The 144,179-nt window shown below is 36.0% G+C and overlaps 3 protein-coding genes across 6 annotated transcripts; all 3 read right to left on the bottom strand.

Annotated features, from left to right (window-relative positions):
* Positions 1-1,687: 1,687 nt before the first annotated feature.
* Positions 1,688-19,605, bottom strand: LOC142337474 (uncharacterized). Of its 2 annotated transcripts, XM_075386722.1 has the most exons (10): positions 19,484-19,605; positions 18,361-18,580; positions 17,268-17,485; positions 16,532-17,022; positions 15,438-15,674; positions 12,047-12,193; positions 11,499-11,658; positions 7,524-8,769; positions 2,606-3,203; positions 1,688-2,174 (listed from the first exon to the last, which is right to left on the bottom strand). In XM_075386722.1, exons 2-10 carry the CDS (start codon positions 18,366-18,368, stop codon positions 1,785-1,787), a joined length of 3,495 nt encoding a protein of 1,164 aa, XP_075242837.1. In that variant the 5' UTR covers positions 18,369-18,580; positions 19,484-19,605; the 3' UTR covers positions 1,688-1,784. The 2 variants fall into 2 exon arrangements, with proteins under 2 accessions (XP_075242837.1, XP_075242836.1); XM_075386721.1 differs by lacking the exon at positions 19,484-19,605 and having other exon boundaries at positions 18,361-19,165.
* Positions 19,606-24,373: 4,768 nt separating this feature from the next.
* Positions 24,374-57,891, bottom strand: LOC142337473 (histone deacetylase complex subunit SAP18-like). Its single transcript, XM_075386720.1, has 4 exons — positions 57,881-57,891; positions 29,961-30,131; positions 25,074-25,233; positions 24,374-24,750 (listed from the first exon to the last, which is right to left on the bottom strand). Exons 2-4 carry the CDS (start codon positions 30,118-30,120, stop codon positions 24,570-24,572), a joined length of 501 nt encoding a protein of 166 aa, XP_075242835.1. The 5' UTR covers positions 30,121-30,131; positions 57,881-57,891; the 3' UTR covers positions 24,374-24,569.
* On the bottom strand, positions 34,852-102,015 carry LOC142337472 (uncharacterized). Of its 3 annotated transcripts, none has more exons than XM_075386717.1 (25): positions 102,002-102,015; positions 93,253-93,376; positions 80,740-80,826; positions 79,883-80,300; positions 78,979-79,211; positions 78,394-78,596; positions 72,760-72,832; positions 71,854-72,360; positions 71,203-71,363; positions 64,672-64,686; positions 63,868-64,091; positions 61,947-62,121; positions 61,096-61,684; positions 58,803-58,899; positions 57,910-58,116; positions 57,035-57,273; positions 53,446-53,648; positions 52,609-52,842; positions 46,574-46,763; positions 45,799-46,132; positions 40,440-40,669; positions 36,977-37,741; positions 36,565-36,668; positions 36,007-36,157; positions 34,852-35,403 (listed from the first exon to the last, which is right to left on the bottom strand). In XM_075386717.1, exons 2-25 carry the CDS (start codon positions 93,362-93,364, stop codon positions 35,288-35,290), a joined length of 5,667 nt encoding a protein of 1,888 aa, XP_075242832.1. In that variant the 5' UTR covers positions 93,365-93,376; positions 102,002-102,015; the 3' UTR covers positions 34,852-35,287. The 3 variants fall into 3 exon arrangements, with proteins under 3 accessions (XP_075242832.1, XP_075242833.1, XP_075242834.1); XM_075386718.1 differs by having other exon boundaries at positions 79,883-80,297; XM_075386719.1 differs by lacking the exon at positions 64,672-64,686.
* Positions 102,016-144,179: the final 42,164 nt, after the last annotated feature.

The following is a 144,179-nucleotide window of genomic DNA, read 5'->3' as shown; positions in this document are numbered from 1 at the left end:
CAAACATAACAAATTGACGGCGAAAAAATCTGAAATGTCCAAATGATCTAAGTGCTGATCTATAAGGGCATCCTGTATTCCGTGGTCTCCTTTATAAGATGCGAAAAGTTCTTAGCTATGCCAAGTGATCAAAACTTTTAAATTCAGCCGATTAACCAGTAAAGATTCTGCTCTTTAATTAAAATTGAGATTAATTAAGATTGCCGAAATAGCTGCAAAACGGACTTGTGGACCTTAGAAAATAGTGAGCGAAAAAGAGAACTGAGTTGACGAAGTTACCAACGTGAACTATACAACCTATTCCCTATTACAACCTATTCACAAGATCGACAGGTTTTCATTTGAAATGTAATTTACTGTATATAGAAAGAGAGAGAAAGCTCTTTATAATTTAGTCGCGATGCTATTGCATTAACTTACATTGCATAGGAGCTTTCTATTGACGTTGAAAATGTTTAGAGTAAACTTAAGTCAGTTTAATATTGGTGTTAAAAAGCCATTAAGAGAGTAAAGTAAGTCATTTCTGACTGGACTAAAACTCACTGCTAAGGAGTGCGTCATGTAAAGATTGAGCGTCGTGTAAAGATGGAAAATTATTGTTTAGAGGTTTGCAGCGTGAATAAATGCAATACAAAAAATAAACGAAAGACGACAAAAACCAAAAAATAAGATCACCGCAAGCTACGCAAAGCGTACTATTTCGCAGGTATAATCCAAACATCTAATTAAAAAATATTGTTTTAAAGAAAAAACAATTCAGCGACTGAATTAAAGCAAATGTAAATCTTCTTTTGTAACTATCCGAAACTTTTTGGTTACAGTTAGTAAAGAGGAATATCGTGTATTCCAGGCAACGTCTCATTTAAATGACGACTACTCGAGTGAATCACGCGAAAGAAGAGCTTAAATCAGACTCAAAAAAGAGAGGATCATATAAACGCTTTAAGTTTAAGATCAAAACTTAAAGCGGTGGGGGGGGGGTAACTAAATGGGGGGGGGGTAACTAAATTCACTAAGGGGGGGCTCCAATTGACGTCATTAGAGGTTATTATATAGCACTATAACCACTAATGCAATATAAATTGAAAAAAAAAATACACCAATTTTGGCGCACTTTCCGTTTGACTTTTAGTAGTAAACTGCCGCCAATTGAGGTCAGCTGCTGACACTTGTGAAAGAGAGAGAAATTTAGATGATGCAAAATCAAGGTAGTGAAAGTCAACCAAAGTTCAAAATGGCTCAGGAAAACTTTTGCAAAACAAAGACCAACACGTTTACAATAATTTCGGATCTATTCTGCCCCCCAGCTTAGTGAGCATAAATCTTTTAGGACCCCCAGGCGCACGTGCTATTTTCCCACATAGAAACGTGTTATATAACAACATATAATTTGTAACTGGGGGTCATAAAAAACACTGGTGGTGCCGAAACAGAATAGATCCATAATTTCTTCCAACTTCGAGTGCAATTAATAATGTTGATCTAACATTGTACTCCTTTTACAGACTTTTTGTACGAAAAAAAAATCCCCTGCACAATTTTTGGAAACAGGTCATGAACATTTTATTGTTATTTTTATTACTTAATGATTGTATCCCGAGAAGGCAGGGTACCATATCTCGTTCCTTTCTATTCGACCAAATTGTCCTCAACCAGACGAAACTTGATTCTCTTTACAGCCAAAAAGTTATTGCGTCTTATTCATTAATAATTGCATCGGTAAAAATGAACAACTTCAGTTAGCACATGAATACATTTCAAATCACATCATTTACTCTAATAGTTTAAATAACGCTCAGATAATTTGGTCGGTGCGAGTCGCCAACTGGTGTTGTTGGCGATGTTCTCCAAATGTTACTGGTTCTGTTATCCATATTTGCACTCGCTGAAGAAGCCACCGATGACGATGAACTTGGTGACCTTTCGACCGTCAAGTACTTCTGGTTGCTGTTGCTATTATTACCATAACTCAAATTGTTACTACTACTACTATTATTATTATTACTGACTCCTGATTTCGATCTTCGTTTTTTCTTCCCAACAGTGCTGAATCCATCCGTTGAGGTAGAGGCTGAATCTGCTGATGCTGATGAAAAAGGCCGAGGCGGAATCGATGTGTGAAGAGTTTTCGGAGCGTGAACAGCAGTGCCATTTTGTTTCATGTGACGCATATTCTATACACAATAAAAAAAATTTTTAATGATTTTGAAAGTCGACAACAGCCATTAAAGCCTTCTTTTTGGAAATAACTCAAGGCAAAGCATTAAATATGTTCAACCAACCATACCGAGCAACTTCTCCACTAAAAAAGCATTTTATTATTAGTTATCTCAGTTCAGATGAAACACGCTGCAGGTTTACTAAGCTGAAAGAATTACAATTTACCTAAATTCATTCCAATTTAATTAAGTAATGACGTTTACTATACGATATTATTTATACTACGTTTTGGAGTTTGTGAACCCGCATAAGCCCGTTGATCTTGCATGGTATCCAAGAGGACAGTTGATTGTAAACTTGAAAATTTATTAACTCGCACCTGTTTTTCCATTTGAATTCAAATCTCTTGCAAAATTTAAGATCAAATGTTGAACAAATAGCTTACTTTATTCTGGCCTGTCTGCTTCGTTCTAAAAGGAGTAGCCTGTGGAACCACCAGATCCTCGATCGAAGGCATCAACTCTTCACAATATCCAAGTCTGCCGTCATTACTATCTTCTCCGCGTCGACTAGTTGTCAAACTTTCGGATCCCCGACCTTCAGACGATGAACTCGTGATTCGCTCGTTTGTGATTGTGTCATCTAAACTCCTACTTCGCTTATTAGTTCTGTTGTAACTATGATTAGTGACTGATCTACATGATCTGATTATGTACAGGAAAATAAATAGAGCGAATACTGCAAATTCTACTGATATAAACATCATATGCTGCAAGACCAATGTGTCCGTCATATTGGTCATACTTTCTTCTAACTGCACTACCCGGTTAGTTAATCTGATGACGTCACCCTCCAATTCTAGAATTTTCTGAGAATGTTTGACGTCACGCGAGGCAGCCTCCTCGTTAGTGGATATTAGTGCTGTTAGTGTTTTGTTGTGTTTGGCTGTTATCTCGTCCATCTGTTTTTTGTACCTTCGAGAGAGCTGTTCCAAATAATCGCTACTCAGTGACATATTGAACTCAAGCTCACGCACTTTGTTTCTGAAGCAAAACAAACCCCCAATAAACAAAGGATATTGCAAAATTCCTTGTTGAAAGCCACCTTCTGTGACTTCAACATAAGCACCGGGTATTGAAATTCTTACCAGCGTCAGTTGTTATCGGTATCAAAAACAGAAAAAAAATACCTGATTAACATCCAGCAAACTGCTCTCACACAACAAGCGAGTGATTAGATTCGTCATAATTCGGCTCTAGATTAGCCAAACCAAATAGCCAAACAACTATCAGGCGAAAGATCGGTAGTACCAAAAATTGCTAAAGGACCAGCATCACTAATATAATTGCTACAAGCATAGTTTGAGAGCAATTCAACAACTTAAATAATTGCTGGTGTGAACCAACGACAAAAACAAAGGCTGCACAAAACTGCGAAAAATTCATAGCTCAATTCTAGAAATATTTCAAGTTCATTCATCATCATTTCGGAATAGAAAAAAACTCAAAGCAACCCGGTAACAATGGAAACATAGCCGGGATTAAAATAGAAAAAGAAGAAAAAAATTCATAAGTTTCAAAAACTGTTCTAATTCACTTTGCAGTTTCAGTTAGATTCGAAACCTAACACCACTATCCGGCGTTGTAACTGAACCAGTAAGAGAAAAATAAAAAGGAAAAACATACCCGGCAGATTGCCGGAAAATAGCCGCCGTTGATTCCAATAAGCATGATTGGGATTGAACGAATAGAATATATTGAAAAAAAAAGATTTTTGTACAAAAATATTTTTTAAGTCCGATTTATTTTGATGGCATTTCGTAGTTGAACATACTTCTGTTTCTTAGAGAGAGGCTACAGGGGCTACTATCAACACCAATAAGCATTAGAGGTGGTAACTAAGACTTATAGGAACGACGTTCAAATAGCGGGCATCTAAAATTGGGCTTTATGGGTTTATCTCGTTTCTATTTCTGACTTCAATTTTTTATACCGACTCTGTTCATTTTGAATTGCTTTGCTTAGCATCTGATGTTCAAATTCACTTTTAGCGGAATGAGAGAAGAGAGAAACTAGCCTAGAGAAGTCAAAAAGATTTCACGCAAAATGTCGAAAAAGCGGCAAAATGGTAAAGCGAAAAAAAGTTTGACGAAGTAAAAAAAAATACGAGCGCAATAATAGCCGGCTGAGAAGATGAGGACGGCTATTAATAAACAATAACATATTTCTAAAAGCAGGCGTTCCAATGTCCGCAGTTTCATTCGATTCAATAAAAATGATGTATCCATCCCTTAAAATGAAGGACAATAAGCTTAACACTAATAGCATTTGGTAGTATACTTAGGAACTTGGATAAATAAATGTATTAATTATCAACGCTAATTATTGATGCCCAGACTGTTGGTTTGTCCCATTCCTTTGATATTATTTTATGACAAACATGAATGTATTCACATGTGTGAAACGAAAAAACAAAAACGATTGCAAAAAATAGAGTGCCTACGTGTCTGGAGGCCAATACATACGCAAGAACTTTTTTAAATAGTGATAATGCCTGAGCTATAAAATGAGAACGAGGCCTAGCCAATACATAATTGCTAATCAAAAGTTATCAAAGCATAGCTGAGTGATACTTTGCAAAAAAAAAACATCAAAACTGACCATGAAAAGACAAAAAGCTTTTCTAAATTCCACAACAGCTGAATATAAAGGAATTTTTAAATTTTCGTCGTAGAGCACTTGAACTAAAATTTCAAGCAGAAAATTTGTGAATTGGAGCTAACCAGCTTAAATAACAAACCCGAAAACGATTGGTAGAATTGATTGCTAACGGGGGCCAATTGTGGGGAGGGTGGTCACTAAAAAGATGGTATTAGAGCTTACTATGAACTGAAAATAAAAATATAGCCGGCAGACTAAGTGAATAGTAGCTGCGAAATAGACTTGCGTGCCGTGCTGTAGAATACAGGTAGATACAGAAATGATTTGGAAAAAAGTTAGCCGGGCCAGCTTAAAAACTTCAATTCAAAGGGGGTGTATCATTCAGAACATTTTCGGGTGCAAAAAGTTTTGACAACGAAGAGGTTTGGACCTCAATCTCCGGCGTGAGAATGAAAAACATTAACCACTCAGCTATCAGTCCCTTATGTCACAGTTTATCTTACAAATCACTTTGTTTCAGCAAGAGACATAATTTCGTAATGCGAGCAACTTCGTCCACGCAAAAAAGCAAGAACACAAGCGTGAAAAAGTCATTGAAAAAAGTCAATCCAAATATGTTTTATAACAAATGATGAACGAAGAGCGTCAGACGAGAAAACAAAAACCAAGAGTACTGCAATATAGCTAAGCTCAGCTTAGCTTCGCAGCTATAATGAAACTAACTTCAATGCAATTTTGATTGGCCTTTTAGTAGAAGATCGCAGCAGACTAAGAAGCCTAAATTCTGACTTAAAGCAATTTAGATCACGCGAATATCAAGTCAAGCGTGATAAAATTAAAGCATGATAAATCTGATCAAACAAACTAAGACCATAAGGACTAATAGAATTGCTAATAAATTGGTTTGAGAAACAGATATAGACACTAATAAATAAAATAAAACCAAATAAGGAAATAAAAAAAACTAAATAAAAATTTGTTTAAGAAAGCTGTTCAAAAAGCTATTAAAAACCCTACCAACAGAACTATTTTTTTTCCACATGACACCAATCATAACGCATAAAATATAAACATAGCCGGCAGATTGCCGGAAAATAGCCGCCGTTGACGCGCTTGATGCACATCGGGATTGAACCAGAAAAAGACGAAAGACAATTTGGCTTATATTTTTTTAGTTTCAAAAAATTTTCTAATTTGGCGTGCAGTTTCAGTTAGATTCTAAAACTGTACTTAATTCAGCTTCTAAGCTGAAAACTAATAAACTTAATACCAATATCAGTTACTAAACACTCTAATGAACTTTGATAACCTAATTCTCAATGACTTAATGACCGGGCTTTATCGGTTTATCCCGTCTCGTTTGATTTTGCTAAACAAGAAATTAGGCCTAGAACGGACTACGAGTGAATTGTGAAAAAAACCATTTCTTAAAAAACCAGATCAAAAAAATAAAACAAACCTACTAATGCCGGAAGAATAGCCCTCGAACGACAGGCGGGTGGAAAAACATTTGACCCCACTCGGATTCGCACCATTGACCTCCCGCTTCATAACCATATGCACTGCCGACTGTGCTTTTTGTCCCTTATTTTTGCTATATGTTGGAACCGACTTAATATTAACGACCAGCTTTACTTCGGAGTGAGAGCTATAGAGATCACTCAAAAATGAAGAACGAAAGCGTAAAAAAGTCACTTGAGAAGTCAAGCAATGTTCTAAGAGAAAAGCGCACAATTGTCAAGCAAACAATTTGCATAAAAAAGATCAACATGTTTGCAATAATTGCTATGAACTTCGATCAAGAGCGATAAGAATCAGAAAATCAATGTCAAAAAGCCGCATGTGAACAAATAAACCACTAGCGAAAAATCGAATTTTTGTTCAAACACCGCTTTCTCACTCTACTTCAAAATTAGAGCGAAAAATCTCCATGCCGCGAAACCACTCGCTTTTTGCGACACTTCCTGATTCGGCGTGACCAAAATCACCACTCCAACTTGACTTCAAAAATCATATCATAAAAATATGTGAACAGATATTAAAAACATAGCCGGCAGATTGCCGGAATAGCTGCGAAAGAATAGACCTGCGTGCCATATAATAGAGATAGAAACAGATACAGATCTAAATTGAAAAGGGACCTCTTATTAGGGACCTTTACTGCACATATGAGTTCCTTTGACCTTAAACAAATTCAAATTAAACTTAAGTTTTAAAGTGCAAAAGTCATTTTATTGAGTGAGGTAAGTCATGTATGATCAAAATCTAATCACGCAAATAACCTAAAAACTTTCGCTAAAGCGAGTGAGAAATGAGGTCACGCTCGCAAACGCCGTTAGTGAGAGAAAGAAGTCATTCAGAAAATTTGACTTTTTCAGCTTTGCTGTGTGAACAAATGTAAAACGAAAAAAGAGCGTCAGACAACGAAAAAAAACCAAGAGCACCGCAATATAGCTAAGCTCAGCTTACAGCTTCGCAGCTATAAAAAGATAGCGCCCCACTACAATTCAAATTCTTTGAGTTGTAAAAAAGAAGAGCGCCTAAATAAGAGCCGTTTGAGAGATTGAGGGCGGCTATTAAGGAACCTTAAACGCCATAAGTCAAAGCTGCCTCTAGCTAGAAGACTAGATTCACAACTCGTGCCTAAATTTTCTTACACCAAAGTACTTCATTATATAGTGACTGAGATATGTCTATTCTCACCGCAATCTGACAAGTAGTGACTCTTTCTGGACAATATTTCCACTTCCACCGCCACCGTTTGCAGCTCCACTTGAGACATGATGATTTGCAGGATCTTCAACAACAGTTGGACTTGCAGAGCCTCCATGGTTATTTTCATTTACATTTGCTGCAACATTTGCATTTACACCTTCAGTGGGCAAGATTTCGGGCGCCGCTGAATTGCTAGACTCTATAATCCGCTTGCCACCTTCCTCATTACCTATTTTAGTTCCAGTCTCCGACCGCTTTCCATCAACTTCTGGTAACTTTACATCAGCAGGCTCTTCTTTTATCGTTACAATGCAGCACTGAGAATTAAGTCCTTTCATGGCAAATAAATATTGATACAAAGGGCAAGTTAGAAGCACCAATAAATCTTCATCACAGACGTACATAGGCAGAAAATCAGGATATGCAAGAGACATATTTACAAGAAAAACGTTTGATAAATCACTCGAATTATGTAACGTATTAACAGATAAATTCGGGGTCAATATCACGGGCGGGTTCATATTAAAACTACCCCCCGTTGGAATCTCGGGGGAACCAAAATCCGAATAGTTGGCATCCGTTTGTGGCCTTGGAACTTCCGGAAATGTGGAGCCAGTATTTTGCAATTTTTCAGTCGAATCTAAATCCTCTTTCTGCGAAGACATAGAATCATTCACAGATTTTGCCTCCTCAGTAGCTGTTGACCGCGTTCCTATAATCTTGTTTGCAATTTTTGCCATTGCGTCGGTTACTGTTGATAATACATTCATGTTTTTCGTATCCTCACTTGTCTGCTGTACTTGGTCAGGTTCAAGGCTTTCCTGATCCGAGTTCTGGCCAACTTCACCCAGAAGCTGCTCTTCGTCTTCAACTTCGATGGTCAAACCGAATGCTCGGACACTTGACACTGGACAATAGTGCTCTTTGCCATAATGTGACAAATATTCGACCCTGATATATTTATAATACATCTGGTCAGCAAAATTATACGACTGCAAAGTTCTCTCGTTTTTTGCTGTAAAGTTGCCCAAAAGTTTCCACTCTCTAGAAGGATAGCGATCAGATCCATGGACTGTAAAGTTGGCTAGTAGTGAGGAAAATAGTTCGTAGCACCCAATGTCTAGCACCTTGAGCTGAATTGGTTCGCACAGCTCAATTACAAAATACTTTTTTGGCTCATCGCAAGGAAAGTTGAGGTATTTGTCTCGATCAGAGTGTAGTATTGCGTCTCGCCCTAAACAATTTGCAACCAAGTGAAACCAAAGTGTCAATGATTTTTGGCACTTTTTATGAATAAAGATATACTGTCAAGTGAATATCCACAACTCGGCTTCATCGTTGATATAAATATCAAATGTTTTTAAGGTTGCGTTATTAATTACTAGAAACGGTAGAAGTGTCAAATTTAATAACATAGCTGGCAGATTGCCAGAAAATAGCCGCAATAGATTCGTAGATCGGCAGTCTAAAAAAAAAACAGTAAAAAAGACAGACCAAAAAAATTTGTCTTTTCATTGAAGGCTGATCTGTTATATTTTGATTAAAAATCTGTATAAGTTATTGCTGCCTCTATTAGCTGATCTCAAATAACCTTCATTTAGAGTGACACACACTCATTCGACCTTATCTCTTTGAATTAAAGCAAATAAAAGTCAATTTCAAAGTGAGGAAGTCATTTTTGAGAGTGATGTAAGTCAAGTGTGACCAAAAATTTAATCACGCGAATGAACAAAAAAAACTCGCTCCACTAAGAGCGAAAAATGACGTCACGCATGCAATTCAGTTGAAATTGCATGAACGAATGAACAAAAAGTGGCTGTGACGTCATATGGTCGTAACAAAAATCATGACGAAGAAAAAAAACCAAGTGAAGGCCAATAATAGCCCCAGCTATCGCTGCGCGGCTATTAATAACAACATAGCTGGCAGATTGCCAGAAAATAGCCGCAATAGCTTCGTAGATCTGCAGTCTCAAAAAAACAGTAAGACAGACCAAAAAAATTCGTCTTTTCATTGAAGCCTGATATGTTATATTTTGATTAAAAATCTGTATAAGTTTTTGCTGCCTCTATTAGCTGCTCTCATATAACCTTCATTTACAGTGACACACAGCCATTTGACGTTATCTCTTTGAATTAAAGTAAAATAAAGTCAATTTCAAAGTGAGGAAGTCATTTTTGAGAGTGAGGTAAGTCAAGTGTGACCAAAAATTTAATCACGCGAATGAACGAAAAAACTCGCTCCACTAAGAGTGAAAAATGACGTCACGCACGCAATTCAATTGAAATTGCATGAACGAATGAACAAAAAGCAGATTTGAAGTGATTGTGACGTCATATGGTCGTAAAAATCATGACGACGAAATAAAAAAAACATAGCAGGACAAGTCATGAAATACAATTCAAAGAATTTTCGTTGACTAAACAGAAAATTTGACCTAGAACGGACTATCAATGGATTGGAAAAACCATTTAGAAAAAAAATTCGATCCAAAAATTCGAAAAAACAGTAAAAATCAAAGTGAAATTGCCGCATGTGAACAAAAAACCAAACCACTAGCGAGAAAGCGAATTTTTGTTCAAACATCGTTTTCTCACTCTACTTTAAATTTGGAGCGAAAAAAATTTACGCCGCAAAACCACTCGCTTTTTCGCTCCATTTCCTGTTTCGGCGTGACCAAAATCACTACTCCAATTTGACTTCAAAATTCATGAAAATGTGTAAACAGATCTTAAAAAAAACCTAGCAGGACAAGTCCTGACGTACAATTAAAAGAATTTTCATTGAATAAACAGAAAAACTAGACCTAGAACTGACTATGAATGGATTGGTAAAACCATTTAAAAAATCCGATCCAAAAAAAACAGTGAAAATCAAAGTCAAATTGCCGCATGTGAACAAAAAACCACTGGCGAGAAAGCGAATTTTTGTTCAAACACCGTTTTCTCACTCTACTTTAAATTTGGATCAAAAAAAATTCACGTCGCAAAACCACTCGATTTTTCGCTCCACTTCCTGTTTCGGCGTGACCAAAATCACTACTCTAATTTGACTTCAAAAATCATGAAAATGTGTGAACAGATCTGAAAAAAAAAGACAGCGCCCCAATACAATTCAAATTCTTTGAATTGTAAAAAACCAAGAGAAGGCCAATAATAGCCCCAGCTATCGCTGTGCGGCTATAAAACATACCCGGCAGATTTCCGGAAAATAGCCGCCGTTGATTCCAATAAGCATGATTGGGATTGAACGAATAGAATATATTGAAAAAAAAAAAGATTTTTGAACAAAAATATTTTTTAAGTCCGATTTATTTTGATGGCATTTCGTAGTTGAACATAACGTACTTCTGTTTCTTAGAGAGAGGCTACAGGGGCTACTATCAATACCAATGAGCATAAGATATGGTAACTAAGACTTATAGGAACGGCGTTCAAACAGCGGGCATCTAAAATTGGGCTTTATGGGTTTATCCCGTTTCTATTTCTGACTTCAATTTTTTATACCGACTCTGTTCATTTTGAATTGCTTCGCTTAGCAACTGATGTTCAAATTCACTTTTTTCAGAATGAGAGAAGAGAGAAACTAGCCTAGAGAAGTCAAAAAGATTTCACGCAAAATGTCGAAAAAGCTGCAAAATGGTAAAGCGAAAAAATGTTTGACGAAGTAAAAAAAAAAATACGAGCGCAATAATAGCCGGCTGAGAAGATGAGGGCGGCTATTAATAATATGAACAATATGCATCAACAAAAACTTAGTCATAGTCAAATGATTTAGTTCATTTTTCAAAGAATTTTGAAATGATTCCTGGCATAGCGCTTTTCATAGGCAAAACAATTCTAAAAACCTTCTAAATTGCAGACCACCCATTAACGATATTTAAACTTTTTATATCCTAAAAAACTTCTTTCAGAGAGACTGCTGGTATATCCATGTCTGAGAAAGTGTTTGGCTACAACATACCTTGACTACTCGCGGGAGCATCCAGCACCTTGGCTCCACAATCTGCAGATGCAAAGTTCTGTGTGTACTGTTGCACTTTGAAACTGCTTCCTCCACCCACCCCTCCATTGCTGCCTGATGCACCTGCGTGTCCATTGCCACCAGCAGCATTGCCGTTAATCTACAGTAATACATCTGCAAGTTGAAAAAAAACTCTTAATTGCGCGATGGTCAAATAATGGCGGCTCAACCACTGTTGTTTGTAAGGTTATAAATATCTAAGCAATACACTCCATGGTAAACAACCCCCAGTCTGATTATAATAGAAAATCCCCCCCCCCCGCTGAAATAAACCCCATGTTAACATTGAACTTCGTTCATGATTAGTTGTTTGATTGTGTTAGTTTAATATGGTCAAATGCGCAGCTCTTTAACAGTCAAGTTGGTGTTTCAAAACCACTGTAAAATACAGAAAGCTCAAATATGCACAAAGCAGCTCATTCGAAAAAAATCAAGACATTAGTTGTAGTGAATCTGAAAATCTCGACTCAACCGGATTTTCAACTAACCCCATTGGAAGCCTGATTAGGGTTGCCAGAACCCTGCTCACTTCCCGAAGCCCCTCCACTTGCAGCACCATTAGCAGCCCCTTGTGCAGACGCAGCAGCTGCCTCTTTGCTCAGTTGCTCTTCCATCAGTTTCTGCTCCTTCCATTCCTGAATAACAATTGTTACAACTTGACCACTTATTTAGAGGTAAGTATATTTAAAAGAGCCCTTCAAAAGAGGTGTAACAGTTCAAACATTGAGCAATATTTAATTGATCAAGTTTCAGTGCAAACACAAGCTTCAGCTTCTTCATACATGGTAAAGAAAAATATTGTTTCCCAGCGGGAGAGATTCTTAGTGCCTTGATATCTTCATTGAAACCATCGCAAATTAATTAGAAAAGGCAAAATATCCGAACCGGCAACATTAATTAATCCGAACCGGCAAAAATTAGAACCCAGAGAAATCAAGAGATCAGTCACGAAAGTCTCGACGATACAAAATTGAGCCAGAAAAGGTTCAAATTCTATCTATTTTCCCTGTTTTTGTATTCAAAATTTCCAGCTACCAGAAACGACGTCCCTAGGAAAAGCTTAGAAAAACTACAGACAAAAATCCTTTTCAATCACAACAAACACAACGGATGAATAGCTCTCGAACTACTGACGAGGCCATTAATTTAGAAGGGGGCTTAGGCTAGAGAAACTTTTATGATGCAAAAACTCCTGAGTAGGGAGGGATTCGAATTAGCAATCTCCCGGATGAGGGTTTAGCATGATAACAACTAAGCTGCACGGGCTATAAACGGTCTTCTCTCACAATTAGTTTTATTTTAGCTACAGACTTTTCTGATTTCTCACAAACGAAACCACTGGAAAAAACCAAAACGTAAAGAGCAAAAAAATCACCTTGAGAAGTGAAATTAAACAATGGTTCTAGAAGAAAACAGACAAGCAAAAATTTTGTCAATAAAAGTTTGCAATATTTTACTTCGAACTTCGTATGGCAGCAGTTAAAAAGATAACCAAATAACGTACTATTCTCAAACGAGTGGCTGATTTTGGTAGTCGCTAGTTTAGGCTTAGGGAGACTATTTTTACTTGGTGGGGAGTGCAGGGGGAGTGGGGTACGGCAAAACTAAATTCTAATGACAAGACCTTTCTCCGATCTCATGGAATAACTTAGACCAGCACCCATGAACAACTTCATCTAACAAAACTTAATGAACGCTAACAAATAAGTCCTCAGCTCTAATAGTCCTCCATCGAGATGAAACTCTATTGACTTTTACGCCCTCTACTAAAAGTACTCTAGTAATAGTACAAAAAAATCACATTAAAACTTAGTTAGTTTAGTAGAGAAAAACAACTTTTCTAATTTTTTGCTTTCGAGTTCAGTGATATTCAACTTATCTTTGTAGAAATTGTGCCTCCAAATTCCTGTTCCCGGAAAAATCAAGAGCGGAGTAGACTCCGTGATGATTGAACATTTCCCCTGCGCTTTCCGTTATTGTTGCAAGAGTATACTGCGGAATGGAAAATATAATAATAATTTCGAATCTTAATCGGCACTTTGTGTAGACGTCCGGACCCGAACAAACATCATTTTCAAGAATAAACCCCTTGACAATAACTTGAGATTGCTATGGTAAGTCATATAAATGGGCACTAAAAAGTACCGAACTGATGAAAATGCTCGCGTCTGGAGCTCTTCGCTTCAGATAAGAGGTTTTGCTATTCCGTTTTGAATGCTTTCTTGAGTTTCTTGCTCTTGAAAGTTTTTTATTTAGAGCAGTTTTGCTCAACAATACTGAACGGCAGAAGTAAGTTAGCACCCCGCTTTACGACGTGAAAATTCAATTTATGAGGCAATATTACTCCAACTTAAAATCAAAGTTCGATAACATTTTTTAATGCCATTGATCCCTACCCTAGTCCTCTCGTCTACCTTTAAAACGCAACGTTTACTTACCAGAAATCACAATGTAAAGATGATGAACTGCAACCAAGATTCAGTGTAAAAAAGTTGTCACAAGATTTGATGTTTTCAGTTTTGTGTTGAACATTAGAGAGAGAAAAGATGTGAATAAATTGTAATCTTGCAACAACTTTCTTTTTACTGTGAAACTTGGATGGAGCTCACCAATTTTACATTGGGATTTCTAGTTAATTGAAAGTTGCGTTTTATCTAAACTTTATAGGTAGTCGAGAGGAGTAGTTTAGGGGATTCATGGTGTAAAACTGTATATTAGTGTATATTATTTGTGACTTTAAGTTGAACTATAAGTTCTGGGGAAATGAGAAATATCGACGTTTTTACATAGTCAGATGGGTGGTCTAAAACAATCAGACAACTTGCATTCCTCATTGATTAGTGTCGGACTTCGGTTCAACTCGGCCTCGCCTCGGTTCAACTGTGCTCGGTACATTAATCAAATCTTACATGCAAAGTAGTTCACTAACTATTACTTACCAGTATCAAGACCAAAAGGAAAACAACTTCTAAATTTCGATAAGTTTCAGACAAAATTTCGTTCTGTCTTAGCTCCACAAAAAGCTGCATTAACTAAAAATAATATACAATCACACTCACGCCTCTTCATATTGCAAGCCCGCTATGCTCAAGTTATATCAAAGTTCTATCCGAGCAAGAAAAACATAGCTGGCAGATTGCCAGAAAATAGCCGCAATAGATTCGTAGATCGGCAGTCTAAAAAAACAGTTAAAAAGACAGACCAAAAAAATTCGTCTTTTCATTGAAGGCTGATCTGTTATATTTTGATTAAAAATCTGTATGACTTATTGCTGCCTCTATTAGCTGATCTCAAATAACCTTCATTTAGAGTGACACACGCCCATTTGACCTTATCTCTTTGAATTAAAGTAAATAAAAGTCAATTTCAAAGTGAGGAAGTCATTTTTGAAAGTGAGGTAAGTCAAGTGTGACCAAAAATTTAATCACGCGAATGAACAAAAAAACTCGCTCCACTAAGAGCGAAAAATGACGTCACGCACGCAATTCAGTTGAAATTGCATGAACGAATGAACAAAAAGTGGCTGCGACGTCATATGGTCGTAACAAAAATCATGACGACTAAATTAAAAAAACCAAGAGAAGGCCAATAATAGCCCCAGCTATCGCTGTGCGGCTATTAAACAAAAGTTCTATCAAAGCAAGAGAAATCACACAGATATGCAGAGAAATCATACGACAATCTAAGATAGAAAAACCTGCTGGAATCAGTTCAGCATTGAAAACTATTACTACCATCCCAAGCAAGATGCACGCCCCGTTATCTTTCGTGTTCTGAGCTCTGGAGTTTTCCCATTTAATCACTATATAAATAGTTCTCCTCCATGATCGGTACCATGACTTCGACTGGCAACAAAAAGAACATTTTTTTCTCAAATACCTGAAAAGTGAACATGTCCTCTTTCTCGGTCTCTTTCTCCACCTTCTGATCAACAGTCTCGTTGATAACCACAGACCCGTTCACCACTCTGCTGGAGTTGCTTATGACTCTCGGTTCCTGCACATTGGAATCCGTCACTTGATTTCCTTGACCAGCCCCAGCTATGTTCGAATCTTGCAACAGATCGTTAATCAGACTTCGAGAATCCTGCAGCTTTCTCTCAACTGGTGGCGAATCCTAAAAATTCAAATCTATTCAGCAAACCAAATCTCATTGAGAGCTGTAAAAGAGTCTTGATTCATCATATACCGATGCATATCAGTACTGTTCCAGTGTCCGCACTGTTTTTTTAGCCACCATAACCTTCAAAATATTTTTCCCGATTTTTTTCTACATTCATCATCTTAAAAATTCCCAGCAGTGTTCACGGCGAGCTATAATTGTATCAAATGATTGGTTTGATTGCATCAACAAAATTTATTTCGGTGTGAGAGCAATTAAGAACATAAACCGACTAACGTCGGGCGAATTGCTCTCAAACGACCGGCGAGCGGTTGGCTTCGTCAGTAGCTAGCCACGGGGGGGGGGGGGTGCACTGGGGGCTGATGGGGGCAACACTGGGTTGGGGGGGGGCAACAGCGCGGTGGGGATGGGGGTCAACGGGGGGGGGGGGGGGGTTTCTCAACCTCTCAGAACCGCCCTTCACACCATAAGTATAAGTATAAGTCTCCAAAACAGTTTGAGCTGAAACAGAGCTGAAAAGCTCTAAGAGCACTTAATGCCCGCTGGGCGCTACCTGTTTATCCCGTTTTTGAGGACGAAAAGTCAAAAGCGTCAGACGAAAAATCGGTCAAGCGAAAAATCGCATTAAAAAAAGACCAACAGGACTAATATAATTGCTACAAACTTCGTTTGAGAGCAATTAATCACTAAAAAATGAAGAAGACAAGCGTGAAAAAGACATTTGAGAAGTCAAAGAATGTTCTAGAACGAAAGCGCAAAAACGGTTAAGCGAAATTTTCATTATAAAAGACGCACACCTTTACAATAAATGTTTCACACTTCATTCGAGAGCAATTAAAAAGCATGCAAACCTGTTGATGAGCTCCCTGAGATGGCAATTTTGCGCTATCATCACTAGCTACAGTCTTCTCACTTTCCTTCTTTAGATCTTCGGTTGAACCTTCAGTGGTCGAAGAACTAGCTGAAGAATCCAGCGACTCCTTCAGTTCGATACCTTCTGAACCCTTTTGAGGCCTGTCATCCAACGGAGCCTCAGAATCATCAGCGTTTTCAACGTTCCCTGATTTCTCTGTCTGTCCGCTATCGGTTAACGACTCATCATTACTGTTAAGCGTTTCATCAGTTGGAGCACCGTTCTCAATATTTTGATCTGTTCCCTCAAGCTTAGAATCTAAGTTTGGTTCTGAATTGCCTTCATCACTCGATACACCTGCCGTCACGTCACCGTTAGAAGATTTTTCTTCACTTCGAGTACTCTCACTTTTGTCTTTCTCATTTCCAGAATAAGCCTGGGATACGTCCTCTCTATCTGCTTCTTCTCCGGTTGACTTCACTGGAATTTCTAAAACAGAAAGGATAGGTTTAATCCAGAACTCTCTTGTAAGATGATGATTAAAGTCCGATAGGAAATATTCATCTCGTTGATTGGAGCCAGCAATGTGAGGTATTTTTTGACACTTCAGGAGCTGATGAAAAGTTATTGGCTTTTTAAGACAAAATTCAAGCTATCAGTGTTTACGTATCAGAAGCAGTCAGAGAGAATTACCCCCCCCCCCACCCTTGTCAAACCAGATCACTCGAACCGACCTTCAAATCCATTCTCATCTGCCTCTGCGTTGGCTTGATCAGTATCTTCATTATTAGGAGTGACAATCGATTCCTCGGATCTCATGTTAGCCGTTAATTGTTCGTCACTACTGGTGGCAATAGGATTCAAGACGTGTAGGCTGATGATGACCACAAAGACGGCAAAATTTGTAAAACAAAAGCCTTTGAGCCAAAATGATCTGTGACAACCCACTGACCTGAAATAAACCAGAAACTACGGTTACATTCTAAAAAACTAAAACTAGAAAGTAAATAAAAACATAATTCACTTTCGAATTTATCTGATTTTTTAAATCAACGCAAAAGTGCAATCAAGCAAAATTGCCATTTTTTTCAATTTTCTCAACTTGAACTTCGATCTTCTACACATAAGCATTAAGACTAGAGGAACAATTTATTCAACAAATCTCGTTACTTAGCAACGAGAGCAACTAAAACGATGTCAGCGACATGGCCAGCAGACAAAACTACGAGAAATTTGGAGGGGGGGGGGGGGGGGCAAAAGCTGCTGAACCTTGTCCCTAAGTTACCAGTATTGGGTTCTTGACTATGGAAGTTGGATTTTTAAAATCTTTTTAAGGGTCGTGAAACGAAGTGGAGCGAAGCCCTTATTAGTGACAAGAAAACGTGTTTTTTCGGTCGTCAAAACTTTCCAAATTTGCCCATTTTTGGAGCTAGGAGGAACCAATTTTTTTCTGGTCAAGTCATAGGGTTGTTGATTAGAGCCCAAATAACAGCTATCAGAATTCCCGAACTTTCCCGTAATTGACTTTGCAAATCGGTCATTGTGCAGATTATGAACTTTTTTCTAAACGACGAATTCCTCGTGAAGAAGCGTGCAGTTTAGAGCCAGATAAAGGAGAGTATCTTGGCAGAGCACTTTCATATAAATTACAACTATTAATTCCCTTTGAATGTTCATCTTTCCATAGTTAGAAAACCAAACTGACCTTAAGTGCAAAGCCGGCAAATAGTCGGAACATAGTGCCCAAATATTAGCCGTTTAGAGGCTGACGGCGGCTATTAACAATCTAATAAATTCATTAAAAATGGTAAAATTGACCAAACTAACCTCGTCATTGTCGATTGCTCAGTTTCACAACTTTCTTCTGATTTTCCACAAACTTGAAATTGGTCAGTCGCCGATATTTCTTCCCTGGGCTCACTTTCCCTTTTCTTCAGCGACAGTTCATTAGGAATGGTGTTGGAATGATGAATAATAGATAAAACTTTTGATCCATGATTTCTTTGTCGTGTCAAACTTTGCAAATTCAAATTGGAGCTTCTATAATCTGAAACTGTTTTCATTTACTGAATAACTCACTCACAGAGCCAGAGAACTAATGTACCAAACTGGAATTGAAACGTAAAAATGGGTCGCTAAACGTCTATTAGGAGCACTTATTGAACAGAATTTGAACACAGCGAAGCAAAATGCGAGATAAGTTTTGACAAGTTATCTTTCAAACATTTGAGGCATAAGCAGACTACTTTATGTTAACTAAGTCTCAAGTTACATATTGACCGCAGAACTTGAAGCCTTTTAGCTCCTTGTAATAACTTAGTGAGTAATAACAAAGAAATTAATAACTAAAACATCCTTCCTAAGACCGAGTAAATTTGTGAGCTTATTAAAAACTGTATCTATGACAACTGTTTCCCTCAAATGGTATGTATTTAGCTATATTTCTAAGTCGGAGCTGTTTGTATGCCTAAGAAAACAACATTTATAAATCCAGCCAATATATTACACAAAGAAGAAAGATAAACCACAGATTTTTGACACAATACGATTATTTTCTAACACACAATAAGAAATCGCCTCATAAAACAAAGTATAAATGCGATTATTTTTTACTCCTGATTCGAATAAAAAATATAGTTTACATAAATAAGGGAGTTGTTTCACCTCAATTTTAATTTCTCAATTTTCTCAAACGGAAAAGCAATTACTGAATAATTAAATAGTAAACAGGCTTGCACATGCCGTCATTGTACTTATTTTGAAACGTCAATTAGTAATGCGTAATCGTATGCGACGTGGCAGTGCACTGTTTTTCAGTTGTTTATTTGTAAGCAAGAACTTTAATATACCAGCTAGTCAGAATACACTCAAATGACAACGCAAACTTTGAGTGGACGTCAAAGGTTCGTCGCCTATCAAAAATTAAAAAGAAAACAGTAAGCACACTCACCGAGACAAGTAAAGTTTTTCTTTTTAATGAGAAGAACGATAGAAATGCTTGTCACCAAATAAAAATTTATTTGGCTATATTTTAAAGCTGCGAAAAAATTCTTGACTCGAGTAGCGAATATCTATTTAAAGTCTATTAAATTACTATCTTTGATCAATGACGTTTGACATTCACGTTACGTGAGTTCAAATTCTGATCACACCCATTATAAAATCCAATTCAAGCGTTTGCTTGTCCAATAACAAATGTCAATTCTGAACAATTGCAAAGTTTACACAAAACAACAACCTTCTGCGCCTTGCTGACTAACTCAGATTTGGTCGACCACGCCTAACAGACCTGGTACAGTCCTATTTAATTGTGTATCAAACTAACTAATATATATTCCTAACGCTGATCGTGCTATCAACAGCTATCTTGAACCGGTCTAAAAAAACGTAAGAGAATGGAAAAAAAGCGAGAGAATTGTTCGAAACAAATGCAAGTGAAAACAATAGACGCAGGAAGGACGGATTGCTCCTAATCGCCCGGTGGAATGCAATTCTATTGTTACGCGCTTCAATCGAGACGGGCGGCAATAAGTTGGCTAAGGCGCCTATAAGAACGCCAATTAAAATCAGTTTAGTCCTCAAGCAAGAATTCAACTTAAAAGCTTCAACCAATTTTGACGCATTTCTCATTTCAATTTTAGCAGTAAACTGTTGCCAATTCAGTTCAGCTGTTTTAAATTGTGAATGATCGAGCAACTTAGATAACGTTAAACGCAAGGCACGGAGCCAAGGACAAAAAAACATTGCGGACTAACCTCAGGCGAATTCCTCTTAAACGACCGGCAAGCGGTTGGCTTCGGTAGCAGACAGCTAGGGCTTCAGGATGCTAGTAGCATTAGGGTGGATGTGACTTGTGTGTGTGTGTGTGTGTGTGTGTGAGAGAGAGAGAGAGAGAGGCAAGAGTTGAAGGGGGGTCAAGCCATTGGGGGTAGGGTTGCGAAGGTGGAGGAGGTTGTGGAATGGGAGTGTTGGGGAAGGGTATAATGGGGGGGGGCTGATGGCGGTGACTGAGGGGATTAACTTTTAAGACTAAGAACCGCCCTTCATACCATGAAACTATCTCCTCAGTTTTGGTGAATCGAATTCTTCGAATATAGTAAGGCTTAGGGCTCTATGAGAACTTAATGCCCACCGAGCGGTACCTGTTTATCCCATTTGTGAGGACAAAAAGTCAAATGTGGTCAGACGAAAAATCAGTCAAGTGAAAAATCGCATTACGAAAAGGCCACACAACTAATACAATTGCTACAAACTTCATTTGAGAGCAATTAATCATAGGAAGTGGGTCTGATTGCAGCTTGCTTGAAGGGTGGATAATTTCCTAAAAGGGTTTTTCAAATCATGTTAATTAGAACTTAATGAAGACCACTAAAATGATATAATCGCATTCATGAATCCAATTTCGGCGCACTTTTCATTTCCCTTTGGTAGGAAATAACTGATTTTGGGTTTAACTGCCAACATTTTTCTAATAACGGCACTCATGCATCGAAAAAAGCAGGTCAACGTCTGTAATTGAAAAAATAAGTTCAAATTTGTGCAAATAGTAGAGCCCGTGGAAAAGTTACTGGGCTTTCAAACAATACACATTAACGACTTTCAAACGATACTCATTAACGGCTAAGTAAGGCAAACAACTCACAAGCCAGAGAACGTCAGCAATAGTGTGCAAAAAGATTGCTAAAACAACTTTAATAAAAATATATAATTGAACAAGGAGGCTCGGTAATGTGCGATCGCACATAAGATTCCGACCACGCTCATCCACCATTTTGGCATAATTGTCTACCAAATGAGGAACAGATAGAAAAACCGTAAAAATTCAATTGATTTTCAAACATAGCCGGCAGATTACCGGAATAGTTGCGAAAGAACAGACTTGCGCGCCGATAGATAAACCGATACAAAACAGATGAAACCGATACAGAGCTAAATTGAGAAAAAAAACGACGCCGCTCAAAAAGCTATGTAAAAAAATTCAGCGATAAATTGAGAAAGCTCGTTGAAATTCATTCCGCAGAATCCGTTTATTAGGGAGCTTTATTGCACATATGAGTTCCTATGACCTTAAACTAATTGAAATTAAACTTTAATTGAAATTAAACTTTAAGTTTTAAAGTCCAAAAGTCATTTTATTGTGTCAGGTAAGTCACATTTTTCTAGAGAGATCGAGAAATGACGTCACGCAAGCAAACACTGTTAGTGAGAGGAAGAAATAATTCAGAAAATTTGACTTTTTCAGCTTTGATGTGTGAACAAATGTAAAACGAAAAAGAGCGTCAGACGACGAAACAAAAAAACCAAGAGCACCGCAATACAGCTCCGCTCAGCTTACAGCTTCGCAGCTATAAAAAGGATTGGTGTATGAATGAAAAGATAGCCTCCAAAGCGAACAACTCCGTGGAGTAATAAAAATGATGCATTAGATTGATGAGATATGCCAATATTAAGGAAGCGGGTCAAGACGAACAGCAAAACCAAACAATAACAACAACAAACATTAATTACATCAAAACATTTATGTCCGTTTTAAAAACAAAACTTAATAACAAAGTCAAAATAGTGTCAGATAAAACTGAAGCTAAAAAAATAACTTGTAAAAGATATGGGACAAGCCAATAATAAGGCTTGATGGTAACAATTGCACAAAAAAGAACAAAAACAGTTAAAATAAGTTGAAAACAAGTTGAAAAATTCGCTTAATTTACTAAAAAAACAATCAGTTTCAAAGTAATGAAAGCCATAGGAAATCAAATAAAACGTCCCACAGGTTTACGATTTCCAACGCTTCTATATAAGGAATTAAGAACTGTCGGTATTCAATTTTTTATGCGGTTACAAAAAGAACAACAAATAGACGACAAAAAAATCAGTTAAAACTTGTCAGAAAACGCTTTCGAAGCCGTAAAGCCATGCTTTGGCCCTCTAAATATGTTTGACCTCAGCTTCGGCGAATACCGATAAGGTATTATGTGACCGCAAAATTAAGTAAAATTTTTTCGAAAAAAAATTATTTCCAAAGAGATGAAAGCCATTAATTACAAAATGAAAAAACTAAATAGGTTCGTCTACTCTTCCAGGGGAAGCCCTTGAGACCTGCAATTATCCAGAATATGTCTTACGTCTACAAAAAGAACGTCAAAAACGACTGAAGTCAAAAATTATTCTACTATTTTTGTAGAAAACCCGTGTCCAAGTAGGTAAAGTCCTAACGAATTCTTTAAAAACATTAGATTTTGTGACACCTATCTTATTTGACAGATTCCCTTGACAACAAAAATGTCACACTATTTAACAAAAAGAAAATAAAAGGAACAATGTGTAGTTAAAACGTGTTTTTTTTTATTTTGGAAAACAATTGTTTTCAAAGTGATGAAAGACATCAGCTATCTACTAATATCGGAATATCGGCTCATCTATTTTTCCATGAAAGGCCAATGAAACAGTGTCATTGTACAGAAAATTTCATACGACCAAAAAGAACAAGTAAAAATTTGAAAAATTCAATTAAATTCTTCGAGAAAGTAGTGTCGAAGCCATTAAAACCATAATCTTTATCTTTAAGGATTATAATATTATCAATTGTGCTCTATTTTGAACGCCAATAATGTGACATATGATTTGTCAATAGCGTGACAATGTGACAAATTTAGAAAATGTGAAAAATGAGCAAATACCTAATAAGAAAAGAAAATTTTAAATCCAGGAGTATCAAAGCAAAAAAAACCATAACTTGAGGCGTAAAACCGCAATAAAGATTGGATTTGAGTTCAGTAGAAAGAGGAAGCATTTTTTCATTGCTGAAACTAATCTACAAGTTGACGAAATTAAGAGAGAAATGGAGGCAAAGTTCAATAAGCCGTTATTTATTTAAAAACCAAATAATTTTAAAAGTCAAACGACCATAAGCTTTCAAGTAACAAACTAGACAAACTAATTTGGATCCCATTAGGAAGTCAATTTTACTTATCAGTTGTGAGCTTGAAACTTTCTTTTATTTAATTAATATAAAAAAGACAGAACTTTTTTTTATAAAAAGACGACTGATTACAATCCGATTTATTTTTTGGATTGTAACAGTCCAAGATTGGTCCAAAACTAGCCCTGCTAATGCTGTTCGTCCATTAAGAACACTTTATTTTTCGTGTGTTATAGATATAGATACTTTTTAGTCAAAAAATCAAAAATAAATGCCGCGTTTTTGATAATCAACGAGTAAAGTTAGCAAAAAATTTTAATTACGGAGCACTAGCATCGGAAGTTGAAGTAGAAATAGCCCCGTTTTGAGTCTACAAATAATGTGTTAGTGGTGTTTGGGTGTGTACTTCCTGCAAATTTAATCGAAGTGGACTAAAGAAACTTATTTCGTGCTGTTTTTGATGAAGAAATCTGAATTTTGAAACATTTAGCCAGAATTTTTGACAAAATAAATAAAAATAGCCGAGAATATTTATTCTGTCTTTAACAATAAAATCAATAAACACTTTCTTATAAAATATTAACAAATTTTAGCAAAATTGGCTAACTTTTAGTCGAAAATTGGCAAATTCCGGAAAATGTGAAAAAAATCACCGGAATTCACTCTATTTTCTGAAAAGTTTAAACCTCGATAACTCCCTGTAAAAAACGAAAAAAAATCTTTTGAATTCCGTATTCTACACTGGACAAGCTTTCTAATGATACCAGTCTCAACTCTCTACGGTGAATATATCGATCGGCCAAAATTGACTGAACAAAAAAACCATTTGAGTATATAGTTCCTCCCCCCTCAAGAGGGTCGGAACAATAGAAATGGAACCCTCTCTGCAATATTAAATATTTCGTGGATTTAAAAAAGGACTGGAAAAGGAAAAGATTTTCAAATATTAACGAATATCAAACACAAAAACAGATAATATCAAAAGTTTATTTTCTAAAATCACTGTATTCTGTTGACTTTTTCAAACTTTCAAACGTTGATTCAGTCAACAGGCAACGCATATTTCCATCTATTACGTTGCAGCCAGAATAAAAAACTCGCTTCAGAAGCGTTCATCCTAATAAGGTCTGCCTCTGCGGTGATCAGGACGGCCCGGGCCCCCTCCCCCTCCTCCTGGTCCAGGAGGAATGGAAATAGCGACATCAATATAGTCTCCAATTGTGAATTTGGCACTGGCCAGTGAGATATTATCGTCCAGGCCTTTCTTTCCTGTACACGTGGTACCAAGGTCCCTCATTCTAAAATATTCAAGTTAGAAACAAACTAGATTAGAATTTAAATCACACATTATGAATCGCTGTATCAGTCACACATTATATTAGCACGTGCAGCGTTTAAAAGTTAAATGATCTAGACATTTGTTAAATGATCTAGACATGTGAAATACGTTAAATGATCTCTACAAAAGCTAAATGATGTAGACAATTGAAATACGTTAAATGATCTAGTTAAATGATCTAGGCAAAAGTTAAATGATCTAGACATTTGAAAAGTTGAATCATGTAGACATTTGAAATACGTTTCAGGACAAGACTATATTACTAACCACAAGAATACTGACCTGTAAATTGGTTTCCTGGAATCTGGGTAGACTACTCGGAATGAGAAGAATGTGCCTCTCTTTCTTGCCTCGTGGTTCACCTCTTTGATCAAACTCGAAAGCTCCTTCAGTGTTGCATCCATCCAAGTGTAAATCTTCAGCTCAACGGGTGGCGTGTTTCCTGTTTTAAACGAAATATATCTCATTCATTTTATCGGATCTTTTCCGTTTGTGCCCCCCCCCCCAAGTACGTTATGCCCCCCCCCCCCCCCCCCCCGAGCACGTGCCATTACATTGTAAACCATCATGTAAAAATATGACACGTGCGTCTGGGGGGTGCAAATAACATGCGCCCACTAAGCTGGGGGGCACAAACGAAAAAGATCCATTTTATCTGACGTCCTTGCAAACTTCCAATACAGTACCTAAAAATAGTTCCTTATCGGTTCCAGCGGACTCTGCCGAATTCACTGCAGTAAATACATTTTCTTATCAGTAGCCATCCTACCATCATAATGAATCATACCCAATTTTCGCACTTTAAAGAAGCAAAAGTATACGAAAGCCTGGCCACTATTTTCTACAGTTACCCTAAGTTATGTCAGAAATTTTTTGTCGGTAATTTTTTTTTACTAATACCTTACAAAGACAAAATGAGATGGTATTACGTATTAAACAAATAATTCAGGAAAAAATTGGCTACGCAGGAAATGGAGCAAAATCATATTGCAAGGTTGCTCATTCCAATTTATCAACCAAAAGTCTTCAAACAACAACACCAAATCTGAGACTCGGTCAAACAGGTGCAGTTCTCTTTCATTCCACAATTTTTAAAACGCAACCAGCAGGATGCGGAAAAACAAAATCGGCTGAGAAAAGTTTAAGTCCATTGTGATTTGAAAAAGAAATGAATAAAAAAACCAGTAAAGAATGCAAGGAAAAGACACCAGGGTGGAAAAGACACCAGATTTTTTTTCAAGGGGTGGAATTTTTGATAATTATGCTGCATTCAGCATATAAATAGAAAAGTTCGTGCCAAAAGCGATTTTCACAATCTTCCATATCGACCTAAAAACAATAATATTACAGAATAGGCTGTTTTGAATTTTTTCAATGATTTGGCTCTTTTCACCTTCACCGTTTCCACTGTGATACTCAAAATTCATTGAGACACTGATTATAAACTCACTCGAATGAGAAGTGCGGTGCGACAGAAGTTAAAGTGCAAAGACAAAATTATGGGAACTTAAAATATGACCAAAGCGTAAAGCAAATTCAACAATTTTGCCAGAATCATATCGAGCGAATGGATGGCAAAGCTATTGCAAATATTTCAAATTAACAGCATATATTTTGAAGCTCAAAAACAGAAAATAATCTAACGTCGGGCGTGCGAAATGCTAACTAACTGCTATCCATGGGTGTGGCTTTGCTAGAACCTAGCGTCACTGTTTGTTTCTAACTTCATGAAGTCTATTGTTGCTGTGTGAAAGGGGCAAGGAAGTGTCAGGTCTGCTCTAAATTAATATAAATCCTTAATTCTTAGGTAACTCATTGGCCATTCTAGTGAACTATGAGGAGTGGCTTCAAAGAATGTCGAGGGACATGAAAATAATCGATAAGAGCCGCTATCGTCGCCTGAGCAGGACCTCAAAAACGCATCGACAGATCATATAAAAATGAGAGAAATATACCGAAAACATACAGAGCCGTCGTTGATTCCCAAAAACAAGATTTAGATTGAAAGAGAAAAAAATGAGAGAGAGAAAAAGATTTTTGTACACAAACAAATTTAAAGTGCAAACTATTTTGATGTCATTTTGGCGCCGAACATACTCCTGTTTCGTAGAGAAACGACACAGGGGATAGTATCAATACCAATAAGCATTGGAGATGGTAGAGAAGAACAAAGTTTGAGTAACGGGCATCTAAAATTGGGCATTATGGGTTTATCCCGTTTCTATTTCTGAATTCATTTTTTTGATACTGACTCTGTTCTTTTTGAATCGCTTTGCTTTGCAACTGCTGTCTAAAAACAGTATTAGCAGAATGAAAAAAGAGTGAAAATAGCCTAGAGAAGTCACAAAGATTCACGCAAAATGTTGAACAAACTGTGAACTAAGGTAAAAAGTAAAAATTATTCGACAAAGTAAAAAAAAACATAGCAGGACAAGTCCTCACATACAATTCAAAGAAGTTTCACTGACTAAAAAAATACTACACCTAGAGCGGACTATGAGTGAATTACTAGAACCATTTCCAAAAAAAGAGATCAAAAAACATTAAAAAAAGAACAGAAAATCAATGTCGCATGTGAACAAAAGACCACTAGCCAGAGAGAAATTTCGTTCCAACAAAAAACTAGGCCTCGAATGAACTATGAATGGATTGGGAGAACCATTTAGAAAAAATCCAATCCGAAAAATCGAAAAAACAGTAAAAATCAGAGTGAAATTGCCGTATGTCAACAAAAACTACTAGCGAGAACGCGAATTTTTGTTCAAACACCGTTTTCTCACTCGACTTTAAAATTAGAGCGAAAAGAAATCACGCCGCAAAACCTCTCAATTTCTCGCTCCACTTCCTCTTTCGGCGTAACCAAAATCACTACTCCAATTTGACTTCAAAAATGAAAATGTGTGAACACATCTTAAAAAAAGACAGCGCCCCAATACAATTCAAATTCTTTGAATTGTAAAAAACCAAGAGAAGGCCAATAATACGAAAGAGTGAAAAAGTCAAAGAAGGTTCTATGAGAAAAGCGCTAAAAGCTCAAGCGAAAAATTTGCATAAAAAAGATGATCAAGTTTACAATAATTGCTATGAACTTCGTTCAAGAGCGATTAAAAATCAGAAAATCAATGTCAAAATGTCGCATGTGCACAAAAAAACCACTAGCGAGAAATGAAAATTTGGTTCAAACAAAACACTAGGCCTAGAATGAGCTGTGAATGGATTGGGAAAACCATTTTGAAAAAAATCTGATCCAAAAAATTGAAAACAGCAAAAATGAAAGTGAAATTGCCTCATTGGAACAAAAAATCACTAGCGAGAGAGCGAATTTTTGTTCAAACACCGTTTTCTCACTCTGCTTTAAAATTAGAGCGAAAAAATTTCGCTCCGCAAAACCACTCGCTTTTTCGCTCCATTTCCTGTTTCGGCGTGACCAAAATCACTACTCCAATTTGACTTAAAAACCATGAACAGATCTTTAAAAAAGACAGCGCCCCAATATAATTCAAATTCTTTGAATTGTAAAAAATCAGGAGCGCTACAATAGCCGGCTGAGAAGCTGAGGCGGCTATTAAAAAGAAAATAATTAAACGAATTTGAGTTTTTTTTTCAGTATAAAAGCGTCTTCTAATTTGGCGTGCAGTTTGTTAGACCCTTAAAAGATACTTCATTCAGCGTATAAACTGAAAGCTATTAAGTTTTATACTAATGTCAGCTAGCAATCACTCTAGTGAACTTTGGTAACCTATGACCGGGCTTTATCGGTTTATCCCATTTGTTTTGATTTTGCTCTTTTGACTTTGACTGAATTCACTACATTGCGAGATTCAATGCGTGAATTTTCGAGTTATGTAAAACGAAAAACGTGATCAAAAGGTAAAGCGAATTAAAAAAAGGAGACCGCCTAAATTATAGCCGTTGAGAGGCTGACGGCGGCTATTAAAAACATCTAATTAAGCCGGCGGAGGCGTCAGTCGGGAGTCATGTGTCAGGAGTAAAGTATGAGAAACGTTTACAATAATTGCTTCAATTTCGTTCAAGAGCAACTAATAAAAACGGTCACGCAGATTTCTTGCCTAAAAACATAGATGGAAGACTCCCAAATCGATTTAAAGAAACTTCTATTTTATTGAATTTGACAGGGGTCTCGAGTAACCTTGAATGACGACAATTGCTATTAAAAAATAATTAAATGTGAGGCATGAAGAGACCTGAAGAGACTCATAAGAGCGTAATTAAAACCGTTTTTAAACACTGCGACGCGGATAACTGAAACGACAAATAGCATCATAGACAAAAACCCACGATGTCCCCAATAATAGCCTCTATCGCTTCGCGGCTATTAATAAAAGAAAAATATCAAAGCCCACTTTGTTTATAGCTAGCCAAAGTTTAGGAAGACAAACCCCACTGGGTAGGAGGAATGGGTTTCGCGAATTCAAATTGCCTGTGGTTCTGTTTCCCCGGCCGTTCCGGCGATTCATACAATTAGATCCTGTAAAGGCGCATACAGAGCTATGCAGAAATTTAACGCCCTCGGGTTTTACCACACCATCCCTTTTCGAAAAGCAAGATCACTTAAGCGAGCGAAAAACATTTAAGGCATTTAAATGCGAGCGAAAAAATATCTATGAAAACTTTACATTTAAGAATAAATTATCAAAACGGCCAAGCAACAAGTTTACGTAACAACACACACTAATACTATCACTATTTCAAACTGAATTCAAACTTAACTAAAAAGAGTACCGCAATACAGCTTCGGTCAGCCTACAAACTCCGTAGCTACAAAACAAGTTCAAGATCGCTAAAAAGCGTCTAAAACGGCGCAAACATAAACGACCAACGTCGGGCGAATTACTCTCAAAAGACTGCCAAGCGGTTGGCTACGTTAGTTTCTACAAATTAGGGAAGCGCGCGTGGTGTCGCCCTTCACTCCATGAATTCATGTTCCAATTATTACGACATTGAGGTAACGTTCGATTACATCAACATTATGGGACAAACTGTATAATCTCTGCAAAGATATAATCTCAAACTATAGTTACACATTATATAAGACTCTTAAGACACTTAATATGCTTCAATATTACCCCCTTTAAGAAAAAGCAATTCCGATTAAAAAAAATCTATTTCAAAAGTCTAATTGACCCAGTCAAGAACATTTTTGCTCACCTCGCTCAAATTCGTCGAGTCTGTTGTGTCGGTGATAGGATGTGAACACTCTTAACAAGAGAGGACAAGTCTTTTCTCTGTCCACAGTTTTCTCTCCTGTTCCAGGAACACCTCCAGACTCCTCAGCTGCACCCCCACTAGTGTCAAGAGCAGCTGACATTCCAACTATCTGAAAAATTTTAATGTAATAACATATTTGAAAACTATAGCAGCGTTCTACTTTTTCGAATGCTTGGAAAATATCGTTGTCATTCATGGTGTTCTCCATGGCACAGTTTTAGGACCTCCAATTTTTCTATTTATTTTATATGATTTCTCAAAAAAAAGTGAACGATGATTGACAAATTATCCAATTGACAACGATAGTAGTATTTTATGTCAGTGCTACTCCGGGGTAAAAATTAAAGAAAAAAACAGACAAAGACTGTCAAGAAAATCAATCAGCATTAAAATGTTGGTCAGAGGGAACTGCTTTATATTAATATCAAAAACTAACTCCAAAAGCCAGATATTTTATACAAAACTAGCTCAAAGCTCTCAATATCTATGAATTCACCTTGATTCAAACTGGACTTATCAAACTAAATTCAACTTTGTCCTGTAGAACATGGCCATCGCTATTCGCTCTTTATACCTTGTTAGAAGTCGCTTACCATTAGAAACGAGGTTGAATTTTCAATTCGATTGTGCACTCACATTTCATACAATGAAGACTTTGATACTGCCAGACCGGCTAAGTTTGTTGAACTTAACTAACATAATATTTTCGCAAAATCACTTGTTAGCTATCGAAGTTCAATAACTGCAGACGCTTCAAATTTAAATAAGACAAAACAAAAATTTAAAAAATATCTATGAAAACTTGACAATGGCCCTGAGTAAGTGAATAACATAAACCGACTAACGTCGGAAAAATTACTCTCGAAAGACAAGCTGGTCAATTTAATTCAGAGGGGGGGGGGGCAGCCGCGATAATTTTTATAGGTGCAAACACCGACCAAGGAGGTATTCCAACTTCCGACTCCGATGTAATAGACAGAATCGTTAATCACTCGGCTATGAGGACCTAGTGATACAAATACTTTTGTTTTAGAAGAACCGGACTTAATTTCTGAATAAGATCAATTTGAGTCAAGCAACAATTAAGAAGTCAAGCCTGTAAAAGTCACTCAAGAAGTCAAATCGAATGAATTGCTCTAGAACAAAACGATCCAGAGAAAATTTTGCAGTTAAGACAGACACACGTTTACAATAATAGCTTCAAACTTCGTTCTAGAGCAATTAATAACTTATCTTTGATATATCGAAAACGGGATCTTTTCCGTTTGTGCCCCCCAGCTTAAAGTAAGCATATTATTTGCACCCCCCAGACACACGTGCCATCTTTTTACATAATGAATTACTATGTAATAACACGTGATAACACGTGCTCTGTAACTGGGGGGGGGGGGGTGCATAACGAACTGGGGTGAGGGGGGGGGGGCACAAACGGAAAAGATCCCGAAAACGTTTTCAACTTCTCATCTTAAGCTCCGTTATTTTATCGCTTGGAAATTATTCATAAAACTAATTTTCACAGGGTCATCTATGTGTATGTTCCGATACTGCGGGCTCTGACACACTGAATACGGCTTGTCAAAGCTTTTATTTCGCAGTTCCAATTCTCATCAATTCTCAACAGAGAAATTATTATTATCGCAATTCCTTCAATAGCTGCCTTTCGTTGATTTCAAACTATGAGCAAACAGCGGCGGTACGGTTTAGTCCTGACAATTTAACATACTTTGAACCCCAGGCAAAACCGTTTCCATAAAAGCTGTCTGAAAAGATTGATCTGCTACCTTAGTAATTTACGGACCGAGGTGAAAAAATTTCGCAACCCAGGGGATAAATTTAGGAAAACCACTACATGATTGTCCTTTGATACAAACTCTTATCAAATTACGCGAACGGCAACCTGAAACAACTCTTGTTACACAAACACATCCATGGGAAAACTCTCGAAAGATCCTCTTTGCCTGTTCTCTCCGTTGCTGTATGTATTTAATACTTTGTAATTTCAGTAACAGGACAATTTATTCTTTTTTCTTTAGAATGACATGCGAAAAGTTTAATTCGATAAGAGTATTAAATGAAGCCATCTGATGACAGTCACTAGAAACAACAGGTTGTAGAGATCAAAAATTCTTAAAAACGGACCATTACAGCCTAAATCATTGTTTTAAAAAAGTATAAACAAAACCGACTAACGTCGCTCTAACTGATCTGCTGTTGGCTTGCTTCGTCAGTAGCTAGTTTGCGCTTAAGGAGCATAGAATTCGCTTAAATGAGAGGGAGTAGAAAATGGGAAACACATTTTTGAGAATGAAAAGTCAAATGGTCAGACAAAAGTCGATAGTACAAAAGATTGAATGAATTAAGACCGACCAACAGGGCTTAATACAATTGTTTGAGTGATTAGTAGTCAGATTGTTACATAATACAGCCTAATAAAAGATATTTAGGCAGCAACTCCGTTAGAACTTTCTTACATCTATCGATAGACTCGATTAACTTAGATCATAAAAACAAAAGCAACCGAAAAACAGCAAAAAAGAATTGCAATGCACTTTTAAAAAATTCAGAATCAGTTGTACAAACTAAATCAATTGACGCAATTATCAAAGGAGCTTAAGAACTAAGCAAATTTGGAAAGATTTTGAAGTTGCGGATCTTTTTCCCTATGAATTCCGTTCACAGCGCACTTGTCATTAAATGGTAAATATTTAAGATACATTACACAGATAATGGTCATATTGGTTAGCAAATTGACATCCAACAAGCAGAAAGGGCAGTGTAGAAAAAATGGAAGAGCAGAAACGCTAATATCAAAATCTCAAATAGGTTAGACAGAAGCATGAACATCACAGACCTTTATTGCCCAAATGATTCTCTTTGACAAAAATAGTTTCGACTGAACTAACCTTTAAATGCAAAAGCATTTTGTTGACCGAGTTAGGTCATGTAGGACCAAAAAAATCCTATCGCACAAAAGTCCTGAACATAGCCGGCAGATTGCCGGAAAATAGCCGCCGTTGACGCGCTTGGTGCACAGCGGGATCGAAATAGAAAAAAGGATAAATTGACCAAATTATTTCCTATTTCTCAGTGTCAAAAGGTGTTCTAATTCGGCAGGCAGTTTCGGTTGGATTCTAAACTGAAAGCTAATAAGCTTAACACCAATGTCAGCTAGCAAACACTCTAATGAACTTTGATAACCTAATTCTAAATGACTTAATGACCGGGCTTTATCGGTTTATCAGGTCTCTTTTGGTTCTGCTCTTTTGACCTTGACTGTATTCACTATCTTGCGTAATTCATTGAGTGAATGGAATTAAAAACGATTCAGTTGAAACAGTGAGTGAGGTAAGTCAGAAGTCAAACGTGAAAGTCGTGACTTATGTAAAACGAAAAACGTGATCAAAAGGTAAAGCGAAATAAAAACATAGCAGGACAAGTCCTGACGTACAAATCAAAGACTTTTCATTGACTAAACAGAAAAACTAGACCTATAATGGACTATAAGTGAATTGAGAAAACAATTTTTAAAAAAAATCAGATAAAAAATAAGAAAAACAAAATCAAGGTCAAAATGCCGCATGTGAACAAAAAAAAACCACTAGCGAGAAATGAAAATTTGGTTCAAACAAAAAACTAGGCCTAGAATGAGCTATGAATGGATTGGGAAAACCATTTTGAAAAAAATCTGATCCAAAAAATTGAAAACAGCAAAAATGAAAGTGAAATTGCCTCATTGGAACAAAAAATCACTAGCGAGAAAGCGAATTTTTGTTCAAACACCGTTTTCTCACTCTGCTTTGAAATTAGAGCAGAACCACTCGCTTTTTCGCTCCACTTCCTGTTTCGGCGTGACCAAGACCACTACTCCAATTTGACTTCAAAAACCATGAAAATGTGTGAACAGATCTTAAAAAAAAGACAGCGCCCCAATACGATTCAGATTCATTGAATTGTAAAAAGGAGAGCGCCTAAATAATAGCCGTTAGAGATGTTGACGGCGGCTGTTAAAAATCTTACTAGAGGGAGTGAGATATGACGCACCGCATAAAAAGATTTGCAAAAAACTACGATGAGGTCAAAAAACCTTTGGAAATCGTTTAGGGGCTATAGATGTACGTAGACATTGCGATGTTTAATCACTGCGAAAGTACACAAACCAAACTTTGTTTCGATAACAATAGTTACAAATATTATCGATAGTAAAATCCCTTAACACCGGGTGCAAGCTTCTAGGTTTATGCTATTTTCCCCGCTACTCGTCCCTAATAAACGGTTCACATAAAAGAGTGGCAAAAACTCGTAGTCTAATCAGCGCATTGTGAGATACAAATGGTAAGGACTTGGGTGCCGTTGGAGGCTAGATGTTAGAGGAGGGCAGGGTATCGGTGGTGGTAGGTAGTGGGGGTGTGTAGAAAGCGCTGTAGGGATGAGAGCCGGGGCTGGGGGAGTTGTCGAAGGGTTAGGGGTTGCTATTGTGGGTGATGTAGTTGGGTGCGGAGGGGGCCTGTCTGTATTAGGAGGGACAGTTATGTGTTCAAAACTTCTCAAAATGATATTTTGACTTTGAATGTTTGAAATCCCTACCTCAATGGTCGAAAAGAAATAAGTCAAAAATCAAGTCCTGAACAAACTTGCCTCAGCTAAAAAAAAACCCGTAGAATCTTAATACTACTCTTCGAGTCGTAAAACCCTGTAGAATGCCAATACTCCTCTTCTAGTCGTTAGAAGACCCCAGACAACCAATATCATAGCTACGCTCAGTCGTGAATTAGATTAGCTATTAAATCTTACCAAGTTGATTCATTAGAAAATGTTTAGTTTAACAAAAACACTGACATAATTTTTAATTACAATCAGCTACTTAATTTCAAGTATTCTGTAAGTTGAATCAAATTTGTATTACAAATATACATTCAATTTAATTCATTTCAAACTAATTTTGAATTCCCGCTCCCTATTTGATGCTTTGCTTCTCATTAAGCATAGACAGCATGACAAACAAGACAAGCAATATAATTTTGTACAATTCTAAATGACACATTCTCAGAAAAAGTTACAAAAATAAATGATAGCAAGATAAACATTTTCTAAGTACACTCAAGGAAGCAACGTCTCGCAGTACTAGCTAGCTACTTTCCGACACTGAAAAATTAGATTATTTCTGGAAGCTTTTTGTATGTCAAAGTCCAGCAAGTTAACTTGGGAATATTGAGATACAGCATAAATTGCTGTTCTGTTTAACTATGTAAACAGCGAAAATAGACTGCTTAAGACACAAAGGGGTGACAGGACAGTTGAGCGGCAGTGGGTCGTTTAGCTGGTTCTGTTTGCAGACAAAGTTCCATGAAATTGACACAATCGTGACTGATGCCTTTTTTCGCATCTAAAAACAAACGTTCAAGATCAATAATATAAATTAGGCGAAGAATCTTTCAGTAAAATTTGATGTGAAAAACTTAATAGTGCTAATATGGTTTAATTCACGAAAAGTGACTCAATTTCAGCGCTTCTCAGTTGACTAGTAATAGGAAATTAAGTCCAAAATCTTTAAATTTTGTATGAAGCGAAAAAACAGCATCCAGAAGTGTAAAAACAAAAACAATCAGACGAAAAACATACGAAAAAAGAAGAGAGCAGGCACATTGTTCAAAAAAAGTCTGCCAGAAATTGTGATCGAAAACTTTAGAAAGATGAAAATAAATGGGGGGAGTATGGGGGGGGGGGGACTGAGTCGGTGGGGTTCAAACTAAACTCCCGAGATTTAGAAACGCTCCTCACACCATAACTGTCGCCTCAGAACTGTTTTGGGGAATCGCATTCTTAGAGATTGGGTAGCTACGCTCAACTTACAGATTCTCAGCTATAAACAGTCGACAATAACATTACTTCTCTTCGGGTCTTAAAAATCGTATACGGGAACAACTAAAAAACTGCTGAAAACTTTGTTTTGAACAATTTAACACCAGTACGGCTTGAATTCGCTCACCGATGGGTGGTAAATAAACGTGTCCATGTCCCAGTATGTAGAATGCTAGACATGTTCCGATGCCATGGTCCTCGGCATTTAGAGGACCTTCTTCTGTTCCATCAGTCCCAAAAGCAAAATATCTCAGAGGGTTTACTACATTGCAGAACACCTGAAGTAGCAGAATAACAGAAATAATGTGAACAAAATATTTGATGTGAGTGATCACTTGCATGAACAACCGTAATCTGTCATCTAATATTAAAGTGCGTTGCCGTTTTCGATTTCGAATTATTGTTCGACTTCAGTGCACAAATCTAGCTCCGAAAAAAGCAAACGCTTTCTTCATAGTTCTTCCTAATCCAGTAATCAATATTTTTAGTGAACTCCGCAATAAATTTCCGATGATTAATTGAAAACAAGACTTCACAATCACTTTTTTCCCATCTACACGAATATCAAAGATTTATCCGTTTCCACGCCTCCATCTCTTTGTAGCACTAACTCAACTTAAACAATTAGTTTGCTCCGCAAGTCAGCTCGAATTTTTTTGAACCTGCATGCTACCAGCCTACTGACCTGTAGTACAGTGCAACCAAGACTCCAAATGTCGCATTTTGAAGACACGTTGGTTGTTGTGTTCTCGAACAGCTCCAATGCAAAGAACCCTGGTGTGCCCAGCCCTTCAGCAAAAAATAATATCATTATTTTAAAATCTAATACCTTGCAATACCGTAAAGAAAGCCGATCTCACATTTTGCAGTTACAAAAATTGAAGAAGAATTAGAATGAGACTAACAGATTATCGCACCCATTCTTCCACCCCCAGCATCATAGTGCGCATATAAATTATAGGCAACCCAATGAACACATGTTTTAACAGCAATTTTATGTATAACCACAACTTACCATCTTATAACAAGCACTGGGTGAGGCAAAATCGATTCAGATTATCTTGCTATTGAATAGTCGTATAATAACTTTACCCAACCTGTGGTCTTGATGCCATTTTTGATAGTCAAACCGAAGTCTCCCAATTTGGCCAGGTAGTAATTGTGACCTTTTCCATAAACTTCCTTCAGGAAAATATTCTCAGCCTTCACGTCCATGTGAATAACGTTACGTGAATGAATATACTTGAGTGCCTGGACTACTTGGTGAAGAATAATCTGGAAATCCATAGCTGAAAATGTTGCTTCCTTGTGTCTAGTAGTTGCGAGAGTATTCAACGATTGCTCGAATAGTTCCATGCATATATAAATATAGCCCTCTCCAATAGCTACACCATAGAATGTCACCACATACTCGCAGTTTCTAAGCTTCATCAACTGCTCCACCTCACTTATACTTGTTTCGAACTCTTTTCTGACTGAAGATGACAAACTGTCAACGTAATCTTTAACCCTGCTTCGCTCAAAGGGTTCTGCCGTGCCTTCTTCTTTGCCAAAAGAACTCATTTCGAATCGAACTTTTTTCACAGCCATCGTTAAGTCACTGCCTTTTTTAATTGCTTCGCTCACACTCTTTGAGCTCTTTGGAATGTAACGACCCGTTTTGAATTCGAAGTTGACGTAATAACCCAGGATCCTAGCAGCGACACTGGTGGTAGGTTTGTTCACTATTCTACCTGTCGTTTCTGCTTTCTTAGCCGTTATTTGTTCTTCTAATCTTGCAATCTCAAACATGACGCTACTATTGCGCTCCTTCTTCACCGTTTCTAACCGTTTTCGGAGAGGTCCAATGTGTCGGCTTTTATCTAAAAAATCAGCGAATCAATTAAAATTATTTCACTCAGCTTTAAGCGTTAAACTTTCTAAACGCATTAACACAGCCAGACTTTTAAATAGTCTCCCCGGACCGACTTCTTTTTTCAGCGCTGAATCATAGTACTTTTTATTCTGTAAGTTTCATGCTCATGTCAAAATTTACAATGATCAGAGTCATAAATCAGAACATAGATTCTCTTAACTTTTTCTGAACTACAAAGAAGAAAGTTTAAAACTTTTGAAAAGCTCGTATTTACTCCAAAACCCTGATCTTGCGGAGACTGGGAATTCTGGCTATATTTTAATATCAAAGTAAAAGGAAAGGTTGAAAAGCATATTATATTTGTCTGAATATACATAGAACAGATATTTGTCCACTGAATCATGTGTTATACCATGATATACAACTAATTAAGAAATGTTTTTAACAACTTGTCAAGTAACAGCAAGTTTCCGGGACTTTTCCGGAGACTCATTGTTCCGACCCCACTTGTGGGCGGGAGGAACTATATACTCAAATGGGTATTTTTTTGTTCAGTCAATTTTGGCCGATCGATATATTCATCGCAGAGAAATGTGAGTGGTATCATTAAAAAGCTGGTCCAGCGTAGAATTCAAAATTAAAAAGATTTTTTTGATGTTCGTTTTTTTCGAGGAGTTATCGAGGATTGAAGTTTTGTGTGAACACGGGTTATTTGTTCACGTTTATTGTGATTTTTCTTCAAATTAAGATATTTTCTATAAAAATAGAATTTGAAACTTTAAATTCTTGCCAAAAAATTGACCAATTTTGTGTTGCTAAAACACTCAAGGCAACAAAAAAGAGTAGTTCTGGTCTCATAGGGAGCTTCAATATCAAAAAAATTCAAAATCTAATTGAGAGCTCATTTTTTATAAAACTTTTCTACTTTTTTCGCTTTTTAAAGTCACCTAGAGACAAGTCACTTTTCATATTGAGATTCCGTTAATGACAAACCTCTTTTACAGTCGAATGAAACGCAATGAACCAAAAAAATCGTTTTCAAGGAATTGCTCATGTTTTTTTTACATTCGACTTAATTTCGTACATTCGTAATTTTAAATGAAATTTTGAAACTCTTTTTGAGATTTTACTAATATTTTGGAGTCTTATGGCATGGACTCATTGACTAACAGTTCAATATGTTCCGTAATGAGATTTAAGTGAGCATATTAAGTGCTTTGAGTGAGTAACAGCTATTTTTTTCGAACATTAACCAATCATAAACTTATTATCGTGAACTGTAAGTCAGTCTCTGCAATGACAGCACCCTCTTCCGTCCTATTGTCAACGAAATTTGATCTAGTTGGCGGTTTTATCTTCTAACTTTTAGTAATATGACCTAAATGACACAAGATTTCAAAAAGTTTTCAATTTTTTTTTTGGATATTTCCGTATTATTGGTTACTTTTGAAATCATATCACATTATCCTAAAATTGACAGCTCCTATTGGCTTCAAAAAAGTTCCATGGATCACAGATAAATTGTTCAGAGAAAAGCTTATGTTTCAAATGGCTTCGAACTTTTCTTCTCGCACTTCTCTACTGAATTTTTGGTTTTTGCTTGATTTTGTTAATGTTTTCATAGTCATAAAATTTGTTGTGATGTCTTATTGATCACCTACGCATGACAAACATCCCAATACTCCCATGGAAGCTTATTTGAGCGTTTTTATTGAATTCCGTTGAACTAACATATCTACTGATATTATTTGTCACCGATGCTTGGTTTGTTGGACAATATGCGTTTTTATAAACGTTTTTGAGTGGTCATTTTTTGCGCTTCTTTTTCTCTTCTTTCAAAACAATCGCGCAGTAACAGTTCCAATGGTTTACAAATGTGGCCCAAATAAACTTATTTAATCTATCAGTATAATTCCTGCTGCAGCTGAATTAGTAGAAATAAGAATTGAATTAAAAAGACATAATATTCAGATAATAGCAAATGATTTTAATGGTAGCAATAGTTTGTGTTTTCGCAAATCGTTTCTAATTTTGTAGGTTTTTATTTAGTTCGTTTCTAAGGCTTAAACTACCCAAAGACAAGGCCTTTTGGTTTTGTATCAACTTTTTAGTAATTTGTCAAGGATTATTTAGTTAAAAGCTAATGATTTTTAAGACTTGAAATTTCTTGGTTTAAAAAATGTTGATTAATTTTTGAATTTCGCCTCATTGATCGTTCTCTTTGTTGACTTGTAACATAGTCTCATTAAGAAAAGTTTCCGTCCACTGAGTAGTTAGGAGAAATTAAATTTGACTAGTTAAGGTTTTATCTGACTGCATCTTGACGTTGTTACTATGTGCTTTGAAATTTAGATATTCAGTTTTTGCCGTGAAGTTTTTGTTTTTGCTAATTTTTTGGTTGTTTTTTGTCTCGTAGTCTCTTTAAGGTCAGATCTCATTGGCGCTGTAATTAGTAGATAGGTTGTGTAACGATTGTTTTAAACTCAAACATCTATTTTTGTTGTTTCTTCATTTGGTTGACAATTAAGTCAAAAATGTAGATGAGCTCGGGTCGGAACATCATGTGCGAACGCACATTAACGAGCCGCCTTGTTTTCTTATGGATTCAAAGAATATCAAAATTGGAACTTCCCGGCGAAAGAACACCCCGAAAATCTTCACAAAATAGAAAACGACGGTACTCAATTTGACCATTAGGTTCTCACCTTCTTCCGAGGTTGAGCTCCAATACTCTTGATCCTGGTCCAAATCTAAGCAGACACTACTGTTCCCATCTGCGTCACCATACGCGTCGATATTGCCATTCGCATCCAACAGCATGCTAGATCTCTGTGGCAATATCTGTTGTTGTTCTCCACCATCACCTGCCGCAGTATTGCTTCTTTCTCGAAATTGATCAAAATCTTCTTTCTTCGATCCCATGACAACGTACGACCTTGTGAGAGAGTTGGCAACATTTAAAATTAGAAAACTCTTAATCTTGAATTATGTTTTCAAGGTTAGAAAAACTCTAAATTTTGAATTGTGTCTTCAAAGTTACAAAAACTCTTAATCTTGAATTGTGTCTTCAAAGTTAGAAACATACCCGGCAGATTGCCGGAAAATAGCCGCCGTTGATTCCAATAAGCATGATTGGGATTGAATGAATAGAAGATATTGAAAAAAAAAAGATTTTTGTACAAAAAAATTTTTGAAGTCCGATTTATTTTGATGGCATTTCGTAGTTGAACATACTTCTGTTTCTTAGAGAGAGGCTACAGGGGCTACTATCAACACCAATAAGCATAAGAGATGGTAACTAAGACTTATAGGAACGATGTTCAAATAGCGGGCATCTAAAATTGGGCTTTATGGGTTTATCCCGTTTCTAATTCTGACTTCAATTTTTTATACTGACTCTGTTCATTTTGAATTGCTTTGCTGAGCAACTGATGTTCAAATTCACTTTTAGCAGAATGAGAGAAGAGAGAAACTAGCCTACAGAAGTCAAAAAGATTTCACGCAAAATGTCGAAAAAGCGGCAAAATGGTAAAGCGAAGAAAAGTTCGACGAAGTAAAAAAAACATAGCAGGACAAGTCCTGACGTACAATTCAAAGAATTTTCATTGACTTAACAAACAACTAGACCTAGAACGGACAATGGGTGAATTGGGAAAACCATTTCTAAAAAAATCAGATGAAAAAAACAAAAAAAAACAGAAAATCAATGTCAAAATGCTGCTAGGGAGAACAAAAAACCATTAGTGAGATATGTAATTTTGATTCTAACAAAAAACTAGGTCCAGAATGAGCTGTGAATGGATTGGGAAAACCATTCATAAAAAAAATCCGATCCAAAAAATCGAAAAAACAGTAAAAATCAGAGTGAAATTGCCGCATGTGAACAAAAAACCACTACCGAGAAACCTAACTTTTGTTCAAACACTGTTTTCTCACTCTACTTTAAAATTAGAGCGAAAAAATTCACGCCGCAAAACCTCTCGCTTTTTCGCTCCATTTCCTGTTTCGGCGTGACCAGAATCACCACTCCAATTTGACTTCAAAAATCATGAAAATGTGTGAACAGATCTTAAAAAAAAAGACAGCGCCCCAATACAATTCAAATTCTTTGAATTGTAAAAAAATAGGAGCACAATAATAGCCGGCTGAGAAGATGAGGGCGGCTATTAAAAACTCTTAATCTCGAATAGTGTATTCAAGGTTAGAAAAACTCTTAATCTTGAATTGTGTCTTTAAGGTTAGAAAAACTCTTAATCTTGAATTGTGTCTTCAAGGTTAGAAAAACTCTTAATCTTGAATTGTGTCTTTAAGGTTAGAAAAACTCTTAATCTTGAATTGTGTCTTCAAAGTTAGATAAACTCTACATCTTGAATTGTGTCTTCAAAGTTAGAAAAACTCTTAATCTTGAATTGTGTCTTCAAAGTTAGATAAACTCTAAATCTTGAATTGTGTCTTCAAAGTTAGATAAACTCTAAATCTTGAATTGTGTCTTCAAAGTTAGATGAACTCTAAATCTTGAATTGTGTCTTCAAAGTTAGATAAACTCTAAATCTTGAATTGTGTCTTCAAAGTTAGAAAAACTCTTAATCTTGAATTGTGTCTTCAAAGTTAGATAAACTCTAAATCTTGAATTGTGTCTTCAAAGTTAGATGAACTCTAAATCTTGAATTGTGTCTTCAAAGTTAGATAAACTCTAAATCTTGAATTGTATCTTCAAAGTTAGAAAAACTCTTAATCTTGAATTGTGTCTTCAAGGTTAGAAAAACTCTAAATCTTGAATTGTGTCTTCAAAGTTAGAAAACTCTAAATCTTGAATTGTGTCTTCAAAGTTAGAAAAACTCTAAATCTTGAATTGTGTCTTCAAAGTTAGATAAACTCTAAATCTTGAATTGTGTCTTCAAAGTTAGAAAAACTCTTAATCTTGAATTGTGTCTTCAAAGTTAGATAAACTCTAAATCTTGAATTGTGTCTTCAAAGTTAGAAAAACTCTTAATCTTGAATTGTGTCTTCAAAGTTAGATAAACTCTAAATCTTGAATTGTGTCTTCAAAGTTAGATGAACTCTAAATCTTGAATTGTGTCTTCAAAGTTAGATAAACTCTAAATCTTGAATTGTGTCTTCAAAGTTAGAAAAACTCTTAATCTTGAATTGTGTCTTCAAGGTTAGAAAAACTCTAAATCTTGAATTGTGTCTTCAAAGTTAGAAAAACTCTAAATCTTGAATTGTGTCTTCAAAGTTAGAAAAACTCTAAATCTTGAATTGTGTCTTCAAAGTTACAAAAACTCTTAATCTTGAATTGTGTCTTCAAAGTTAGAAACATACCCGGCAGATTGCCGGAAAATAGCCGCCGTTGATTCCAATAAGCATGATTGGGATTGAATGAATAGAAGATATTGAAAAAAAAAAGATTTTTGTACAAAAAAATTTTTGAAGTCCGATTTATTTTGATGGCATTTCGTAGTTGAACATACTTCTGTTTCTTAGAGAGAGGCTACAGGGGCTACTATCAACACCAATAAGCATAAGAGATGGTAACTAAGACTTATAGGAACGATGTTCAAATAGCGGGCATCTAAAATTGGGCTTTATGGGTTTATCCCGTTTCTAATTCTGACTTCAATTTTTTATACTGACTCTGTTCATTTTGAATTGCTTTGCTGAGCAACTGATGTTCAAATTCACTTTTAGCAGAATGAGAGAAGAGAGAAACTAGCCTACAGAAGTCAAAAAGATTTCACGCAAAATGTCGAAAAAGCGGCAAAATGGTAAAGCGAAGAAAAGTTCGACGAAGTAAAAAAAACATAGCAGGACAAGTCCTGACGTACAATTCAAAGAATTTTCATTGACTTAACAAACAACTAGACCTAGAACGGACAATGGGTGAATTGGGAAAACCATTTCTAAAAAAATCAGATGAAAAAAACAAAAAAAAACAGAAAATCAATGTCAAAATGCTGCTAGGGAGAACAAAAAACCATTAGTGAGATATGTAATTTTGATTCTAACAAAAAACTAGGTCCAGAATGAGCTGTGAATGGATTGGGAAAACCATTCATAAAAAAAATCCGATCCAAAAAATCGAAAAAACAGTAAAAATCAGAGTGAAATTGCCGCATGTGAACAAAAAACCACTACCGAGAAACCTAACTTTTGTTCAAACACTGTTTTCTCACTCTACTTTAAAATTAGAGCGAAAAAATTCACGCCGCAAAACCTCTCGCTTTTTCGCTCCATTTCCTGTTTCGGCGTGACCAGAATCACCACTCCAATTTGACTTCAAAAATCATGAAAATGTGTGAACAGATCTTAAAAAAAAAGACAGCGCCCCAATACAATTCAAATTCTTTGAATTGTAAAAAAATAGGAGCACAATAATAGCCGGCTGAGAAGATGAGGGCGGCTATTAAAAACTCTTAATCTCGAATAGTGTATTCAAGGTTAGAAAAACTCTTAATCTTGAATTGTGTCTTTAAGGTTAGAAAAACTCTTAATCTTGAATTGTGTCTTCAAGGTTAGAAAAACTCTTAATCTTGAATTGTGTCTTTAAGGTTAGAAAAACTCTTAATCTTGAATTGTGTCTTCAAAGTTAGATAAACTCTACATCTTGAATTGTGTCTTCAAAGTTAGAAAAACTCTTAATCTTGAATTGTGTCTTCAAAGTTAGATAAACTCTAAATCTTGAATTGTGTCTTCAAAGTTAGATAAACTCTAAATCTTGAATTGTGTCTTCAAAGTTAGATGAACTCTAAATCTTGAATTGTGTCTTCAAAGTTAGATAAACTCTAAATCTTGAATTGTGTCTTCAAAGTTAGAAAAACTCTTAATCTTGAATTGTGTCTTCAAAGTTAGATAAACTCTAAATCTTGAATTGTGTCTTCAAAGTTAGATGAACTCTAAATCTTGAATTGTGTCTTCAAAGTTAGATAAACTCTAAATCTTGAATTGTATCTTCAAAGTTAGAAAAACTCTTAATCTTGAATTGTGTCTTCAAGGTTAGAAAAACTCTAAATCTTGAATTGTGTCTTCAAAGTTAGAAAAACTCTAAATCTTGAATTGTGTCTTCAAAGTTAGAAAAACTCTAAATCTTGAATTGTGTCTTCAAAGTTAGATAAACTCTAAATCTTGAATTGTGTCTTCAAAGTTAGAAAAACTCTTAATCTTGAATTGTGTCTTCAAAGTTAGATAAACTCTAAATCTTGAATTGTGTCTTCAAAGTTAGAAAAACTCTTAATCTTGAATTGTGTCTTCAAAGTTAGATAAACTCTAAATCTTGAATTGTGTCTTCAAAGTTAGATGAACTCTAAATCTTGAATTGTGTCTTCAAAGTTAGATAAACTCTAAATCTTGAATTGTGTCTTCAAAGTTAGAAAAACTCTTAATCTTGAATTGTGTCTTCAAGGTTAGAAAAACTCTAAATCTTGAATTGTGTCTTCAAAGTTAGAAAAACTCTAAATCTTGAATTGTGTCTTCAAAGTTAGAAAAACTCTAAATCTTGAATTGTGTCTTCAAAGTTAGATAAACTCTAAATCTTGAATTGTGTCTTCAAAGTTAGAAAAACTCTTAATCTTGAATTGTGTCTTCAAAGTTAGATAAACTCTAAATCTTGAATTGTGTCTTCAAAGTTAGATGAACTCTAAATCTTGAATTGTGTCTTCAAAGTTAGATAAACTCTAAATCTTGAATTGTGTCTTCAAAGTTAGAAAAACTCTTAATCTTGAATTGTGTCTTCAAAGTTAGATAAACTCTAAATCTTGAATTGTGTCTTCAAAGTTAGATGAACTCTAAATCTTGAATTGTGTCTTCAAAGTTAGATAAACTCTAAATCTTGAATTGTGTCTTCAAAGTTAGAAAAACTCTTAATCTTGAATTGTGTCTTCAAGGTTAGAAAAACTCTAAATCTTGAATTGTGTCTTCAAAGTTAGAAAAACTCTAAATCTTGAATTGTGTATGCAAAGTTAGATAAACTCTTAATCTTGAATGGTGTCTTCAAAGTTAGAGTAAGGAACGAAGTTTTACTTGTGACCACCCAATTTATTCAAATTTGGGTTCTCATCAAATGCCAACTCTGAGCGAGGAATTAATCTTTCTCCGTCAACCGCATCGAAATTTTCAAAACTGTCAATTCGTTTCTCTTCTCGTGCGCTCTGAGCAACCGGAAAAGAGTCGGCCGAATCATAGAACGCTTCCAAATTCCCAGTTCGTAAGTTAGTAATTCCACTCTTTGCCACAGATTTCTGTTTCCGAACCTCACGGCGGCTCCGTTTTGCCACGTCTGTGTTATTGCTCTTAGATGACGTCATCTTCCGAGAGTACTGCGTGTTCTGCTTAACAATACTTTCGAACATCTTTTTAGCCTCATCTTTCAAGTGCTCCTTTTGCTCAGCAGTGAAAAATTGCGCTAAAACAGACAGTCAATTAACTTTGCCGAAGATTTTATTGGAATCACACTTCAGTAATAGTTTTTATATGACAAGGAGTATATATCTTTACCCACATTGAAAATTTCATTTTAGATCTTTTCAGCAAAAAACGCAATGATAATGAACTGCCGACTAGTCTAACTTGTTTGTTTCCGCATTTACTTTTAGGAGCTAGTTGCACCTGATTTGACAGAGAAATGTTTCTATAATAAAATTGGAATAGAGCAATTGAATAGTACTCGTAACGGTATAATTTTGTGTCGCTGGGACCTCTCAGTTTAAAAAATCCCAGAGCCTTATCTACATAATTATCCATTATCTACTTCATCTCAAATGAATGTAGATGATCGGTAACAATAAAGGATATCTTTAGGTTCATTGACTTAAAATTTAACGGAATTACAACCAAAAGTTCTTACATATGGAGTCCTCTGCGACCAGCTTGATATATCCGAACACAGCTGAATTCCTCTTCGACCTCTGGCCTGGTCCAACGTTGAGAATATCAATGACATAATTTATAAGCACATGGAATAGTCTCAGACACAGCCCACTCAGACGTTCTCGGGGCCTGGACCGACCACTGGCAGGAATTATGATGGAGATGTCCTGCAATGAACAAACATAAATGACGGTAGTGTGGGGGTCATTCGGGTTAGCCTCATTGGTGTGGAGTTTGAGGGTCCTGAGACAAAAAACAACAAAAACAACGCAGTCCAAATGGAAAATGGCCGTTTGCGCCTCTCAGCAGTATCAATGCACGTAAAGCTCAATCGATTTAAAACGTTCAGAGCTTCTTAGTTTACTGCTTTTCTCGCAAAGAGATGTAGAAAAGATTACACATAAAAACGCATAAAAATGACCAATAAGACACAAAGAATTAGCATTAAACCTTTTGTTTGACAGCAACCAAAATTATCCGACACACAAAAAAAGAGATCAGAGAAATTTCAGGATCTTTACAATAAACATAGCCGGCAGATTGCCGGAAGATAGCCGCGATAGACGCTTGGGGCCTTCCGTAAAATGAAAAACTAAAGAGATTAGATAGACAGATCGACCAGGAGTCCTTTAATAGACTTTTTGTGCTAGCTTTGGACTGTCATTTTTATGAGACACATAAGCTCTATAAGGAGAAAGCCCTAATAGGGCTTTTCAAAATTAGGATCTTTTCCGTTTGTGCCCCCTCAGCTTAGTGGGCGCATATTATTTGCACCCCTCAGATGCACGTGCAATATTTTTTGCATAATGATTTACTATGTAATGGCACGTGCTCTGTAACTGGGGGGCGCAGAACGTACTGGGGGCGCAAACAGAGAAGATCCCAAAATTAATATTCGAAATCAAAAACTCAAGACTCTAATAATCAAGAATTAGGGCATATATGTTTGGCACTACTTAGATGCACACTATTGACCTTTAACAAGTAAATGTTCATTAAATTTAAAGTTCCATAAGTGAGTTCAGAAGTCATTTTTTGAGTGAGGTAAGTCATTGAAGAAGTCAATTCCAAGAAGTCAGGGTAAGAGGAAACAAAAATCTGTTAGAAGTAAAAAAAGTACAGCAGGGCAAGTCCTGAAATATAATTCAAAGAATTGAATGAATAACTCAGACGAAATCTACCTGTCCAGCAGATCAATTGAACAATGCCAGCCAGAACACAAACAAAATCATCTCAAAAAATTGAGAAACTAAAATCAAAACTAAACAAAAAGATACTCATTGCTAAAACTCTTGAAGCTTTTTTTGCCTTTAAAAAAAACCTATTTCAAAAATATTTTCAAAACCAATTTTTGTTTCTGAAATCGGTCCAGTATTATATCTGCAAGACCTGAAAATTATTCATTCGCCCTTGAAGATCGATTAACTCGAAAATGAACAAAAAAATTAAGAAGAAAAGAATTGCAAACTAAGAACGAAATGTTGCTGAAAATTGTGATATAAATATCTTCAGAATCATTTCTGTGTCTCTAGAGGCTATCCAGTAACCCAACTCCAAGCTTAAAAAAACTCATTTGCTCATATATGGAGTCAATAATTTTTAGAAAAAATTTCAAACCTCAAAAAAAATCGTTCTATTAAAATGTTGAAAGCCATTCAATTGCCCCCTAGCAACTATTTAATAACATACTATCAAACCCTGGATAAGGTTTCCTGGCTACTGAGGCAAGAAAAAAATAAGAAGCAAATTTTTGAAAAAAACTTCTTTATTAAAAAACTAAGTCGAAAGGTTAAAATGTTGAAAACAAATCCATTGAAATTAAAAACCATGCAGTAAATTTTTATCAGAACGTGGAGTATGTTTTCCCGCACTTGAAAGTGGACGAATATCAAAAACTGACAAAAACTTTAGGAAGACTGAAAAAAATTGCAGATTTCATCAAAATCCTAAAAATCGAGACATTAAAATGTTAAAAACCAATCCATTGTTACTAAAAACTATGCAGTGCCCTATTAACCAACCTCAAAGGAGATTGCCTGGTCCCTGAAGCTGGAAAAACAAAAAAAAATAACAAAAATTTTCAAAAACCTGAAAAAAATGCCAAATTTGTAAAAAAAAAATGCAAAAAATTTGTGATAGTCAAAAGTTGAAACCAATTCCATGGCAACTCAAAATTTTTCTGAAACTTATCATCCAACCCCTGATGAGGTTTTCTGGCCCCTGGGACTCAAAAAAACTCGACAATAAATGTCAAAAAATATGAAAAAAAAATTGCAAGTTTTGTCAAAAAATGCTAAAAATCATGATGACAAAAAGTTGAAAACCATTCCATTACCACTAGAAACTATGCAGTAATCTATCATCAAACCCTTCATCAAACCCTAGAGGGCGTTTCTTGACACCTAAGGCTAAAAAGACTCAAAAAATGACAAAAATTTTCAAAAAACCTGAAAAAAATTGCAAAAATTAGTATCATTTTGCGTGTTTATGTTTGTAGTACCAAAACATATAGCTCATAAAATGGTCCTAACAAGCAATTTTGTCTCGCAAAAGAAAAGGCCTTCATTAACTTTTAAAAGCTTCAACCTAAGACTAATCAAAACAAAAAATCACAAAAAAACATGAAAATTTGCACCATTTTGAGCCCAGAACTCCTAAAAATGACCTTTCAACCTTAAATTAAGGCCATCCGAGCAGCTGCACCACTATAAGCACTTAAAGGACTACTAAAGCATACATTGGGCCTCTAATGAAACTTAATGCCCGCTGGGCTTTACCTGTTTATCCAGTTTTGAAAGATCAAAGTCATTGAAAAATGTGTGAACACATCTGAAAAAAAAACGCAGCGCACCATTACAATTCAAATTCTTTGAATTGTAAAAAATTTAGGAGCGCTATAATAGCCGCCTGGAATTGAGGACGCGGCTATTAATAACATAAGAGTAGCTTAGAGATTTTTGAAGCCATACGCCTATAAAAATGAAGCCATACGTTACGTTCCTTCATCCTGAATATTTGCATGAAAAACATATGTAAGTCTCGGCAATTTAACACAAACCCCACCGGTGCCGAAAACCCGCCATTGATTCGCATGACCCCGATTGGGACAGAAACAACGAGAGAAAAGCTATCTTTTTTAATCTCAAAACAGCGGGCTATTTTGATTAGATTCTGTAGTTCAGTAAATTGTTGTTTCTTAATGAGAGAATAGAGGGATTAATATTAAAAGCAATTAACATTAGACATGGTAAAAAAAGACTCAAATATCCGGAATCTAAAATAAGTTTTTAAGGGTTTATTCAATCTCTATTTTTGATACTGGCTCTGTTCATCTTAGATTTCCTTACTGAGCAACTTCTATTCAAAGCACTTTTAGCAAAATGAGCTGAAAATCAAATTAATTAGCAGAATACAACTGAACATAAGCCTAGAGAAGACAAAAGGATTTCTCGCAAAATGAAGAAGCGGCAATATAGGGGAAGCCAGATTATTTGTAAAAGACAAACGTGAAAAAAGTGGTAGCGAAATAAAAGCGGGCTGAGAAGATAACGGCGGCCATCAAAAACACACCCCAAAAAATCAATGCGAGCTCTGCTGCTGTTAACAGCAGTAGTTCTGTACTCAACTTTTATAAAAAATATTTAGAAATCAATCAGAATCTAAAATTATACTCAGCTCATTTATAAACTGAAAGCCACCAAGCTTAATAGAAATCCAAGCCATGAAAAGTCGAAACAAAACAAACCGAAGATATTGCGCTAAACTTTTCCAAAAATCTTGCTAATTGCTAAACGCAATATGCGGAGTAATGATATAAAATTTAAAGAAACGGGATGCAAAACAGAAGAACCTTAAAATTAATCACTGACAAGATTAAATCATACATTGTCTATTGCGAAAAGGAGCACGACTGTCAAGGGGTTGGCTTTTGTAGTCGCCTAGCTTGTACCTATCAGGGTGAGGTACCAGGAAGGTGAGGGGGCAATAACAAGGTTTTTGGCCAAAAGTACAACATGCAAGATGTGCGGAGATGCCAAGTATTTAAACTACAAAATTGCCCTTTCACCGTAAATTGACAAGCGGGGGCAATTTAATTTACAGGCAGTATAGTTTATAAATGTTTTATGGTGCAAAAAAACTTCGCAGGAGTTGGAACCTCTCATCTCCAATTTGACCGTCTGGCATCTTAACCACTCAGCTTCAGCGCATTTGATTTCATTATTTTACAATCTCTTATACCAACGAAATTTAGATCAGAACGAGAGCACCTTAGATCACTAAAAAATTAAGAACTAAAGTGTGAAAAAAGACACTGAAGAAGTCAAAAAACGTTCTAGAACAAAAGCTCAAAACGCTCAAGCAAAAACTTTGCATAAAAAAAACCAAAAGGTTAACAAAAATTGCTTCAAACTTCGTTCATGAGCAATTCATGAATCGTATTTTCCAACTCGATCTGTGCACCTCACGTTATACTGGTATATTCCGCTTCACTCGCCACAAAAATTCGATTAAAAAAATCCTCGAAAAAGAGCAAACGCAACCAAACAAATTTGAGGGATTATCACATTCTTATAGAAATTTTGAACATACCCGGCAGATTGCCGGAAAAGAACCACCGTTGATTCCCATAACCAAGATTGGGATTGAAAGAAGAGAAAATAATAAAAACTATTTTTGTTCACAAACAATTTTAAAGTGCGAACTACTCTGATGTCATTTTGAAGCTGAACATACTCCTGTTTCGTCGTGAGACGAGACAAGGGCTAGTATCAAAACCAATAATCATTAGAAATGGTAACTAAGAACAAAGTTCGAGTAACCGGCATCTAAAATTGGGCTTCATGGGTTTATCACGTTTCTTTCCGATTTCGTTTTTTTGATACCGACTATGTTCATTTTTAATTGCTTTGCTGAGCAACTAATCTTTAAAAACACTTTTAGCAGAATGAGAGAAGAGCGAAACTAGCATAGAGAAGTCAAAAAGATTTCACACAAAATGTAGAACAAGCAGTGAACTAATTAAAGAACACGAGCTCATGCAATGTGCTTGTTTGAATTCCACTCAGTCAATGAAGAAATCCACTCTTTAAGGGAAAAACTGTTTTTCCATATATTTCTGTCAACTTAAGTTTTTTTTTAAAAATTGTCTTGTGTAACGCTTATAAATTCAGATCGATTTGGATAGCTATACTAAAATTGTAGAGAAGTTCTCCTTTTGTAACATAAGAAAAACCTGTCTGTATCAAAGCACAGTTCTTAATTAACGGATATAACCGTAACATTTTGCCCACATAATAGCTTGAAAACCGCCAAAAAACATTGGCGGGGCAAAACTGTCGAGTGAGGTTCGGGCAGATACCGGGTATTGATGCAACATTGCCTCAAACTTACGCCTACGCAGTAGAGTTTGTGGTGAAGTAGGCTTTCAAAACTCTAAACATGAATTGCCGTCAGACCATGACTCCGCAGCATTTTCGGCAGCTTGTCTAGGCGCAAAACCAAAAAATCGCCAGTTAAACAAAAATAATTGCATAAAAAATCGGTCGTCGAAAAAGTTGCATAAGTACAAATAGGGTCAAAATAACTGATACAATCTTCTTTTAAGAACAATAAAATGACCGCTTAAATTTCTTAACACATTTTATAGAGGATCGCCAAAAATTCCCAAATAGGATCGCCAAAAAAGTCCCATTGGATCAAAAAGTCCCAAATGCAGAAAACCACTTAATTTGCTAGTAGTATTTGAAGATTCAATTTTGTTTTCCTAAGAATATCGTTAACTAAAAGGAAAACCCAACAATCGACTGAAAAATCACACACAAATACATAATCCCACTTTTAATTTAATCGCTACTGTAACTCACTTCTAGTGCACTTCGCATCTTATTTAAGCGGTATCCTGAATCGCTTTTGAATTTTGACGCTTTTTTCGAAGTGCATTAGCAGGATAACCAACTGTCAAATGATATTAAAAATTCAGGTTTTCGGGTTTTAGTTTTAAAGTTTTCACACCTTAGCATACTGCACGGCCATGAGAGTGAGGATATTGAGATATTTGGCACAGTGGCTGAAGAGTGCGTTGCTTCCACCACTTCTACTCCCCCCTCCACCCTCTCCACCATTTCCACCACCATCCGCCGAGGCCAACTTTGATGGTACAGGTACTGCAGTTGTGCTACTGCCACTATGCTTGTTTCCCAGAGGATATTTATGTCGCAGTTTGTAGCTTTCCATGTAGTTGTTGACCTGATAAACATCAGCAATGAGTAGCGTTTCAGATTCTGTTGGACCCAAACACTCCTTTTGTACTGAGTATAGCACAAGTGGGATTAGCTGCTAGAATTTTAGAATTTACATGTTATTAACAGTCTGCTGCTAGTGAAAACCAGCGACCACAGTCGGACGAATTGCAGGGGAAAACTGACGTGTAGCTAGCTTAAGAAAAGGTACTCTAGCCTCAAGGGGCAGAAATTTGTGGGGGGTGGCAAAACGGGGGTCGAAATCTGACAGCATTGCCCCTTTACAACATGAATAACAAGTAGAAACTATTACTAGAAAGATCACCATTACTCTCGAACGACTGGCGGGGCACAATTTATAGAAATCAATTCATTCAAAAATTAAGTCAAGCGTGAAAAAGTCACCCAAGAAGTAAAATCGAAAGAACGTTCAAGCAGAAAACGGTCAAATTTGCACGGTCAAACGAAAATTTGCATAAAAAAGACACACACGTTTACAATTGCTTTAAACTTCGTTGAGAGCATTTAAACAATAGTCATTTGAGTAGCTGATGGCAGCTATTAACAACAGGTAACTTTATTTGAGGGCAATCAAATATGTGACACCAACCACTTTGACAGAAGCCTCCAGATGATCAACTATTTCCTCAAAGAGAGACAGGAGGATAGGTCTATCTACGAAGGTGAGGGAACCCGTCAGCTCATCACAAAGCGCATTCTCAGTTGTGCCACTATTACCACTACTAGAGCCCACTTCTGCTTCATCGACATCGTCATCCAGTAGATTGTTTATGCTCTCTGATTCTGTGTCACCTGCAACAAAACACCGCTACCATTTGCAATCGGAATTAATTGTCAAGAAAGGCTTCCAAAGCTAGCACTCGGATTAAAACAAGCTTGAGTCTGCACTCGGAAAAACTGGTTGAGTCTGCTGAGAGTTCCGTGTCGTTAAAATAAGCCATTAAATTACAAACATAGCTGGCAGATTGCCAGAAAATAGCCGCAATAGCTTCGTAGATCTGCAGTCTAAAAAAAAACAGTAAAAAAGACAGACCAAAAAAACTCGTCTTTTCATTGAAGGCTGATATGTTATATTTTGATTTAAAATCTGTATAAGTTTTTGCTGCCTCTACTAGCTGCTCTCAAATAACCCTCATTAAGAGAGTTACACACAGCCATTCGATCTTATCTCTTTGATTTAAAGTAAATAAAAGTCAATTTCAAAGTGAGGAAGTCATTTTTGAGAGTGAGGTAAGTCAAGTGTGACCAAAAATTTAATCACGCGAATGATCCAAAAAAACTCGCTCCACTAAGAGCGAAAAATGACGTCGGACACGCACTTCAGTTGAAATTGCATGAACGCATGAACAAAAAGCAGATTTGAAGTGGTTGTGAGGTCATATGGTCGTAACAAAAATCGCGACGACGAAAAAAAACATAGGACAAGTCCGGCGTACAATTCAAAGAATTTTCATTGACTAAACAGAAAAACTAGACCTAGAATGGACTATGAGTGAATTGAGAAAACCGTTTTAAAAAATCAGACGAAAAAAAAGGAAAAAAAACAGAAAATCAATACCAAATGCCCCATAAGAACAAAAAAACCAATAGCGAGAAATGAAAATTTAATTCAAACAAAAAATTAGCCCTAGAATGAGCTGTCAATGGATTGGGAAAACCATTTAGAAAAAAAATCCGATCCAAAACATCGGAAAAAAAACAGTAAAAATCAGAGTGAAATTGCCGCATGTGAACAAAAAACCACTACCGAGAAACCCAATTTTTGTTCAAACACCCTTTTCTCACTTTACTTTAAAATTAGAATGACAAAATTTAAGCTGCAAAACCACTCGCTTTTTCGCTCCATTTCCTGTTTCGGCGTGACCAATTTGACTTCAAAAATCATGAAAATGTGTGAACAGATCTTAAAAAAACATAGCCGGAAGAATTCCAGAAACAACTTGAAGGAGAAAATTGCCCATACCTATGACTAAACAACTAGAACAACTTTTGTGAACCCTGAACTTCCACAGACACAATAAAAAATTTACGGAAGAATAAAAACGGCATTCAAAACAAACTGAAAAAAAAAAACTCGAAAAACTTAATGAGTTTTTTCAATAGTACAAGGAAAAATAAAGCCGAATAAATTTCCAATGCAATTAGAGCAATGAAAAGCTCACAAAACAATGGGCAAGTCATAATAGGTTAAGAAACTTGTCTAAAATTGAAAAAAAAAAGAAAAACTGCAAAAAAAATAAGAGAAATGTTGTAAAATGTCTCAATTTTTCTGCCACTTTTCATAAAATGATTTTTACCAAGAAAAATTTAGTCAATTGGTATCTGAGTATTCCCTAAGTAACAATGTTCTATTCAAATCCCACTTAGAGCATTAAAACAAAAAAACAGGCAAAAAATCGTTAAATTTCGTCTAAAAATCAGCAAAACTGATCAAAAACCTCCAAATTAGCAATAAACTCAATTTAATTACTTGAAACCTTCAATTCCTATCAAAACAGGCCTAAAACTAATACAATATCGTAATCAAACCTCATAACCATCAAAAGTTGCAAACAACTGCTTTTAAAAGTCGCACGTGAACAAAAAAACTTCGCTCGCTTAGAGAAAATTTTTTCACACATCAATTTCTCGCTCTCTCAAAAACAGCGGTATGGACAACAACCACTCTCTTTTCGCTCCGCTCTTAACTTTTGCTCAGCCCCAAAATTTTTTCACGCGTTTTCCCGCTTCAAAATTCACTTCAATAAAATTGATTAAAAAAAGGACTTCTCCAATACTCCTCTTCGAGTCGTAAAAAAGACAGCGCCCCAATACAATTCAAATTCTTTGAATTGTAAAACATAGCCGGCAGATTGCCGGAATAGCTGCGAAAGAATAGACCTGCGTGCCATATAAGAGATAGAAACAGATACAGATCTAAATTGGAAAAAATCGACGCAGCTCAAAAAACTAGGCTAAAAAACATTCAGCGATAAATTAATAAAGCTTGTTAAAATTCATTCCACAGACGCCTCTTATTAGGGAAGTTTACTGCACATAGGAGTTCCTTTGACCTTAAACAAATTCAAATTAAACTTAAGTTTTAAAGTGCAAATGTCATTTTATTGAGTGAGGTAAGTCACGTATGATCAAAATCTAATCACGCAAATAACCTAAAAACTTTTGCTAAAGCGAGTGAGAAATGACGTCACGCGCGCAAATGCCGTTAGTGAGAGGAAGAGGTCATTCAGAAAATTTGACTTTTTCAGCTTTGCTGTGTGAACAAATGTAAAACGAAAAAAGAGCGTCAGACGACGAAACAAAAAAACATAGCAGGACAAGTCCTGACGTACAATTCAAAGAATTTTCATTGAATAAACAGAAAAATTAGACTTAGAATGGACAATGAGTGAAATTGTAAAACCATTTTTAAAAAAATCAGAATAAAAAATTAAGAAATAAACAGAAACTCAGTGTCAAAATGCCGCATGTGAACAAAAAAACCACTAGCGCGAAATGAAAATTTAATTCAAACACAAAACTAGGCCTAGAATGAGCTGTGAATGGATTGGGAAAACCATTTAGAAAAAAATCCGATCCAAAAAATCGAAAAAACAGTAAAAATCAGAGTGAAATTGCCGCATGTGAACAAAAAACCACTACCGAGAAACCAAATTTTTGTTCAAACACCGTTTTCTCACTCTACTTTAAAATTAGAGCGAAAAAAATTCACGCCGCAAAACCACTCGCTTTTTCGCTCCACTTCCTGTTTCGGCGTGACCAAAATTACTACTCTAATTTGACTTCAAAAATCATGAAAATGTGTGAACAGATCTTAAAAAAAAGACAGCGCCCCAATACAATTCAAATTCTTTGAATTGTAAAAAACCAAGAGCACCGCAATATAGCTACGCTCAGCTTACAGCTTCACAGCTATAAAAACCAAGAGAAGGCCAATAATAGCCCCAGCTATCGCTGTGCGGCTATTTAACATACAGCGGAAACTTTTTAGAATGAGCTCGGTGTTTCTAAAGATCTGGTTTAAGAACACATATCGATGAAACAGGGGAATCTGGGACTTCCAATGGTCCATTAGAAGCATCAATATTCATTTGAAAGCAAAGTTACTACTTGTACTACTAAAGACTTGCAGTTAACTTATGAAGACTTATGTTCCAATTCAGTAGCGCTCTTCTCACCTAGCAAACCCGAAGAGTACAGAGATTCAAACTCGGCTCTGGTGGACTTGTATCTGGGCACCTGGGTAGCTTTGACGGACACTGATTTGAACTCAGCACTGTCCAGCAGACTTTTGGCGACTGAATTTGAAAAGGAGACTACAATCATCTCGCTAGGATCCAGGATCTGTTCACTTCGAGGCAGACTCCGGAAACAGTAGCCATCATCTTCGGCGCTCAAGTCAAACATGCTCCCGGGCCTATAAAAATTTAACCAATTGATGGCTTAAAATCAGATGTTTCCCGATTATCAGCAGCGTAATCTCCCTAATTTTTCAAATTTCTTATCAATAAATGAGATATATAGCAAAAATGACAAATGTGAGAAATCTTTATTTTAAAAAATTCCCTCTGACATTCAACGTCGTACGTGAAATGCTGATGTCCCAATCTAAATGATAAATGATCAATCTACATGAACTAAATGATTTCTCTAAATTTCTTTCTCTCACTCGCCTCAAGAACGATCTGATATAGCATCTATATACGTAGTTACAAATCACGATCATCCTTGTGATAACGCATACCATTAAAACTGAAAACTTAACCCAAACATTCACAACCGTTTCCTAACTGATAACCGTGAAAACTTTATTTCAGCAAAGGGCCCGGTTAATTTATACCATATTGAAAAATACAACCTTGAAGACTATTTCTATTTCAGTAAAATGCCCGAATGCCCGATTAATTTATATCATTTCCTAATTTATAACTTTTAGACTATTTCTGTGTGAAATGCAACCCCCCCCCCCCCGTTAACTTTCTAATTTTGATATTTATCAAGATATTTAAGATACTTATTAAGATATTTAATAAGATATTTATTCAGTTCTTACGCCGAGCGTTCTGGTGACTCGTTGACTCGGTCGTTAGCAGTACCATTGCACATAGGTGTTAATTCAGGCAGGAAGGAGTAGAAAGGAGGGAGGACTGTCATTTTGTGGTTCGCACTCTGGGGCTTCTCGTGTTCGAACATCTTCTTCCACGTTCCAATGTGGCGCGGATTCAGCATCAACAGGTATGCGTCTGGATTGCTGTATGACCTAATTGAACAACGTTTAGCTCGTTGAGCGTGGCTATTTATCTCAGGCCAGGAGGCTGATCAGATAAGGAAAGTTCAAACAAGAATGACGAATTAATGGATAAATAGTTTCAAACAAAGCACAGAACCGGAAAGTAGACACAGGGCTTGAATAAAGTGTAAACAAAAATACGACAAAACAAAAACCAGAGTATCACAAAATACTCAGCGTGCAGCTGCTCAGTCAAAAATTGAGTGCATTTTTTTGAAAAATAATGAAAATGAAACCATTGCATAACTGTTTCGTGATTAGACTACAAGTTAATGCCACTATTTTCGCAACTGCTATATAGCAAGAGGTGATAAAATGGCACAAACTAGTAGTCTCGTCAACAAAAGAGCCAATATTATGCACCTGCTATAATCGTAACAAGAGTTGACAAAGATGATTCCCTTAAATTGTTATCGCCATATCGAAGTTATTCAACAAATCGAATTTTCATCGGAGTTTGATAAGTTCCCGATTACTATAACAACCCTGTGGTAATGTTATCAACACCAATGGTTATCCTGTCAAACAAATGTCCAATACTCTAATACCGATACTCAATTTCACATGACGCACATTTTCTAGACAGGAACAAACAGTCAACAGAAACGACTACCAGTTTCAAAGTATAAATAACGCACGTCATTGTAATAACTGACCTTTCGATGGAGTTTGTCTTTGAATCAGAGCTGTCAGTGTTCTCGACTGCTGTTGTCTCAAATGGAGTAATGGTTGGTGTTTGGTCGGCGTCTTGTCCTGAAATGAAAAGAAAATCATATTTCACTACAGCAATATAAGACTGACATGTTTTCTTAGTAGTCACTCAGAAAACCCTCATCAAAGCTTCAATAATTTAAATTATATCACGTAGCTCTAACAATTACAATACAAAGACGACATCAACTTTTTTTCACAATTTCCCAGTTGCTAATCTCAAACTCTAGAATAAAAAATATAGCTTTTAATGCGATAGCGAACACGTACAAGGGAAAAAACTAAGTAATTTTTCGGAGTCTCGTACAGCACGTAAGAGGAGGCCAAAGAGAGCTTATATTAAGGTTCCGGGAGATTGCCGGAAAATCGCTGCGATAAATTCCCCAATGGTGCTTGAAAAAGGCATAAAAAGACAGAGCCAAAGTTGACTGTCTTCTGACAACACAATAAAAGTACGCGCTATTTTGACTGAATTTTGTAGTTAGGCTTACTTTTTATCTGAATTGCTGGATTAAGGGACTGGAATCAATGTCAATGAGTATTAAACCTGGTAACTCCGAAAAATTTGAAAAAAAATAATTAACGGTCATCTAAAAATAGGTTTCATGGGTTCTTTCCATTTCTATTTCTAATTTAGTTTTTTGAAATTTATTGCAGATCTTTAAAACCTTACCCATAGACTCAGAAATAGGCGAAGTAAAACTTGATTTGAACTACAACCAGCGAGATTATTTCACTTGAGATATTCACAAAGTCTATCTACTTTAATGTCGAAAAGAAAAATGAAAAATTTACAAGCAATTTTCTCGAAAATTTCTTAAGATAACCACGCAAAAAACTAGCTTGAAAAAATCTTCAGTCCTTTCTGAAATCGGGCTAGGAAAGAAATAAAAATTCCTCAGACAAATAATTTCTTGAATTGCGACTCAAACCCGAACTCTAAGGACCGCCCTTCACACCATGAGTTTGTCTCCTAAATAGTTTTGGTGAATCGGACACCAGTAAGTATTGAAATATTTCACAACATCACGATATGATAACTTTCCTACAAAACAAACCACAGTGTCTCAAATTTTTCGATAGGAAGAGACTTCTGTGATATCCCTATTGTCAGTTGAAATAATTGAGTAAAAATAATTTTAATTGAGTTCAAAGTGGCCAATCAAACAAAAGTAAGCCCTCTTCTATGATAACAGAATTTACTTTTATACAAAAATTATTGTGAAAAGCGAAGTACTAAAAAACATCTTATATGCCGAAAGTTCAAAGAAACACACAACTACTTAATGAATTGCTTCAGAAGAAACAACTTCTTAAAAAATAGAGTGAAAAACAAACGTGAACCGACTTACTTCGGATGAACTGATCTCGAACGACAGGCGGAACAAATTTATTTATAGGGGGCGTAGCTTAAAAATGTTTTTTGGGTGCGAAAACGCCCCCCATTAACCACTCAGCTAGAACGGCTTTGATATTCCTTCCGATCACGATTGCTTTTAGCAACAAACTTTATATCAGGATGAGAAAAACTTAGATCACTCAAAAAAGAAGAAGCATGAAGTCACTCAAGAAGTCAAAGAATGTTTCAGAACAAAAGCGCAAAAACGGTCAGGCAAAAATTTTGCATAAAAAACCAGAAATTTACAATAATTGCTTCATACTTCGTTCGAGAGTACTTGAAAATTACTTTGACAATGTTGACTTTTGACATATTGATCTACAAACTTGTTTTTCACGAGAATAAAAAGGCTGAAGATCACCCTGAATGCGCTTCGCAGTCGTAAAAAGAGAAGCGCCCTAATACATTTCAAATTCTTGGATTGTAAAAAATAGGATTTTATAATAGCCGGTGAGAATGAAAGCAACTGCATCAACCAAAATTGAAGACCGCAAGCGTGAAAACGTCACTCTAGAAGTCAAAGAATGTTCTAGAACAATAGTGCAAAAACGGTCAAGCGAAGAAAACTTTGCACAAAAACAACTTTACAATAATTGCTTAAAATTTCGTTCGAAAGCAATTAAAAACTACTTTCACAGCGTTGACATTTGTTGAAAATATTGATCTAAAATCTTGTTTTTCACGTGCATTAAAAAGCTAAAAATCAAGCTAAAATCATCTAAGTCCTCTTCGCGTCGTAAAAAGCGCCTTAATACATTTCGAATTCATTGAAATTTAAAAAAAAAATAGGCGCCTATAATATACGCCTGGGAAAATAATGCCACTATCATTAAACTCACCAGTAATACTGTTTACTTCAGGAGTTGACTTCAAAGTTGAACAGAATCTCGGGCCCATTGGAATGAGAGGGTGTGAATCTAAATTCGTCAACGATGGAAATGGGCAATTCACTTTTGGGTTCACTCTCGACCGGAACATTTCGGTCTTTTCACTTGAAGAATTACTGTCCCTTGTTGCAGCATAGAATTCGCTGCCAATATTTGAACCATCAGACTTGTTTCTGACATTCACAATAGCTAGTAGGAGATCTTTAAGTAAATTTGGCTGGTTTGTCAACCTTCTGTGTACCAGGTAACACGCAGGTTGATTATTTACATGTGTATCGAATTCCGACGGGTTCAGATATCGGTCATGGATCTCGATTAACGTGTGCGTGTCCTTGATAGCACAGAAAAATTTCTCTACATTTCGGACTTTCAGAAGAGAACATATTGATAAGTCTTCTAACACTTGACGTGTGAAACTGGTTACATTTCTCAAGCAGAGTTGGTAGGCCTTCAGTTGTCCATGCAATTTCATCACCTCGCTCCACGATTCCTCGTGGTAAGACTCAATTTCGACCGTCATCTTGAAATTCTCTTTGCTCACCTGAAGAAAATGTAGGATTTCAAATTTTACAAAAAAAGAGAGAATCTGCCCGAAACCGAACAGTAACTATCAATTTCAAAGGTATTAATCTGTGCGCACTTTTTTAGTTTACAATTACTGTGAAATTTGAAAATTTTAATTCAATAGATTTCAATAATTTAAAACTTTGTTGAAAAAAAAACAAAAGCACACGAACATTGTCTCACATTTTCCCGTTGGTTTAAAAAATTTCATTGACATTTTATATCACTGGCTAACAAACCGTCAGTTGGCGAGAAATTTCGCCCAAGTAGAACATGATGGCACGCCTGAAGGCATCCACACTTTGGTGACATCCACCTGCAATGTAGGGCAACACTTTACAGGTGAACCTCCAGTGGTAGATAGCAAACGACTTGTCAAACAGAAGGAGGCCATCTGAGTCGTCATCGCGGCTGCTGAACAAAATGATACAATTTCCTAACAATCCTAGGACAATAAATTGGCCCATACTTCTCATTAAGAACCGTTTCCAACGAACGGCACCAAACTAATCAAAGCAAATAAAAACAGACTCACTCGAGTCAATTCTTGTCACTTACAAACTTTCAAGATGCGCAGAACTTATCAAAAACATAGGTCCAATTAACATATTAAAAATATACAGCATAACTCGGAAAAAGTAAACAGCCGTTAGTTATAGCTACATTTCCTTTGTAAACGAGAATAGAATGAAACAGACCTGATATTCTGTTTAGAATTCTTAAACATTACCAAGATGTGCCCGAAAAATTGCACTCGCACAACAGAATAACAGCAGTGAAAGAATTTCAGAGAAGCGCACAGTTCAATACTACAAAGACTGACTGTCTTTGATTTAACTAGTTTAAGCTAAGAGAGGCTAGTCACACTAGCGTAACAGGGCAAAAACCATCAAAATTTCTTTCATGAAAAAAGTATCCTCAACAGGTTCGGGGAAGCGTACAGTTCAATACTAGTAAAAAAAATAAAACGGCACAATAACTTACTGGGGTTAACTAGTTTGTCTCATTATTAAAACGGTAAACCGGTAAAACCTGTTCTAGAAAAAAAATGGTCAAGCAAAAATTTTGCAAAAAAAAATACATTCAAAAACATAGCCGGCAGATTGCCGGAAAATAGCCGCCGATGACGCGCTTGATGCACATCGGGATTGAAACTGAAAAAAAAGAGATAAATTGAACAAAATTTTTTCTATTTTTTTTTCAGTGTTAAAAAGTGTTCTAATTCGGCATGCAGTTTCGTTTAGATTCTAAAACTATACTTAATTCAGCTTCTAAACTGAAAGCTAACAAGCTTAATACCAATGTCAGCTAGCAAACACTCTAATGAACTTTGATACATTATCAACCAATCAGACCTGTAATTGATGACACTAAGTGATAAGACATCCGAAATAACTTTTGAAAGTGGCCAAAATCAAATTTCTTTAATGTTTGCTTCAAAAAAGTGCTCAGGTCATAAAAAGTTTCAGCTGCCCCTGGATGAATTCTAGCAATTTCAACTAGGCGCAATTAGAACACATATGTATCATAGTAAAAGCAGTCAAGGAAAAGATACTCTGGAAACAGAAGTCAAATTGACGCACGTAAAATACTCCCTCTAAAAACCGAAAATTTGTTCCAACATCAATTTCTGACTCCACTTTAAAGGTAGTTTGAAAAAAAATGACGCCTTAAACATACTCTGATTTTCGCTCCCTTTAGGAGTTCAGCGTGACTAAAATCACCACTCTAATTTGACTTCTCACTGACGTGAAGAAGCCGAAAAAAGCATGAACAGATCTTAAAAAAAGAGACAGCACACCAATACAATCCAAATCCTTTGGACTGTAAAAAAGGAGAGCGCCTAAATAATAGCCGTTGAGAGGCTGACGGCGGCTATTAACAAGAATGACGAATTAAGGTTAAAACAAAGCGTAGAACCGGAAAATAGCCACCGTTCCCCATGCCACTATTTCCGCAACTGTTATATAGGAAGAGGTGATGAAGTGGCACAAACTATTAAACTTTTAAATAGCCAAATTCAAAAATTGTCAAGTTCAAAACTAAGGCATCCCAAATCCCAAAGTGTCATCAATCGGAGTTATAGAAAATAGGTTATACCTAATCTTTATACCCCCCTCTCTTGCTTCGATATTAGTACGTATCGGTTAGGATATGTACCTGTTATTGTAAGTGGAAGAGGTTGTGTTGGAAGGTGATATGGAGAAGGATTTATTAGGATCAGTGGCAGTGCCAGGTGGACTAGGGTTCTCAGGGGAGGAAGAAGAGGTGGCGGCTGAGCGAGTAAAATTCCTGTAGAAGTAGGACGAGTATTGGCTGAACGCTTTCCGCAACAACACCTCGTACTGATATGTCTCCGTGAACAAGTCAGGCCTCTGCTGCATCTATACAAAATATGACAACTCAACTCAAGTTCGTATATGTACATTTAAATACTGAAAATAGAACGTTAGATAGAGACATTTTTGTAGTTGACAAAAGTGAGCACAATTTGTTACCGTGATCAACAATTCAATTGCACACAAAAACAACTCACAGCACAAAGCGTACAAATTTGACTTATTTACAGTGTACAATATTCCTTTAACGTCACAGAGAAAAGCCAAAAAGCAACCAAAAATTGTGCGTCGGCAAAATTCAAAAAACCTTTTGCAATAAATACTTAATATTGGACACTAATTTTACATTACGTAAACATTATTTAGGTTAATAAGGTTGAACATAAATGAAGCTATTTTTTTTACAAGGAATAGAAACAGAAACCATACCACTAATGACTCTGCCTCCTAGAAAACGACTCAAGTTCACAATATGAAAAGCACACACACAGAAAGTGGTAAACAGTCAATGGGTAAGTTTATTTAATCTAAGGTGACTTGACATGACTGGTATAACGCTGGAATGTGAATTCATGTTTGATTGGGTTAATGTCTGCTTGAGGGTAATCAGAATGAATATTATTACCTGTTCACTTTCAATCTAAACACATGCAGTTAACTTTCCAATTCCCAACAATGAGGTGGTGCGATACAAACCTTCATTTAAACTGGCACGGACAGAAGAATGCAATAATTTAACGTGCACATCACAATAATTTGACTGTTTCACAAAAAGAACGCAATCAGATGCTATTTCTTTACAAAGTAAGACAGAATTTTAGTATACGGACACTCGGTGATCAGTAAGATCTATTTCGTTTCCTATAAATATAATGTGCTAAAGGATAGCACGTTACTTGCGCGTTTAAAATGACACGTGCGTATGTCTCAAAGGCGAATGGCTATAAATTTGAGTCCACGAAGGCTCGCGTTTGTCGAGGGGGGTGGCAATTTTAGTGCTTCGTCCAGTTAAAAGTTCACATTAATCACAACGCCACACATCAATTCCCATGAAACGCATACTTGTAACCAACATTTCTCAAAATTGATCAACGCATGATTATCGAATTTAACTGAGTTGTCAAAGCCACAAAATATGTCTGCTTTGAATCCCTTTCAACTCCTTTTTAAATCTCTAATTCTCGTTCCTCTTAACGCATTTATCATTTTTGACCAATACATTAACGAAACCGTTAAAATTTGTACGTGATTGATTTTTTTAACAGTTGTTGGCTATCTATCTATATTTCCATATTAAATTGATCAGTGCAATGAGCAACAACCAAAATTGAGAAAATTGCAGTCACACAACATTTTTGAATACACACTCAACATAATACAATAGAAATAATCTCTACAAACGCTATATTTGAAAATAATTGTCGGGTAACCCAAAAAATGAACATAAACCGCAAAGGGTCGGCTTTCGGTGTAGCTAGCTTAATCTTAGGGAGGCCAGCCGAACCGGCTGAGGAGGGGTGGGGGAGGGGAGTTGCTCAAACCCACCAAAATTCAAATTGCCCTTGAAAACCTTGAACAACCCAAGTGCCGTTCAAGTTCTGCTTCCTAATCAGCTTCGCTGATCCGAACACTTAAGGCATATAAAGGCTCAAAGAGCTACAAAGAGCCTTAATACCATCAGGCTTTCCAGTTTATTCCGTTTCTTCGGACGAAAAGTAGAATCCGCGGCTCAAACATATTTTAGAGCAAAATATCATAACGGCCAAACTAACATTTTGCATAAAAGACATGCAAGGCATAACAAATGCTTCAAACTTCGTACGAGAGCAATTAAAAACTTTAACTCCCAACTCATAAGGGTTCGAACTCACGATCTCTAGGATAGCTGTCTGACATCATAGCCACTACACCACAACGTCTTTGACCTTCAACCGCTCACAGTCGCTTTAAGATTAGCAACAAACGATGCGAGCAATTGAGATCGCTCAAAAATCAAGAAGTGAAGGGTGAAAGAGTCACTTCAGAAGTCCAAGAATGTTCAAGAACAAAAGCGCAAAAACGGTCCAGCAAAAAATTTGCATAAAAAAACAACTGACTAACGTCGGAAAAATTGCTCTCGAACGACTAGTGGAAGTTCTAGTCTATTGCAGCCTGCTTCAGCCGTGCGGACCAACGCGTTTACAATAATTGCATCAAACTTCGTTCCATAGCAATTAAAGAACAACATGTTTACAATAATCTCCTAAAACATCGTTCGAGAGCAATTGAACAACCCTTTCCGCAAAGCATATGACATAAAATGCGGAAAATAGAATCACAAAATCAAAAGCAATTTTAAAATATTTTTTTCTCCAAAAACTAGTGTCGGAAAAATCATTTACAACGATTTTCATAACTATTGATGATATGCATTCTTAGAATGTGTATACTAAACAACAACCTTTCTGAAATAAATGAGATACATGATAAAAAAGAACGAAAAAAGCTAAAGTTGGCAAAAAAAATCAGGATCTTTTTTAAAGTTAGTGGTCTCAAATTAAAAAAAAACAACGAAATAACCAAATCATTGACAAAGAGCATAACATACATCTTTAGAGTAAAAAATACTTTTTTAATCTCATTAGGTGGAAAAGCATAAGAACTTGAAATAAAGGTAAGATTCAAAAGTTAACTAAAACATCTCAAAAACAATTGGTATCTAAGTGATCAAATGATCGCTAACATCTGAAGCCGATAAAAAAAAATTAAGACACACTAGAAGGTCAAATTATTAAGACTAAGCGAAAAATCCACAAGAAAAAGAACTGGTAGATCTCTACAATCCACCAAAATATTTTGTGAAAAGTATGAAAGATATATAAAAAAGTGTGGACTCAAGCGGCATTAAGAATTATTTATCCCTCAGTACTAGCCGATGAGACGTTTCACTAACCAACTTAATCGATAAGACAAACATACTCTACTACATCGGTCGAACTGCTCTCAAGCGACTGGAGAGCGGTTGGCTTTGTCAGTAGCTAGCTACGGTTTAGCGATGCTAACTTAAGCTTAATTGAAGGGGCGTTGGCTGAGCGCGGAGGTGGGGACAACTCTTAGGGCCGCCCTTCATACAATAACTTCATGCCTCAAAAACAGTTTCTGTGAATCGCTGACGCAGGGGCGGGCGAGGAAACGGGGGTGGTTTAAGGGAGAGGGGTCAAACATCACATCGCACTTCACATCATGAATTTATGCCTGCTTTGGTTATCGCATACTTCGATACTTAAAGACTAGTGAGCGGTAAGGCACGAAGAGAACGCCCTCCGAGCTTTACTTTTTCTATCCCGTTTTGAGAACGAAAATTCTGAAGGGTTAGGCAAAAAAACGTCAAGCAAAAAATTGCAAAAAAAGACCACATGACTAATATAATTGTTACAAACGTCGTTTGAGAGCAATTAATGCTTGCTAGAAACTTCTTTTGAGAGCAATTAATAATGCAGCTGCTTGTTATGTCAGCTGCCCAAAAATAACATAGCCAGTAGACTGCCAGAAAATAGCCGCCGTTGACGCGCTTTTAGTTAGATACTAAACTATACTTAAATCAGCTTCTGAACTGAAAGCTAATAAGCTTAATACCGACATCAGCGAGCAAACACTCTAATGAACTTTGATAACCTAATTCTCAAGGACTTAATGACCAAGCTTTATCGCTTTATTCCGTCTCTTTTGATTTTGTTCTAGTGACTTTGACCTCGTTCACTATATCGCGTACTTCAATGCATGGAAGAAATTAAAGTACATTCAGTTGAAACAGTGAGTGAAGTAAGTCAGAAGTCAAACGTGAAAATCGTGACTCATGTAAAACGAAAAACGTGATCAAAAGGTCAAGCGAATTTTAAAAACATAGCAGGACAAGTCCTGACGTACAATTCAAAGAATTTTCATTGACTAAAAAAACTAGACCTAAAACGGACTATGAATGGATTGGAAAAAGCATTTAGACAAAAATCCGATCCAAAAAGTCGAAAAAACAGTAAAAATCAAAGTGAAATTGTCGAAAGTGAACAAAAAACCACTAGGAGAAAGCGAATTTTTGCTCAAACACCGTTTTCTCACTCTACTTCAAATTTAGAGCGAAAAAATTTTACGCCGCAAAACCACTCGCTTTTTCGCTCCATTTCCTGTTTCGGCGTGACCAAAATCACTACTCCAATTTGACTTCAAAAATCATGAAAATGTGTGAACATATCTTGAAAAAAACATGGCAGGACAAGTCCTGACGTACAATTCAAAGAATTTTCATTGACTAAACCGAAAAATAGACCTAGAAAGGACTATGAGTGAAATCAGCAAAACCGTTTTTTTTAAATCAGAGAAAAAAATAAGAAAAAACAGAAAATCAATGTCAAAATCCCGCATGTGAACAAAAAAACCACTAGCAAGAAATGAAAATTTAATTCAAACAAAAAACTAGGCCTAGAATGAGCTGTGAATGGATTGGGAAAACCATTTAGAAAAAAATCCGATACAAAAAATCGAAAAAACAGTAAAATTCCTGTTGACGAAATAAAAATCATAGCAGGACAAATCCTGACGTACAATTCAAAGAATTTTCATTGACTAAACAGTAAACTAGACCTAGAACGGACTATGAATGGATTGGGAAAACCATTTAGAAAAAAATCCGATAAAAAAACAAATCAAAGTGAAATTGCCGCATGTGAACAAAAAACCACTAACGAGAAACCGAATTTTTGTTCGAACACAGTTTTCTCACTCTACTTTAAAATTAGAGCGAGGAAAATTCACGCCGCAAAACCACTCGCCTTTTCGCTCCATTTCCTGTTTCGGCATGACCAAGATCACTACTCCAATTTGACTTCAAAAATCATGAAAATGTGTGAATCTTAAAAAAAAACATAGCCGGAAGAATTCTGGAGACGACTCGAAGCGAAAATCAATTTAAACGCCACCCACCGACTCATCAAACAAAACGTGCCTTCACTATTTTATGATTATCTTGAAACAAAGTCATGATACAAAAAAGTAAAAACAATAAAATCAAATCTGTTAAAATATGATAAAAAATCTGATCAAATTTGGCTATAAATTGAGATCCCGAAAAACTCTCTCTGCCAAAAAAACTTCATCAAAACAACTAGTACTTACAAAAACCACTTATGTGAATTTTGAAAAAATACTTTAGGCTAAAATTATGAAAAAAAGCTCTTAAAAACAACTTTCACTGAAAAACTGGAGAGTTACTATATTTTTTGATATTTCAAAAACATATAAATCCGAAAAAAAATTCCCTTCAGCCAATAGGGTATCAGCAATAGCCAATGACTTCAAAAATCATGAAAATGTGTGAACAGATCTTAAAAAAACATAGCCGGAAGAATTCCGGAAACGACTCGAAGTGAAAATCCATTTAAACGCCATCCAACTACTCATCAAACAAAACGTGCCTACACTAATTTATGATGATATTGAAACAAGGTCATGAAATAAAACAATAAAATCAAATTTTAAAATGTGATAAAAAATCTGATCAAATTTTGTTATAAATTGAGATCCCGAAAAAACTATCACTGCCAAAATAACCTCATCAAAACAACTAGTACTTACAAAAACCACTTGTGAATTTTGAGAAATACTTTAGGCTAAAATTATGAAAAAAATAGCTCTTAAAAACAACTTTCACTGAAAAACTGGAAAAAGTTACTAAATTTTTTAATATTTCAAAAACATATAAATCCAAAGAAAAAATCCCTTCGGCCATTAGGTATCCAGATGCTCGCAAAACAATAGGCAAGTCATAATAGGCAAGTCATAATAGGCAAAGAAACTTAGCTAAAAACAGAAAAAAACGAACAGCAAAAAATGAAGAAAAATAGTTCCAATTTTTGCCATTTTGCAATTTTTTTGTCATATTTCTCAACAAAAGAATGATTCTTACCCACAAAACTGTAACCAATTGTTATCATAAAATTGCTCAAGTAGAAGTGGTTTCTTCAATACCCATTTGGGCCAGTAAAACAAAATAATCGTCAAAAAACCGCAAAAATTAGCCCGAAAATCAGCAAAATACATAAAAACCTCCGAATTATAAAATTCATATGAATTTCCAGAAACCTTCAAACCACTACCGAAACCAGCCTAAAATTAAAACAAAATCATAACCAAACCTCTTAACCAAAATAAATGAAAAAAACTGCTTTAAAATGCCGCACGTGAACAAAAAAATTTCGCTCGCTTAGAGAAAATTTTTTCACACATCAATTTCTCGCTCTCTCAAAAACAGCGGTATGAACAAAAACCACCCTCTTTTCGCTCCGCTCTTCACTTTTGTTCAGCGCCAAAATCACTCCAAATTTTTTCACGCGTTTCATTTACCGCTTCAAAAATCACTCCAATAAAATTGATTAAAAAAAGGACTTCTCCAATACTCCTCTTCGAGTCGTAAAAAAAAGACAGCGCTCCAATACAATTCAAATTCTTTGAATTGTAAAAAACCACGATGTCCCCAATAATAGCCGCTATCGCTTCGCGGCTATTAAAAAAAGACAGCCCAATACAATTCAAATTCTTGGAATTGTAAAAAAGGAGATTGCCTAAATAACATCCGTTTGAGAGGCTGACGGTGGCTATTAATAATCTGTGTAATATACTAGCGTAAGATGGTATTATGGGACATTTGATTTAATCTCCAGTATCAATGAACAATTTATTTTGTTTCTAGGACAGCTTTATTAGCGCGTGCAAAAAACGCCTTGTAAATTAAGCACATTAGACTACTCATTTTTAATGGTTTCACTCGGCTTTCGCCTCGCTTCAAGACATTAATCAATCAATGTGTCGAAAAGCAGTAGTCTAATGTACTTTTATTTAACTCTATCATAGCCACAGAGAAAATAGCGGTGGATTAAGACACTATGTTTGAGTGATCTGGATTGGTGGCCTATTAAATAATGCCTCGTTGTTGAGGGACGAGTTTCATTTCAGCTCAGCTTCACTCAAATTTTCCTGGTTCACTATATAATTCTTACATAAAAGGTAGCTATAGTTATTACTTTAATTTGCTTTTTAGGCTTTTTCAATAGTCAGTCAGTCAACAATCGTTCAGTGGAAAATGTCATCCAATTTTAAGGCAAAATTTCAGAGGAGAACAACCAACCTGCGCCTCGAATTCGAGATTCCCAATGAACGGCATGATTAGCTTGGACACGTACACTTTTTCTGACACGGCAATCAGGATTATATTGACTAGAGAGCGCACTTTATTTTCCAGACCAACTCTGTCTCCGCCACTACCTGAACTCGAGTAGTCAATCAAACCTAAATATGCAAATGAGACTTCTTATCACGCATGGACAAATTTTGGGTCTTTCCCCACGAAATCATAGGCCCCTCCCCATTATGGTATACTTACGATGACGGGGGCCTTACGCTATGAGCCCCTAAGGAGTGGCGGGGGCTATAAACTAAATTTTGTAACGGCCGCAATTTTCAAGGTTTTTTTAAATTTTTTCTCAGACAGTATTTATGTAATTGAAATTTTAAAATTGAACTACGGCACTTCGAATGATCTATTAACTAGCAAAGGATTGAAGCTTCCGCAAATATGCTTAATAGAACGAATTTACGCAAAATCGAACTATTTTTCTAGAAAACATGGATAATTGCCACAATAACGCCGACGAATTATGGTCCTTATATGGCATATTTAAAGTAATGGCGTTCTATACACTCTATGCCCCATAGACCGGGAAGGACACAATGGACAAAACCCAGAAATCATTTGAAAAAAAAACCAACTGAAACTGACCCAATTTTTTCTCCAATCCCAGAATTTGGAATGCGCAAATACTTCTCTCTACACGCAGAAGATAAACATAGAGATACAATAAAGAAGGCAAGTAAATGGGAGGTCTGTAATTATAAGCAAGGGCTGAGGACGATCTGGACTTCGTTACCGGAACCACAGTACACACTTCTTGTAGATACCTATCAAACATCTTTAGAAGACTACTTTGAGGCGATTGCTCCGCAAATTCAGTGAAGTCAAAAAACGAGAAGCAATTGTCGCTCAAAACTGTGACTTTTGTCGATTCTTCTCTGTAGTTGAAACGGAGATTTAAGTCGTTGTCGGATCCCACTTCGATTATTAATGCATCACGCATTTTCAACAGCAGTTCGTGTAGTTTGGACTTGACTAGCATAAGAGGTCCTTTCTTTTCGTCCCGTTCTGAGGACTTTTGTTCACGCCATGTTTCGAACTGCAGAATGGAGGCATAGTCAGCATTGGTCTCCGCGAAAAGTTTCAGCTGTTCGTCTAAAACAAAGCGGCATTAGAATTTTTACTAGTAAATGACCTCCGTTACATGGGTATATCAGACTCCTTCGATTTACGGAGCATCGAAATATTTCTGTTATATATTTTTTTATAGTTTCTATGATACTATATAAAAAAATTAGTGGACCCGATAAAAAATAACTGTTTACATACATCACAAACATCGCAATCGTCACAAAAAGTACAAGAAAAAGTCAACGTAACAAAGTAACTTAAACGCTAAAACAACACTAATAAAGCTGCTACATATTTTGTGTCAATCAGGCAAATATAGCTTGGCTTCAATATTGGTTTCGAGTATGAGCTAAGATTCCAGATGGAGGTAACAGCTCGAGATGCAATATCTCTATTCATTAAATAAGGATAATGAACTCTCACCCAAGTCGAAGTGCTGGATGTCGTAACTTCGCGAGACATCTTCAGGGGAAACGCCTGATGAGGAATCGTGCGACTGAAATGCAACAATATAGACAAGCTAAATCTTCTTACACCCAACGCTTTTTGATACGCCACGATGTTGTTTTTTTTATTTTACCCCTGAAAACCAGTAACCCAATATCAAAACGCTAAAACGCACTTGATGAATCCCGGACGGTTGTATAAACGTTATTTCAGATTTCTTAAACTGTAAATTACATTTTGGAACACTGAAGGAACTGATATTTTAAATAACTGACTAAATAACAGACGGTTGCGGGAGAAACAATAATCATAATTCATATAGTACTATATCGATTGATCACCGAAAAGTTAGAATCTTACCTCGAAAAAAAATCGTTTAAAAATGTTGAGATAAGATTTTTGTTACATCGTAGAGAAAAACTCCTCATTTTTAACTCCTAGTAGCTAGTTTTGTCATTTAAAAACAAAATAAAGCAATTTTTTTGCAAATTAAAGGAAGGCTTCGAATATAATGGAACATTTTAAAGAGAAAAAGGAACTATCGAAAAATTCTACTGAAAAGCAAAGTGGAATTGATTAAAAAGGGATTTTAGTTATTTTCATAGACTGATTAGAATTTAGCTATTTTGATTTGAAAATTGTTAGGTAATTTTCAGTGAACTTTCAAAAAATTAAAAACACCAAGAACTTAAATTTTGACAAAACGAAACCAATTTCCACAAACCCATTTTAACTCCCCCGAATGAGGAACCTAACAGAACCAAAACAGAAACCGAAACTTGAGCAATTATCCTACTCTCAGATGAATAAGAAATAAAGAAGTAAAATTTTATTAATAAGAGTAGAAAACCATTGACTTCATCTCCTTTTACCTATCATCTTTTAATATCTCGTTTATCAATCAGTTAACCATGAAATTTTTTTACTTTTTTTCATTCGCCGCTTATGCTTTCTGAATGCGTACATAATTGACGACGCCACTATGAACAGAAGAAAAGAACAAAGTTTTCGTCAATTTTTTTTTCTAAATTGTTAGCAGAAGAAAAATCGGAACCTTTAATTGATTGAAATTGTTATATATAAAACTTTTGATTGAAAAGGATATCTTCAAAGCGAACAACAACAATTTAGTATAAGACAAAAATATGAAATAGACATTATTTAACCTTTTGCTGTTTTCTCTAGATTTTATTTTTGAAAACAATGACGCACAATTAATAAAACGCTAGTTCAACTAAAACAGTTCGAAGTTCGCTCATGAGATATGTGGAATACCAAAATGAGCAAAAAACTTTGCTTTGAAGGAAGTATGAATAACTCTTCCACATAAAAATTTATCTTTTACTGAGACTACAAGCGAGTCATGCCTTAAATTTGCTTAAAGCTGACTTTAAAAAATCAGCAAAATATATGATGTGGAAAAACAATAGTAATTTTTTTTGGAAGAAAAGAAAAAATTCTTAAATTTCTTTACTAAAGATTTCGATCGTTATTGTTGATCTGGTTGAATTATTAAAACAACCTCCTAACATTGGGCGAACTCCTCTCAAAAGACCGGCGAGCGGTTGGCTTTGTCAGTAGCTAGCTACGGTTTAGTGAAGCTAGCTTCAGCTTAATTGAATGGGCGTGAAGTGACCGCAGGGGGTCACCGGTGGGGTTGATGGATGAGCAACGGTGGGGTGGGGGGGGGGGGGGGGGTCGTTGGCTGCACGGTCCAACGTCCTTACGGCCTGAATGATGTTCTCGGTTGGTGATTTGGGGGGAGGGTGAAGTGAAGGGGGCTAATGTTGGAGAGGGGTGAAATCGTGGTGGGGGTCAAACTCCACGAACCGCCCTTCACAACATAAGTATACAGTTTCTGTGGATCGCATACTTTGAGACTAGTGAGCTGAAGGGCTCTAAGAGCAGTTAACGCAGTCCCGTTTATCCAATTTTTGAAGACAAAAAGAAAAAAGGGTCAGACGAAAAATCGGTAGAAAAAAATAGAATTAAAAAAGACCGACAGGACTAATATAATTGCTACAAACTTCGTTTGAGAGAAATTAAATTTCAAAAGTCTCGCGTTTCGAAAAATCATTTTGATTAGAATACTTGAAACATAGCCCGCACATTGCTGGAAGATAACCGCGATAGACGCTTGTGGCCTACCATGCATTGAAAGAACTAAAGAATTAAGATTGACAGATCGACCACTAGCTTTTTACTAGATCACTAGACTTTTTGGGTTATATTCCAACTGTCATTATTTGAAACACAATTGCTCTACAAAGAAAAATCTCTAATGGAGCTTTTTCAAAGTTAATATTCGATATTAAAACTAAAAACTATTACTCAGGAATTAGGGCATATAAATTTGGCACTACTTAGATATACACTACTGACCTTTAATTAGTAAATGTTAAAAATTGAAGTTCCATAAGTGAGCTCAGAAGTCATTTTTTGAGTGACTTAAGTCACAAAATTGACCTAAAAGCAGAAATGACTTCACGAACACAAATTTTAACTGCAAAGCAGTACAAGTCACTGAAGTCATTGAAAAAGTAAATTCCAAGACGTTAGGGTAAGACGAAACAAAAATCTGTTAGACGAAGCAAAAAATAGCAGGACAAGACCTGAAATACAAATCAAAGAATTGAATGAAAAACATAGAAGTACTCTACCTGACCCGCAGATCAATTCAACAAAGCCAGCCAATACACAAACAAAATCATCTCAAACTAAAACAATCAAACAAACTACACAAATAAACACTCATTGCTAAAACTCTGGAAGCTTTTATCCCTTAGGCAAAAAATGATCCCTTTAAATATACATGAATAACTCTTCCACATAAAAATTTATCTTTTACTGAGACTACAAGCGAGTCATGCCTTAAATTTGCTTAAAGCTGACTTTAAAAAATCAGCAAAATATATGATGTGGAAAAACAATAGTAATTTTTTTTTGGAACAAAAGAAAAAATTCTTAAATTTCTTTACTAAAGATTTCGATCGTTATTGTTGATCTGGTTGAATTATTAAAACAACCTCCTAACATTGGGCGAACTCCTCTCAAAAGACCGGCGAGCGGTTGGCTTTGTCAGTAGCTAGCTACGGTTTAGTGAAGCTAGCTTCAGCTTAATTGAATGGGCGTGAAGTGACCGCAGGGGGTCACCGGTGGGGTTGATGGATGAGCAACGGTGGGGTGGGGGGGGGGGGGTCGTTGACTGCACGGTCCAACGTCCTTACGGCCTGATTGATGTTCTCGGGTGGTGATTTGGGGGGAGGGTGAAGTGAAGGGGGCTGATGTTGGAGAGGGGTGAAATCGTGGTGGGGGTCAAACTCCACGAACCGCCCTTCACAACATAAGTATACAGTTTCTGTGGATCGCATACTTTGAGACTAGTGAGCTGAAGGGCTCTAAGAGCAGTTAACGCAGTCCCGTTTATCCAATTTTTGAAGACAAAAAGAAAAAAGGGTCAGACGAAAAATCGGTAGAAAAAAATAGAATTAAAAAAGACCGATAGGACTGATATAATTGCTACAAACTTCGTTTGAGAGAAATTAAATTTCAAAAGTCTCGCGTTTCGAAAAATCATTTTGATTAGAATACTTGAAACATAGCCCGCACATTGCTGGAAGATAACCGCGATAGACGCTTGTGGCCTACCATGCATTGAAACAACTAAAGAATTAAGATTGACAGATCGACCACTAGCTTTTTACTAGATCACTAGACTTTTTGGGTTATATTCCAACTGTCATTATTTGAAACACAATTGCTCTACAAAGAAAAATCTCTAATGGAGCTTTTTCAAAGTTAATATTCGATATTAAAACTAAAAACTATTACTCAGGAATTAGGGCATATAAATTTGGCACTACTTAGATATACACTACTGACCTTTAATTAGTAAATGTTATAAATTGAAGTTCCATAAGTGAGCTCAGAAGTCATTTTTTGAGTGACTTAAGTCACACAATTGACCTAAAAGCAGAAATGACTTCACGAACACAAATTTTAACTGCAAAGCAGTACAAGTCACTGAAGTCATTGAAAAAGTAAATTCCAAGACGTTAGGGTAAGACGAAAACAAAAATCTGTTAGACGAAGCAAAAAATAGCAGGACAAGACCTGAAATACAAATCAAAGAATTGAATGAAAAACATAGAAGTACTCTACCTGACCCGCAGATCAATTCAACAAAGCCAGCCAATACACAAACAAAATCATCTCAAACTAAAACAATCAAACAAACTACACAAATAAACACTCATTGCTAAAACTCTGGAAGCTTTTATCCCTTAGGCAAAAAATGATCCCTTTAAATATACATATCAAAAATAAGTTCAAAACCAATTTTTGTTTCTGAAATCGGTCAAGTATTAGATCGATTAACCCGAAAATGAAGGAAAAAACTTTAAAAAATGAAATCAACTGCAGATTTTAATGAAATGTTGCTGAAGATCGTGATATTAATATCTTCAAAATCATTTCTGTATCCCTAGAGGACATTCAAAAAATAAATTCTAAGCCCAAAAAATTCATTGTCTCAAAGATTGACAAACAAGGTAAAAGACATTAATTTTCAGTAAAAAATTCAAATTTTATCAAAAGGAACTTTCTGCTATTAAAACAATGAAAACCATTCAATTGCCCCCTAGCAACTATGTTTTAACATACTACCAAACCATCAAGTAGGTTACCTGGCTGCTGAGGCACAAAAATTGAATAAAAATAAATTTAAAAAAAATTGAAATTGCGAATTTGATCATAAAAATTCTTAAAAGTCGAAATGTTAAAATGTTGGAAACAATTCCATTGACACCAAAAAACCATGCAGTAACTTTTCATCAGACTGTGGAATAGGTTTTTTGGCCCTTGAGGCAGGAAAAAAATGAAAGTGACAAAAATTTTGGGAAAACTTGAAAAAATTGCAGACTTTATCAAAGAAAAATGCTAAAAATCGAGACATTAAAATGTTGAAAACCCATCCATTTTTACTAGTAACTATGCAGTACTCTATTATCAAACTTAAAAGGAGATTCCCTGGTCCCTGAAGCAGGAAAAACTCAAAAAATGACAAAAATTTTCATCATTTTGTGTTTGTAGTACAAAAACACATAGCTCATAAAATAATGATCATAACTTTGTCTCGCAAAAGGCTTTCGTCAATTTTTTCAACTTTCAACCTAAGGCTAATCAAACAAACTTAAATTAAGGCCATCCCAGCAGCTGCACTACTCTGAACACTTGAAGGACTACGAAAGCCCACTTTGGGCCTCTAATGAAACTTAATGCCCGGTGGGCTTTACCTGTTTATCCCGTTTTGAAAGATGAAAGTCATTGAAAATTGTGTGAACACATCTTGAAAAAAACAGCGCCCCAATACAATTCAAATTCTTTGAATTGTCAAAAAATTAGGAGCGCTATACTAGCCGCCTGGAATTGCTGACGCGGCTATTAAGCAAAGAAATAAAACGTCGTTTCACCAAAGATAACCCGCAATTGAAATTCATCCCTAAGGTAACTGTAGAGATCAAGCTGGCTGGTTTATTTAACTAGGCTGGTTTGTTGTGGCTGCAAAAAAAATTAAAAAGCCATAATTTTCTAGCATAATCAGCAACTCACTCTGCTCTTGAGGTCTGCAATAAGGAAGGCACTAGTCTCACTGTTGGATATTAGCTTGCCTATTGTGTGTAGCTTCTCAAGGGCGGCATAGGTAAAGTAGCACCAGGAGTTTATGGATTCGAGGTTGTTCTGAATTGCAAGGAGGGACTCGTGCCTCAAAATGGCCACTTGGAGCGAATTCGAATTCTCATCACTGCATGTTCCTAAAAAATATTAAACAAAAATATTAACTTCTTCGTATGCAAACACTGCTTGTTAGAGAGCAGCCTGTAAAAAAATACAAACCGCTCGTGTCAAATTAATATTTTGATATAACTTAACAGAGCACAAGTAAAATTAATAAATTTGACTATATACATTAATTAATTGCGAGCATTTTCTGGGAATTTTAAAATCTTTGCACTCGTTAAAGGACATTGAGCCTAATATGTAGAACATGAGAATTAATAATTGATAATTTCATACTCCTTCAATGTAAAATTTATTCGGTTAACCCAGCCGTAAATATTTTAGAAAATTTTATTGGCTTAGAAGCTTATTGTAACAATTTTTTATTGGAAAAGAGCGAGGACTACCAATCCTTACTTCTACTACTGTCTTCCAGCTGAATGCGACTGAGGAATGAAGCTCTCTCTGCCTCTGTCCACTTGAAGTAGGTCAAATCCATCCATGAAATTGAACTGCTGTACAGTCTGTTAATACTGGTGTAGAAAGAATCGACCTTTGAGCTCACTTTTATGTATGCCTCTTTTATCTCTTCTATTTTTCCACTGAGGAGCTTTGGACACGATATGTCACTCACGCAGTTCTCACTCGAACTGAAATAGCATCTGACATTTTCGGAAACCGATACAACCGACTAACGCCGGACGAAATGCTCCTACATTACAGGTGAGGGAGGACTTCAAATCTCTTAGTCAAGAATCGCTCTTCGCATTATGAATTTGTCTCCTTAGCAGTTTCAGTGAATCGCTTACTTGGATATTAGTAAAGCTCTAAGAAAACTGCGCAGCAACTTAATGCCCGCTGGCTTTACCAGTTTATGCAGTTTCTCAAGACGAAAAGTAACGAAAACTTCGTGGCAAGACGTAAAGGTTCTAACTAATTGCTGCTTTATTTCAGAGCAATTAACAAGTTAGATATTAATTTTAACGTAGCCAGCCATAGGCGATGCCAAACCTTTTTGCTCAGAAGTACCTGTCGCGCCTTCTTTCCGTTGCAGTGCTACTTTCAGTCTCATTTGAAGAGCAATATCTCAAAGAGCGATCTTTTCCTTTGTGCCCCCCCCCCCACCTTAGTGGGTAAATATTATTATCCCAGACGCATGTGCCATATTTTCACATAGTGATTCAGGCGTTCCTCTACTCAGGGGTGCATAACTTACTGAGGGGGGGGGGGGGGCACAAACGGAAAAGATCCTTAAAAGAATTTAATGAGTTTGCGTTAAAGAATGGCCGTGAACAATATCCAAATCTTTTTTAGCTCTCACCCATGTGAAAAAAGTTGCACTGACGACTGCTGTGATAGTGAAGGACTAGAGAGTCGACTTAGTTGTCGAGTAACACTGAGCAGGGGACTGCAATTACTGCTATTCAACTCGTTTTCACGCAACCAAGACAGACTGTTGTTGAATTCCGTCCTATCATGTTCCAGACAAATTCCAAATTCGTACAAGGAAAAGTTATCTGGCGCATGAATAGATTTAGGCTTATCATTATAGCCCCAAAATTTTGCCCGGATTTTGAGAAACATATCTTTTTCAATTGCATTTTCTTTTTCTTCAACAGTAGATCCGATTCCGCGCGATGTTCTCGAATGTTGCTTCTGTACGTCATAGTAGATTCCAGATAGCTCCGAAAGCAAACTGGCATTCGAATGTGATCCAGACAGCTTCGGAGTGTTACCTTCTAGGCAAAAAGAGTTGTAAATGATGTATTAATACACCTAGCATAAATGAATATGGCCAATCATTGACCATGCCCACTTTCCCAGCCCCATAGGTCGCTGATGACTAAAATTTTAAAAAAATTCAGCATGTTTTAAAAACTTCGTGTATATATATATATATATATATATATATATATATATATATATATATATATATATATATATATATATATTCATTTAAATGTATACATTTTTAAATATAGTTTTTAATATATAGCTTATAGTATATAGTTTTTAGTAGATAGTTTTTAAATAAATACATTTACAAGTTACTGAAACCTCACTAAACACAGTATTAATTTAATTATAACTATCGTACACAAAGTATTACGCTAGGATTTCATTTGAATAAACTTAGAAATGATCTAATAAATGAGCAAGCAGGCTTAAAAAACGTACCTGAAGAATGTCGTTTTTTACCACCAGTCCTCTGAGAAGGAGGTCCAAGGATCCGTCCCAGCTCATCTTCATCTAAGAATCCTTTGCCTAAAATCACAATAAAAAAGTAACAAGAGGCTTCGTTTGATTCTGTGCGCAGGAACTCAAAGTTCCAACAAGCGCATTGACGAAAAATGCATCAAATTGTGAATGGAAATCGAAAACAACATTCTCCACCACCCGTTCTTCAAAGTGTGATAAGAAAGAACCTGAACAATCAAGAGAAGAGAATTTGGTCTCAAAAAACAACAAATACCACAAATACAGGCATAGAAAACCTTAAACATATTTGAGGGAGTCTGTAAGAAATCCCGAATCATAAGGAATGCTTTTAAATTTGCAAGGCTGTACTATAAGCACAGCTATATTGCGTTACTCTAAAGACAACTGCGCATGAGAAAACAAGTCAGGCAGTTTAATTTGATGAACAACAGTCATAAACAAGAAGATATAGGGGGAATTTCTGCCGTCTTTAAAACCATACACCAATGCGGACCTTTCTGAGGACCTATTCAAGTCTTTCAAATACTAATTATTTCAATTTATGAGAATTAACATCATTACCGTCAAGATTGTATAAGAACATCAGCTAACGAAGAAATCTGTCTAAAACAAGATAGAATAACTTTATTTTTTAATCCAAATTAATTTGCCCAGATTAATGTTGCAGCACATCAAGTTTTCGAACCTGAACTCAATTATAATTATAATTTGACAGCAACTCGTTCATTTTTTCGCGCGTTTCTGAAACACTTCTTCAAAATTAACAATTTCTGAAAATAAAAACGTTGAAATCTCTGTTTTACTGAGTTCAGACCAAACATAATTTGTAAACAAAATGACACTCTAACAAGAACTAAAAACCAAAACTCAATTTAATCATTTCTTAAACTTATTAAATAGTGTGTTTTGTGACATATGGAAATGATCCCTGGTGGAAGGCTCACAATGGGGTATTTTACAGACGCGATCACGAATGTCATCGAGATATCACATCTTCAGAAGACGAAATATCTGATCGCCGACTCTCAAGCGAGACACTTGGAAGCTGGTAATTTGAATATCCTCTCCCTGCCTGGTGCCGGAGTGCGTCACTTATATAACTTTGTCCCTCCAGAAGGTCTGTACGACACGTCACCCTATTTGTGCGCGATATCGACTTCCAAAACCTATTCTGACACCCCAGCACGTGAAGTTGCGAACAACCTCATCGAGTTAGCAAACTTCCTCTGTGCACGAGCCAAAAACCTTTTCGTCCACGGAGTACCAGAGAGGAAACAAATTTCGATCAAAAGCAGTGAAGGACATCCTCCAAGAGACTGTTGAGCTCAAATACAGGTCAGCTGATAAAGCTACCTGGAAATACAGAACTGTTGCACGACACTTCGTCGGAGCCAGATACTTCAGCAATCGCGACTTGATACACCTGAACAATGACCGTTTAAACAATTTGAGAAACCTGATAAGAGAAAAAGTCAAGTACAACAAGTACAGTGCAGAGCTGAACCGAACTGGAAACTTGGAGCATCACCAGTGTCTCACAAACACTGTCGTTGTGCTTGCAGAAACTGGCAATCCTCCATAAGAAGTCATTTCCGTTAGTTTCTCTGCTCTCTCTTTTGAGAGCTTTTCTCCTAATGGCTTAATTAGGTTTCTCGTGGTTTAAGGACAGTTCAAAACTTCATCCCGTCCCCATTTGTCGTGCCGAACGCCATCGGTATACCTTGAGGTATTTTCCGACATATCAGCAACGACGAAAACCCGCTAAATTTACCCCAACAATCCACATTTGAAGTAAAAATCCTGTACAATAAAGTTAATCAACATAAAGAACAGAAGAGGTCATAACGCGAGACAATTGTGATACCTGTCGAAAAATAAAAGGCGCAATAGTGCCCTGCTGTTTCTGTAAAAAAAAACAATGCAGCTTACAACTGAATGCACTGAACTAGACGTTAACAAGGAGGCTCGTTAATGTGCGTTCGCACATGATGTTCCGACCCGAGCTTATCAACATTCTTCACTTAGTTGTCAACCAAATAACGATATAACAAAAATAGATATTTGAGTTGAAAACAATCGTTACACAATCTAACCACTAATTGAATTACATAATGCAATGCCTCATTACAGCGCCAACGAGATCTGCCTTTAAAAAGACTACATTTCACGGCAAAAACTCAATAACTAAATTTAAAAGCACCTAATAACAACGTCAAAATGCAGTCAGATAAAACCTTAACAACACAAATTTACTTTTTCTTAACTTTACAGCAGATTGAAAATTTTCTTAATGAGACTAGGTAACAAGTCGACAAAAAGAACGAATAATGAGGCGAATTCAAAAATTAATCAAAAATTATTAAACCAAGAAGTTTCAAAAGTCTTAAAAATCATTAGCTTTTAATTAAATAAACCTTGACAAATTACTAAATAGTTATTACAAAACCAAAAGAACCTGTCTTTGGTTAGACTAAGCCATAGAAACGTACTTAAAATGAAGAAGAATATTATGTACTTTTAATTCAATTGTTATTTCTAGTATTTCAGCTAAAGGATTTATATTGATATATTAACTAACTTTACCTGGGCCACATTTGAACACCGTTGAGATCTGTTATTACGCGATTGTGTTGAAAGAAGAGAAGAAGAAACACAATACTGACCACTCAAAAAAAGTTTAATAAAGAGGCATATTGTGCAACAAACAAAACATCATTGACAACTCAAAAAAGATATGTTATTATTTGAAATTCAAGAATTTGGACGGGACCTCTCAATGATAAAAATAAGTTACGACGAAAAGAACAACAAAAACTGAAAATGTTGCAAAAAATTGAAATTGTATATAAATTTTAAGTGTAACATCTGAGTGCTTTGGTTAACATCATTTATTCAATCTTCACTTATAAGCTTATGCGACCGGTCAGCAATTTTGCGGCTACCTTAAGAACAAAAAAAATAGCAAATTCAAGAAAAAAATTCAGCGAGACAAGTGTCGAAGACAGTAAAAAGTGATCTTTCAATAGAAACTTTCCTAGTTTTAAATAATTTTTTCAACAGCAATAGGATACTTCTTTTTAAGAACAATATAACTTCAAAAAATTATCAAATATGAACAAATACATTTGAAACTTTTGAAACTCGTATCAACGCCATAAAATTCAATAGTTTTCAACAGAAGCCAGTAAACACGCCAAATTGATGAGACGACAAGGTTTTTTCCCATTCATATTTCATCAATAAACCATTGGAACACGTCATTGACTATGAAAACAACAACAAATACAGGCAAAAACAAAAAATTCAGTAGAAAAGTGCCTGAAAAAAGTCTCGAAGCAAATTAAATCATAAGCTCTACTCTGAAAACTTTATCTATGATCCAATGAACGTCTTCCCTAAACCAATGAGAACTATCAGTATTAGGATAATGTTATAAGATTTCAAAAGGAACCAAAAATAACTATTAGGCACAAGAAAAAACCAGATTAATTTTGAAAGCAGTAGAAAAAAAGGTCCTTTCAATACTGAGACTGACTGACAGTTCACGAAAAAAGTTTAAGATTGGTTAATGATTAAAAAAATTTATGATAAATTGTTTTTAAGGACTTAACATCCATTAAATTCAATAGCTTTCAACGGAAGTCAATAAATACACTCCGATATGACCCCATGGGAGGAAATGAATATTTTTCATGCATAGTTAATCAATAAATCATCTCAATAAGTCTTATGACTATGAAAACACCAAAAAAACGGGCAAAAACCAAAAATTCAGTAGGAAAATGCAGAAGAAAGTGTCGGAGCCATTTAAAACCTAAGCTTTTCTCTGAAAACTTCATCTGTGATCCACTGAACGTTTTTCTTAAGCCAATGGGGTCTATCAACATTTGGATAATGTGATAAGAGTTCAAAAGTAACCAATAATACGAAAATATCCAAAATACTAAAAAAAAAAATTTGAAATCTTGTCATTGAAGTCATAGAACCAATATTTAGAAGATCAAACCTCCAACCAGGTTAGTTTTGGTTGCAGTAGAAAAAAATTTCCTCCTGTAACTACTGAGACTGATTAACAGCTCACGAAAAAAAGTTTAAGATCGGTTAATGTTCAGAAAAATTTTTCGAAAATTTATTTTCAAAGTCTTAACAGCCATTAAAATCACTAGTTTTCAACCGTAGTCAATAAACACTCGCATTTATAACCGAATGTGAGGACAATGACGTTTTTCATTCATAGATAATCAATAAGACACCACAATAAGTCTTATGACTATGAAAACAACAACAAAAACAGGCAAAAACCAAAAAATTAAGTAGAAAAGTACGAGAAGAAAATGTCGAAGCCATTTAAACCATAAGCTTTTCTCTGAAAACTTTATGAGTGATCCACTGAACGTATTTTCTCAGCTAATAGGAGCTATCAATATTTGTATAATGAGATATGAGTTCAAAAGTAACCAATAATTCAAAAATAACCACAAATTTTTTTTTTAAAATTGAGATCTTGAGTCTTTGAAGTCATATATACAATAGTTAGTAAATAAAACCGCTCACCAGATAAAATTTGGTTGCAGTAGGAAGGATGAGGGTACTGTCATTACTGAGACTGACTCACAGATCACGAATATAAATTTATGATTGGTTAATGTTCAAAAAAATTTTTTGAAAAATTATTTTAAAGACTTAACAGCCAATAGCTGTCCTTTCAAAGCACTAGATATGTTCACTTAATGCTCATTACGAAACATGTTACACCTTTAGTCAATGAGTTTAAGCCATAGGACTCCAAAAAATTAGTAAATACTCGAAAAGGGAATCAAATTTTCATTTGAAATTACAAAAACTCAGGGTCGAAGCCAAAAAGAACATGAGCAATTCCTTGAAAACGAAATTTTTTGTTCATTGGGCTTCATTTGACTGTTTTGTCGTTATCGGAACTTCGATATGAAAAGTGACTAGTCCCGCGGTGACTTAAAAAAAAACTGAAAATATTTCTAAAAAAGAAGAGCTCTCAAACAGAATTCGATTTTTTTGATAGTGAACTTCCCTATGAGAACAGAACTAGTCTTTTTATCAACTTCAGTCTATTAGGAACACACAATTGATCCATTTTGTGGCATAAAACGTAAATTTGAAATACTATTTTTATAGAAAATAACTTAATTTGAAGAAAAATTACACTAAAAGTGAACAAATTCATGCCAAATATCCCGTGTTCACACAAAATTTCAATCCTCGATAACTGCTCGAAAAAAAACGAAATTCAAAAAATCTTTTTAATTTTGAATTCTACGCTTGAACAGCTTTTTAATGATACCACTCACATTTCTCTACGATGAATATATCGATCGGCCAAAATTGACTGAACAAAAAAAAACCCATTTGAGTATATAGTTCCTCGTATATAGTTCCTCCCCCGCAAGTGGGTCGGAACAAAAATGATCGCTGTCATGAACAAAGTTGAAGCAAACCTACTCATCTGCAATGACTGCCAACCACGAAAATCTGATTTCAACGCAAAGCCCAGCCCGAAAAATGACTCAAAGACTGATGATCAAATAAACAAACTTCAGGAGCAAAGGCAAGCGTTTACCACCAAAATGGAGAAATCCGAGATCAAAAGATTCAAAACGAATGAGACCATGAACTACAAAAAGCTCTTCGGGATGTCCTTCCTGGGAAAAGAAATAAAACTGCACAACCGCAGCATCTGGGCATAGCAGTCAGAGGAATCTCCGCAACCAAATCATCTCCTGAAGAACGCATGCTAGATGACCTGCAAAAAAATAGAAGAAATGCTAACCTTCCTGGGCATCCCTGATCGGAAACTAACTTAAAACTATCCGCACATGACGCTCCAACCCTGAAATAGCTGCACCACTGACTCCGCCGACCAACACCGAGAGCCTAATCAGCGACTAACAAAAGAAACGATAAAGCAAACGAGTGCCTAAAAAGCGAAAAAAAATTATTGAGGAGAGATCAAATGAGATCTCTACGTGAAATTAGGGTTCATAAACTAAGGGTCGAGGTACTTAAGAACAACAAGTGGACCGTTGTAAACTCTTAAGACGACACCGAAGACTCGTTCAGCCCAAATAGCTGGGGTTGACTAAACTCAGTATCAACCCTGAAGTTCAACGTTAGAAGTACACCTTATCTAAATAAAAAAAATGGTCTTTGCAAACTGCCTGCAAACCAAAAACTAGTTATAATCTGTTTAACTGAATGTCATGGCTGACAATAGACATCCATAACTCAGCCTTGTTTCTACCAAACTTTCAAAATTACAGAACTGACAGACTAACTGACTATGACCGCAAAACTAAACACGCAGGAGTGCTAATAGCTGTACGAAACCGACTTGAAACATGAACTCATTGAACTTGATAATGATCAGATGCACTATGTAACACTTATAATTGACTTTGGCACTGCATCCTTTTTAATTTTTTCCGCGTATAGTGCTCCAAATCTTAGTCCTTATCAGTGGAAAATGAGCAAAATGCTGCGGCTATTTGAAAACGTTTAACAACTAGAAGAAACTAAATTTAATTGCTAACCGGTGACATCAATTTCACGAACACCTGCTGGGACCAAATGAGCTCCTCAGTTACATATGAATCAAACCTAATAATAATAATAATAAATTGTTAAGTATGTATAAACAAACAACATTGTTCAATGAGGTTTACATATACATACTCAAAAGGCCATCAAAAGGCAAAAAAGCCTAGTCGTGTGATGCCTTCGGGAAGCAGTTTGTTAGCAAATAGGGGTGGGGGTAGGGTGTTGATATTGGTTTGTTTTTAAGGTTTAAATAGATTGAGTGACAGCAAGTACACGTGAGGAAACCGTTGAGTTTTTGCAAAACGAGTTCTTTAAAAAAAAAGTCGTTCAATTCAAAGCAATCTGTGCTATATTTGGTTCGCATTTTATTTATTATTTCCCGTACTTCCAGCGAAGTGGCCCTGGTTAGTCGCATTGATTGTACACTAATACTAATGCTTTTAGAAATATCACTTTTAGACTCAAAATTTGATGCTAAGGTTTTACCAACTGTAGAGAAATAGTCTATGAATTTATCAGCAGTCTCTTTATTGAACCTATCTTGCGATGCAACTTTGCCTTTTAATCTGCTAATGCAGTCAAAAAAAGATTTAGAGTTTTTCTGACCATCTGCATTCATTAACCGCTGATAATACATTTCCTTTTTTCTTCTGATCAGTTTTTGCAGCTTGTTACGTAGTGCATTGAATTTGAGTTGATCGTTTTTGTCTTTTGTTCTCATAAAATTTTGGTATTGTTGTCGTTTCTTGGTAGCTAGATGTTTTATTTCGTTGTCAATCCACAATTTTTTATTTTTTGCACCTTTACAAATTTTTATAGGGACAAATTTTTCAACACATTTATTAAAGAGAAAATGAAAATTTTTCATGGCTTCTTCAGAACTTAATTGATCAAGTGTTAGTTCAAACTTCTGTAATTCATGTTGCATATAAGACTGAAGATTAACAATTACGTTTGGGTCATTAAGTTTTCTCCACATTTTAATCATACGATCATCATCATTTTCTTTTTCTGAATGTTTCAATTTGTGTCCCGAGAATCCAAAAAAGAGCGTATAATGATCTGTTAGCGTAGTTTGTGACACTTTCAGATCAATTTTTGCGTTGGAATACACGGCATCAATACAAGAATTACTAGTCTTTGTTTCTCTAGTGCAGTTCGCATTTTCTGCATAATGCAGATCAAAAGACAGCAAGGCTTCTTGCAATGTTTTCAACTTTTAAGAAACGGTGTGATGATTTATATTGAAATCACCACATATAACTGACATATAGTCTTCCGGAATAACAACTTTCTCAAAATGGTTTCCTAAGCTTGTGCTTAGTTTTTCGTTGGACGTGTTTTGTTTGACGTATATTGTAGTTAAAAAAACTTTCAAATTATTATAGCAAAACTTCAGTGTCAAAATTTGGCACTCATTGCTGGTGTACTTGCTTACTGTTTCGATCTTTATTTTATTTTTCAAAAAATACCAACTCCTCGATTTCGTTTTACACCCCTACTGACTGTGACGATTTTTTGATAACCATCTAGTTGCAAACAAGCAGTGTCATACTCTTCGTTTATCCATGTTTCTGTTAAACAAACGGCTAAGGGTAGACTATCTAAACTGTTTACTAGAATTTGAAGCTGATCTAAATTTTTGTATATAGATCATATATTTTGAAGCATGAAGAGCTTTTGCATTTTGTACTAAAATGATATGTACAAGTGGAAGAAAAACGGGACGACCGTTGTCTTCAATGGAGTGTAGCAGCAAAGTTTAAACTGTTAGCGGATATGACGTTAGAGTTAAAACAACTCTGGTTACCAGAGTAAAAAAATTGTTTTTTCGAAAAAAAAAAGCTAAATCGTAGACAGAATATGTACTTATTTTGTTAAAATATTTAAAAATATATAGCCTAAAAAGAGAAAAAAAACAAAAAAAAAACAGGAAAACGATGAAAATAAAATTTTTTCTGCTAAGATCATGTATTTGGAGAAAGTTTAACAACTTCAAGTGCGTAATCGCAGCAATAATTTGATATACTTGATTTATCTTGGGTGATCCTGTTTTCACATTGAGAGAAATAAAAAGAAACGACATCTTCGATTTTAAATAGGCGCTTTATCGCAGCCATCAAATCTAATGTACGAATAATTTCTTTTTTCATTGATTTTTGGTCGTAATGACGCGTAATCGCAGTCAGTTACTATATTTCACTTATAAATATTTATATAATTATATTTATATTTTTATATGTGACGCGTAATCGCAGTCACATTTTTTGTTTTACAATAAATCAGAATTAATCTAAATCAATTGAGAAAAGAAGAAAAATCTAGAAATTTTGACGTATCTAATTGAATACTTTTCTTTTACGGGGTCTCAAAATGTTTCCAATAAGATCAGAATAACATTAGCACAAAACAAAAAGATTCTTTAGTTTGTTCACTAAACGTCTTTTTTTGTTCAGTCAGCACTTAAAGATTTTTTTAAGTCCGGTGACTTCTCTCTGTCATCATCAACTTTGTCGTCATCATCGAGGCAGTATTTCCTTTTTTGGTTTTCTCGTTTGATCGGGTTTTTGACATTTTCAAGATCGCTAATTTGATTGATGTTGTGATAGCCAGTATCACTGTTGTTTCGCTTCACCAATACAGATACGGAACAATTTTTTGTCGAAGTAATGAAGCCCTGTCTATTTGCCTCAGCCCTAAGTTCAGCTTCAAACTTTGGTAGTCGTTCATTCAAGAAAATAGGTTTTTTATTCAGGCTGTTTTTGCAGTTTTTAACTTTCGTCTTGCCCCAAACACTCTGTCTTTCTCGTCGAAATAGACAAACTTGCAAATAACCGAGTCATATTGATCTCCATTAGCAGTTCCCGGTAAAAAATGACATGCTTTGATTCTGAGATTTATTTTCAGAAAATCGCTAAAAAATCTCAAGGTATTTTTCAGTACATTTTTGCTATCTCTTGGATCGAAAGGCGGATTGCAGATAATTAGGCAGTCTTTGCTCGTGTACCTTTCTTGTGCTCTGAGGCGCTCATTCATATCAAATTGCATTTTTTCAAGATTTTTTATTTTACTTTCCTGTTCTTTGTTTTTTGCGCTCAAACCTGTGACCGAATTCTGCAATTGATTCACCTGCTTCTTCAGTTGACTTGATTCACCCTCCATTTCCATCCAGCTGTGAGTCGGGTCAAAAGTTAATTGTAACAAGGATAAATACAAACTTGTAAAGAATACGAGTAAAAAAAGAGTAAGAGAAACAAAAATCCGCAAATGAACTGTTAATTATTATACAATGGCCGTTCCCAGTTCCTACACACCAGCTGGGTACATAGTAGTAAAACTAGTGTTTTAATATAGAAATGATTATGCAAACACGTTATTAGATTTAGATATGCTAGTGTTGATCTGCTCCTACTGGAATCCTTACAAAAAATTGCTTCACTAGCATCACAGAGTCAGTTGGAGGTGATACTAACAAGATCACCGGAGTTGTTAAATGTAATTTTGACAATGAACTATACGCTAAGTACTGCATAAACGGTAAACCCCGCTCTGATCATCTAACAATCACAACCCAAAACGAGACAAACTAATAAAAACCAACCACAATAAGCTTTACCACAACCAACTCCAAATTAGCTTACAAGAGAGCTCACTGAGACGGCCTCAACTATGATAAAAAGAGCCTTTTAACACTTTCTGCTATAGAGACGTGACAGAATTACTAAACCAGTGGTATACCTCGTTATCGAAACTAGTGAAAAGATACATATCTAGGGTGGATGCCTAGTCGTAAAAGCAAGACCAAAGCTGAAAGTGTTTAAAAAATGGCATCCAATTGATACTTGGCTGTTCAATAACCTAGCAAGAAAGACTCGGGGTATTGTTACCTTTGTCTATACATTGAGATGCACGACATCTTGTACTTGTTAGCATTGCCAAACAGAAAGCAATATGTAAAACTGGACTCCCAACTCTTAGTTTTGAAGAAATAATCGGCCTTATAGATTAAAATGACAAAGTAGTAGCGGTGAAAGTTTAAGGGCAGTGTCTGGTTTACACGACCAGACAATGTAACAGAGGCGAACGACATACCGAAAAGCCGATTGACTAAAACGTTAGGCAATTTTTTCTTACATAAAAAGATACTGCTCTACAGCCAACTCAGGGTGTACAAAAATTACGGAGTTAAATAAACGCACTTAAATGGAAATCTACGGGAACTTCTCCGAGAATTACTTCTCAGAGGAGCACAGATGCAAGTGGAGAGTAGCCTGCATATGTGGAAACTGTAATTGGATCTCAACTCAAAATAGACTAAAGCTAAAATGACCAGTGACTCAAAAGGGGTGCAAATCAATGGGTGCACTGCCCTTAAACCTTCACCACTACTACTTCTTTGTCGTCTTTATCTATAAGGCCGATTATTTCTTCAAAACTAAGAGTTGGCAAACCTCTGAGCCAACATAAAAATAATAATAACACAGGATTTAGGGAATAACCAAGGGAAGTTCCCAAATCAAATTTATCAGTCAGTTCAGTTCGGGTCTTTTGAATCAGCGCAGTTGCATGTCAATCGCCAAGAACACATCCATCTCCTTGCAAACTGCGGTTGGAATAGCTCAGATACGCCTTCGACAGTTTCATCTTATAATTGCAAAGCTTGGCCACATCCACACAGAAATACTGTCCAAACAGGTTAAACAAAAGGTCGTCCAAACAGGTCCTGGCTCGCAGCCAAAAGTCGCCTTCTTGCTTGTTTTTCTTAATTTTCATTTCTCTGCACTTGAATTGTACTGATGACCTTCTCTTATCAATCTTTACAATTTTCACTTTCGATTTCCAGTCTAGCCGAAACTTGACAATTGAAATCAAGATTAGTAGAACATGTAATTCATGATAGAGCGATACAGGAATTAGCTTCAGTTTGTGGAGTCTTTCTTCATAGCCAATTTATCTTAAAATCCATTTGGAGGTTTTCTTTTGTAAAATCTCAATAATATTCAGGTTGTTTTTCGAAGTTTTCCACAAAATTGATCCATAGGACAAAATCGGTACGATGTAGCCCTTGCAGAGATTCAAGCGTGTATCACTGTCTGCTAAGTCACATATATTACGTCTGATCAAATGTAAAGCTTTGATAGCTTTACCGCAACGAAATTCGGCCTGTGGAGTCCATGTTCAAGAACTGTTAACCATGATGCCTAAATCTTTATGCGTCCCACGCTCTTCTACTTCAAGTCCCCCTATGCAAATCGGCGCGTCACCCTTGAAAAAAAATCAATCAACTTTAAATCTCAGAGCCATAGAAAAACTCATTGACTCTTCAAAACCCCCACAAAAGATAAATTTTTCGTTACAATTTTGTGAATTCATGAATCCAACAGAGATACGTGCGCCAACATAGATCTGCCTTCACCATTCAAACAGACATATGAACAAAACTTCAATAGTTTCGAAAAAAACTAAATTAATTATTGATTAGTTCAGAAAGATGAGTTAATGACCTCAGGAACATGTACGCTCACAGAAAAATGAATTATCAAATTTGTGAGCCTATGGAGACGAGAAAATTGTTGACCATTCAAATTTATAGGACAAAAGAAAAAAGTGTACATTCAATTAAGAATTCGTGTTTAGTTTTACATTGAGAAAAGAAACTATCATAAATTTACATGTTACTGGAGCATTTTTGTGAGCCCCCAGCAAAACCAGCAGAAAAACACTAAATTTCCAAAAAAGCAGAATTCGCTAAAATTTTAAACGTTCAGAACTTGCAATACACTTCAAAAATTTCAAAATGACTTTGTTTTCTGAGCGACAAAATATGCTGGAACAAAGGGAATCAGGACTCTCACACAGACTCTCACACAGGCTGAAAAGGTTAATTTTTAACAAAATTACCATGCGACTTGTGTCCCTTCGTAGGTTTGCGATTTCGCTCTTTCTTCTTCTTTTTGGTCCTTTTCGATTGAAATTCATCATCGTTGCTTTCATCTGCGTCTCTAGTCATCATTCATCGCGTTCTGAAGATATGAGACAAATTATAAAGCTTTCGCTCTTTCTTTATATAGAGCCCCCAACCCCCTCCTCAAAGCGAAGTAGGGCACGATTTTAATAGTTTTATATGAAGTCCCGATGAAACATGACCATTGCGCGAGGCATGGTCATATGCATTAAATTTTCTTTCAAAAAATTAGACAAAGTTGATTGTCCGTTAATGGTGCGCATAAGATTATGTTGTTGGCAAGTTCTCAGCCAATCAGATTTTGACACGTCTGTCATTTGACACGACACCATAAACTCCATTACCGTAAAAATATTTGGGATTTTTCGTTGGTGTCATTCCTGGGTAATGAAGGCGATGACTAACCTTCTCAGCAACAAATAATTTGACACTCGAAAGGCAAACAATTAACGTTTTCCAAATTGCCAAATGCGCAAAACATTGTCAAAATTAGAAAACACAACACACTATTATCGGGAACAGTAGCTCGAAAACAACTAGGATCGGTCTCCAATTATTGTACAATCGAAAAAACACAAAGTAGTTAAAAAAATATTGCGAGTAGATAACAAATGACGCAATAATTCTCAAAGTAGAATTAAAGTTATTCAAGGTTATACTCAAGAGTAGCAAAAGATACAAACATGGTATAAAACGTAGGTGCGATCCACCCTATGGAACATTGAGCCCCCACTATGAAACATCACAGCAGCGCATGTAAATTTACCGCAAAAATACATGCTCATAGCATCGTCAAACAGAAGGTAAACACAGTGGATTTATATCGAAGATCATTGACCTAAGCTGAATCAAGTAGCTGCTTTTAGCATTGTCTAATAAAATTAGTTAAACAAATAGGAGGTAGTCAATTCGGGCTTTATTAAAATCCTGTTGCAAACAATCCTGTTGCAATTATTAATATCCTGTTCCTGGGTCATGGTTGCTTAGCGGGTTGGCAATGTCAATCGAGTCGAAGTAATAACTTGTACTTGCAGTCGGGTTAACTATATACAACCAACCCAGGCGCAAGGGTAGGGCGTAAATACTCCGAAGGGTTCCATCCGAGGGTTCGAGACCGGTTATAGCTGGTATAAGTTCCTCATTCAGAGTTGTTTCTACGGCTGTTAAGGCGTCGGTTAAGCCGGGCGTTTTTCGGTTGAGTTACTCAAGATTCTGTTGGACGCCCTTGGTTGAGCAGCCGTAAACATTCTACGGCGAAGTTTGCGCAAATGAAGGGAGTTTCATAGACGTATATTTACGCGAGAAAGCAAGTGCGAAATCAGAGCACGATGAGCTATCACCAATCACGGAGCCTAAAACACGTGTGACTGGTGATCTCGAAATAAGTATTGGCAAAGATTATTCTCGCCTCTTCCAGTTTCGACTCTTTCACCACGAACTGCCATTAATGACCGTTCACAAGATATCCGTAAAGCTTACCACTGAGACAACGGCGATCAAATAAACCTCGGAGTTCCGTTAGTTTGCCGTCAGCGGACCCATCGTCTGCATGCCGCTTCTGTACTATACTGCCGATTTGAACAAAGCTAAACAAAACCGACTAACGTCGGGCGAATTGCTCTCAAACGACCGGCGAGCGGTTAGCTTCGTCAGTAGCTAGCGACGGGGGTGCACCGTGGGCTGATGGGGGGCGACACGGGGCTGGGGGGGGGGCAACAGCGCGGTGGGGGTGGAGGCAACACTGGGGTGGGGGACAACAGGGGGGGGGGGTGTGAACCTCTAAGAACCGCTGCCCTTCACACCATAAGAATAAGTCTCCAAAATAGTTGGAGCTGAAACAGAGCTGAAAGACTCAAAGAGCACTTAATGCCCACTGGGCGCTGCCTGTTTATCCCGTTTTTGAGGACGAAAAGTCAAAAAGCGTCAGACGAAAAATCGGTCAAGCGAAAAGTCGCATAAAAAAAGACCAACAGGACTAATGTAATTGCTACAAACTTCATTTGAGAGCAATTAATCAGAGGAACACAACACTTTGAATGAGCTAACGTCGGGCGAATTGCTCTCAAACGACCGGCGAGCGGTTAGCTTCGTCAGTAGCTAGCGACGGGGGTGCACCGTGGGCTGATGGGGGGCGACACGGGGCTGGGGGGCAACAGCGCGGTGGGGGTGGAGGCAACACTGGGGTGGGGGACAACAGAGGGGTGTGAACCTCTAAGAACCGCTGCCCTTCACACCATAAGTATAAGTCTCCAAAATAGTTGGAGCTGAAACAGAGCTGAAAGACTCAAAGAGCACTTAATGCCCACTGGGCGCTGCCTGTTTATCCCATTTTTGAGGACGAAAAGTCAAAAAGCGTCAGACGAAAAATCGGTCAAGCGAAAAGTCGCATAAAAAAAGACCGACAGGACTAATGTAATTGCTACAAACTTCATTTGAGAGCAATTAATCAGAGGAACACAACACTTTGAAATAGACTTAAGCCTAGGAAACCTTTTGCACGAAACGTTCAAAGCACTAAATAATTTAAAGAGAGGACAGTGTAGGAATATCAGGATCTATTCTGTTGAACGAGTTTCTTTGAAAATCAAGCTGAACGAGTTTCGTTGAAAATTTTTTTGTTACGGGAAACATTCAACTTCATTCCTTATTGTGACTAATTCTCGGATCAGTTTTTTTTCAAAGATTGGTTTGAAAAATAGAACAAAGCCTGTACAAGGGATGTCTGTCAATCTTAGAAGAAACTTTTGCGTATCCTATACATACTCTTTGAGACACGGTGAGTTTGCTTCACGCAAAGTTATTGAACGCACAGCAGATTCAAATAATCTTTACAGAACATTTTATTAATAGAAAGGATTAGGAGTTTCGACAGCTCAACAATATAGAGATCGTAAACGTTTAAAATATCAGTTGTGAAGCAACTGAGCAATATGTCACGTGGACCGAATAGAGATTGAAAGCAATAAACCTTTATGAAAAACCAAAAAAATTATGCAGCTTTTTTGTTGCTCTCCAGCCATTTTTAGAACACGTATTTTCAATTTACATCTACTGGTTTTTCGTAGCCTCTTCGAAGGTTCCAGTCTAACAAATTAGATATTGCGTTCAAGTTTGTGCATAAGCGAACTAACAGTCACAAAACAGTAACAGAAAACAGAGTCAGAGATTTACGTTGTTATTTAAACAGACCTGTAGGACTTGTTTAGATTGAATAGACATTATATGAGATGTGAATAGACATTCGTGACGAATTAAAAATACTAGAATTATTGTATTTTGTTTACTATAACCTTACATATAGAAAAAAATTGTTATTTTAATCCAGCTGGTTTTCCATGACCGTTTCTGATACATGCTATTTTTGTTTTATTTTTTGTTATTTTCTAGGTGATTTTCTGGTAATAGTTTGGAGTTTTTGATTTTTCAATATTTGGTTATTTTAAAAAGTCTTGTTGAGGCTTAGAGTACCGGATCATCAGGTATGCACAAAAAATAAAGGTGGTCAACAAATTTTGATATGCAGTTGAATATTTAACTCGTCATTATAATGTACACCAAAACTTTTATTTAATCTACACCTTAGTAGTAGTAGTAGTTCAGGCTTCTGCAATGCACGGGTTGAAGCACCCTTGTTGATCGTTATAAATGAGATATTTTCGAAATGGGGTTAGTTTTTGCACAGGCAGCAAATTCTCCAAGTGCACATGTCAATTTCGTTAAAACTTCTAAAAAAGAATTTCCAATAAATTTCGCTGATCCGATATTTTATATTTTTGTTGTCTGTAAGGTCTGTCTGTTTGTTGACAATATTATAGAGTAAAAGAAACCAATTTGTCAAATTAAAATTACTTCCAATACTTAAAACAAACGTTTTCGAACTTTACGTTCATCGTCAGGTTAAAACTGTTTTACAAATTGTTAAAAGATAAAATGAATATGTATTTACATTTGTCTGAGATGACAATTAAAACAATTCTAGGAAACATTCTAAAAAATTCAATCGAAAATTTTTCCTTATATACAATATTTAGCCTATTTACAACACATATTTACATCTGTTATCAATTTACTTAAAAACATTCCTATTCCGGATTTTTCGATTTTGTCCATGTTCTTGTATTTTTAGGGTTATTCCGAATTTGCCCTAACCATAAGTATCCCTCTTGTGGAGGTTTTGCAAATTTCTATTATAGAGATAGGCTGTTCTCGACCAGAAATTTTCGTCGATTTTGAATAATCCTTTTTTCGTAAGTTTGATTTCACATTTCGCGCCTTGTCTCGTCCGATTATTGTTGTTGAAATGTATAAACGTTTCTATGGCAATGTTGTATTTATTGATTATGAGATCACATAGTAGTAATAAGCTGTGAAGTTCGAAGTAAAAAGACAGAGGTCGAATTTTCAGTTTGATTAAACGCTCCTTATATGTGAGAGAAGAACCTATTATCCATTTCGTCGCACTTTTTTGGATTCTTTCGATGAGTACTAGATCGCATTTAGACGGATACCACACTTGGCAGGCGTAGGATATAATTGGTACAATGTAACCCGTGTATGCGTTTAATTTAACTTGAGGGAGAGTTTTGTGGTGAAGATTTCTTCTGAGGTACCAAAGTGCTTTAAGAGTTTTCGAGGCTCGTGTGCTTGCGTTTTGATGCCAAGTGAGGTTATCACAAACTTGTATTCCGAGATCTTTTTGATGAGACGAGATGTTGACAGTTTCATTTTTTATTGTAAAGAGTGACTTTTTCTTGAAACAGAGGATCTTGCATTTGTTTTCATGGAGGCGCATTTCATTGTTATTGCACCATTCATTTAATTTCTGGAGATCAGTTTGAAGTTCATGTTTGTTATTAGAGAGCAATTTGTAATCATCTGCATAACCGTAGGTTTGGCTGTATTCGATTTTTTTGTGGTAAATCATTTATGTAGACGAGAAAAAGTAGTGGCCCCAGGATTGAACCTTGCGGTACGCCGCTAGTGACGTCACGAAGGCTCGACATTGAGGTTCCAATGCGAACACGTTGTTTTCTGTCGTCACAGTAGTTGGCTATTAATCTGAGCGCTTTTCCCCCGATCCCTGATTCCGACAGTTTTGCAACAACGCGGTGGTGGGGTACTGTATCAAACGCTTTCTGGAAATCTAGGTAGAAAACGAAAAGTTCATCATGTGCAATTGAGTCGACTTCTTTGTACAGTTGGTCTAGAAAGGATAACATTTGAATAATTGCTGAACGTTGAGGCCGAAAATCAAACTGGGAATCGTGAAGTGTTCCTTTAACGTGCTCATAGAGTTTGTTGAAAATAAGTTTCTCGAAAACTTTTGAGAGGCCACATAGGCAATTAATTGGTCTATACATTTTGATTGCGGCTTTATCGCCCTCTTTGTGTATTGGTGTTATGTCACTTTGTTTCCAATATGCTGGAAATTTACCTTTGTTAATGAATGTTTGAAAAAGTAGAAGTAAGGATCTGCTTATTGTTTTTGATAGATTTTTCAGAAACAGGTTACTTATATCGTCAGGGCCGTTGGCTTTACTAGTATCAAGTTTGTTTAGTATACTTTCAATTTCTTTTTCTGAAATATCAAAGCGATTAAGATCTTTTTCTTCAAAATTGAACTGGTTCTCAACATTTGATATTTTTGAATTGAAAACACTCTGGAAAAATAAATTGAACAACTCGGCTTTCTCTTCATTGGTGTTAGCAGTTTGTTCATTTAGGTGCATCTCGCTTGGGAATGGTGTGACTTTTTTAATTGATCGTAAATATTTTTGAATAACGCTGAATTGACGTGTTGCGAAAATCTCGCTTTCATAGATGACTTGATCGTTTTTACAAAGTGTGTTGACTTTTTCTTCGAGACAATCTATTTTGTTTAGTGTGCTTGGAGCAGGACTTGGATGGGCAATTGCTTTTCGTTTCAAAGTTGATAGTTTTTTCATATCATGGGATGTGCTTTTTGACACCCACGGGGGGAGCTGTGATCTGTGCTGAGTTACTCTTGGGACATTTTGATCGAAAAGGCGATTGAACCATTCATACCACTGTTTTATGAAGTTCGTCAACGTTAATGTAACAATAGGGGTTAAATGGGTTTTTTGAGATGTTGCAGTTGAATTTAATCCAATATATTCTTTTGTAAGCGATTTTGGTCTGCTGCGATCGGTCGCTTGATCGTAGTTGCATTCGTATCGTGTTATGTAAGCGTAATGATCTGAGCATTTTTTGTTGTTGAGGGCATAGTTATTACTAATTTTGGTTTCGATTTTCTAATTGATCCAAAATTGTGGTTCGTTTGTTAGGAAGACATCTAGCTGTTTTTTGTACCCCAAAAGGTCAGTGAAGTTTAGCATTTGTTCAAAATTTTCATCTACGAAATAGTTGAGCCCGGTGTTGTCAAGTTCATCTGGTGACGAAATTTGTTTCCAGTCAGTGGTTGAGAAGTTGAGATCTCCTGTAATGATGACTGATTTTGGCTTTGTTTTCTTCTCTAAAAACTTTAGCGTTTGTGTGAGGTCTTCAAACTTCTGCTTGCACCATCTGTATGGGCTGCCTTTAGGTGGGTTGTAAATGCAGACAATTAGGATTGAGTCAGTTTTAGTGTTAATTTTTACGATTAGGCAACCCTCCCATGTGTTCTTAACGAACAATTCTTTAGATTGAATGTTGTCTTTTACCGCCACTAGAACACCTCCATGTTTTGAGACACCGCATTTTGAAGTTCTGTCATTTCTGTGAATGACATAATTTTTGAGAAAGAGTTCTTCGTTTGGAACTTCTTCTGTGAGCCATGTCTCGGTTAGGCAAAGAATGTCTGGATTGTAGGGGACAATAGCGTTTGCAAATGCAAATCTTCGTGGTAGATCAATGAAACTATGTAAATTAAACGGTAGAATTGATACCTCTTGTTTTTTGTCTGTATTTTTTGCGAGTCAGGTGGTATACCGAGCATTGTCTAAGTACTCGACCCAATTTTCATCTTGTTTTTCGTATAATGTCAGATTCATTACTTTCAAGTTTTTTCTGGGGAAACCTGCGTCTATTAAGTCTTTTCGCTTTTTCAGACAGTTATTCAGTTGCTCTTCTTCTTGTAGGGAGTAGTCTTTGCTAATGTACACTGTTTTGCTATATCGTTTCAATCTTGAGAGTGAGAGTAGTAAGATGCGTTTGTCATACATGCATGGTATGGTTGCAAGAATGGTACGATGCCTTCCATCTTTGAAAGCACCCATGCGCCTGCAGTCCGGAATTTGGCAGTCTAGCTTGAGGAATTTGAGGATTGACTGTATTTCTTGTATATCTTCTTCAGCTCTTTCACGAGCGGTTTCTTTCTTACTTTCATCTATTGCTCTTATTCTGATTGCCAGGTCATTTGTAGTTCTAGCCTTTACTGTGTGGTTTTTTTCAATGTTGTTGTTAGCTGTTGGCAGTTTATTCTCAATTTCATTTATTTTGCTGCTAATAGTTTCTTTGATTGTGGTTTGAATGTCATCTTTTATTACTAGATTGTTCTGTTTTTGTGGTGGACTTTTTATGATGTCCAGAATCACATCACGTTTGTTCTGCTGTACGGAAGCGTTGCATAGAAGCAGAACGTTTTGATTGACCTGTTGAAGTGCATTTATTATTTCGATGCTAAGTTTTGTGCAGCTTGGGGACATGTGCATGATTGTTGCACAGCATACGCAACGGAAGATTGCCTCTTTTTTACCAATTGGCTTAGAACAGGTTTCACATTGGATACTCATACCCTCTAATTGAATTTGTTTACCAGATGTTTTGGAACTCATTCCGTTGTGTGTGTGATTTATAGAAAAATTCGAAGTTTAAACGGGTGGAACTAATAAATTGGGGAAAGAAAAACTTATTTACCTTTGGAACCAATTACTGGTACCGTTGGTAATTCGTGGGGTTGTACGAACCACACTCGCAGTTCCCAGCACAGTGGTATTCCTTTGGATGCTCTTTTTTGTCTATGTTTGCGCTGAAATTTGTGTGTAGGATTTTGTTCTTTAATATGGAGCAGATTCCTCCAAGGGCCTTCCCGTTGAGGTGGACGGCGTCGTTACTCAGGTGTAATTCCGGGGAATAAACTTCTTCAGTGATGTCTCTGTATTCCCACTTTTTACTCTTTTTTTGTAATTTGTTGATGAATTCGTTTGTTGCTTTGGGCTTCTTTTTACTCGCACTGTCGCTTCCTCGTGATGGGATGCCAATTACAAATACTTTCTCTGTCGCAAGGGGCACAAGTTCTTCGGCTAGTAAGGCAAGTTCTTCAGCTGTTTCTTCTGGTTCTTTGTTCGATGGTGTTGAGCCGGTGAAGATGTCGTTTCCGCCAATGAATAAAACTATATTGTCTTATTGCCTTTTTTCCGGTAAGAATTCTGAAAGATGTCGAATTTGCGCTCCTGGAAGTGATAGATAGGATGTTAAAATTTGGAAATCGGAGATGTTTCAATTGGGAATCTGCAAAAATTATGTTTCTGGTCTTGGAAGTTGTAAAAATATGAAATCGCATTCAGTCTTCTTTTATTCACCCGTCCACGCTAGGAACGGACGGGGCTTGAAGGAAAGATAGATATAAACCGTTGGAACCAATAACTGGTACCGGTGGTCTTATTGATATAGTTCTCAGCTTCAAATGATCTGAAATCACACAGTTTGTAAGTTTGTTCGGAGTCTATTTAATAAGTTTATGTAACAACCTCTTCCGGAAACCTTGAATTCGTTTCAGAAGACCCTCCAGTTCTCTGGAAAACCGGAAAATGCATGAAAATTAGCACTACTGGCCTGCAGGGACATTGATCTATTAATCCTTCAAGGAACAAAAGTATGATATCTGTCTTCCTAATTTGCTTATGCCTTTTTCTATCTTTTTAGAGGCGCCTATAGTAGTAGTAGTGCTTGATTTAGAGTAAGACTCTTGGGTTTCCACCCAATTTACAGTTCAGATCAGTTTTATCTTCTTTAATATGTTTCAGTTTCCACATCTGCAAATCCCTCTCCATGTGCATTTATTCTCTTCCACATAATGATTTGTGAAAAGATTCCAGTATATTTTCAGTAGTGTAATTTTGTTTAGGGTCTTCCCATAATAATTCACAACTCCAGAAAGGTAGTTCAAGAGCAATTTCGTTCTTCTAAAAAAAGTTATCGTTAGTTTTCTTAATTCTCGCTTTTGAGATTCGATATTCACCCCCTTCAGTTTGACGTGTTGTTTCTACTGCTTTCTAAAAAATCGTTAATAAATACATCATAGTCCCCTCGAATAATGGATAATAGAAGGAAAAGATCGTGCATTTCTAAATAGAGACTCAGTGGTAACAGTTTTGAGACAACTAAGCGATTTCGGTAGCTCTGATTTGAGTTGAGTATCCATTTCGTTGAATAGTGTTGGACGTTTTAAATTTTGTAGAGGTCATCTCTACTTGGTGGCTACCTTTGAGGGGCATAGACGGCAATCGGCACAAACGAGTATGCAATTAGTTTCACTTTTCAGTCACATGAGCTTGACAAATTACGTTTTATTTGGAAGAGTACGCTCATTTCTTTCCGAGACCTACTAAGGCAATTGTCATTCCATATTAAGTTTTGCTGTATAATGAGACCCCGATCACGCTGAGACTTGACTGACTCGAAATCTTTCTCCCCAATTTCTGCCTTGATGCCTTTTCTATTTAATTTTTGAGATTTCTTTGCATTTAGTTTCATGTTGTTGGTCTCAAGCCGTTTCTGAATAGTTTCTGTTGACTTATTCATGTCAGTTTGGTTGCCTGTTATCACTTTAATGTCATCAGCGTAACAATAGCTTTCAATTTTTTGCATAATTTTTGGCAAGTCATTGATGAACCGGAGAAAAAGAAGGGGCCCACGAATTGACCCTTGTGACATTTTGTTTTTTATGGAAGATTTTTGGCCGTTTATTTGAACAAACTGTTTTCTGTTTGAGAGATAAGACTTTATTAATTCCCATATGCTTCAATCAATTCCACGCCTTTTTAATTTTCAAGTAAGATGACTTGCGGTACAGTGTCAAAGGCTTTTGCGAAATCAAGATACAGTACATTTAATTCTCTAGTTGCTTCAAGATCGTTGTATTGAAAATATTGATCTAGAAAAGTTATTAAGAGAAGTTTGGCAGATCGTTGCTTCCTAAAACCATACTGACTTAGGTGCAACGTTCTGTCAAAAAAGAAGTTAATTTTGTCAAAAATTAGTTTCTCAAAGGTTTTGAGGAACAGCAAAGGAGATTCATTGGCCGATAGCATGTCACATCAGCCTTACTGCCTTCTTTGGATCAATTCGATCCGTTCCAGTTGATTTATATCACATAAAATATTGCCGATTTGCTTTTCACTACAAGTTAGTTTATTTAAATTTTCATCAGTTTTTGTAGTTGTTACATGTTCACACTTGCTATATACTGAAATGAAATACCGATTGAACAGTTCTGCTTTTTCTTTGTCAACGGACGTCTCCTCATCATTTAATTTCACTGTTGGTGGTATCAAGCCAGTCTTCCTGGTGCACTTCAGATATTTTTGTATCTTACAAAACTTTTTCTCTTCAAAACCGATTTCTCAAAATCTCATAAGTTATTGTTACTCCACTGTTTGATTTGTTTTTCTAGCCTTTTCACTTTAATCTATTTGCTTAGATAGCACTTACTTTGTTTTTTCAGTGTATTCATTCGTTTGATTAAATTTGATGTAATACTTGAAATCCATGCGGCCAGATTAACTTCGTGTCTGGTTATCGTCCGACTTTTTTTATTAATTTTTTCCCACAACCATTTGTACCACTGGACCAATAGTTTGTCAACATTGCTGTAGCAGAAAAGTAAGACACGTTCTTGTTCAATGCCTTCATTTAATTTCTCCCAATTAGTTCTTTTGAAAGCAATGTAGATTTTTTTTACGGAAGAATTTTCAAATGTGGACGATTCACTACTTGTTTCGTCGCCCTGTGGTCAGAAACATGTTTGTTGTTCTGGAAAAAAATCAATCAATAATTTTTCTTGATATTCCACTTTTATTAACAAATCAGGATTATTACAAAGGACCACATCAAGCTGATCATTCGAACAACTACTGAAATTAAGGTCAATTAGTTTTCCTTATAGCTCTTTTTTCTAATCAGTTTTTGACGACTCAGAAGGCCAGTTTGTTTGTGAGAATTTTTGGTTAGCCGTTATTATCACCCTATCACAATGGTTTTCAACCGCTGAATCATAAACTAAACCCAGGAGCAGGTGCATTTCATTTAATTTCTATTGATAGGGGCTAGGGTACGGTGCGTTGTATATATGTCAAATAAGGAATCAGAGCCTGTTATTGTCGAAATTTGTACGCTAATGAAGTCAGAGTTTTCAATTCCTAACTTTATATGTTGGTGAGGAATGATCATTTTGACGGCGATGAGAACACCACCAAGTTTGCTATTTCGGTCTTCAGAAAGTTTTCTATCGTTTCTGTAGATCAAGTGGTTATCAAGGAAAAGTGCTGACGACGGAATATCTTGAGTTAGCCAAATTTCAGTTATGCAGATGAGATCAAAATCATAAGTGTTAAGACTATTAGCAAACTTGATTCTTCTATTTAAATCAAGGAGACTTCTAGCATTAAAAAATGAGATTGTTGGTTGTCAAAATCCTTTTAGATTATCTTCTGAGCTACTTGAAACATTATCGTTTTCCTAAATAGAATTTTTTTGGAAGGGTACCCATTTTTTGTTTTCAAACACTTCAAGAATAGGATTAAGATCTCTATCTCATTGAAGGTTAGTTTGTTTTCAGAAGAGCCTCAAACTCAGCAATGTCAGCGTGTTTTTTGCATAGCACTATGTTAGGTGCTAGTGCCAAGTGCTATAAGGTATGAAGACAGAGTTTTTGTTGCAATTTCCTTTCTAATAAGGCTTGTAATTGCGAGTTTTTGCTAAGTGCTGTTCCGAGCGCTCTTTTTCCGCTACAATTTTTATTTAAGTTTCCAAGTATTTAGCTGAGCTGTACTGAACAGAATCGTCTGTGTTAATTTCAAGATAATAAGTGCGTGTTGTATAAACTTACAAAAATCTTTTTCAACCAATCGAAATTCAGCATCGCTATATTACGGCTCCTTAGAAAAAGCGGAGATGATTGGTTTTGAACATTTAACCTTATGATTATAAACAAGGTTGCCTAGTGTGCTGTGCCAGGTAGGTCTTGATTAGTGGTATCGCCTATGTCAAAGCATTTAATTAGCTAAATAATTATAAATGGAAAGCAACATCAATAGGGGTTCGTTTTAAATTTTTATTGAGCGTTCTAGATCAAAATGATGAACGTTTTTTTCTGTTTGCTCTTATTTGTCTTATTGTTTTCTCATCTGATCTATGCGAAGAAATTGAGCTGGGCAACGCGACTGCTGTATGTTGTGAAAAGAATTTTACATTCCACAATGGCCAAGTTGATGTGAGTTTCGTGCAAGACCAGAGCCATATTTGTCCAGTTGGAGATGGTGGGATCGATGATTTTTGCTCTCAATTTAATCCAAGTTTTACATTGGGAGGCCGTTCAATAGATTTGTATCAATGTGACTGTTGATTAAAAATCCCTATGGGTTGTTTTGCATTTTTCCAAGAGAGTTTAATGTAGTAGTGATCTGTTAAATGTGAAAGCTCCATTTGCTTCACTCTGTGAGTGTAGGTAAAATAACAAAATAACTCCCTCGGCATGCCAGTAAATGACGGCCTCTAATGGAGTTTTTGGAGGAAAGTAAAATGAGTATAGTGTGATTGAATGTTCTATTTATAAAGTTATTCAGAAAACTTTTACTGCGAAGAGGTCAAGCTTTGATAGCGGCGTTATTCATCAACTGTTGTATATTTTATCGTACCTTTGCAAAATCGAATAATTTCAATAACCATGAAATGAGACATTCTGATTTTTAAAGTATGGACACTGAAAGGTTCGAAATTACTGAAATGGACAGTGAAATTACTAATAACAATTTAGGTTTGATAGGCTAGCATTAATATTTTTTTGCAATTAATCGTTTAAGCATAATTAAAGTGTTTAGAACAACACGAGGCCGACATGATTTGCTATTTAAAAAGAACGAGTTCAATCAAGATTGGAAAAATTAATAGGTCTCGGATGAAAAGAAATGGAGATTGTCGATGGGCGGGTAATTAATTGTTGGAACTCCTTTAAGAATCAGTTTATTGTAGAAGGTAAAGGGGGACTGGTTGCAGAGATTGGTTGACCGAAGGTACCATTATCAATAAATAATGAAGAAATCCTGGGATTAAAAGAAAATCTAATTGAAGGGTTCCGGGGCTGTAAAAATCAGGGCGATGTGTTTAGTTTTATTAGTAAACTAAAGTTGGAGGCTGGTCATAGCAGGTTGTAACCAGAAGTTGGGTCATATGCTGGTTTGTGCAATTTAATAGGTTGGACGTTTATTGTGGATGGTATTATGAGTGGTTCTTTGCCTTATGGTTTTTCTAGTGTAAGGAGAGATGCTATGGTACAATGAAATGAGTGGTGGACGGCGGCACATGTCGAAATTGGGGGGAATGATAGTGTGTCGAAAACGCCGTGTGGGGAAAAATTGTTTCTGATTTGCGGAAGTTATCAGATATCAAGAGATTTTAATAATGTTATGGGTACTCCGCAATATTTTATGGATTTAATTAAGAGGGGTCCTTCTGTAAGTGGTTTGGGAAAGGATGTGTGGTTTTATATTCCGGCGAAAAATAATGTGTTGAGCCAGCGTTTTGTTGTGTGCGCATGCTGTTTTAACTCCTACAAAAAATTGTTGTTAGTGAATGGCGGGCAGGCGCGTGATCAATCGAAGGGTGTTGTTGATCAGACTTTGGGATCGTTTGCTTATGGAGTGCGAAAAGGAGCGGTGAAAAAAATTGCATTGTCAAATAATAAAAATAAAGCGCAAAATCAGACTGTGCGAAAGTGAAATATCAACTGGGGTCGCTGGTGATGCGACTGAGCATGTGTAGAGTTTTGCTAATAGTGGTATAATTTTAATAACAAAAAATAAACGAGTTAATCGAAGAAAATGGGTTGGGAAGCGGTGAACGAAAACACAGTCGAAAATCAGCGAGGAGAATATCGTGTATTCGTTTCTTCCTTCAAAGGATCCTTCAATGGAATAAGTGAATTGTTCAACTTTCAGTTATTTATTATTATTTTTTGATAGGGTTGGAACTATACTGCCAGGTTTTTTTTGTATTTTTTTGAGATATTGTTGCTTCGAGTCCGTACCCTTTCAACGTATGTGTTGGTACTGAGCAATTGGTAAGGGTCCTCTCTAAATTTTTTTGGCTTGGTTCTCGAGATAAGCGATGATGTTTCGTGAGTTTTTTGGGTTGCTATTTTGCAGAATCGTATGTAGTTTCAGCAGTTAATAATTTGATATTCAATCACGTGCCCTTCGAAGTGATGGGAGGTTGGGATGCTTAATTTTGTTGGCAATGGTTGGAAATGGTTTTGTTAAAAATAGTTTGCTCTGTTAGGAGTGCTTGCTCATTGTGCTCACGAGTTATGAATTATGAGTGATTTTTTAACAAAAAAGCGGGCAAAAAAATTTGTTATTATGCCATTTTGCCAAACAAACAATAGAAAAATTTTGGCATGGAACAAAAAACACTGGAGTAAATGGCCAATATTGTCAAAAATTCACAATATAGGACCCACGAGCTCCAAAGACAATCAAGCAATTAGGACTTTTAATGGATTTATTCACAACGTAACTGCAAATATACATTATCTAGCAATTGAATTCCATCTTTTAAGAAAATTGTTGAGAAAAGGATCAAATTTCATTTGCACAGAAAATCACGAATCACAATTTCATGTAGTAAAAATTGAAAAATCAAAGATTACTACAACAACAATTTGAACACAAGGGTCAGGTGCAATGCTTCAAGGGAAAATCTAGGCACTGTACTCGAACAGCAAACGTCTTTTTGTAAGCCTAACTCCGACAAAAGATTGCGGTTTCCGAGATGCCCAATTTGATCAGCAGGGCAACCCTCCTGTCGAGTGAGAAGAGTTTTGGGGGTCAGGCTGGTAGCTCATTTGTGTTGATTTACTGCTATTTTATCTGCTGATAAATTTGTGGCTGAATGGATAAAGTGATGATTTTTCAATTTTTGTTGAATAAGCTTAGATTGGTCGGCCGTTCAATAGATTTGTATCAGTGTGACAGTTGATTAATAATCTCTTCGGGTTGTTTTGCATTTTTCCAATGGAGTTTAATGTAGTAGTGATCTGTTAAATGTGACAGCTCCATTTGGTTCACTGTGTGAGTGGAGGTAAAATGATAAAATAATTCCTTCGGCATGGCAGTAAATGACAGTCACTAATGGAGTTTTTGGAGGAAATTAAGTTGAGGACAGTGTGATTGACTATTCTATTGATAAAGTTATTCAGAAAAAGTTTACTGCGAAGGGGTCAAACTTTGATAGCGGCGTTATTCATCAACTGTTGGATATTTTATCGAACCTTTGCAAAAACGAATAATTGCAATAACCAAGAAATGGGACATAATGTTTTTTTAAAGTATGGACACTGAGTTGTCCGAAATTACTGAAATGGACGCTGAAATTACTAATAGCAATTTAGGTTTGACAGGCGAGCATTAATATTTTTTTGTAATTTTTCTTTTAAGCATAACTAACGTGTTTAGAACGACAAGAGGCCGACAAGATTTGCTATTAAAAAAGAACGAGTTCAATCAAGATCGGAAAAAATTAATAGGTCTCGGATGAAAAGAAATGGAGAGAGTCGATGGGCGGGTAATTAATAGTTGGAACACCTTTAAGAATCAGTTAATGGTAGAAAGTAAAATGAGACTGGTTGCAGAGAATGGTTGGCCGAAGGTGCCATTATAAAAAAAAATAATGAAGAAATTTTGGGATTAAAAAAAATCTAATAGAAGGGTTCCGGGTCTGTAAAAATCAGGGCGATGTGTTTAGTTCTATTAGTAAATTAAAGTTGGAGGCTGGTTATAGCAGGTTGTAACAAGAAGTTGGTCATATGCTGTTGGTTTGTGCAATTCAATAGGTTGGACGTTTATTGTGGATGGTTTTGCGAGTGGTTCTTTGCCTTATGCTTTTTCTAGTGTAAGGAGAGATGCTATGGTACAATGAAATGAGTGCTGGACGGCGGCATATGTCGAAATTGGGGGGAATGATAGTGTGTCGAAAACGCCGTGTGGGGAAAAATTGTTTCTGATTTGCGGAAGTTATCAGGCATCAAGAAATATTAATAATGTAATGGGTACTCCGCAATATTTTATGGATATAATTGCGAGGGGTCCTTCTGTAAGTGGTTTTGGGAAAGGATTTATGGTTTTATATTCCGGCGAAAGATATTGTGTTGAGCCAGACTTTTGTTTTGCGCGACTGAGCATGTGCAGAGTTTTGCTAATAGTAGTATAATTTTATAAACAAAAAATAAACGGTCTAATCGAAGAAAATGGGGTAGGAAGCGGTGAACGAAAACGCAGTCGAAAAACAGCGAGGAGAATATCGTGTATTCGTTTCTTCCTTCAAAGGATCCTTCAATGGAATAAGTGAATTGTTCAACTTTCAGTTATTTATTATCATTTTTTGATAACCAAACCATTTTGCCAAACAACCATTAGAAAAATTTGGTCATGCAACAAAAAACACCGGAGTTAATGGTCAATAATGTCAAAAATTCACAATTTAGGACCTATGAGCTCCAAAGCAATCAAACAATTAAGATATTTCATGGACTTTTTCACAACGTAACTACATTTATACTTTATCTAGCAATTAAATGCCATCTTTTTAGAAAATTTATGAGAAAAGAATCAAATTTCATTTGCAGAGAAAGTCAGGAATCACAATTTCATGTAGTAAAATTTGAAAAATCAAAGATTACAACAACGATTTGAACACAAGGGTCAGGTGCAATGCTTCAAGGGAAAATCTAGTCACTGTACTCGAACAGCAAACGTCTTTTTTGTAAGCCTAACTCCGACAAAAGATTGCGGTTTCGGAGATGCCCATTTTGATCAGCAGGGCAACCCTCCCGTCGAGTGAGAAGAGTTGTGGGGGTCAGGCTGGTAGCTCATTTGTGTTGATTTACTGCTATTTTATCTGCTGATAAATTTGTGGCTGAATGGATACAGTGATGAGTTTTCAATTTTTGTTGAATAAGATTAGATTGGGAGGCCGTTCAGTAGATTTGTATCGATGTGACAGTTGATAAAGAATTTCTTCGAATTGTTTTGCATTTTTACAAGAGAGTTTAATGTAGTAGTGATCTGTTAAAAGTGAAAGCTCCATTTGCTTCACTGTGTGAGTGTAAGTAAAATAATAAAATAATTCCCTCGGCATGCCAGTAAATGACAGTCACTAATGGAGTTTTTGAAGGAAAGTAAAATGAGAATAGCGTGATTGAATGTTCTATTTATAAAGTTATTCAGAAAACTTTTACTGCGAAGAGCTCAAGCTTTGATAGCAGCGTTATTCATCGACTGTTGTATATTTTATCGAACCGGGGGACTGGTTGCAGAGATTGGTTGACCGAAGGTACCATTATCAATAAAAAATGAAGAAATTCTGGGATTAAAAAGAAATCTTATAGAAGGGTTCCGGGGCTGTAAAAATCAGGGCGATGTGTTTAGTTCTATTAGTAAATTAAAATTGGAGACTGGTTATAGCAGGTTGTAACAAGAAATTGGGTCATATGCTGGTTTGTGCAATTTAATAGGTTGGACGTTTATTGTGGATGGTATTATGAGTGGTTCTTTGCCTTATGGTTTTTCTAGTGTAAGGAGAGATGCTATGGTACAATGAAATGAGTGGTGGACGGCGGCACATGTCGAAATGGGGGGAATGATAGTGTGTCGAAAACGCCATGTGGGGAAAAATTGTTTCTGATTTGCGGAAGTTATCAGACATCAAGAGATTTTAATAATGTTATGGATACTCCGCAATATTTTATGGATTTAATTGCGAGGGGTCCTTCTGTAAGTGGTTTGGGAAAGGGTGTGTGGTTTTATATTCCGGCGAAAGATAATGTGTTGAGCCAGCCTTTTGTTGTGTGCGCAGGCTGTTTTAACTCTTACAAAAAATTGTTATTAGTGAATGGCGGGGAGGCGCGTGATCAATCGAAGGGTATTGTTGATCAGACTTTGAGATCGTTTGCTTGGGGTGTGGGGAAAGGGGTGGTGAAAAAAATTGCAATGTCAAATAATAAAAATAAAACGCAATATCAGACTGGGCGAAAGTTAAATATCAACTGGTGGTGCTGGTGATGTGACTGAGCATGTGCAGGGTTTTGCTAATAGTGGTATAATTTTAAAAAAAAATAAACGAGTTAATCGAAGAAAATGGGGTGGGAAGCGGTGAACGAAAACGCAGTCGAAAAACAGCGAGGAGAATATCGTGTATTCGTTTCTTCCTTCAAAGGATCCTTCAATGGAATAAGTGAATTGATCAACTTTCAGTTCCTTATTATCATTTTCTGATAGGGTTGGAACTATACTGCCAGGTTTTTTTGTATTTTTTTGAGATATCGTTGCTTCGAGTCCGTACCCTTTCAACGTATGTTCATAGGATTGTTTTTTGTTAGTACTGAGCAATTGGTAAGGGTCCTCTCTAAATTTTTTGGATTTGTTCTCGAGAAAAGTGATGTTTCGTGAGTTTTTTGGGTTGATGTTTTGCAGAATCGTATGTAGTTTAAGCAGTTAATAATTTGATATTCATTCACGTGCCCTTCGAAGTGATGAGAGGTTGGGATGCTTGATTTTGTTGGGAATGGTTGGAAATGGTTTTGTTAAAAAAAGTTTGCTTTGTTAGGAGTGCTTGATCATTGTGCTCACGAGTTCTGACTTATGAGTGATTTTTTAACAAAAAAGCGGGCAAAAAAATTTGTCATTATGCCATTTTGCCAAACAAACAATTAAAAGATTTTTGCATGGAACAAAAAACACCGAAGTAAATGGCCAATATTGTCAAAAATTCACAATATAGGAACCATGAGCTCCAAAGACAATCAAGCAATTAAGACTTTTCATGGATTTATTCACAACGTAACTGCAAATATTTTTTATCTAGCAATTGAATTCCATCTTTTAAGAAAATTGTTGAGAAAAGGATCAAATTTCATTTGCACAGAAAATCACGAATCACAATTTCATGTAGTAAAAATTGAAAAATCAAAGATTACTACAACAACAATTTGAACACAAGGGTCAGGTGCAATGCTTCAAGGGAAAATCTAGGCACTGTACTCGAACAGCAAACGTCTTTTTGTAAGCCTAACTCCGACAAAAGATTGCGGTTTCCAAGATGCCCATTTTGATCAGCAGGGCAACCCTCCCGTCGAGTGAGAAGAGTTGTGGGGGTCAGGCTGGTAGCTCATTTGTGTTGATTTACTGCTATTTTATCTGCTGATAAATTTGTGGCTGAATGGATAAAGTGATGAGTTTTCAATTTTTGTTGAATAAGCTTAGATTGGGAGGCCGTTCAGTAGATTTGTATCAGTGTGACAGTTGATAAATAATCTCTTCGGGTTGTTTTGCATTTTTCCAAGAAAGTTTAATGTAGTAGTGATCTGTTAAATGTGAAAGCTCCATTCGCTTCACTGTATGAGTGTAAGTAAAATAATAAAATAATTCCCTCGACATGCCAGTAGATGACAGTCACTAATGGAGTTTTTGGAGGAAAGTAAAGTGAGAACAGCGTGATTGATTGTTCTATCTATAAAGTTATTCAGAAAACGTTTACTGCGAAGAGGTCAAGCTTTGATAGCGGCGTTATTCGTCGACTGTTGTATATTTTATCGAACCTTTGCAAAAACGAATAATTGCAATAACCATGAAATGGGACATTATGTTTTTTTTAAAGTATGGACGCTGAAGGTTTCGAAATTACTGAAATGGACACTGAAATTACTAATAACAATTTAGGTTTGATCAGCTAGCATTAATATTTTTTTTTATAATTATTCGTTTAAGCATAGTTAACGTGTTTAGATAGACACGAGGCCGACATGATTTGCTATTTAAAAAGAACAAGTTCAATCAAGATCGGAAAAATTAATAGTTCTCGGATGAAAAGAAATGGAGACTGTCGATGAGCGGGTAATTAATAGTTGGAACTCCTTTAAGAATCAGTTAATTGTAGAAGGTAAAGGGGGACTGGTTGCAGAGATTGGTTGACCGAAGGTACCATTATCAATAAATAATGAAGAAATCCTGGGATTAAAAGAAAATCTAATTGAAGGGTTCCGGGGCTGTAAAAATCAGGGCGATGTGTTTAGTTTTATTAGTAAACTAAAGTTGGAGGCTGGTCATAGCAGGTTGTAACAAGAAGTTGGGTCATATGCTGGTTTGTGCAATTTAATAGGTTGGACGTTTATTGTGGATGGTATTATGAGTGGTTCTTTGCCTTATGGTTTTTCTATTGTAAGGAGAGATGCTATGGTACAATGAAATGAGTGGTGGACGGCGGCACATGTCGAAATTGGGGGGAATGATAGTGTGTCGAAAACGCCGTGTGGGGAAAAATTGTTTCTGATTTGCGGAAGTTATCAGACATCAAGAGATTTTAATAATGTTATGGGTACTCCGCAATATTTTATGGATTTAATTGCGAGGGGTCCTTCTGTAAGTGGTTTGAGAAAGGGTGTGTGAATTTATATTCCAGCGAAAGATAATGTGTTGAGCCAGCCTTTTGTTGTGTGCGCAGGCTGTTTTAACTCTTACAAAAAATTGCCGTTAGTGAATGGCGGGGAGGCGCGTGATCAATCGAAGGGTATTGTCGATCAGACTTTGGGATCGTTTGCTTATGGTGTGCGAAAAGGAGTGTTGAAAAAAATTGCAATGTCAAATAATAAAAATAAAACGCAATATGAGACTGGGCGAAAGTGAAATATCAACTGGTGGTGCTGGTGATGTGACTGAGCATGTGCAGGGTTTTGCTAATAGTGTTATATTTTAAAAACAAAAAATAAACGAATTAATCGAAGAAAATGGGGTGGGAAGCGGTGAACGAAAACGCAGTTGAAAAACAGCGAGGAGAATATCGTGTATTCGTTTCTTCCTTCAAAGGATCCTTCAATGAAATAAGTGAATTGGTCAACTTTCAGTTATTTATTATTATTTTTTGATAGGGTTGGAACTATACTGCCAGGTTTTTTTGTATTTTTTTTGAGATATCGTTGCTTCGAGTCCGTACCCTTTCAACTTATGTTCATAGGATTGTTTTTTGTTAGTACTGAGCAATTTGTGAGGGTCCTATCTAAATTTTTTTTGGCTTTGTTCTCGAGACAAGCGATGATGAGTTTTTTGGGTTGCTATTTTGCAGAATCGTGTGTAGTTTAAGCAGTTAATAATTTGATATTCAATCACGTGCCCTTCGAAGTGATGAGAGGTTGGGATGCTTGATTTTGTTGGGAATGGTTGGAAATGGTTTTGTTAAAAAAAGTTTGCTCTGTTAGGAGTGCTTGATCATTGTGCTCACGAGTTCTGACTTATGAGTGATTTTTTAACAAAAAAGCGGGCAAAAAAATTTGTCATTATGCCATTTTGCCAAACAAACAATAGAAAAATTTTTGCATGGAACAAAAAACACCAAAGTAAATGGCCAATATTGTCAAAAATTCACAATATAGGAACCATGAGCTCCAAAGACAATCAAGCAATTAAGACTTTTCATGGATTTATTCACAACGTAACTGCAAATATTTTTTATCTAGCAATTGAATTCCATCTTTTAAGAAAATTGTTGAGAAAATGATCAAATTTCATTTGCACAGAAAATCACGAATCACAATTTCATGTAGTAAAAATTGAAAAATCAAAGATTACTACAGCAACAATTTGAACACAAGGGTCAGGTGCAATGCTTCAAGGGAAAATCTAGGCACTGTACTCGAACAGCAAACGTCTTTTTGTAAGCCTAACTCCGACAAAAGATTGCGGTTTCCAAGATGCCCATTTTGATCAGCAGGGCAACCCTCCCTTCGAGTGAGAAGAGTTGTGGGGGTATGGCTGGTAGCTCATTTGTGTTGATTTACTGCTATTTTATCTGCTGATAAATTTGTGGCTGAATGGATAAAGTGATGAGTTTTCAATTTTTGTTGAATAAGCTTAGATTGGGAGGCCTTTCAGTAGATTTGTATCAGTGTGACAGTTGATAAATAATCGCTTCGGGTTGTTTTGCATTTTTCCAAGAGAGTTTAATGTAGTAGTGATTTGTTAAATGTGAAAGCTCCAATTGCTTCACTGTAAGAGTGTAAGTAAAATAATAAAATAATTCCCTCGGCATGCCAGTAGATGACAGTCACTAATGGAGTTTTTGGAGGAAAGTAAAATGAGAACAGCGTGATTGATTGTTCTATCTATAAAGTTATTCAGAAAACGTTTACTGCGAAGAGGTCAACCTTTGATAGCGGCGTTATTCGTCGACTGTTGTATATTTTATCGAACCTTTGCAAAAACGAATAATTGCAATAACCATGAAATGGGACATTATGTTTTCTTTAAAGTATGGACGCTGAAATGTTCGAAATTACTGAAATAAACGCTGAATTTACTAATAACAATTTAGGTTTGACAGGCGAGCATTAATATTTTTTTTGTAATTATTTTTTAAGCATAATTAACGTGTTTAGAACGACAAGAGGGCGACAAGATTTGCTATTAAAAAAGAACGAGTTCAATCAAGATCGGAAAAAATTAATAGGTCTGATGAAAAGAAATGGAGAGCGTCGATGGGCGGGTAATTAAAAGTTGGAACTCCTTTAAGAATCAGTTAATGGTAGAAAGTAAAGGGGGACTGGTTGCAGAGAATGGTTGGCCGAAGGTGCCATTATCAATAAATAATGAAGAAATTGTGGGATTAAAAGAAAATTTAATAGAAGGGTTGCGGGGCTGTGAAAATCAGGAAGATTTGTTTAGTTTTAATAGTAAATTAAAGTTGGAGGATGGTGATAGCAGGTTGTAACAAGAAGTTGGGTCATATGCTGGTTTGTGCAATTCAATAGGTTGGACGTTTTGTGTGGATGTTTTTATGAATGGTATTTTGTCTGATGGTTTTGCTAGTGTAGAGATAGAGAGAGAAAGAGACATGCTATGGTACAATGAAATGAGTGGTGGACGGCGGCGCATGTCGAAATTGGGGGCAATGATAGTGTGTCGAAAACGCCGTGTGGGGAAAAATTGCTTCTGATTTGCGGAAGTTATCAGACATCAAGAAATTTTAATAATGTAATGGGTACTCGGCAATACTTTATGGATATAATTGCGAGGGGTCCTTCTGTAAGTGGTTTTGGGAAAAGATTTATGGTTTTATATTCCGGCGAAAGATAATGTGTTGAGCCAGCCTTTTGTTGTGTGCGACTGAGCATGTGCAGAGTTTTGCTAATAGTAGTATAATTTTAAAAACAAAAAATAAACGGTCTAATCGAAGAAAATGGGGTGGGAAGCGGTGAACGAAAGCGCAGTCGAAAAACAGCGAGGAGAATATCGTGTATTTGTTTCTTCCTTCAAAGGATCCTTCAATGGAATAAGTGAATTGTTCAACTTTCAGTTCCTTATTATCATTTTTTGATAGGGTTGGAACTATACTGCCAGGTTTTTTTGTATTTTTTTGAGATATCGTTGCTTCGAGTCCGTACCCTTTCAACGTATGTTCATAGGATTGTTTTTTGTTAGTACTGAGCAATTGGTGAGGGTCCTCTCTAAATATTTTTGGCTTTGTTCTCGAGAAAAGTGATGTTTCGTGAGTTTTTTGGGTTGCTATTTTGCAGAATCGTATGTATTTTAAACAGTTAATAATTTGATTTTCAATCACGTGCCCTTCGAAGTGATAACGGGTTGGGATGTTTAATTTTGTTCGCAGTGGTTGGAAATGGTTTTGTTAAAAATAGTTTGCTCTGTTAGGAGTGCTTGCTCATTGTGGTCACGATTTATGACTTATGACTGATTTTTTTGGGGTCAGAGGAGTAAAGAATAAAATTGATAAGCAATTGAAAATAATAAGAGGGGGCGTTAACTTTAAATAATTGGCAGTGCTTGTAAAATAAAAAATACATGAAAACAATTGGGACTCATGAGACAAAAGCTGAGATAAGAAAAAAACTATTTTGAATAGAAAATAATTGTATGCAAATTTAAGTGAATACACGGATGCCAACCGGGTCAAAGTTAATGGGATCGTCATTGACCATATGAATAAAATCCCAGTTATGGTGGGTCAGCAACAAAAACGCCTGAAACAGAAACATCAATGATGTATGGTTTAGCGTTAAAAATGGATGCAAAATTTACATTACATAGTCAACTAGTCAACATATTCTAGAAACAAAAACGACTAAACATTGTAACTGTAAAATTGTTGGCAGGATTGTACTGGAACGTACAGATTTTGAAAAAATCTTAAATAGTTCTTTTTGTCTAAGAGATATGCCAGCTGAATTTCAAAACGCCACAAATATTGCTCTAGCTCATCTAAAAACATGTGTTGTTTGCTTATAGAATGACAATTAAAGTCAGCCGATGGCCAAAACAGATAAAAAAAAACGAACTACGCTCGTGCCTCGAATTACTAAACAAAAAAACCTCCAGAAAAATTTGTTATCGTGCCATTTTGCCAAACAACCATTAGAAAAACTGGAGTTAATGGTCAATAATGTTAAAAATTCACAATTCAGGACCTGTGATCTCCAAAGCAATCAAACAATTAAGATATTTCATGGACTTTTTCACAACGTAACTACATTTATACTTTATCTAGCAATTGAATGCCATCTTTTTAGAAAATTTTTGAGAAAAAGATCAAATTTCATTTGCAAAGAAAATCACCAATCACAATTTCATGTAGAAAAATTTGAAAAATTAAAGATTACTACAACAACGATTTGAACACAAGGGTCAGGTGCAATGCTTCAAGGGAAAATCTAGTCACTGTACTCGAACAGCAAACGCCTTTTTGTTGTAAGCCTAACTCCGACGCATTTTGTTCTCTAGAAAAATGTGAAAAGAGTTATAGCGTAAGCGAATTGGTTTTTTAGGGAATAAATTGGAGCATACAAAATTTTGAGCACTACTGTTTGCAAAAAATTTGTAACCAATCAACTTCATTTTCAATTCCAAAAACAAATAAAGGAAACAAAGCACATCAAAGTGAATTACGAAGATTAACTGACCACTTAAATCCGTTTCATTTTCAATTAGAACATACGTCCGGTTCAAGGTTGAGTTAGTTGACCAATTATGTAGAAGGCTGTCAGCACCCGCACATCAGGAATCAAACTAATATGAAGGTTTTGTAGTTGGGAAAAACAATTTGATCAGAGACTTGGTCGTTTTTAACATTAGCTCAAGCAAGCAACAAGAACAATTCATAGAAACTTTAATACGCGAAAAACACATTACATCTTTTATTCTTGAAAAAGACCAGCCTCGGAATAGTGCGATATCATATAACAAGCGAACTATTAGGCTTTCTGCAAATTTTTCTAACTGCGTTTTTTTCAAACTTAACTCTTTCTTGAACACAAAAATTTTCTCGCTGCTTAACTCTATATGCTATATATTCTAACTATTGCATTATATTTTCAATTTGACTATAAACTAAACTTAGTGTTTCAATATCAATTTCGATCGGACATACAGCAGATTACACAATACTTGATCTGTTTATGTATATCAGTTCATTCCAATATCTGAACAAATCGAACACATGGATATATGTCTAAAACCTGTTTTGGAAACATTATTTAAACTTTAACTTCAATTACAAATTCAGTTTGACCATATGCTGATCTTAGTTTTTCAATATAAATTTGGACTGGGTTTTTAACTGATCACTCAATACGTCATCTGTTTAAGTATACCTGTAGACTCCGATATCTGAAAAAAACGAAGACAAAAATACATGTCTCAGACCTATTTTGAAGACAATTTTTAAATTTAAACTTAAATTGCGTTTGATACTTTGTACTCACAAATCCAAATGCTAAAAATTGTTGTAGCATAAATTTAATTTCACCTAGAGCAGGCTGTAAATACACGACACAACAAAGGTCCATATTTTTCTCGTGAACTTTGCTTCGATACGCACTGTATGTCAAGTTAATAAGAGTAATTTATTGAGTTTCGACTATTTTGTTGGTAGTTTTTGAAGATTTATTTATACGCTGATCTTCCAGCTGTTCACGTCAATTCTCTACTCTTGAATGGTTGGAGTTGAGGATAGGAAAACGTCAATTTTTTCATGCAAAATTGATGTCAGGAATCATTGTTAGCCGTGACGAATTTTCCACCAAATATTCCAATTCGAGACCAGGAATTCAATGTAGCGTGGAAGTAATAACTTGTGTTTAAATGTATCTGTATGACAATTTATGTCTTATAAGGTGCTGGATTTGTTTGCACAATTAATTTGGAAATTTTTGTTAAGCTCGGTGTTGACATCGCCAGCATTTTCCAACGCAAAAACATCTTTCATGTTTGATCGTAGAGTTGTGTCTTCACAGCTGTTCTTTTGTAAACTCCAAACTCCATCGTTTGTTCAATCTTTTGTGGATCGAGTCCGGCCGGCCTTTTCATTTTAATTACACAGCAAACGAATGGAGCAACCAAATAGCCCTGCAGGGCGACAATTTGAGAAAATCAACTTTGAAAGCTGTAAATGACTTCTTTTAAAGCAATGCGTTATTGAATCCACTAGAGCGAGTCATCATCTGGGGAATTGCTTTGATAGGTCTTCTTTCCTGATGATTCAGTTGAACCAACAAAGCTTGAAACGGGGCGCATCTGGGCAAAAAGGATTATGCTCTTATGAAGCTTAGTTCGCAATCGAAAATGAATATAAAACAAAATGCAGGCAAAATTGCTATACTTGTGATTCTGAAAACTTCTGCAGGTGCATGAAACAAAAATTTCTCTGTGACAAAGTCCAAGCATGGAAACAAACTGGCAAAGTTTCAAATCAGAGTTATGAAGGCAACGGAACGTTGCGTAGATTAAGTCGAGAAGGCAAGAGGCGCAAAAACCAGAGATGCTTTCTACAGTGATGCTTGGAAACTATACTGCAAAAAGAAAATTGAAGACAGTTACAAAGAGTACGCAAAGCAAAGGAATGGAGTGCAACAAAAGAATAGAAAACGATATTTAGAAATCGAAGAACAGGTACAATTGAACAGGTACATAAAGAAACACGAAATCCTTCTGGAGTTATTTAAAAAAAAATCAGGCAAATTGAAAGCGTCGCTTGTCTGGAGAAAAAGAACGGTATTATGCAGGACAAAGAAAGAGAAAGCAGACGTGCTAGCTTGTTTGTTTTTGCTTTGGTGTTCACGAATGAAGCACCAGCTACATCGTCCATCAGAACGCAAGTAACTACCACTATCTCATATGACATCGAATGGGACGTCAAGAACGCTACTGTAGATGTAATTCCAGCAATAATTTTTAAAGAGTATAGTTTGAAATAATTGAAATTCTGTCGGAAAACCTCAAACACTTTTCACCCATGATGCTAAAGGTTTTCAAAAAATGGCATCAGAAGAAGCCCAAATACTGCGCAGTAAACTTAATAAGCTATCAGAGTGGTCAGAAAAGAGCTTGTTTATGTATTACGCAACAAATTATGTTTGAATGAAAATATCAATAAAAACATACTGGATGAATTCAAGCTGAAAACGGCAAAGTTGGCAATATATCTTTGGGTAGTTATAGACCGTTTTCTGATCGTTGAAGTACACATCCTGGCGCTAGTGAAAATGGCAGACGTACCAAAATATAGAAATTTTATAGCTGGCCAATCACAATCGAGAAAATGGGAATAATGTTTTCTGATTGGCTGATTGCTCAACAAATTCACCATGTTTTAAAATAGGATATGCGCGTTAACGTAAAATATTTCAGAAATTGCGATAAGCCGAAAAGGCAAAATTATAATTTTTTGGGAGAAACTGGTCTCAAGTTCGGTTGTGATAGATTCATATCAAGTCCCACGGGCCGCTGAGGCATGGCCATGGCCCGCGAGGCATGGCCAGATGCGGTAAAAATTATAATCTAGCATTAGGCTGTGTCCAATTTAGGCTAATTGAACGCATAAAGGTACAGTGTTTTAAATTTCGCAACCAATCACATTCGTTGAAATTTCTACATTTTGGTACGTCTATTTGTTAAGACGTCACCACACATCCTAACCAAAATAAAGAAGGCTGATGGAGCTATGACACTCATTAAATATCTTTTAACTGATTGACTCCGAACGTGTTTGTTAAGCTCTCTATAAAGCATTGTTATGACCTTATCTTGATTATGCAGCAGAAATTTAGAACCCTCAGAAGAAGTGCAGAGGAGGACAATAAAGCGTATTTGAAGGATCTGTTCTATATCGTACGAGGACAGACTGAGTCACTAGAATCTTGTGACTGAGGAGAATAGAGGAAAGAGAGGTCGAATGATCCAGATACTCAAGACCTTAACAAAGTTATAGATAGCAAATCTAGCGAAGGTCTGTTAGAGAGGAATAATAGAGAGAACAGAAAGCAAAATCAGCTGCTGTAGCAAAATCCCGGTTTGAAAATGAGGAAAAACTTCTTTTTTAACCGTCAAAACCGTGAAGGAAATGATGATAGACCAGAAAAAGTGACCGGAAGTGATTCTGTGGGCATTTTTGATAAAAGAGTTGACCAGCATTGGATTACCGAAAAATATTAAACGTCAATGTGACGCGGAAATGACGCCCCCCCCCCCAACGAAAAAAATTGATCGACAGAGGAGAATGCAGAAAGATCGGATCTAAATTTGTAATTTACAAACTTGACAAATGTACACACTCTTTTTTTAAAAATTTTTTCATGCTATATTGGCTGATTCTGAAGCTCCTTTTGGACAACATAATATTCGCCGTTTGGTATTTTTATTAATCGACAAGTGATCTCTTAGGCAAGTCATTTATAAAAATACAGAACAAAAGATTCCCTTGTGGTACACCATCTGTTACTCCTAACGCCGAAAAAACTGATGTTGTCGACTCGCAATTAGTTGTTTCGGTTCCGATTATAGTCGGACACCAAATCCAGTAGTCAACCCCAACTCCAATTTGACCTAGCTTATTCAAATTTTCTGGTGGGGCACTCCATCAAAAGTCTTGGAGAAGTCAATGTGGAAGGCTGCTCTACCATTTGACAGGTCTTCGTCCAGTGCCATGTGTATCTTCTTGAGAAGACTTAGCATATTGACGACAACTAATCTCCGTTTCCTAAACACGTATTGGTGTTCTGTCGGTGGGGAACTTTTTCAGCTTAGATAAAGCGTTTTATACCCGGGTTGACAAAAAGTTTTAATCATAGAACTTTCATATTATGGATCATAGACTTCATACATTCAAAAAGTCATATTAAATTGGTAGGACTACAACTTTGTCATAAATGAAAGTTCTATGACTAAAACTTATTCATAAATGAAGTTTTATGATTACAACTTTTTCATAATATGAAGTTCTATGGCTATTAATTATCCATAACAGAAACGAGGCATTTAAAGAGTCTTGGTTTTTTCGTGAGTCCTCATGAGCTTCTTAAACTACGAGGGAAAACAGACTGTTTTTCTTGCAGAATAAGCAAAAATAGAGGCTCTATTTTTCCAAGATATATATATATATATATATATATATATATATATATATATATATATATATATAGCTAAAATCTAAAATCCCGGATAGGCCAGGAATATTATAGCACAACATAGAAGAAAGAAAAAAAGCACAATTAAAATACAGCACAATGGGAGAAGGTGCCTGTAAGGGCACAAAGGGATGGACATTTAACAAAAAATCGAGTTTTTTTTTTAAAAAAAACCATTTTAACCCCCAAAATTTAAACGAAGACCCCAAACAAGAAAAAATTGGTGCCTCACAATCCTTATGGATAGAAGGCACTCCCAAAACAGTTTGGGTAACATTGAACACCTCCGTTGACCCAGAAGGTCATATTACATTTTTTAAATACGATTGTCACTAATTTTTTGAAACAGCTTACTTGCTCTTTGTTTTAGTCCCTTTCCTGTTTTGTCTAAAAATTTATTAAATTACAACTTTCATTTTATGAAAGTTTTATGATTACAACTTTTCATAGACGCCATAATATGAAGTTGTAATTTTATAACTTTTTGAATTATGGGGTCGACCCGGGTAGATACATTTCTGGAAATTTACTGATTATGTTAAAAAGAGAAGCTAGCCCTTTTTTTTGGATCGGAGATACTGCGGAAACTTTCCAAGAGTCTGGTACCTTTCTCGTTTGTTTGATGTTTCTAAATTTTGAGAAGAGCAACAACTCTGATTTTGCTTATACTGTGGTACACAACTGGTGGAATTCCGTGTGGCCCTCTGGAGAGATATGTTTTTGGGGTCGGAGCAATCGAATAGTTCCAGCAACATGTCATTCAATTTGGCACAGACCGTGCAATTCCGATAGAAGGCCACATCAAGTAGACTGCCAGAACTGGTTTTAAATATGTCTGCTTGCTTCAATAGATTCTCATCAAAAATCTCAGCATTCACTCGTTCGGATTCATCAGTGCTGCTTTATTTTATCCACTTAATGTTAGAAAAATTGATGTCTCAACAACTTATAAGAGGATCCTTTTGCGAAAACATATTTAAAATTTGTTAAAATTTTCTTCCTCGGAGTATCTGAATCTTCTTGTTTTTGGTGGATTATGAAACCAACAAACAATATTCTGTTCCTTAACATGCTATATTGTCTGATTCTGAATCCTCTTTTGGACAACCAACTTTTGCCGTATCTTATTTTTATTAATCGACGAGTGATTCACTGAAGTCTGGGCGAAATAGTTGCAGAAGAACATGCAAGTCTACATACGGAAATAAACAAGATCGATGTTAAAATATATTCAACTTTCATTTTCTCTCCATGCGGGCTTCGATATTTTTGTACTCGTTTTCCTTAGTTCCCAGTCGTTCCATATAATCTTTGGAGTGGGACGTATTTCAGCTCATCATAGATAGGTTTTAACAGAGATAATGATATTCGAGCTGTCGATTGAGTTTGCCGATGGAAACGATGTCATTGCATGTTTCAATATAGCCTCTATCGTGAACTTCGTTCGCCGTGAACTTGGGGAACATGCACTCTCCTAAGCACCATCTTCTGAATTTGAGTTTTTTTGCTGTTGTTGTTTTTGTTATGAATTTGCAGCCTCTGCTCCTGGTTTTTGACCATGTTGGTCTTCTAAACTAAAGTCCACTTTTCTCTGCTTGAGGTGCATTCAGAGGTCATTTGACATAATACAGACATTATTTTCCAAAATATTCTCGATAACGAATCTCCACATCATCTTCAGAAGTCAGCTCTTTAGACCAGCCTGCTTGTTAAATTATACCTGTTCGTTCGAACGATTAATGGTTTGGATTGTTCTGAGGAAAAATTTTCCAATAAACCTAGCGGTTCTATTTTTAGGTAATTCAAGTAATTCGCAACTTATGTTCTGATTCTCGTAATCTGGAGGCATCAACGTTCTAAAATTTTTATCCTTCAGGGTATTTACGGCATGGATGAGCGAGTTTACGTTAGCACTCACATCAACTCCTAGATCTTTGACACCTTACCATTGCGGGAGTGGCTCACCTTGGAAGAAAAAACGGCATTGCGAACTTCGGAAAGTTATATGGCAGCAATTTGAAAGTAGCTAAAACCTTCTGTAGTCGTTGACTGAAGAATTGAAGGTATCAAGTTTAATCTGAATTTGTTCGCTAGTTTTGTTAACCGCTAGAATTTTAAAAGCTTTGGCATTTAGAAAAGGATAACCGAACGTTAAAACAACAAGCAATTCATTTATAAAAATACAGGAGAAGAGATGCCCGAGGAGATACCCCTGCGGTACACCACCTCTTACCTCTAACTCCGACAAACTACTGATTTCGACTCGTAATTAGTTTTTTCGGGTCCAAAAATAATCGGACACCAACTCCAGTAGCTAAAACCAACTGTATTTTGACCTAGCTTGTTCAAAAATTTTTGGTGAGGGTCTCCATTGAAAGCCTCTGAGAAGTCATTTTGGAAGGCTGCTATACCATTTGACAGGTCTTCGTCCAGTGCTGTGTGTATCTTCTTGAAAAGACTTAGCATGACAACTAATCTCCGTTTCCTAAAAACGTATTGGTGTTCTATCGGTGAGGAATTTTTTCAGCGTAGGTAAAGCGTTTTATAGATGCATTTCTTGAAACTTTACTGATTATGTTAAGAAGAGAAGCTATTCCTTTTGTGGATCGGAGATACTGGGGAAAATTTCCAAGAGTCTGGTTCATTTCTCGTTTGTTTGATGTTTCTAAATTTTGAGAAGAGCAACAACTCTGATTTTGCTTATACTGTGGTACACAACTGATTGAATTCCGTGTGGCCCTCTGGAGAGATAAATTTTTGTGATCGGAGCAATCGATTAGTTCCAGCAACATGTCATTCAATTTGGCACAGACTGTGCGATTCCGATAGAAGGCCACATCAAGTAGATTGCCATAACTGGTTTTAAATATGTCGGTTTGCTTCAATAGATTCTCATCCAATAACTCAGCATTTACTTGTTCGGTTTTATCAGTGCTGCTTTATTCAATCCATCTAATATTAGGAAAATTGATGCCTCAACAAGATAAAAGAGGATCCTTTTCGGGAAATTATTTTAAAAACTCGTCAAAGTGTTCCTCGGAGTATCTGAATCTGCTTGTTTTTGTTGGATTATAAACTCAATAAACAATATACTGTTCCGTAACTAAAGTTATTACAAGCTATACAAGTGTTCAGGAGTTCTAGATGTAATTCTTAAGGTCCAGTCCAAAGCAACTCTTCATGGCATTTAGCGAAGCGCCATTCTATATTATGGGCGAAAACCCGCCATAAAATACAATTTTTTTAATGGATATTAACAGATTAGTTAATGGTATGCAAACAAAAAGTTTCTGTGGTGAAAAAGTTTGTGAAGAAGAGGCATCCACCAAAAGGTGCGCTAAAAAATTAAGAGAAACACCACCTGACAGAAGATAATCAAAGGTAGCAAATTTTTTCAATCAGAATGAATTTTTAGCTGTACCTCGTATAAAGGCATTGGATTTTGTGTTGTGAGGAAAACAACATATGAATCAAAATTGAGCAAAAAACTGGACTGTCCTACATTTTCCGGGGTAGAGATAAGTAATAGCCGAAACCCTACCTTATACGAAAAAACAAGGTCTTCGAATTCAGCCACGTTTCACAGAGATATACGGTTTTTGTACTTCTCGGTTAAAACTGGGTTTGCTAGCGTCGCACTTCAATCATCAGGCTACTCGCTGTGATTTGAAAATTATTCCAAAAAAATAGTTACGTGCTCTGTGGCTGTTTTATATCCAATTTCATTTTACATCAAATTTAATATCTATTTTATATCCATTTTCATTCCGTCGTTGAAGGAATACAGATACCACATTTTTAATTTTTGCCTCGGCACTCCTTCATCAAGCAGAGTTTTCTTCATTACTATAATTTTTATGGCAGCGCCCTCTTTTGACAATGCAGGAAAAACATACATTCCCCTAGCAGAAAGTTGCTTACATTTTACTTTCTATTTGGCTTGGTTCAAACTCGATTCGAATTCTTTCGCCACAGTCAACAACAATGGGTGAGGTTTGTTCGCTTTTCCTTGAATTTTCCTAGCCTGCGGATTTCCATTACACCGGTTTTCACACCCACTAAGTCAAATATTTCGTTCCCTTTGTTATTTGTGGGGACCAAGTTTTCTACTTTCTTTTTCTTTGGATCTTCTGTGACCCCTTGTGTTTTAAAGCAACGACTGATGTTGCAACTTGCGCCTGTTCTCAAAGTGTTGTTGACTGGTTGTTGTCTGATACCACTCCCAGTTCAGTTGTGTTCAGGTCCTTCACTGACTAAATCGACTTATGCTGAAGTTATTGCGTTTATTAACGGTGTAAAAATATTATTTTTACACTCTTTACACTCTTTTCCCCGTTATTTTTCGGCAAAATCCTCAGCCCGGGTTGGTGTCCACACAGGATTATCGCATGCCCTTCGCGCTCACGAGTGGTGGTAAATAAAATCGTGGAGAAAAGAGTGCTCTCCGGAGTAGGTGAGCTGCGAATTTGACGAGACACAATGGTAAGTCTTATCACTCGCCTTGATATTCTTCAGGTACCTTCTATAGTTTCTTCTCATGTCTTATTGAGCTTTAGAACTTGAGGTTACTTTGCTCAATTTATCAAGGAAACAAAAGAACGTGGATAGTTTGTAAGATGGCATCTGGGGGTACATTTGCGCAGAAGTTGGGTGGCTGGGTTTGCAACAAGTTAATGTACCGCTGCATCATTTGAAAACATGTCAAAAATTCAGAAAAACGCGAGAATGGTAATTCAAGAAAATACTTCACTGAGAAATGTGTTGATTTAATTCCCAATTTTTGCATTTTTGTTTTTCAAATCACCGAATCTTCTCTGCGGAGGCGTTACCTAAATTTCAGCGCAGATTACTAAAAACGAGCTAAGAAAAGCTCTGTTAAGCTATGTCCGGCCTCAGAGGTGTTTTCTACGCACAAAAATCAGCTCAATGATTAAAATCAATTCTAAAATAATGAATCAAAAACTTACAAATATGTCGGATCGCCAAGATATAGACATTTAAAAGAAATTGAAGCCTTAGTCACAGCGTTAGACGGAATAGAGCTACCAGTATTTGTGAAATAACTTCTAAAATATGAGCCAAAAAACCCTATTAAATAAAATTTTTTTCTATTGGATATCAACAAATTTGTGAGGGGTATGCAACCTAAAATTGTTTGTGGTGAAAAAATTTGCGAGGAAGAGGAATCCATCAAAAAGTACGCTTAAAATTTAAGAGAAACACCAGCTGACAGAAGATTATCAAAGTTGGCAAATTTTTTAAATCATACTGAACTTTTATCCGTACCTTTGACAATAGCATGGATTTGGTGTCAAGAAGAAAATAACATATCAATAAAAAAAATAAACAAAAAACTGGTCTGTCTCACGTTTTCGCGGGTAGAGACAACAATTACACGGAACTCTACCTGAACTGAAATAAAACAAGATCTGATTACAGATAAATTTTAACAAAAACTACCAACAACGGGCTCACATCTAGCCCAAATTTATGGCTTGAAAAAACTCAAAATGGAAATACATCAATGTGCCCGTTATATCTATTCAAGGAAATATTATCCAATCATAAACAATTTTTTCATTCCACTTTTTAAAAAAGAGCCAAGAGCCAATGTTTATACTTCGAGTCTGATGGTAGGACAAAAACTTGAAGCTGTTGAGCTTCTGGCTAATGAGCGAATACTATCACTAGATGTTAAGTGTTTACATACCATTGTTCCCATCTTGAAAATATCAAAGTTGCGCCGCTGTGTCTTTACTCCAGTGAGAACCGACCCAATATTGAGAGATCAACAATTAAGCTCCTACTCAAACTGGCATTCACAAATTTAATTTTGAAAGTAATTGTAACTGATACAGATTAAAAAAATGTTTGGCAAAGGGGGGCTTCACTACAAGCTATCTCAATATTTGGATAGAAACTTTTTAGGATGAACTAAGTGCTGAGGATAGTATGGGCTCTGGAGAAGCAAAGATGACCTGATTGACATTAAAAAATGGTTGGAATAGAAAAGCGGTTGAATACAAAGAATATGAAAAATGCTATCTTTTAAAGTGACAAAAAAGTGAGAAGCAGTACAAAAAAGAGGGGTTGTTGTTTGGAAATGTTTTCAATGTGAAAAAACGCCAATTGAAAACAGAAAGATAACTTTTTGAAGGATTTGTAGTCGACAAAATTTGCACAGTGAAAGACAATCCCATAAAATTGCTTCAACCAAGAGAAAATTTGCAAAGAAATTTGGAGTTCAAAGTGGAAAAATGGAATAAAACCATTGATCTAGCTTTCTCCGATACGAATGTCTACATTAACGAATACAAAAAAACTCTTGTGAATGGTAGCAGAAGACAACAGAAGGAGGAACATTTGGAATTTCTGCAGCTGTCACCTCCAACACAAAAAATTTTGTAGAGGGTACTTTTCATAGGCTTTTCGTTCAACAAGCAACTGGCAATACTTTGATGAAGACCCTAATTTTAGAGTGGAACAAAATATGCAGACAATTGGTCATCAGGCAATGTAAATCAAACAATTGGAAAATTTTTAACAGACTTCGAAAAGACCGACGAAACTACAGCGGAAAACCAGTTAAAGGATATGCTAAACCGGAATGGCATTCCTGCAATTTTTCTGCAATATAGAGGCATATTAAGAATTTGATTATAAGGAAAGTTACAGATAATGATGGATATTAGAGTGATCTACATAACATGGAAACACAAAATCTGCTGACAATCTTTAAGGTCTTGTTTTGATCAGCATCTTAAATCGCACGTGGTATATGAAGTTTATTTTTGTTGATACAACTCGACCTATGTCAGTCTAACAGCAGATATATAAACAATGGATCGCAGAGCATCAACAAACAGACTGGCAGGTAGATCAGCAAGTAAGCGAATGTTTTGGCACCTCAAGTGCTTTTGATTGGCGTACAATTGATCACTTCAATGTGCCAAACCGCTTATGACTCTCGAAGCAATAAATAATACATAAGGGAAGCCACGTGTGATGAGTACAGAAGCCAAGAGTTAACAGTAATTAAAATACTAGTTAACAGTAATTATGTTAATTAGTGCAAAAAATACATTTTAGCGAATTAAACCTTTAAGTATTCCTAACACTTTTTAAAAACGTGGATACTGATGAAAACTTTTAGGCAAAAAAAGACAAGATCATGAATCCAAACTTGAGATCTGAACGGAAATTTCAGAAATTTTTTTCAACAAAAAACGATGTTCCGGTAAACTCTTAATTTACTGTTCTGTTTCATAATTGAGTTGAAGTTGTTGTAATTGTAAATAAACTGACTTTAAGTTGCATTTTTTGTGAGGGTGCTAGATATAGAAAAAACGTTTGTAATTAGTTCTAATATTGACTCAACTCGGTACGTTAAAATCTACCTTTGTGCAAACAATGAGGAATTGAAAATGCAGCCTACCGATTATTACCAGGAGGGCGCAGCAAACTGGCAGTCGTCTTGTCACCTTTATGTTTCAGTTCCTTTTTGCATTTGCTGTACTAAACTTTAGGGTGGAAAGAATTATAGAGACAATTCGTATGCACACAAATATGCAGACAATTCGAGCAGCAGACTGGCAGTTGTCTTGTCACCTCTGTGTTTCCGTTCCTTTTTGCATTTGTTGTACTAAACTCTAGGTTGGAAACAAATATGCAGACAATTGGCTATCAGGCAATGTAAGTCAGACAATCGGGAAATTTTTACCAGACCCCGAAAAGACCGAGGAAACTACAACAGAAAACAAGCTAAAAATTAAGCTAAACCGGAATGGGATTCCTGCACTTTTTCTGCAATATAAAGGCGTATTAAGCATGTGATTAAAAGAAAAATTACAGATAGTAATGGATATTAGAGTGATCTACATAACAAGGAAACTCAAAACCTGCTGACAATCTTCAAGGTTTTGTTTTGGTCAACATCTTAAATTGCACGTGGTATATGAAGTTAATTTTTGTTGATACAACTCGACCTACGTCATGCAAACAGCAGACCATAAGGAAACAGACTGGCAGGTAGATCAGCGAGTAAGCGAATGTTTTGGCACCTCAAGTGCTCTTGATTGGCGTATAGTTGATCAGTTCAATGTGCCAATCCGCTTATGATTCTCTAAGCAATAAATAAAATTTAAGGGAAGCCACGTGTGATGAGTACAAAAGCAGAGAGCTTACATTAAAAAACTAGTTAACAGTGGTTATGTTAATTAATCTGACAAATACATTTTAGCGAATTAAAAGTTTCAAGTATTCCCAACACTTATCGAAACGGTGGATACTGATAGAAAACTTTTAGGCAATAAAAGACAAGATCGTGAATCCAAACTTGAGACCTGAACGGAAATTTCAGAAATTTTTGTTTAAAAAAAAACGATGTTCCGGTAAACTCTTAATTTACTGTTGTATTTAATATTTGAATTGAAATTGTTGTAATTGTAAATAAATTGACTTTAAGTTGCATTTCTTGTGAGGGTGCTAGATATAGAGAAAACGTTTGTAAATAGTTCTAATATTGATTTAGTACGTTAAAGTCTACCTTTTTACAATCAATGAGGAATTGAATCTGCATCCTACTGATTTTTACTAGGAGGGAGCAGCAGACTGGCAGTCGTTTTGTCACCTTTGTGTTTCACTTCCTTATTGCATTTGCTGTTCTTAACTTTAGGGTGGAGAGAATTATAGAGGCAATTCTTATGCACACAAATTTGCAGACAATTCGAGCAGCAGACTGGCAGTTGTCTTGTCACCTTTGTGTTTCCGTTCCTTTTTGCATTTGTTGTACTAAACTGTAGGTTGGAAAGAAATATGCAGACAATTGGTCATCAAGCAATGTAAATCAGACAATCGGAAAATTTTTAACGGACCCCGAAAAGACCGAGGAAACTACAGCGGAAAACAAGCTAAAATTTATGCTAAACTGGAATGGGATTTCTGCACTTTTTCTGCAATACAGAGGCATGTTAAGCATGTGAGTAAAAAGAGTTACAGATAAAAACGGTTATTAGAGTGATTACATAACATGGAAACTCAAAATCTGCCGAAAATCTTCAAGGTCTTATTTTGGTCAGCATCTTAAATTGCACGTGGTATATGAAGTTTATTTTTGTTGATACAACTCGACCTACGTCAGGCAAACAGCAGACCATAGGGAAACAGACTGGCATGTAGATCAGCAAGTAAGCGAAATTTTTGGCACCTCAAGCGCTCTTGATTGGCGGATAATTGATCATTTCAATGTGCCAATCTGCCTATGATTTTCTAAGCAATAAATAAAATATAAGGGAAGCCACGTGTGATGACTACAAAAGCAAAGAGCTTACATTTAAAAACTAGTTAACAGTAGTTATCTAATTAATGCGAAAAATACACTTTAGCGAATTAAAACTTTCAAGTATTTCCAACACTTATCGAAACGTTGGATACCGATAGAAAACTTTTACGCAATAAAAGACAAGATCATGAATCCAAACCTAATATCTGAACGGAAATTTCAGAAATTTTTGTTTAAAAAAAACGATGTTCCGGTAAACTCTTAATTTAGTGTTGTGTTTTTTATTTGAATTGAAATTGTTGTAATTGTTAATAAATTGACTTTAAAATGCATTTTTGTAAGGGTGCTTGATATAGAGAAACCGTTTTGTACAATCAATGAGGAAATGAATATAGAGCCTACCGATTTTTACTAGGAGGGAGCAGCAGACTGGCAGTCGTCTTGTCTCCTTTGTGTTTCACTTCCTTATTGCATTTGTCGTAATAAACTTCAGGGTGGAAAGAATTATAGAGACAATTCGTATGCAGACAAATATGCAGACAATTCGAGCAGCGGACTGGCAGTTGTCTTGTCACCTTTGTGTTTCCGTTCCTTTTTGCATTTGTTGTACTAGACTGTAGGATGGAAAGAAATATGCAGACAATTGGTCATCAGGCAATGTAAATCAGACAATCGGAAAATTTTTAATAGACCCCGAAAAAACCAAGGAAATTACAGCGGAAAACAAGCTAAAAGTTAAGCTAAACCTGAATGGGTTTCCTGCACTTTTTCTGCAATATAAAGGCGTATTAAGCATGTGATTAAAAAAAATTACAGATAGTAATGGATATTAGAGTGATCTACATAACAAGGAAACTCAAAACCTGCTGACAATCTTTAAGGTCTTGTTTTGATCAACATCTTAAATCGCACGTGGTATATGAAGTTAATTTTTGTGGATACAACTCGACCTAAGTCAGGTATACAGCAGACATAATCAAGGGATCGCAGAGCATCAAGAAACAGATTGCATGGTAGATCAGCAAGTAATCGAATGCTTTGTCACCTCAAGCGCTTGTGTAGAAGCCCGATGCAACGTTTGATGGTTACAGAAGCCAAGAGTTTACATTAAAATACCTGTTAACAGTAGTTACGTTATCTAATGCGAAACATACATTTTAGCTAATTAAAACTCTCAAGTATTCCCAACACTTATCGAGTGATCTACATAACAAGGAAACTCAAAACCTGCTGAAAACCTTTAAGGTTTTGTTTTGGTCAACATCTTAAATTGCACGTGGTATATGAAGTTTATTTTTGTTGATACAACTCGACCTATGTCAGGCAAACAGCAGACCATAAGGAAACAGACTGGCAGGTAGATCAGCAAGTAAGCGAATGTTTTGGCACCTCAAGTGCTCTTGATTGGCGTATAGTTGATCAGTTCAATGTGCCAATCCGCTAATGATTCTCTAAGCAATAAATAAAATTTAAGGGAAGCCACGTGTGATGAGTACAAAAGCAGAGAGCTTACATTTAAAAACTAGTTAACAGTAGTTATCTAATTAATGCGAAAAATACACTTTAGCGAATTAAAACTTTCAAGTATTTCCAACACTTATCGAAACCTTGGATACTGATAGAAAACTTTTACGCGATAAAAGACAAGATCATGAATCCAAACCTAATATCTGAACGGAAATTTCAGAAATTTTTGTTTAAAAAAAACGATGTTCCGGTAAACTCTTAATTTAGTGTTGTGTTTTTTATTTGAATTGAAATTGTTGTAATTGTTAATAAATTGACTTTAAAATGCATTTTTGTAAGGGTGCTTGATATAGAGAAACCGTTTTGTACAATCAATGAGGAAATGAATATAGAGCCTACCGATTTTTACTAGGAGGGAGCAGCAGACTGGCAGTCGTCTTGTCTCCTTTGTGTTTCCGTTCCTTTTTGCATTTGTTGTACTAGACTGTAGGATGGAAAGAAATATGCAGACAATTGGTCATCAGGCAATGTAAATCAGACAATCGGAAAATTTTTAATAGACCCCGAAAAAACCAAGGAAATTACAGCGGAAAACAAGCTAAAAGTTAAGCTAAACCTGAATGGGTTTCCTGCACTTTTTCTGCAATATAAAGGCGTATTAAGCATGTGATTAAAAAAAATTACAGATAGTAATGGATATTAGAGTGATCTACATAACAAGGAAACTCAAAACCTGCTGACAATCTTTAAGGTCTTGTTTTGATCAACATCTTAAATCGCACGTGGTATATGAAGTTAATTTTTGTGGATACAACTCGACCTAAGTCAGGTATACAGCAGACATAATCAAGGGATCGCAGAGCATCAAGAAACAGATTGCATGGTAGATCAGCAAGTAATCGAATGCTTTGTCACCTCAAGCGCTTGTGTAGAAGCCCGATGCAACGTTTGATGGTTACAGAAGCCAAGAGTTTACATTAAAATACCTGTTAACAGTAGTTACGTTATCTAATGCGAAACATACATTTTAGCTAATTAAAACTCAAGTATTCCCAACACTTATCGAGTGATCTACATAACAAGGAAACTCAAAACCTGCTGACAACCTTTAAGGTTTTGTTTTGGTCAACATCTTAAATTGCACGTGGTATATGAAGTTTATTTTTGTTGATACAACTCGACCTATGTCAGGCAAACAGCAGACCATAAGGAAACAGACTGGCAGGTAGATCAGCAAGTAAGCGAATGTTTTGGCACCTCAAGTGCTCTTGATTGGCGTATAGTTGATCAGTTCAATGTGCCAATCCGCTAATGATTCTCTAAGCAATAAATAAAATTTAAGGGAAGCCACGTGTGATGAGTACAAAAGCAGAGAGCTTACATTAAAAAACTAGTTAACAGTGGTTATGTTAATTAATCTTACAAATACATTTTAGCGAATTAAAAGTTTCAAGTATTCCCAACACTTATCGAAACGGTGGATACTGATAGAAAACTTTTAGGCAATAAAAGACAAGATCGTGAATCCAAACTTGAGACCTGAACGAAAATTTCAGAAATTTTTGTTTAAAAAAACGATGTTCCGGTAAACTCTTAATTTACTTATGTATTTATAATTTGAATTGAAATTGTTGTAATTGTAAATAAATTGACTTTAAGTTGCATTTTTTGTGAGGGTGCTAGATATAGAGAAAACGTTTTTAAATAGTTCTAATATTGATTTAGTACGTTAAAACCTACCTTTTTACAATCAATGAGGAATTGAATCTGCATCCTACTGATTTTTACTAGGAGGGAGCAGCAGACTGGCAGTCGTTTTGTCACCTTTGTGTTTCACTTCCTTATTGCATTTGCTGTTCTTAATTTTAGGGTGGAGAGAATTATAGAGACAATTCTTATGCACACAAATTTGCAGACAATTCGAGCAGCAGACTGGCAGTTGTCTTGTCACCTTTGTGTTTCCGTTCCTTTTTGCATTTGTTGTACTAAACTGTAGGTTGGAAAGAAATATGCAGACAATTGGTCATGAAGCAATGTAAATCAGACAATCGGAAAATTTTTAACGGACCCCGAAAAGACCGAGGAAACTACAGCGGAAAACAAGCTAAAATTTATGCTAAACTGGAATGGGATTTCTGCACTTTTTCTGCAATACAGAGGCATGTTAAGCATGTGAGTAAAAAGAGTTACAGATAAAAACGGTTATTAGAGTGATTACATAACATGGAAACTCAAAATCTGCCGAAAATCTTCAAGGTCTTATTTTGGTCAGCATCTTAAATTGCACGTGGTATATGAAGTTTATTTTTGTTGATACAACTCGACCTACGTCAGGCAAACAGCAGACCATAGGGAAACAGACTGGCATGTAGATCAGCAAGTAAGCGAAAATTTTGGCACCTCAAGCGCTCTTGATTGGCGGATAATTGATCAGTTCAATGTGCCAAACTGCCTATGATTCTCTAAGCAATAAATAAAATATAAGGGAAGCCACGTGTGATGACTACAAAGGCAAAGAGCTTACATTTAAAAACTAGTTAACAGTAGTTATCTAATTAATGCGAAAAATACACTTTAGCGAATTAAAACTTTCAAGTATTTCCAATACTTATCGAAACGTTGGATACTGATAGAAAACTTTTACGCGATAAAAGAAAAGATCATGAATCCAAACCTAATATCTGAACGGAAATTTCAGAAATTTTCGTTTAAAAAAAACGATGTTCCGGTAAACTCTTAATTTAGTGTTGTGTTTTTTATTTGAATTGAAATTGTTGTAATTGTTAATAAATTGACTTTAAAATGCATTTTTTGTAAGGGTGCTTGATATAGAGAAACCGTTTTGTACAATCAATGAGGAAATGAATATAGAGCCTACCGATTTTTACTAGGAGGGAGCAGCAGACTGGCAGTCGTCTTGTCTCCTTTGTGTTTCACTTCCTTATTGCATTTGTCGTAATAAACTTCAGGGTGGAAAGAATTATAGAGACAATTCGTATGCAGACAAATATGCAGACAATTCGAGCAGCGGACTGGCAGTTGTCTTGTCACCTTTGTGTTTCCGTTCCTTTTTGCATTTGTTGTACTAGACTGTAGGATGGAAAGAAATATGCAGACAATTGGTCATCAGGCAATGTAAATCAGACAATCGGAAAATTTTTAATAGAACCCGAAAAAACCAAGGAAATTACAGCGGAAAACAAGCTAAAAGTTAAGCTAAACCTGAATGGGTTTCCTGCACTTTTTCTGCAATATAAAGGCGTATTAAGCATGTGATTAAAAAAAAATTACAGATAGTAATGGATATTAGAGTGATCTACATAACAAGGAAACTCAAAACCTGCTGACAATCTTTAAGGTCTTGTTTTGATCAACATCTTAAATCGCACGTGGTATATGAAGTTAATTTTTGTGGATACAACTCGACCTAAGTCAGGTATACAGCAGACATAATCAAGGGATCGCAGAGCATCAAGAAACAGATTGCATGGTAGATCAGCAAGTAATCGAATGCTTTGTCACCTCAAGCGCTTGTGTAGAAGCCCGATGCAACGTTTGATGGTTACAGAAGCCAAGAGTTTACATTAAATTACCTGTTAACAGTAGTTACGTTATCTAATGCGAAACATACATTTTAGCTAATTAAAACTCTCAAGTATTCCCAACACTTATCGAATCGGTGGATACTGATAGAAAACTTTACGCGATAAAAGACAAGATCATGAATCCAAACCTAATATCTGAACAGAAATTTCAGAAATTTTTGATTACCAAACAACGATGTTCCGATAAACTCTTAATTTACTGTTCTGTTTCATAATTGAATTGAAATTGTTGTAAATGTAAATAGATTGACTCTAAGTTGAATTTTTCGTGTGGCTGCTAGATATAGAGAAAACGTTTGTGAATAGTTCTAATATTGACTTGGTACGTTAAAATCTACCTTTGTACAATCAATGAGGAATTGAAAAGGCAGCCTACCGATTATCACCAGGAGGGCGCAGCAAACTGGCAGTCGTCTTGTCACCTTTATGTTTCAGTTCCTTTTTGCATTTGCTGTACTAAACTTTAGGGTGGAAAGAATTATAGAGACGATTCGTATGCACACAAATATGCAGACAATTCGAGCAGCAGACTGGCAGTTGTCTTGTCACCTTTGTGTTTCAGTTCCTTTTTGCATTTGCTGTACTAAACTTTAGGGTGGAGAGAATTATAGAGACAATTCGTATGCAGACAAATATGCAGATGATTCGAGCAGAAGACTGGCAGTTGTCTTGTCGCCTTTGTGTTTCCGTTCCTTTTTGCATTTGTTGTACTAAACTGTAGGTTGGAAAGAAATATGCAGACAATTGGTCATCAGGTAATGTAAATCAGACAATCGGAAGATTTTTAACAGCACCGAAAAGACCGAGGAAACTACAGCGGAAAACAAGCTAAAAGTTAAGCTAAACCGGAATGGGAGTCCTGCAATTTTTCTGCAATATAAAGTCGTATTAAGCATGTGATTAAAAGAAAATTTACAGATAGTAATGGGTATTAGAGTGATCTACATAACAAGGAAATTCAAAACCTGCTGACAATCTTTAAGTTCTCGTTTTGGTCAACATCTTAATTTGCACGTGGTATATGAAGTTTATTTTTGTTGATACAACTCGACCTATGTCAGGCAAACAGCAGACCATAAGGAAACAGACTGGCAGGTAGATCAGCAAGTAAGCGAATGTTTTGGCACCTCAAGCGCTCCTAATTGGCGTATAATTGATCAGTTCAATGTGCCAAACCGTTTATGATTCTCTAAGCAATAAATAAAATTTAAGGGAAGCCACGTGTGATGAGTACAAAAGCAATGAGCTTACATTCAAAAACTAGTTTACAGTAGTTATGTTAATTAATGCGAAAAATACACTTTAGCGAATTAAAACTTTCAAGTAATCCCAACACTTATCGAAACGGTGGATACTGATAGAAAACTTTTAGGCAATAAAAGACAGCATGGTGAATCCAAACTTGAGATCTGAACGGAAATTTCAGAAATTTTTGTATAAAAAAAACGATGTTCCGGTAAACTCTTAATTTACTGATGTGTTTAATATTTGAATTGAAATTGTTGTAATTGTAAATAAATTGACTTTAAGTTGCATTTTTTTGAGGGTGCTAGATATAGAGAAAAAGTTTGTAAATAGTTCTAATATTGATTTAGTACGTTAAAATCTACCTTTTTACAATCAATGAGGAATTGAAAATGCAGCCTACCGATTATCACCAGGAGGGCGCAGCAAACTGGCAGTCGTCTTGTCACCTTTATGTTTCAGTTCTTTTTTGCATTTGCTGTACTAAACTTTAGGGTGGAAAGAATTATAGAGACAATTCGTATGCACACAAATATGCAGACAATTCGAGCAGCAGACTGGCAGTTGTCTTGTCACCTTTGTGTTTCAGTTCCTTTTTGCATTTGCTGTACTAAACTTTAGGGTGGAGAGAATTATAGAGACAATTCGTATGCACACAAATATGCAGACAATTCGAGCTGCAGACTGGCAGTTGTCTTGTCACCTTTGTGTTTCATTTCCTTTTTGCATTTGCTGTACTAAACTTTAGGGTGGAAAGAATTATAGAGACAATTCGTATGCAGACAAATATGCAGATGATTCGAGCAGAAGACTGGCAGTTGTCTTGTCGCCTTTGTGTTTCCGTTCCTTTTTGCATTTGTTGTACTAAACTGTAGGTTGGAAAGAAATATGCAGACAATTGGTCATCAGGTAATGTAAATCAGACAATCGGAAGATTTTTAACAGCCCCGAAAAGACCGAGAAAACTACAGCGGAAAACAAGCTAAAAGTTAAGCTAAACCGGAATGGGAGTCCTGCAATTTTTCTGCAATATAAAGTCGTATTAAGCATGTGATTAAAAGAAAATTTACAGATAGTAATGGGTATTAGAGTGATCTACATAACAAGGAAATTCAAAACCTGCTGACAATCTTTAAGTTCTTGTTTTGGTCAACATCTTAATTTGCACGTGGTATATGAAGTTTATTTTTGTTGATACAACTCGACCTATGTCAGGCAAACAGCAGACCATAAGGAAACAGACTGGCAGGTAGATCAGCAAGTAAGCGAATGTTTTGGCACCTCAAGCACTCCTAATTGGCGTATAATTGATCAGTTCAATGTGCCAAACCGCTTATGATTCTCTAAGCAATAAATAAAATTTAAGGGAAGCCACGTGTGATGAGTACAAAAGCAATGAGCTTACATTCAAAAACTAGTTTACAGTAGTTATGTTAATTAATGCGAAAAATACACTTTAGCGAATTAAAACTTTCAAGTAATCCCAACACTTATCGAAACGGTGGATACTGATAGAAAACTTTTAGGCAATAAAAGACAGCATGGTGAATCCAAACTTGAGATCTGAACGGAAATTTTAGAAATTTTTGTATAAAAAAAACGATGTTCCGGTAAACTCTTAATTTACTGTTGTGTTTAATATTTGAATTGAAATTGTTGTAATTGTAAATAAATTGACTTTAAGTTGCATTTTTTGAGGGTGCTAGATATAGAGAAAAAGTTTGTAAATATTTCTAATATTGATTTAGTACGTTAAAATCTAGCTTTGTACAATCAATGAGGAATTGAATATGCAGCCTACCGATTATTACTAAGAGGGAGCAGCAGACTGGCAGTCGTCTTGTCACCTTTGTGTTTCAGTTTCTTTTTGTATTTGTTGTACTAAACTTTATCCCTCAATAAGTTCTTGATTTTCGGACCGTTTTTGTTCAGGTGTGTCTTGTGGCTGCAGAAATAGCGCTCTCCTGAAAATAGGCCGGAACTAGGCAACACTTTAACTGAGAAATGGCTCATTAACATCTCCTATTGTCCATATCAAAGCCTGGGTGACTTCTTTTTAGACGAATTTAGTGCAGAAGTTTCTAATGCGTTCTCAGCTACAGATAATAATCTCTGATTTGGTGATTATAACATTGATTTGTTGAGTGTAAATGGGTATAAAACCTTCAGAATTTCGCTACACGCATAAGCAACAATAAAAGAAGTTTGATAGATCACTGTTTTTTAACTAAAGAGCAAATCATTAGTTGGAAAGTCTGCTTTCCTCCTTTCGATATTGATCATAATGTAATTTTTTTTCAGAGCAAACTTTTTTTGTTAGAAGAAAAACAAAATTATTTTGTTGAACGAGTTGTAAAAAACTTTGTTGATGAAAAATTTAATAGAGATCTGGCCCTTGCAGATTGGAGAAAAGTTTATCAACAAAAAACTGCGATGAAATGTTTGCAGAGTTTAACAGAATTTTTTGACAATACTCGAGAAAAACGCACCAACAGAGAAGATAATATTTTCTAATATAAAGACTACTTCAGAAAAACTTCGGGTGACAAAAGAAATTCAACCTTTAGTTGCTGAGAAACATCGTTACTTCAATGACTACAAATTGACACAAAGTGCTGAATCATTTGTGTCATTTAAAAGGTATCGCAACCTTGTAAATCGAAAGTTAAAGAAGCACAAAATCAATTTTTAGAAGTTTTTTTTTTAAATTGAAACCTCAAAAGCGAAATGGAAATTCATTCAGAAAAAAATTGGAAGGAAAAACAACAGTCCAAACATCGCTGGAATTTGAATATAATGGTAAAAAAAAAACGAAAGACAAAAAATCAATATGTAACGCCTTTAACAGAGTTTTTACCGAAATGGGCACCTAGAGAGGGCAGATTGTTCCATTGAACGTCGAAAAAATAGAGCGAACTTTCAAGAGTTTAACTATAGACGTTTTACTTTGAGGGAAATCTATAAGGTTATTGACAATCTAGACAACAACAAAGCACCAGGGCCGGGATACATCAATGCTTGGGCACTGAAGTCCGGAAAATATGCTCTTGGGACACATCTTCAGATTATATTTAACAATTTTATTCAAGAGAAAGTTTTTCCAACAATTCTTAAGGATGCACAAATCACACCAATTTTCAAGAAAGGAGATGTTTCTGTTGTAGCTATTTACAAAAAATACTTCGATTTCCATTCTCGAAAGTTGTCTACTGATGTTGTGCTTTACTTTAATGAAAAAATTATAGGAAATAAGGAAGATAACGACACAGGTGCTGTGTTCTTAGATCTTGCAAAAGCTTTCAATTCAATTTCACATGAGATCTTTCTCAAGAAAGCTGAAAATTTCAACCTCTCTCAATCAACAACCTTTCTTCTCAATTCTTTTCTCGAACCTCAGACACAATGCGTAAAACTGGGCATTGACTTAACAGATAAAAAACTATTTATCATGGTGTTCCACAAAGAACTGAGCTAGGACCTCTTATTTTTCTGTTATTCTGTTATATGTCAGCGATTTTTCTCAAAAGCTGGAAGGTGCAAATGATGTTGTTCAATTTGCGGATGACAGAATTATTATATGCAAATTTGAACGTAATGAACATATTCCCCAAAAATTGGAAAAGTATTAGATTAAACAGACAAATACATGAGAAAGTGAGAATCAAGTCACTTTAATTGCCTATAAAACAGAGAAGTTATTCTTTACAAATCATACTAATTCGGATCCAGAGTTTTCAGGGCGAAAGTATCAAAACAGCTCATGCATGCCGTTATCTTGGAGTACAAATTCATTCCAAACTAACCATTGAAAATCACCTGAACTCAGTTTTAAGCAAAATTTTGAAATATGTACTAGTCGCCAAAATGGTTAATGCAATTCGTTCTTTGTATCTTGTAAAAAATCAAATGCCTTTGAAAGTAAGAATTGATGTTTTCCAGTCAGATGTACTCTCTGCTCTTTCTTTCAGTGGAGTATTCATTCAATCTCTTACAGTGAAAAATAGAAACCGCATAAACAGGGGATAAAATTGACCGGGAAAAAATGTTTGTTATTTCCGTCAAAGGTTTGACCACTCCATTGATCTTCTCATTAAATATCGTATCCTGCCAGCCGATTTGTTTATCTCAAAAGTTAGCCTAATGAAGCTACAGACCGATATAAGACAATGGGAAACGTCCGAAAATTTTAAATTGTTTACTAGTCGCCATAACGGTAGACAGAACAAGAGAACAAATCAAATTATTGAAAAAACGAAATCGAAAACGAAGTAGAGTAGTAAGTTTTTAATCTTGGAAAGCGTTCGAAAATGGAACAAATTGCCCTCTTCATTGAGAACTTTTAACAGTAAAACTCGCTGTAAAAATGTTTTATCCGAGTTTTTGCTTGATCAACGCAAGAAAGTACCCGTTAATAGACAAATAGGAGCCTATGAAAGCCTTTTTTACCTATGAAAACGAACAACCACAATTTGAAGATTATTATATCAATAACAACGCTGATTAATTTATTTAACATTTTAGAGCATATAAATGTCTAACCTTAGGGTTATACTCTGAGTAATTTACATGTTTCCAAAACAACTACCATCGCTCGACTATTTCCGCTCGACTATTGGGTTGACCTTCGGCGATTTTCTTTGCTTTCGCTCAAAAGATGTTGACTTCTTTCGCTCTCAATCTATTTTCTTATAGTTCAGGTATTCCCAGTACAAAAAAGCTGCTCTTTGTTCTCTTGCAAACTAAGTCAGCTGGCTCAATAAGGTCTTGGGCAACTTTCTGGGTGGATTTGGTAGATGGTTTGAACCCGTTGAAGAGGTCGTTATCACCGATGAAAATGACTATTACTTCGAAGGTACTTTCGGCCAGGATGAAGTTGTAGGCGTGTTGAATAATACGCTCCGGGTAGTGACAAGTTGATGAAGTTCACCGCCTCCAGATTTCGCAGAGCCTAATTATGGCTTCAATGGGAGCTGTTGTTGAACAAGGGAGGCTGTTATTTTTGTGGTGCGAGTGGCACAATTCCCTAGGGACGGAGTACAGAAGTAACTCAACCATCACTACCTACTATTTATGAACTTACATTTAAACTTCTTTTCGTTCATTTCATTGCATCACTGTGAACTATTTTACTTGACTCTGTATAGCAATCCGTATGTGAACTTATTCAGCAGGTACTGGCAGGTACTGTCTGACCAACTTATTTCTCTTAACTGTAAATTGTAAAAAACTGAACTGAATCTGTTAAACTTGATATTGAAAAGCAACCGAAACCCTCGGTACAAAAGAGAAATTAAAGACTTGAACTATGCGTTTTGAATAAACCATAACGTGGCGCAGTCAACAATGAAATCACCAATTGCTGTACCCCTATTCTGGGAAAGCGGGGCCAATCCAGCAAACGAATGGCAAACATGGTTTTGCACATTTAATATGGCAGTGATGGCCAAAGAAAATATGCACGTGGATCTACTCTTCAGATTAAAACCAACAGCAAATGATCTCTTCTATCCCATAATGCCAACATACGAAGAAAGAATCGAAAACACAAGCGAAGAAGAGAACAAATCAAATTAA

Source organism: Convolutriloba macropyga, chromosome 4, assembly GCF_964194025.1.
Source record: "Convolutriloba macropyga chromosome 4, txConMacr16.3, whole genome shotgun sequence".
In the NCBI taxonomy this organism is placed as follows: Eukaryota; Metazoa; Xenacoelomorpha; order Acoela; family Convolutidae; genus Convolutriloba; species Convolutriloba macropyga.
Note: the sequence above shows the minus strand (reverse complement) of the source record. Positions and strands in the feature narration are given on the sequence as shown.

Bases quoted from the DNA above. Each gene is read 5' to 3' on its own strand.
- LOC142337473 (XM_075386720.1), bottom strand. From the start codon at position 30,120: ATGTCAGCTGCTCTTGACACTAGTGGGGGTGCAGCTGAGGAGTCTGGA. The intron at 25,234-29,960 runs GTGAGCAAAAAT...CGTTTAAAACAG, and splicing joins ACTCGACGAATTTGAGCGAG to GAAACACGCCACCCGTTGAG. The intron at 24,751-25,073 runs GTCAGTATTCTT...TGAATATTTTAG, and splicing joins TCCAGGAAACCAATTTACAG to AATGAGGGACCTTGGTACCA.
- LOC142337474 (XM_075386721.1), bottom strand. From the start codon at position 18,596: ATGAAAACAGTTTCAGATTATAGAAGCTCCAATTTGAATTTGCAAAGT. The intron at 8,770-11,498 runs GTATGTTGTAGC...CAAATTGTTTAG, and splicing joins TGCTCCCGCGAGTAGTCAAG to GGCGAGACGCAATACTACAC. The intron at 3,204-7,523 runs GTGAGAATAGAC...GTTTTGCTTCAG, and splicing joins TCACTACTTGTCAGATTGCG to AAACAAAGTGCGTGAGCTTG.
- LOC142337472 (XM_075386717.1), bottom strand. From the start codon at position 93,364: ATGATGACTAGAGACGCAGATGAAAGCAACGATGATGAATTTCAATCG. The intron at 58,117-58,802 runs GTCAGTTATTAC...TTGTTCAATTAG, and splicing joins AAGACAAACTCCATCGAAAG to GTCATACAGCAATCCAGACG. The intron at 40,670-45,798 runs GTTGGCATTTGA...CTCTCTCACAAG, and splicing joins AGATTAATTCCTCGCTCAGA to GTCGTACGTTGTCATGGGAT.